Source organism: Grampus griseus, assembly GCF_964374135.1.
Source record: "Grampus griseus genome assembly, chromosome: 12".
NCBI lineage: Eukaryota > Metazoa > Chordata > Mammalia > Artiodactyla > Delphinidae > Grampus > Grampus griseus.
This window is the reverse complement of record NC_139006.1, coordinates 62,038,736-62,160,631: the sequence shown is the minus strand read 5'-3', so window position 1 is coordinate 62,160,631 and position 121,896 is coordinate 62,038,736. Positions and strand designations below refer to the sequence as shown.

At 50.9% G+C, this 121,896-nt stretch overlaps 1 protein-coding gene across 1 annotated transcript; it reads right to left on the bottom strand.

The window, feature by feature from the left end:
• Positions 1-1,250: 1,250 nt before the first annotated feature.
• On the bottom strand, positions 1,251-103,893 carry ARK2C (arkadia (RNF111) C-terminal like ring finger ubiquitin ligase 2C; the record flags this gene model as incomplete). Its single annotated transcript, XM_082667901.1, has 8 exons — positions 103,625-103,893; positions 15,775-16,090; positions 14,002-14,112; positions 9,096-9,225; positions 7,342-7,446; positions 6,937-7,032; positions 1,875-1,981; positions 1,251-1,368 (listed from the first exon to the last, which is right to left on the bottom strand). The coding sequence occupies exons 1-8, from the start codon at positions 103,683-103,685 to the stop codon at positions 1,251-1,253; spliced, it is 1,044 nt and encodes a 347-aa protein (XP_082524027.1). The 5' UTR covers positions 103,686-103,893.
• Positions 103,894-121,896: the final 18,003 nt, after the last annotated feature.

Genomic DNA, 121,896 nt, shown 5'->3' with positions numbered 1-121,896 from the left:
GATTTGAGACATTCCAAAGGAAGCTCAAGGTCCTCCTCGAGGTCCACGGTGTTTGACCTCAGCCCTTGCGCGCTAGCTGAGAGCACTTTGGCCAAGACCAGGTGTCCATCACCTATGCTACTTTACCTTTAGCATCTGGTTGATTTTTTGCATTAGAGAGGCAGTGGCCAAATGGCCTCTTTGCGACAGGGCATAAGCACAGCCAAAAGGAAGAAGCTGGCGTGAGCAGGGGTATCCTGGCTCCGAGGAACCTGGGGCAGCTCTGGCTGAAAGCTGACGCCTCCTGGTTCAATGTGGAACTGGGGGGAGGGGGGATGGTTGGAGCTAAGTAGATGGGCTCTGGAAGTGTGGAGCCCTCCTTCAAGACAGACCTCTCCCCTTCGCCTACTCAAATGCTGCCTTCCCAACCCCGGCTGAGCCCCTCCGAGGCCCATCTAAGTCCCCATCTGCTCCTTTTCCAGTCCTCCTCTTTCCTGGACGCCCCTCCACGCTCCGTGCACTGTAAACATGAGAAAAACAAAAGCCAAGAGAAAACAAAAACAAAACGAGAACCCCCTCCCGCCTCCCAACCTGGGTGAAAAAAAATCATCCTTTTTCACCGTAAACAGGATTTGGCTTTTTTCTTCACCTTTGATTCCTTTTTCCTTTTCTCTCGTAAAGACGGGAAGATTCGGGCTGTCGTTGGTTGGTTCAGTCAGGCACCAAAACAAGAAACTCAATGAGAACTATTTGGTGCGGATTCGGTAACAGCGACATGTCCACCACAGATGACTAGAGCACCACACACAACATTTTTCTTAAGCTAACATGCTCTGGCTGCCATCCACAGAATTAGCTAGAGACCCCTACATGGTTTCTACGTGGTCAAGAGGTATATATACAATCCTTCAAAGGACAGGATTGAGGGGCCGGGCTATCAGCTAGGACCTGCAGGATCACATCTAGATTCTCAGCAGCATGGGCCCCCCCTTCCCACCCCTGCTCCGGGCACTGCCAGCTCCCTCCCTCCCGCAAAGCAGGTGGATGGACATGGACGGACGGACGGGGCAGTCACCACTCTGGACAGGTGGGCCTCCCCCACCCCCTCCTTTCCTCAGACACGGATACCACCAACTCCTCTTTCCACAAAATGTGCTTGCAGGCTTTTCCTCTACATCAAATGGCTCAGAAGGCAAAGTTTGGCTGCAAGGGCTATGGCCGTGGGGGGACCTGGTGAAGGAAAATGGGGTGTCCACTGGCTAATTCCTCCCTCAGCTGTCAGCTCCCAGTTGTGTCTCAATGTCCACTCGGCAGATGGGGCATTTCTTGCTCATGGCGAGCCACTGGTCCACACACAGTTGGTGAAAGAGATGCATACAGGGTAGGCGCCTGGAAGAGAGGAGGGTAAGTCGGAGGAATGGTCAAGGAGAAGGGCCCCGGGCTGTGCCAGGCGCCAAGGGACACTGGCTCTACTCGGGGAATGAGGAGACTCACACCCAGGACCACTGGGGGCCTGGCCAAAGAAGGTTCTGGGGGCTCTGCCACGGAGTAAGGCTGTGGCTAGGATGGGAATTCATGACAGGAAGGAAAGCCCCAAGGCCCTCCTCCTCCTGGCCCTCCAGATCGACCTGAAATGAAGCCAGGACTTTGTGTGAGGTCCATTCAGGCCAAATGTCTCTCTGTTCTCCTAGCTTTGTGTCCGGGAGTCCACACCATGGGCACCACACATCTAGAATGTTCCACACCCCACCTTCCTAGGACAACCACAGAGCACACTGCACACTTGGCACGTTCACACATGTGCACAGGCAAACAAGCACCCCTGACACACGGTGCAGGACTGATCACCAATCCCCATGAAGGAAGAGGGGGGATTCAAAAGGCGGGGCTCCTACCTCACATCTTCTCCATCTTCCAGCAGAGACAGACAGATCGTGCATTTCTCATCTGTGTCTGACTCCTCCCCCTCTTCCTTCTTGCCCTTGCCATCCTGGGGTCTTCGCTGTGTGAAGCAGAGGAAGAGCACCGACTCACCTGGAGGCCCCTGTCTTTCATCCACAGCTGCCCCCTCCCTTTCAGCCTCCTTTCCCTGTGAGTCAGTCACTTTTTTTTTTTTTTTTTTTTGCAGTACACGGGCCTCTCACTGTTGTGGCCTCTCCTGTTGCGGAGCACAGGCTCCGGACGCTCAGGCTCAGCAGCCATGGCTCACGGGCCCAGCCGCTCCGCGGCATGTGGGATCTTCCCGGACCGGGGCACGAACCCGCATCCCCTGCATCGGCAGGCGGACTCTTAACCGCTGTGCCACCAGGGAAGCCCGAGTCAGTCACTTTTTAAGTTCTGAAGTAACACCCAGACTTCTGTGCGCTTCCCAGACCCTTCTCCCCGCCTCCTCCCCATGCCCCCTCCTTGCTTCAGGATACAGAGTGCAGGAGTGGAGCGGCGGAAGAGGCCAAGCAGTTTTTGTTGTTCCAGGCAACTCATGTTCCAGGTCTAAACTTTATACTGTCCTAGAGGCGTAGAGTTTAGAAAGGAATTGAGTACCTAATGAACCAATCTTTGGAAAACTATGGCTTGTGCATAAACAGCTTCCTCTTTTCTAGTCCCCTCATGCTGTCCACTCCTCCTTACATCCTTTCCAACCTATATCCTTGCCTCCAGACTTCTCCCTCCACTTTCAGGTTCAGCATGCTTCATCTATCCATCCATCCATCCTTCCATCCATTCACTCTTTTTTCCCTTCCTCCCTCCCTCCCTCCCTCCCTCCCTTCCTCCCTTCCTTCCTTCCTCGCTTTCTCTGAACTAATGTCTATTCACTTTTTCTTTCATTACTAGACGAAGGCAGATTTCCTCAACTGGGCATTACCTCCTATAATTTGTACCACACTTATTCTATGTTGTTTGATCTCTCTGCCTGTCCAGAAATTTCCGTTAAAATAGGCACTAGTTCCACTGTACACCGGAAACTAACACAACATTGTAAATCAACTATACTTCAATTTTTTTAAAAAGGTATTAAGTTTTTAAAAAGGTAAGCACTAGTTCTAATATCATGTTAGACATCATGCAAGCACTCAGTTTACACTTGTTGACTTTAATTGTCCTGTTTTAAATTCTTTGCTAATTATTTGAAGACAGTTAACTACTATGTAGAAAGTTCCAAGCTCTTAGATGGTGTGGACCATGGCTCACCCTTCTTTAGATACTGCCCCACACTTGGTTAAGTACAAGGCACATCACTGGTGCTTAAAAAAATATTCTGGGGAGGAAGGAATGTAATCAGTGAATGGAATCAGCCCACTTTCTTGTTCCATCTCCATGCTATGCAGTCAAACATTCTGATAATACCCATGGGAAGAAAACTAAACCTTTTCCCCCCTCTCCAGGGATAAGCAGACTTAAAGGTCATCTTGCCAAGAGAAATCTGAAGAGTCACAAGATAAAGATCACCCAGAGAGTGACTATGACCTTCGGGCCAGGCCTAAATGCCAGGTCTCCCCAGTCTGGCCCCTGGTCCTCAGCTCCGGAGTCTGAAGTAGTCTGGGGAATTGTGTAACCTTATTAGAACATACAAGAAAATCTATACCTTCTGCTCTCAGCCTCCCTGTGCCCTATACACCCTACTGCAATAAGTTTACCCTTAACCAGAAAATCAGAATTACATCCATAGTCCCATATAATTGTCATGGGTTTGGAGTATGAATGGAGTCATGATGATCTGCCTGCCCAAGAACCCAGCCGTGTTTGCTGGTGGAGTGACCTTCTTTTAGTTGGCCCTTTGAGAAAAGGGAATTCCATAAAAAATACCATTGAGACTATTTTCTATTGTTTTTTCCCATCATTATTCAGGATTTCCTTTTTATAGTTAACAATTTTAACTTAATAGTCCTACCTTGTTTTACTATATCTAATCTATATTTCTTTAAACTATATTGTCTCTTTTCAAATCTTATCCTATTTCTTCCTTTGTATTTTTAATCTTTTAGGTCTTCCAGTTTTTGTCTTCTCTTTTCATTATCTATGTAACTTTTATTTTAACTATAAGTTTCTTCAGCATTTTTAATTTAATATGTATTTTAAAGGTTCCCACACAGAACCTTATGTGGGAACTGTCTCTTTTGCCCATACCTTCTCATTTTCATTAACGTTCTGTTTTCACTTTGATGATATTGACATTAAATTTGTATGTAATTTTCATATCTTTTCCTAATTCTTGTTTTTTTATATTTTCTTTTTGACTATATTTTTATTTATTCTTATCATATCATTGCTATTTTAAAATATCCTTTTTTGTTTTGTATTATTTTACTCTCAGTTTAAATTTTTTTTTATATTTTGGGGGATCTTAAATGCTATCATTTTGCATTTTTAATTCTTCTTATTCCTGTTTTTATAATATTTTATTCCCCTAAGTCTCCTTTTATTCCCATAATTTTTTTAGCTCAACTCTTTATGTCATTGGTTCAGTCCATTTTCCCTTTTCATTCTTAGCATTAGTTCTTTTCCTTATCTCCTCTCAGCCTGTTGAAGTAATGACAGCTGAAGTGTGCATCTCTGGCAGGAGTGAGCCCACCCTGGTCAGGAAGGTAGAAGTTGTTCCCGGGCTCCTGAACGTACCTCACTCCCTTCCACATCCTTCTCCAGAAGCTTCAAGCTCTCCCTCCAGAGAATGATCATTTTCTCCATGCAGATGACACACTTATTTACTGAAAAACTGTTGTTTCCTCTATTAACGTACTATCCATGACTGACACATAATAGATGTGTCAGTAAATGTTGACTGGAATCACTGATGGGTAAATCCAGTGCCTCCATGAGGAGCATAGACCAAGGTTCATGGTCTTTGACATTGACACCATGGGCACCTGGGCAAGCCTAGAATCAAGGTGAGAGCAGTCACCAGGTACTGGGCACGGTGCTAAGCTGTGTATATGCGCTGTCCCACTGAATCCCCAGAGTCCCCCTATGGCAGCTACTAACATATCTTTCCCATTTTGCATGAAAAAGGGCAAGGGAAGGGCCAGAAAAGCCAAGTAAGCTGTCTGGAGTTACACAGCTCTAAGTGGTGGTTAGGGACTGTTTGTCCCCCTCCCCCCAAATTCATATGTTGAAGCCCTAACCACCTCTCCCAATGTGATGGAGATGGGGTCTCTGGGGGTAATTAGGTCTAGGTGAGGTCATGAAGGTAGGTCCCCCATGATGGGATTGGTGCCCTTATAAGAAGGGAAAAAGACACCAGAGCTTCCTCTCTGCCATGTGAGGACACAGCAAGAAGTCAGCCGTCTGCCAGCCTGGAAGAGAGCCCTCACCAAGAACCAAATCTGCCAGTGCCTTGGTCTTGGACTTCCCAGCCTCCAAAACTGTCAGAAATAAATGTTTGTTGTTTAAGCCACCAAGTAGAAGGCATTTTGTTATAGCAGCCCAAAGACAGTAGTAAAACTGAAATTCAAAACTGGCCCCGTCTGTTTCCAACACCTAGTGCTCACAGCCACTGCAGCCTGTGGCCTCCTGAGGGGGTGAAGATGGGCTCCAGCGTGACCACCATGAGCATTTTCCTGCTCCAAGTTTCTCAGTGCTTCTCAAGCTTTTAATTCCTAAATTTTAAAAAGTATTGGGCTTCCCTGGTGGCTCAGTGGTTGAGAGTGTGCCTGCCGATGCGGGGGACACGGGTTTGTGCCTCGATCTGAGAAGATCCCACATGCCGCGGAGCGGCTGGGCCCGTGAGCCATGGCCGCTGAGCCTGCGCATCCGGAGCCTGTGCTCCACAACGGGAGAGGCCACAACAGTGACAGGCCCGCGTACCGCAAAAAAAAAAAAAGTATGTATTTACCTGTTTTCATGGCAGACTTTATTTCATAGACCAGTGTTAGTTTATTCGAAAACTCAGCAGAAAATACAGTGTGTTCCCTCCCTTCCCCTCTCAAAACTCAGAGTTTGCCCTATTAATATCTTGCACTAGTGTGGTACATTTGTTAGAACTGATGCACCAGGAGTGATATATCATTATTAATAAAGTCCATTAATTTACATTAGGGTTCTAAGGGTTTAACAAATGCACAATGTCATGTCATGTCCACCATTATAGTAGCATAAAAAGTAGTTTCACTGCCCTAAAAGTTCCCTATCATCCACCTATTCATTTGCCTATCCCTCTCCTAAAGCCCCTGGCAACAGTGGATCTTTTTACCGTCTACTCTTACCTTTTCTAGAATGCTGTGTATTTGGAATCATACAGTATGCAGCCTTTTCAAGTCAGCTTCTTTCACTTACTAATATGCATTTAATACATATTTTCTGCATCACATCTATTCATGGCTTAATAGCTTATTTTTTTAAATCATGGAATAATATTCCATTGTATGGATCTACCAAAGTTTACGTACCCATTTACTTATTGAAAGACAGATTGGTTACTTCCAAATTTCTTATTTATTTGAATTTTTTTTTTTAATTTAACTCCAATACCTGGACTCCAGTCCTACTCCAGAGTCTTCCTGGAGAGTCTTCCTCCACAGGCTTAGGGTAGAGCCTGTGAATCTGTGGCTTTAAAAGCAGCCCACGCAAACCTGACGCTCACCGAGGACTGGAAACCTACGCTCTGAAGCCTTAGCCGCCTGTTTGTCCACATGTGAGATTGGACTTGGAATCTTTTCTAAGGTAAATCTTAGCCTGCAGTGCAGGTGCTCCCTTGGCCCTCCTCATTCAGATACAAACATTCATCTCTCTGTACACCCACTCACAAGTCCACATGCACACACACATACCCAGCTCCCTTCCTGGTCACACCTGGCAGAAGCAAGGGAGAAGACCCTGGGAAGGTAGCAGAGCTTCAGAGCATCTAGCCAGAGCAAAAGCTTCTAGAGTTCGGACCGTGCCCCTCGGTGGAAAGCTGGGCCAGGGTCAACTAGATCGTACCCACCCCAACCCCAACTATGCAGGCTGACCTGCTGGTTGGCTCACCTTCTTGTACTTGTGGGGGAAGGTGAACCTCTCAATGGTGTTCTGTACAGCTCCCCGAGTCACATTTCCCAACCTGTCCTCGAGCTGCAGCAGCTCCTACAAAGAGAGAACGTGTGGATGTGTGCATTCTGCACGTGCAAACACACGCATGCACTCATGATAAGGAGGAGGGGCACTGAGAGACCTGCAGAGCATTCACGTCGATGGGAAGAATTGTCAAATGCTCAAAGACTGCGAGATCTCTACTCACTCTCTTCTTCTCTCTCCTACTCTCAACCCTGAGGCTACGCCTACCACCCATGCCCTCCCCACCCGCAGGGGAGGGAGAGGGGACAGTGGCATCTCCACCAAGCCGGCGGGAGCCAGGCTGACGGGAGGGTCCCCAGACAGAGGGGCGGGGCGTACCTCATAGCTGTCCCGCACAGCGGAGGTGTGTCTGCTGGCATTCAGTCCCTGGAGAGCAAGGAAGTGAAGCTGAGGGTAAGGGTAGTTTCGGATTTCATGGACGACCTGTTGGGGAGAAAACGCCTCAGACAGGATTCCAGGCTCCAAGAGCCCAGCTTCTGACTCCCCCTCCCGTAGCCAATCAGCGCACCCCTGAGATGCTGCGGTGTTCGGAAGCGCTGTCTTTCCTCCTCCTGTGTCCCCCTGTCCTCATCAAGAACCAAGCCTGGGCCGAACCAGCCCCAGAAAGAATAACAAAATCAGTAAAGTAACAACTAACCTGACTGGGCATTTATTTCATGGCAGGCACTGTTAAGCCCTTCAAACGATTAATTGAATCATCTCACCTGACCTGTAACCTGGGTGCAATTACTATTCCCATTTTGCTGATAGGGTAAGTGAGACACAAGCGGATGAAGTAAGTGACAGAACCATGGTTTCAAACCCAGGCAGTCGGATGGCAAAGTTCACTCCCTTCCCCTCTGCTCTGTACTGCCCAGAACAGGGTGGGGCAAGTGAGGGCACAAAATTTAAGGAGGCACCGAATGACTCAGTAACCAAGATAAATAATACTTTAATGTAGTATTTTAAAATCAAAATTAATGCAAAGAACCCATGATGAACAAACTATCAAAATTTTAAATAAAAACAGGACCTGATCCTTTCCTTGCACGGCCCTGCCTCACTCACCTCACCCTGACCCTCACCCTGTCTCCAGCTGTGAGTCAGAGCTCCTCAGCTTACTCCTGCACGATCCTGGACTTAATCTTTCTATGCCTCAGTTTGCCAATCTGTAAAACAGGGATAAAACCTTTCGTGTGGTGTTTTTGCGAGGCTAGTGATTAGAACGGTGCCTGGTATGCAGCGAGCGCTCAATAACCACTAGCTGTTATTCTTAGGAGATGGTGCTTCTTAAGGCGAACCTTAGAACTTCCGAGCTGACAAGGATTCTGGGATTATTCATCCAAGCCTCTCATTTTACACAGGAGGAGACTGAGGTGCTGAGTGGTTAAAGGGCAAAGGCAAGGGCTGGAAGGGCCGAATTATGCTCTAGGGCAGCAGCATGAAGAAGCTGTCTGGAAATAAGGTTTTCAATCAGCCTTTCGCTGCTTTAGTGGACTATCTTCACCTTCATTCCACACAGCTCGGGATGCCAGGGACGCAAAGGCCCCAAACCCCACCACAGTCGCCACACCCTGCGGCGCTGAAGGCCGGCCCTCTGCACAAGGCAGCACCAGATCAGCAGGCAGCCTCAGGGGCCACTTCTGGGGTCTCCTGTGTTCCCCACACCAGGCATCTTCATCCCATTTCACGGATAAGTAAAACCAAAGCCCCGGGAAAGCTGACCCAATAAATTAACTAAATGAGGTCACGTGGGGTCCAGGGACTACGCTGCTTGCTCTTAGCCCTGAGCCTTCCCCCCACCCTCCCTCACTCCACCTCCCAGCCCCCAGACCGGGGCCTGCCACAGGGTCCCTTGCCCCACCCCCAGTGCCCCACCTCCTTTCAGCAGTGCTGGCTTCTGGTCCAGCAGCTTTGCTTTCTTTCCCCTTCAAGCCCAGTTGGGAATAGGAGCTGGGAGGGGAGGGGAGCGGCTGACCTGCCTGTGCTCAGGACACAGCCGGGCAGGACACAAGGGAGCCACAGGCCTCAGCCCACCATTGGCACCAACAGGCAGCAAGGGAGTCAGTTTCCTGGCAGAGCCTCTCACTCACCATCTGCGTGGAGGAGGAGTTTCGGGGAAAGTGGTGCATTCGAGGAGTCGCTAGGTAATGCTGATAGTGCTGGGGCATGGGCCGCACCTGGAACTGAGCGGGACTCAAGCCGGTGTCCACACTGAGATCCCTGCAGGGACACAGCCACGGTGAAGCACAGGTGATCCGGCCATCGGGTTGCAGAAGGGACCTCAGACATCAAGCCCGTCGAGTAGAATCAGAGTCACAAACTGCCGGAGCTGCAAGGGGTTCAGTCTCGCCCAGCCCCGCCCCTCTCTTTACGGCGAAGGGAGCCGAGACTCGGAGAAGCCCCGCCCCTCTCTTTACGGCGAAGGGAGCCGAGACTCGGAGAAGGAAGGGCTCTGCTAGATCTAAGGGACCGGTATAGTCTGGGCCTCACACTACTTGAGACTAGTGCACCAAAGCCCGTCCCTGAGAGAAATGCTGAAAGAGGAATCCAAATAAGCCGGTCACGGATACAGAGCAAAGGAAAGACAGCTCCAGATAGAGTGGAGGGGGGCAGAGGCCATACTTTGACCACTTTGAGAAAATAATAGGAGAGGGACCTGCAGCTGTGAGGCAGGAAAGCTCTCCTGGACCACCGCCCCTGCTCCTCACCATACAGGAAACTCATTTCACTTAAAAATCAATCAACTGAAAAGGATCCAGTGTTCCTTGGAAAATGGCTAAGTTCTGGTCTGAGACAGAAAAAACAAAAAGTGCAACGTGAGATTGAAACATCTTGTCATAACTAAAAGCAAGGAAGTTATCAAGGTCAAGTCAAAAGGATTCGGGAACCATCCTGGAGAGGCTCCCACTGGCAGACTTTGGGCATTTTGTATCAATGAGTGTAACTGCAATAGACTAAAATACATCAAATAGGTTCAAATCCGTGAGAATGAAATGATGCTAAAGAAAACTGGTCCCCTTTGAAGGATGCAAGGGAACCAATGCTTCATTTTGAAAACTAATAAATAAAGGGGAAGGGGCTTCCCTGGTGGCGCAGCGGTTGAGAGTCCGCCTGCCAATGCATGGGACACGGGTTCGTGCCCCGGTCCGGGAGGATGCCGTGGAGCGGCTGGGCCCGTGAGCCATGGCCGCTGAGCCTGCGCGTCCGGAGCCTGTGCTCCGCAACGGGAGAGGCCACAACAGTGAGAAGCCCGTGTACCGCAAAAAGTAAAATAAAATAGAAAATAAAGTGGAAGAACCAAACATTTATCCTGCCTTTCCTCTGTTAACTGTACTGCAGGGTAACCAAATCGTGGATGAAGGAAAATTGCTCTTTATGAAAGTTGTCTAGCTAATAAATGAATAAGGAATGATTGAATTATTTGTCACATTCCTTCATCCCCTAAAGAAATAAAGGATCTGGGCAAAGATTATCAATTGCTACTAACATCACACAGGAGAGACAACCAGCCATCTGCTGGAAGAACACAGCACCTCGTATGAAGTGTTTTTTGCCAGAAAATGCAAGTTGAAGCTGTATCTGCTCAAGTCGCAACCTGGGTGCCAGTGTATAGTGAGTTTAGCAAACCAAGGGGCGTCTGAGGTGACACCTCCAGAGCATAACCAGCAAAATCCAGATGAGGGGAAACTACAGGAAAAAAAGCCTGATTCAACAAATACTTTTTTTTTTTTTTTTTTCGGTACGCGGGCCTCTCACTGTTGCTGCCTCTCCCGTTGCGGAGCGCAGGCTCCGGACGCGCAGGCTCCGGACGCGCAGGCTCCGGACGCGCAGGCTCAGCAGCCATGGCTCACGGGCCCAGCCGCTTCGCGGCATGTGGGATCTTCCCAGACTGGGACACGAACCCGGGTCCCCTGCATCGGCAGGCGGACTCTCAACCACTGCACCACCAGGGAAGCCCTATCTTTTTTTTTAATATGAGGATCATTAAAGGAATTTCTGCTTCCAGCTGTGATGCCTATACAGTATGACATATATATATATTCCTACATTTCTTCTATATATTAGCCCACATCCCTGGAACAACTCCTGATGAGTCTGTCACTTGGGACATGAGGTAACTCTTGGAGCCAGTTGGAAGCAAACTTAGAAATTCTCTTAGTCCAGTCCCTCACTTTTGCAGGCCCAGCGGAGGCCTGAAGAAGGCCAGTGCCTTATCCATGGCCCCAGGCTAGCCAGTTAGAGGCTCCAGGGTTTCCGATCCTCGCCTGGGTTCACCCCATGACCTGCCTCGGAGAAAGGAGTTCCCCGGGGCACCTCACGTGGCAGAAACTCTGACTCTTAGCACCTGCCCAGCAGTCCCAGGGAATCCAACAGATTCAAAGTAGCAGAGAGATGTTCAGGGAATTCTACCAAAAGCAAAGTCCCAAGGAACTGGGAACAGAATCCCTCCAATTCTAGGAATGCTGAGTGGAGAGGCAAAAGACACCTCAGCCCTCAGATGAGAGAGGTGATCTGCCCAGGTTGGGCCTGAGGGCTCTGGGATCCCCTTTTATCATCTCATCAAAAATCCCTTCCCAAACCCAGGATCCTCGAACAGGGCTCCTTTGCTGAGGCCGAGCTGCTTGCAGGGGAAGGATGGTAGGAAGCTCTCACCCCTACCCCCCTCTCCCAGGTGCCCAGGCAGGGCTAGGGCTGTGTGGCCACGCAGGCTGCCATCTGCACTGGGGGCAGAGTCAGAACTGTGAACCCAGGACTGAGTCAAAGGAGCACGATGAGGACAGAGACACTGGAGCAGGGCTCAAGGTCAGGGTCAAGTTATCGGGCCCAGGCCAGAAAGGGGAGATTGGGGAGGATTTATCCCCCAAGGCCTGCTGCTCCCACACACTCCCAGGCCAGGATGCTCAGTGCGCACAGCTGCTTGGGTAGGGCTAGAATCTCCTAAAGTAATGGGGGGAGGGCCAGGCAGCCTCAGGCCTGGGGCTGGACGAGAGCTATTGGGGCATGCCAATTCCTGGAATGACTAGGGCAGAAGTCAGTGGTTTCTGATGATTCTCTAAAGGAAAGGGGGGGTGCACAGACACACTCCCCACCTCCTCCCTCCCAGGGATCCTTGCAGAGGGTGAGCGAAGCCCCTCCTACAATGCATTTCCTGTCATCTAATTTCCAGACCTCACATCTCCTGGCAGAAGAGGCCTCCCTGGAAAAGAGGGGTGGGATGAAAAGCCCCTCGTCACCACTTGGATGGCCCTTGCTGGAGCAGAGCTAATTACAGGGAGGAGAAAGGGCCTCCTACTTGGGAAGTGGGGACAGGACAGGCAGAAATGGCCCCGGGTGGACCCGGGGCGGGACTCAGCCCAGGGCCCTCCCAGCATCCCCTGCTGGGGCACAGACCAGCCTCTCAGGGCCCCCGCCGCTCTGTTTCTCTAGGCAAACAGGGGTCAGGAATGCAGAGCGACAGAAATGAGCGAGGAGCACAGGAGATTTGGCCAAATAGAGCAAGTCGGCGGCCTAACCCGCACCGCGCCTTCCGCATCTCAGCGGCACCCGCCTCACCGCATCTCCTATCCCCTCCCACTTGCCACGCTGGACCTTGTTCAGATCCCTCAGCCGTACACAAGGACCCCAGGTGCTCTGTGTGCCGAAGAGAATTAAACTGGATTGACTTGCCTGCTGAGGGACAGAATTTCATCCAAACAACAATTAAATCTTCCTAATTTGAATCTGCTAATTAGAAAAAGTCTGGGCTGAAGCTGGCCGTGGTGCAATCTATATTTTAGGAGAGCGTTAAATCTAACAGAGAAAACCTGAGAACTACTAAAAGCTGGAGACACAGAACCTGTTAAATCAACCATTTCCTGCACCTAGAAGCACCTTTAGCGTCCAGTCAACCAGAACTACCCTTTTGAACCATCCTGGGTGTCTGGTCCTAGGCTGCTTCCAAAGCAACCCTTGCCCACACCAGTTTGCCTGACTAAATGGCTGAGTAATGACACTAATGTACGTCTGTTTTTTAAATAGCCCATCCCTTTCCGTTGAGGTTTTTTGTTTGTTTTTACATTCTTTAAAACACACACACACTTTTTTACCTCAAAGTTGCAAAAACTTCCTGGATACTCTTCACTCAGATTCCCCAAGTGTTAAAATTTTACTGCCTTACTGCATTTCTATTTCCTTCTCTCTCTCCACGTATACATCCATACATACAAACACACACACAGAGTTCTCCGTGGATTTTTTTCCCTAAACTATTGAAAAATAAGTTGAAGGCATGATGCTCTTTACCTCTAAATACTTTAGTGAACTACACATCTTTTTCAAGTGTTCAGGTGTTTAGATCCAGCCCTAGTTTAGGTCAGCCCACCCCTGAGCTAGAACCTGTGAGTAGGGTGGGACCAAGTATCCAAAACAAAGCAATGATGCATCCCAGGGCAACAAAGCCCTCTGCCCTGAGAGCAGGAGACTGTGGGAAGACGTCACAGGGGCCCGCTGCCTACAAAGACACCACAACCAAGCCCTCAACCTCTCCCCAGCCAATCTCCCCAGTCCTTGCCTCCAACCCAGCTGGCTCTATCTCCATGAGCCTGTTTTGCCTCGCTGGCATGCCCTGGCACTTCTCTCTGGACTCCTCAAGGCCCACCCCCTCCAGGAAGCCTTCCCTGACCATGCTAGCTCCTGAGATTCTCCTTTCCGCCCCCCTCCCAGGGACCACTGGTTCACAACATTCCCTGAGCTTGGGAAATGCTTTTGCATTCCTGTCCCATCCTCCCCTGCAGTACCATGAACACTGAGCCCAAGGCTGGGCACATGATGGCCCCTAGCCACATCTGGGCTCATTGCTGGAACCAGGACCTTGGGGGGCCATCTGGCCCTGAGGGTGGACAGGGCAAAAGCTGGGGCTTGAAGATTAGGACTCCGGCATCATTGACGTGAAGGAAACAGGAGCTCCGTGGATCAGACAAGACCCTCCTCCCTCCCTCCCCCAGGGACCCCACTCACCAGTCAGTGCCCTCAGCCAGATACCTGGGCTGAGGTGTCTGTAGTTGGTGGCCGAAGTCGAAGCTGGGGTGGAGGCGGTGAGGGTGGACAGACACTCGCTCCTGACTCCGCCTGCCCGGAAGGGAAGGAGGAATCCAGGCGTCAGGGCTGCCCAGGGCCAGCCCAGCCCCCAGGAGTGCTCAGCAGCCCCAGCCCACAGCCTGCGTGTGGAGCAGCGGCCTTCAGCCCTCGTCCCAAACTCCAAGGAAGCTTCCTGGGCAGCAGCCAATAACTCAGAAATTCCCGCTGTCTCTGGGCTGCCCACTATACTGAGCCTCTCCCTGGGTGTGACTACTGCAGATCAGCTGTCTCACCCGGTCTCTCCAGCTTCTCTGCTCCTTCTCCTACTGCTCCCCTCTGTCCTTGGTGGGATGTATTCAGGACACACAGACCGGCCTCCTGTAGGCTCTCCCACCTCTGTACACCCCCTCTGCTCCCACCATGCTCTTCTCCTCTCCTCCACCCTCTCCACACTCTTCCCAGCTTTCATGGCCCAGGGCAAAGCTACCTCCTCCAGGAAGGCCTCCCTGAACACTCCAGATCATGGTGACCTCTCTTTCCTCTGACCTCCTACAGCACTCACCTTCTGTCCCAGGCACCCCAACCTCTACAGACATAGATGCTTGGGGCCTTAAGGATCATCAAGTCCAGAGGTGCTCAAAGTGTGCCCCAAGCAACCCTGGCAGTCCCTGAGACCCCTTCATGGGGTTTACGAGGTCAAAATGAATTTCATAATAATACTATCATGTTATTTGCTTTTTCACTCTCATTCTCTCACAAGTGAACAGTGGAATTTTCTAGAAACTACATGACATGTGATTCTGCCACATTTGAGAGCAGAAGAAGACTTGAGAACACAGCCATCTTCTATTAAGCCAGGCATGAAAAAGATTTGTAAATATGTATTTTTAAAAAGTCACTCTTTTCACTGATTTAGATGCAAAAAATACGGTTATTTTTTGAAAAACATATTATTGGTGTTAACATATACCTTTGCTATTGTTATTTTTAAATGAATTAATAAGTATTTTTAAATTTCTGTTTTAATTTCTAATAGGGTAAGTATCAATAGTCATAACCCACATAAACAGGAGCTTGCTGTAATCCTCAGTAACTTTTAAGAGTGTAGAAAGGGTCCTGAGACAAAAATGTTTGAGAACCACTTAACTTGTACAGCTCCTTCTCTTAACAATTGAGGCTCAGAGAGGTGAAGTGACTTGCCCAGGATCCCACAGCTACTTCAGCCCCATTTGATTAGCATTGTCTCATTTTACTCTGCACTTGTTTCATAGCTGGTCTCTCCAACCAGACGGTGGGCTCTCTGAGGGCAGGGCTGACCCAGCCCTGTCCTGAGGTATCCCTTAGGGACCTCCAATGTTAGAATCTGGTGACCATGAAGTTTGAGGGGACGTGAGGGGTCCCCTAGTCTAGTCTCCCACAGCATTGAAAAGTCCACTGTGAGCATCCTAGCCCACCACTTACCCAGCTCCTGGCCAGTTACCTGGGCAATATGACAGGGACACACACTAAGAACAGAGGGAACCCGTATCAGGTTAAGGCAGCGCTCACTGCCCGAAACAAATGCCTCTAAGTGGATCAAAAGCTGCCTCCTACGCAGAGACTCATTTGGTGACTGACTGCTGGCCAAGCCTGGCAGGGTAGAAGCCAGGGGTCCAGCGCTGGGCCCTGCCCCCGCCCCGCCCCGCCCAACCCCTGCCCAGGTAGCACACACACCTGGGGTGTGAGAGGAGCCTGCGGTGCTGAGCTTCCAGGAGCTGCTGCTGCAGGAGGTATTGCTGGTGCAGGGCCTGAGGTAGGAAGGAGGGACCTGTGACGTCCTGGAACTGCAGGGTGGGCAGCGGGGTCAGCGACTGATGCAGGGCGCCGCTGTGCTGGTGGGCCGGGGCCATGTGGGCGCTGAGGCCCGGCTGCGACTGCACCGGGTGGGCCAGGGGGAAGTCGGGAGCGAGCTGCTGCGGCTGGGGGGGGCCCAGATGGAAGTGGCGGCAGGAGGTAGCGTGAGGATGCTGAGACCTTTGAAATGGGGCACCTGGAGAAGCAATGACAAAGACTCCATGAGGACCAGCCCTGCTCCCCTCTCCCACAGACCCCATCTCCCCCTACCCCCAACCTGTAGCTGGTGAAACTCAAGACCTTCATTAGAACACAACAGTGTCATCACTTTTGTATACAAATGGTCATCGATGCTCCCTAGTAAAGGCTCTGTGCAGTATGTGTTGGAGAGTGGGGGGAGTATTTTGTTTAATAAATAGATAAGCATCCTCTTTTAAATGAACACACTTGTTAAAGGAATTTTAAGGTCCCTGGAGGCAGTTTGGCTTTCTTAAATTTCTCCCATGCAGCCTTATTGACCCTACTACCTTTTTAAATCGATGCCCAGAGAACATTGAGTCCAGCCTAGTCAAGCTCTGAACTCTACTGAAGACTTGGCTAGCCAGGACCCAGCCGACAGGGAGCCCAAATCTCCAAAGAGAAAACAACCAGCAGTTGATTTCCATGCAATTTTAAGAAAAATAAAAAATCTAATCCCACAAAGTTTTTAAGTAATAATGAGATAATTTGTTATAATATTATAATTTATTTAAAAGCAGAGGTTTCCAGCAATAAGCTGGGCTCAACGCTGCATTTAATCTAGTCTCCACTACCTTCTAAATAACATTGACCTTGATGATGACAAAGCCTTACAAATTTTCCATAAGCAAAGATCCAGCTCTCAGCGTTGGAGTCCTTTAATAAGGAAGGAAGTGAACTTGGCACCTCAGGAAGCTTTACAGAGGCTTCCTGCTAAACACGACAGGTTCAACATATATCTGCTCCTTCCCAAACCCCACTGAAATGAGAGCAAAGGCATAAAGAGAAAATAAACAGACAAGGACAGAGAGAACAGGAGAGGTGACATCAGCAGGCAACAAATGTCAACAGATTTTTGGAAGGTGGAAAGCAGATGGAGCAATTAGCAGAGCTGAGGAATTGGAAACCAAGCGCCTAATGAAGGCGCAGTCAACGAGAAGCGGACAGATCTTGCCACACTTGCTGGAAGGGTCAGGACAACTCCTGTGGTGGCAGGAGAGATGGCGGCGCTGAGAACAGGGAGGCTGGTGGCCAGTCTCTATGAGGAGCAGTTCTGCCCAGGGCATCTCCCCTCTCCCATGCAGGGCAGTGACTGCCGCTCCCTCGCCCTGGCATTTTGCAGGGAAACTGAGCCAGAAAGGCTCCAGTAGAGGAGGACAGGGGTGCAGCACCGTGCTCAAACGGGAGGGTTAAGCGAAAGTCTTATACATGGAACTCTGGAAACCCCTGCTCCCTTCTGCCTCTTGGTTCAGAGGGTGCTGCCACTCAGGTGCCCCTCTCCTGCAACCCCACAGCCCCAGGTTGGAAACTGACCCCAGAAATAGCTCTACAGTTCCTTCTGGTTGGGAGTACTCCGTAAAATGGTTGAGTCCCCCACTGGCGACTCCATAATAAAGCCCGTAAGTTGAAAGGTCCATACCCATACACACACACACAGATTCTGGAAGTTACTAGTGATCTACTCTTCAATATGAACAGACAGCCAAGGATGACCAGTCCCTTGAGGAAGATTACAAAGTGAAAAGAGAGAAAGAATATACTAAATAAAATAAAATAAACTCAGAGAAACAGAAGTAATGCAAGGATCCGAAAAAAATAAACTTCAAAACACTTGAATTAATATCCTCAGAAAAATGATGTCGGGTCCATGAGACAACAACAAGCTCCTTTAAAAGGAGCGATGAAGGGGCTTCCCTGGTGGCGCAGTGGTTGAGAGTCCGCCTGCCGATGCAGGGTACACGGGTTCGTGTCCCGGTCCGGGAGGATCCCACGTGCCGCGGAGCGGCTGGACCCGTGAGCCATGGCCGCTGAGCCTGCGCGTCTGGAGCCTGTGCTCCGCAACGGGAGAGGCCACAACAGTGAGAGGTCCGCGTACCGCAAAAAAAAAAAAAAAAAAAAAAAAAAAGAGCGATGAAAAAACAAGAGAGCTCTTGGAAATTAAAAATATAGGAGGTGAAATCTGAAATTCAGCAGAAGGGTTGGAAGATAACGCTGGGGAGATTTCCCAGGAAGCAGAACAAGAAAACAAGGAGTTGAGGAAAAAGATACCAGCGTTGAAGGATGCAGTCAGAAGATTCCACAGTTTTCTAGTAAGAGAGAAAGAATGGAGAAAATTGTGGAAAAAAATTATTTAAAGTATTTCCCAGAACTGACGGTCAGCTTCTGGATAGAAAAGGCCCTCTGAGTGCCCAGCAAAATGGGGGGAGGGGGGAGAAGAACCACACACCAAGGCATCTCCCTGGGAAATGTCCAAGCAGTGGGGCAGAGAGATGATTCTGACACCTTCCAGAGAGAAAGCAAACTGGTCCCATTCGAAGGGTCTGGGAGCAGGATAGCACCAGATTTTTCAAGGGTAACATTGGAAGCTTGAAAACAGTAGGGCAACTGCTTTCAAGGTGCTGAAGGGGTGTCGGGGGAAGATGTTCAATCTAGAATTCTGTGCCCAGCCAAACTATTAATCAAGCGTGAGAGTAGAATAACGCCATTTTCAACCATGGAGGGTCTCAAAATAATTAATCTTCTCACACCCTTTCTCAAAGAACTACTGATGCAAATCAAAAGAAAGGAGCAAAGAAATAGGGGGTGACACCTGGAAGGGGGGGCTTTCCCAAACACATGGCTGTACAGGGCCTCCAGCAATCATTTCAAGGCAGGGAGGAGGGAGGGCGCTCTGAGGGGTAGCTGGGGGTGGATCAAAAATATAACATTACCGTCAGATTTGGCCACATGAAAATAGTATTTGAAGGAATTTTCCAATTTTGTAGAGCATTTGGTAAGAATTTGTAAAAATGTCCCAGAAAGCAGACAATTATTACCTCTAGGAAGAGAAAAAATTGTTCAGAAAGTGTAATTATTACATACTACTTGGTTCAGCAGTGAACAGTATTTATATATTAATAACACAAGCATTAATAAACTATTTTAGAACAGAAAAGGACATTTCTTCCATAAGAAGAAGAAAATAGACAATGTCAAAATTGAAAAATCAACAAAGAGCAGTAAAAGAATTTATTTAGAAATTTACTTAGTAATTTATATATTTCAGGAAGTAAATACTCGAAGAAGAGTTGGAAATGTTGAGCTTCTAGTGGTGGGACTAGGGTGGGGAGGGCAAGGGGCAGACAATTGCTGATTTACTAAATGTGTCTTATATTGGAGCTATCTGACTTTGTAAATGACATGCAGGCCATTGATAGATTTTTTTTAATCTTTTAAAAATAAACATTTGCAAAACAAAATGGAAATAAAATGCATTTCTGGCTCACTGCAAGTGAGCCAGAAAAGAATGATCTAGAACCTTAATTCCCACCAGCATTCCAGATCAGTAGGGCCTCCTCTGCCTGGTGAATTCTGGCTTCCATGAGTCCAGGGGCTGTAGCCTGAGCAAGCAGGCTCTGGATTCCCCCTTCTCCCTCACCACCATCTATCATACCGTAAAAAAAGGAGGAGAAGGTCCACGTGACCAAACGAAGGAGGACAAGAAGGGAAAGGAGAGCTGTCGAAAGCTACCAAAGTGAAAGACAGGCATGACTGCAGAAGAAGGGAAGGGGGTTTATAAAAAAAGAATACTGTAAAGACTCCTATCCAACACTGTCTATTAAATTACAATGTGAGCCACATATGTAATTGTAAATTTTCTAGTAGCCACCTTTAAAGAAGTAAAAAGAGACAGGTGAATTTAATTTTAATAGTATATGTTATATAACTCAGTATATCCAAAATATTGTTTCAACATGTACTCAATATAAAAAAATTATTGAGATATTTTACACTGGGCTTTTTTTCATATTAAGTCTTCAAAATCCAGTGTACATCTGGCACTTACAACACACCTTAGTTCGGATGGCCACTTGTGGTTAGCGGCTTCCGTGTTGGACAATGCAGCCCAAAAGAAAAAGACCAACTCCGTACATAGAGCAAAGAATCTTAGGCAAGTTTGCTAACTGGTCTGCCTTCAGAGGGGGCGTCCCCACTGCTTACTGGTGAGATGCACACCCCTTAGCCTGATCCTCAAGCTCCATGCCCCTGATCCCCACCGCCCAAGCCCTCCCGACATCGGATCTCCAGACACTCCAGCACATTCCCACCCCGGGGCCATTGCTCATGCTGGTTGCTGCCTTCCCTGTCTTTAAAGGTCATCTCTCAGCAACTCAAAAAATGCCTCCCCTGCCTGCCAGCCCCCAGGGACGCCTTCCTCCTCTGCATTCCTGTAGAAGGCCCTGTCACTACCACTCATTTGGCACCTGGCAGTAGCTACCTTGAGCTGCGTCTTCACACTCACCGCCCCCAGCTGGCTGAGCTTCCTGTCTTGCTGTTTCTGGATCCCCACGCACCTCCCTGGAGCTGGCACTCAGTAAATACCTGGTTGGCTGACTGCTGGAGGGACTGAGGGAAAAGCAGTGGCTCCAGGCGACTGACGCACTGGGGCTGGTTGAAGGCCAGCTGATTTGAAATCGAGAGGGAAAGAGAGTGGCAAGTAGGCCCGGGTGAGCTCAAGGTTTTAAAGCTGCAGTGCACAGGGACTGAGCAGGCAGAGCAGGCCAGCGTCCTCCCCCTCGGGGGCTGGTGGAGCCTCTCCGACCACCAGGAGCAGCAGCTGCCTCCCTCCCACAAGCCCCTCCTGCCAGGAGGGCGCCCACCCTGTGAGGGAGGCCCTTCCGGTTTCTATGGAGGTCCATTAGGGAGAGGACCAACCACCACCCTGGAGAGGTTTCCACTCTCCTGGAACCTGTGCCCTCCAACTGATGCACTGGGCAGTGAGAGCAGCTGCCCTCTCTCCTGGATGGGCAGCAAGAGAAAAGTGAACAAAAGTGTCTATATGTCTCATAGTATTTCAGGCAATTTCTACCTGCAAAAGTCCTTTGACTTCTGTTCTGGGACTTTGTGCCCCCTCTCCCCTGTCATCTCCATCCCCAGAGGGTTCTCAGTCTCATCAGCTCTGCTCAGAAGGACATTAAAGGCAGGAGACATCCATTCTGGGGCCCCTGACTCACCCCAACCCTGTGTGCTGTAGGGTCTGTGAAAGTAGCAGCTGCTGTGTTCGGTCTCTAAGACCAGAGGAGTGAAGTTCTTAGGGTAGACTAGTCGGGCCCATGACAAGCCAGTGACCAGTGACAGCTGAGTAACACAGCCCAAAATGCCCTCATCGACAAACAACCTACAATTTTTCCCATTAGAGTTACTCCTTTGGGTTAAAAAAATAATCTCCAGGTGTCCTTGAATATATTATCCATTTGTCTTATTTCCCCAGGACTGAAATGCCATCAATTGGAGGATTCATCATGAACTAAGTAACATTGTTAGGGAGTGAGGAGAAAGAGGGGTTACATTTTTTTTAAAAAAAACACCACATTAAAGAAACACAGCAAGTGTAAGACACAAATTAGTTTCAGAAATGTGTAGAAAAACATGTGCACCTTAGAATTCTGGAGATTGATGCTATAGGACCCCCCTGAGAGCTAGCTGGGAGGACCCCCTGAGAGCTAGCTGGCAGCACCTTCAAGCAGGAGTGCTCCCCTGGGGCCTAAGCAAGGCAGGGCTGGGGCAGGGGGAGGCCACTGTGCTGGGGCTTGCCTGATGGCCACCTGGCGCACGCAGGTGCTCCACAAGAGCTGGTGGCTGATTCGTGCCTCATGGGCAGGGAGCCAAAGCGGCTGGCAGCTGGAGAGGGGGCGGAACAGCAGAAACCACACAGCCCCACGAGGAAGGGAAGGTAAAAGAGAAGTGGAGGACGTGGGGGCCAAAGGCTGTGGGCAAGGTGGGTGGAGAGGACAGTGACAGAGGTCTCGAGTCTCTGGAAGGTTCATGGACACTCATCTGGTAAATGACAGAGCAGAGATTTGAACTGAGGTCTTTCCTGAAAGCCAATTGTCAATGAGAGGGAGGGGCAGAGCCAGGGAACTAGAAGGCTTGATAAAGTGAGGGGCCCTGCTGAGGAGGAGAGCAGGGCAGAAACGGGGCCTGGACACCCAGAGGACACGCTGGTCTGGTCCAGGTTTCCTGGGGACAATGGGGATGGAGACAAGGGGGCCAGAGGAGCCTCAGAGCTGGGCCTGGGTGGGAGCTGAGAAGAGCCAGGCCAACAAGTCAGAAAGCCAGAAATGTCGGTGGAGACAGCAGATCCATGTGGCCTGATAGGCTTCTCAGGAGCAGGCAGCATCCTGAGCTGGAGGAATATTCTAGCTGTATTCTAATCTGCACCAACTTGGTCACCTCAGGGTAACGTGGCTTTCATCCTTCAGACTCCAGGGCTGAGAGGCAATGCCTTCAAACCCTCAGGTGAAGAGGGAAGGAGAAGAGTAGGCAGTGCTGGGGGCAAGGACCAGGGGAGGCCTGCCTCCCACCCCAGTGCCCCAGGATAACTGCCTCCTGCCAGCAGGGGCCTCAGGGACAAGGTTGCACACCCACGGGCCAACCAGGCCGAACGTCCCCCATTCCTCCCAGGGACGCAGGACCCTGGGAGAATAGGATGGGAACCAAACCTTCCCGCATTTCCAGGGAAGCTGGCAGGTCCCGTCCTCCCCAGGCCAGTTCCCAGGTGTCAGATTCCCACTGTCCTCAGGTCACTGACCCGCATCACTCTCCCTTAGAGGTGGGGGCAGAACAGGAGGGCGGGGCCCACAGCAGTGTCACAAAGGAGGGGAGGGCCAAAGACAGTCCCTCCCAAAGGCCCCCCGGGATGGAGGGCAGCCAGCCAGCAGGGACAGAAGGCTGATACCTGTCTCTGCTGAGCACTTCCTTGAAGCTGGTCTGGAGTCAGAGTCTACTCCTCTCTGAAAAGCCAGCTCTCAAGCAGCAAAGAAAACCAGCTTTTTGAAAGCAGATTTCTGCCCACAAGAGGCCAGGGAGGAAGGCCTCTGCTACCAAAGAGGCTTTCAGAGCCAGGCAGAGTCACCCGGCGTAAGGGCTCCGTCTTAGAGGCCTGCGTGCTTCCCCTCGCTGTCAGACCAGGCGGGACACTGGACTTCTCTGGGCCTCAGTTTCCGAGACCGTGACCCACAATGATGCACCTGGTGCTACACACCTGCTAACATCTCTCCGCTGACGCGGCCACAGGCATCTCCTGGCCTGGCCTCTCCTCTTGCTCGCGGGGAAGCCAAGTAAGAAGCACAGGAAGACCTTGCGCACTGAGTGTCGTGACTGCCCCCGGAGTCCCCCAGCAGGCCAGGCCAGACCCAGGTCTCCTGCCCCACCTCCTGTTGGGACAAGCCTGTGTGTTCTGTCCCATGTCCAGCACCGGAACTGAGCCCAAAGCAGGGAGAGGCAGAGTAGACCAGTGCTGAACTTCTAAATCCATCTTCCAATGGCTGCCACATCATCCTAAAGCCAGTTCTGAGTGTTCCATCCCTTGCAAACACCCCTTCTGGCCTCTCTCTCTCTCACTGCTCCCTGTGACCTTCCCTCTCACCTCTCCCGGACCCCCAGGGGTCTTACCTGCCCCCTGGCCCCATACCCTACCTCCCAGGGCTGTTGCATTCTGTCCATCCTCGACCACCCAGGGCAGGTGTTAACTCTGGGATGGAATCTCCCAGTGGATGAAACTCTTCTCTCCATCAGATTTGTGGCATTTGCCTATTATACTTGGCATTTTATTTCTGGACAAATTTTATCGCCAATAATCAGCTGTAAAGTGAGTGATTTCAGGACAAATACCACGCAGTAAATGTCCTTTGTTCTTAGAAGGATTAAGGAAACTTCCAAGAATGGAGGGAGAGAGAATGCAAGAAAGTGAGAGAATGGAAGAGAGAAGGAAAGAGAAAGAGGCGGGGAGGCGCGAAGAAGAGAGGGAGGAAAGGAAGAAGGAAGGAAAAAAGACCTTCGTTATCTTAGAAAAGTTAAGTATTAGATTATTAGCTAGCAAGGAAATGCAGTTCTTCATGGAATCATTGAATATTCAAGCTAAATGAGGCTAAGAGATCATACAGCCTTTGATCTACAGGATGAGAACCCCGAGGAGGCTGGAAAATGGGGGGTGGCTTGTCCGAGGTCTTCCAGGTCGTTACGGCCGAGTTGGGACTGGAGTCCAGGCCTCCTGAGTTCCAGTGCAGTGTGCTCCACCCTGTGCTGCATTTCAGAGTCCCCCGGCCCAGCGCCCAGCTCCTCATATGCCCACACCCATCCACACATGCTACCCCAGAGAGGAACCTGCCTGCCCAGGCCCTGGTGGCCCCACCTCCCCTCCCCATGCCCATCCCCATCCCAAGCTCCCCCAGGAGGAAGCCTTTCCTTCCTAGTAACCATGAGATAACGAGGGACCAGCTGCTGGTGCCCATGGGGAAGCAGTCTGAATCTCTGCTGCGAGAGATGCTGGGAAATGGCCGTGGTGGCTGACATCACGTAGGTTCAGCCCAGTCCACATTGACCAGCAGCCCCAGGCCTCTTCCCTGGCCTAAGAAAATGCCAAGTACAAGCCCCAACTTTAATGGAGTAGACCAAGGTCTTTCCAGCACAATTGGGTGCTCCTGTCACAGGCAACTCCTGCAGGGTCCCTGGAAGTCCTGTGAAAAGCTTTAGGTCCTACAATTCATAGGGTTTAACTGATAAAGAGGGATGGAGGAAAATTCTGGGGTCTTGGCACAAATTCTGGGCACCTTGTGTTAACATGGACAGGGATGAAGTGGAGTCTGGTGAGGAGACCAGGGTTGGGAGGGGACTTGAGTTGTCTAAGAGGAGGAACAGCTGAAGAATCTGGGTGTTGAGTAGCAAAGAGGAGACTCGGGGTCAGGTAATAGCTGCAGGCAAAGGGATTAGCTCTTTCTAGTAGATCTGGGTCAACATAAGGAAGACATTTCTTAGAATTCACTTTGGCCTCCAAAGTTCCTCATCACTGGTCGTGTCCATGTAGAGGTTGGCTAGCTGCCAGCAGAGAAGTGTGAACACTGGAGGGGAAATGGCCTGGAGCACCTCCAGGGTCCCTTCTGTGCCCACCATGAGATGATGCAAATTCACTGCAACATCTACTCCCTGCCTGAGCATAGTTAGGCCAAACTGGTCTTTGAAAGCACAGAAAAGCTCGTCTGGGTGATGGAGAAAGGAGGAAGGAACGTGGCGGCAAGCAGAGAGCACACCCGAGTACTCAGGGCCCAAGCCTGCAGATGCAAGGAGGAGAAGCAACCCACAGGCAGGTGTCCAAAGAGAGACTCCTTCTTCTACTCCACATGGCCCCAGGAGCCTCTGTCTGCACTGATACAGCTCAGAACTTTGTTTCCTGCATATTCTGAGCCTCCCAGTAGCCCCCACCAACTTCTCCAGCGTTCAAGTTTCATGTTGCGAGTTTCATGGGACACGTTCAAGTTTCATGTTGCTAGGTAATGCATCCTTTGTGAACCACTCAGATGCAGGACGGTTGGAGAGGTGATACAGGAGAGAAGGAGGAGGGGGCAAATTGTGGGATGTCTGAATGGCAGGACCAGGGCTGGGGTGTACCTCGTGAGGTAACTACTTGAGTGCGACCCAGAGGAATCAGAGATGAAGAATGTGGAAAGTGGGTCATCCGCCCAGAACCCCGCTTCCTAGACTGCTCTTTCTGGCTCTTTTCCTCACTCCAGGTAAATCGAATTAACCTCTTTTGCTCCAGTTGACCACCCCAAAGAAGCCTATTCCCTGGCTCAGTTTCTTGGCTGCCAGAGGTCTGCTTTCCTCCCTCTGCATAGTTTGGTTCCCTGACCAATGGGAACAAACGGCCTAGAAAGGAAGTGATATGACCAGAGGGATTCTTTACAGCCACTTTGTGAATGCTTCCCCAGGGCCAGCCTTTGATCTCTAATGAAAAGCTCAGCTTCTTCCGAGGAACTGAATTCCTGGCTCTCAAAGCACTGTTGGGAGGGAACTTGCCATCCTAAGGAAGCCTACTTGCTCATGGGCATGAGACAATTAAACAGCAAACTTCCAGCAAGCAGCAAAGGACCAGTTCTCCAGTTGTGGTTGCAAACCAGGGTTAAGAGAAGGGAGCCCAGGTGCGGGAGGTCAGCTAGAGACAGGATGCAATTACAGAAGAGGAAAGAGCCTGTAGGTAATGGGACCGTCTTCTGTGCATCTTCCATCCCAGAAAATCCTTTTTTCTATCTAATGCCAAGGAGCTCAATGAAAACATTTCCACTATGGTCATAAAAGGGCATTTTGTAGAAGGTATCTATGGTCAGAAGACCTCACCCCATGAGGGCAGGACCTGGCTCTATCTCATGCACCTGTATTCCTAGTGCTTGGCACAGATCTTAATACGTAGTAAGAACTCATGGAAGGAAGGAAGGAAGGAAGGATGGGGGGAGGGAGGGAGGGAGGGAGAGAAGGAGGGAAATGAACTGTTGAACATGTAGGAAGTAGCATCTTGCTAAAAGCCTTGGGAGTGTGCAAAACAGCTGGCTCCCAGCATTTCAGCACTGGGGGGTTTCATGGTAGCAGAGGAACAAATGTGACTCAAGGAAGTAAAGTGTAACGTAGAAAGACTGATATGGGAGACGCTGCAGACAGAAAGACTGGGAATTCCTTCAACGAGTCTAGGGATCCAGTTGCAAATCCAATGTGGACTGGGGTGGCCCAGCATACCAGGTGGTCAGTGTGAATTACAACCAACGAACCCAGAAGAAGAAGTGCTTTCAAACCCAGAACAGAAAGCCTCCTGCCATTCCTGGCCAAGGAAGGAGGGGTCTGCACTGTTGACGGCACTGGTTAGCTTTCTTGTAAACCATATGTACTTCATCCTAGGTCATGAGTTTAGATAATCTTCTAATATTCTTGATAACGACTCAAGTAAATTAAAAAAAAAAACAACTTTCAAGAAGTGTCAGGGAGGGTACCTGGGCCCATCTCACATTAGCATTGCCTGGTGTCCAAAACAGGCAGACCAAGTTCAGAAAGCCACTTCGACTAGGACTCTGTTTAGATTTGCAGCACACAGGTTACACCCACACGAAGGCCCAGCCCTAGGAATACTGTGGGCAGGACTGAGGGTAACATCATTCCTCGGCCTCCCGCTTCCCCAAGGAGGGTTCTGTTCCTCTGACTCCGTGTTCTCCCATGCGTCCTCCGCCCTGCTACTAGCCTGGCTCTCAGGGCCCGCTCACTGTGATGGGCAATGACAGCCGTGCAACGATGGCTTCCCCAGGAACAGTTGTGTTTTAGCAAGGTCACATCATGAAGTCCTGGTGGTGGGATTTCAGATGGCAGCCAGTGAGTCTAGGCACAGGGTGTGGGGAGCTCCTGGCCTCCCCATGCCCTGAAATTAAATTCCACCAGCGGGTGGGGTGTACCTGCTTTCAGAGGGAGCCAGAGGCAATTAAATTAGATTCCCAACTGTTACTGCCCATGGGCACCTCGGTCTGGCACCCTGGGATGCGGTGTGTGTGTGTGTGTGTGTGTGTGTGTGTGTGTGTGTGTGACAGGGGCGGGGGGGGAGGAGGAAGTGAGGGAGGATGTTGGTTGAAATATATGAGAGAGGAGAAAGGAAGGCAGGAGGGTGGCTGTAGGAGAGAACAGGAAGGGGGACGTCTAAAGGGAGAGAAGGCAGAGAGAGGAGTGCGGGAGGGAGACGATGCCTGGAAAAGACCACGCTGTCACCATCTCAGAACTAGCAGGCCCCAGATGCCTAAAACAGCAAAGGCCCTTCTTGGGTCACCTCAGGGCACTCTGTTGGCCCTGGCATGGCCTGTGATGGCATCTGCTTCCACCAGCATGACCGTCCCCCACCCCAGGCAGGCCATGTCTGGCTGTGCCCATGTCCACTCGGCTCATCGCCTGGTGTCCTGCGTAGGTATCATCCCAGGCCAATGTCCCTTTGGCCAGGTCCCCCCAGTTGGACCAAGAGTCCCCACAGGCCAAGACAGTGCCTCAGGAGAGCAGCTGAGGCGCTTCACTTCCTAGCTCTTCACTGAGCTTGCTGATATGCAGAATGAGTGCATAGTGGCTCACCTGGCCACCTGACAGGGCGACTATAAGATGCCAGCTGTGAAAGTGTCTTACAGAGGACAAGCGCTTCTCACCCTGCACTGGGCTGGCTGCAGAGAGCAGGCTCAGGGAAGACCTACTTCTTCCAAGTCCCCCCTCTCCCCCTCAAGCCCCAGACACAGTCTACCGTGAAATGGTAGGCAGAGGACAGTGGCCAGGGCACCCAGCAACCAACCACCACCCAAGACCTCCCTGTCAATGGAAGCACCCTGGCTGGCCTCCTGCTCCTGGGGTGAACTTAGGACACAAGAGATAGTCATGGGCCAGTAATAACATTCCCACTGGAGGCAAAAATTCTCCAGGAGGGAGTCATTGCTTTGGATTAAGCGTTACTCTCTCTCACTCCTGCTTTTAAGATACAAACGTCCCCAAGAGGGTAGCACATTAAGTCCTTAATGTTGGGTGTGGATGAACTTGCAAGGCTTTTTCTCTGTCCAGAAAGAATGGAAAAATCATGGAGATGCTGAGTAAGGTGGCATGGCTGGGAGAGAAAGACTGACTTTATCTCCTTCACAGCTCTGCCCCTGCAGCCCTAAGGATGAAGACAGCCAGATAACAGGCCTTTTCTGGGTCTAATGCTGTCTGGCCACATGCATTTGATGGGCCAATTGCATTTGACTTTAAACTTGACTTATCCACTCACCAAATATTTACTGCATGCCTATTACTTGCCAGGCACTGTTCTAATGCTGGGATTAGCCGTGAATAACAGTCAAAAATGTGTGCCCTCATGGGACTGTGATCTAGTCCTGCACTGCCCTGTGTGGTCACCATGTGAAATGTGGCTAGTCCAAATTCATAAAGGCTGTCAGTGTAAAATAAGCACCAGACTTCAAAGGTTTAGTACCAACAAAAACATGTAAAAAATACTAAAAGCTTTGCAAATTACTTATATGTTGAAATGATAAGTTTTGGATATATTGAATTAAATAATGTATATTATTAAAATAAATTCCATACTTTTAAAAATGTAACTGTTAGAAAATTTTAAATTTTATATTTCTTACATTGTATTTCCATTGGACAGTGCTGGTCTAGACAGTAAGTAGCTATATAAGAAAATATGTCATTTATTGATGATGATAAGAGCTAAGGAGAAAACCAACAGGGAAGGAGGATGAGTAGGCGGGGGGTTAATTTTTAGATAGGATGGCCAGATGAGACTTCACTGAGAAGGTGACTTTTCCATAAAGAGCTGAAGGAGCATGAAGATATCAGGAGAAGAGTTTTCCAGGCAGACAGAACTGCAAGTGCAAAGGTCCTGTGGTGACAGTGTGCCTGGCATTTTGAGGAACATCAGGAGGCCAGTGTGGTTGAAGCAGAGTGAGATAGGGGAGAGTGGTAGGAGTTTAGGTGAGATAAACATTGGGGGCTCAATAAATATTGAGATCATGCAGGACCTCACTGGCCATTATAGGATGTTGGCTTTTACTCTGAGTGAGATTAGAAGCCAAAGGAGGGTGTCTGAGCAGAGAAGTGAAAAAATTTGACTCCCTCTGGCCACCATATTGAGAACAGGCTACAGGGACAAAAGGGCAGAAGCAGAGACCAAGAAAGAAATGATTGTTCCTTGGACAAGGGTGGGAATGGGGCAGAGAGAAAAAGAGGCAGTCAGATGCAAAACATATGTCAAGGGTAGAGGTGACCAGATTTGGATGGATTGGACATGGAACATGAGAGACAGAGGACAAGGTCTCCAGATCTTTTGTCCTGAGCAACTAGAAGGATGGTGTGTTAACAGTTTGCAAAAGTGGCCCCAATCCTTCCCTCCTGGTATGCACATCCCTTGCAAGGTGACTTTGTAGCCCCTCCCACCAAGAGGCGGAATCTATTTCCCCACCTCTTGAATCTGGGCTTCACCGTATGACTGGACTGATTTTGACCAACGTAGTGGAAGTGGCATCATGCCAGTTCTGAGCCTGGTCCTCAAAAGACCTTGCCGTTTCCACTCTCATTCAGACTCCATATGACCAAGCCCAGGCTAACCCACTGGAGGATGAGCGACCATGTGAAGCTGAGATAAGTTCCCAGCTGAGGCCATCTCAGATCAGTCTGTCCCAGCTGATCGTAAAAATATAAGTGAACCCTGTAAGACCAAAAGAACTCCCAGCTGAGCCCAACCCAAATTATCAACCCACTAAACTGTGAGCTGAATAGATGGTTGTTGTCTTAAAGCCAAGCTTTGGAATGGTTATCATGCAGAAAAAATGCAAACTGATACAGATGCTGTTGCCATTTATTGAGGTGGAGACTCAATTTTTTATTATCCTGTGATTGTTTTGAATGTGAGTCTGGATACTTACAGGGCAAAAGCCTTGTCTTCTCTCCCTGCAACACTTAGAGCACCCTCAGGAAAGGGCTAGATGGAATCTGGGTGCTCAGTGCACACTTGGTGAATGAATGGATGAATGGATGGATGGATGGGTTCATTCGATAGATGACTTATTAATCGGCTCCCTCAGCACCAGCCAGGTCCCCGATTCACCCTTCTCCTGACAAAGCCAGAAGAGCTTTAAATGCCTCTCCTCCTCCCCACCACCCGCCTTCTACTCTGTCCAGAGTTTGCAGTTGAACCTCGATTTCCTAGAGTTTTCATCAGCGCTAGCAACAGAGAATTGAAACCCACAGAGCCGTGCGTTTCCTTGAGAACATGAAGCACTGATTTTTAGCCTGTTTTGACCTCCCACACCCAGCCTTTTCCCAGATGCGCTAGCAAATAACAAATCAATTGCTTTGAGTTCTTCTTTCTCTCCACCCCCATGACATGTTAATTAGCAGGGGAAATGCCAACAGCAAAGTCAAAAGGGCTGAGGACAATCCCCAGCCCTGAGTAGCCAGCTGGTACAGCACTGGGCGTCCTGACTTTCCACCCAGGGCTAGTGCCCTTTTCCAGGGCTTCAGGCACTGTTTTCTGCTTCCCCGCTTGTCTTTCCTCCACCCCAGGTGCTCCAGGTCCCTCAGGAACCCCACACGGGTGCCTCTGTGATGCTCCGTGTAATGTCAGTGCAGCATGTCACCTCTTACAAAGCATTTCCCAAATGCAGCCAGCCCCACATTTTAGAGATGAAGGAATTGAGGCTCAGAGGGTTAGGCAGACTCACCCCACATCATTTGGCCCAGCGCTGGGAGTTTGGAGCCTGGTTTTCTGATTCCAAACCTGTCTTTCTTTCACTGTCAGCACCATCAAAGTATGTTCTCAATAAAGGGCCAAATACACTGAGGAGCGGGGGAGGGGGGCTCCTTAGGCAAATTGCTGGTAATTTTAGGTTAGGTCTCCCATGGGCATTTAACCGATGTCAATCTCTGGCCGAGGTCATCCAGGCCTGGGGTGGGGGCACTTTGAAGAGACGCGGGGACTCTCCCAGGCCCTGAAACGGCACCAGCCTGCATCTCTGGGGCTCCAGTCCTCTGAAGCTGTCCTCCGAAGCTAGCGGGGTATCTAAGAGCCGAGAATAAAGGCCAGTCGCCAGGTTCTTCAGAGGCCTCGTGGGACTTGTAGCTCCGGTCAAGCCCTGATCCCATCCACAGTCCCCATTTGTAAGGCTGTGGTGGATGAAATGAAGATGTTTATTGGAGGCAAGCTGGCCCCCACCAAACCTAACTGGGAGGTCTCAAGAGACCCTCCCCAGCTACCAATGCACCTCTCCCTCTCCACCAGGGCAAGGGACTCCACGTGCTGGGTGCCCTTCCCGAGTCTGGCGGTGTGGGGTGGGGGCCGTGTGGGTGTTGAGTGTATGTGAGTGTACACATGTATCCACAACCTGCCCCATGGCCTGCTGGGATTACTCAGGCCTGCCTGTTGGCTGTGCCTACACACAGTCCAGGTTTACCAGGTCAATTATTTTTTGTTAAATACCTGCTCTATACCCAACACAATATGGAGGAGTGAAGTATTTTCCCTCAAGGGAAAGGCAAGTTGCATTTAAATGGGTCTTAATCACTCACTCGCTGTGTGGCCTTAGGCAAGTAGCCTAGCCTCTCTGAACCTCCACTTCCCAACCTGCAAAATGGGCATAAGGATATTGCCATCTCTACCTCCAGGACTGTCCTGGATTCATTTGAGATACGCTGGGGTAAAACACCTTGAAAATTGTATAAAGTGACTTACACACAATGAGACCTAGTATCAAAGATGTTACAACAAGCACGTAGATGAGAAGAACCTGAGGATGCTGTAACAGTTTGAATTACATTGTGTGGTTTAGATTTCAGCACATGTGCAGCAAAAGCAAATACTCAGATGGTTTCTGGAAGGATCCATGAGGCCTGGCAACGGTGGTTCCCCACGAGGAGAAACCTTGGGTGGCTGGGGGCAGAAGAGGTAGGGGAATGGGGTTTTATATGTTTGTATACATCATTTGGTGCCATTTGACCTTTGTACCACGTGCATATATTTTGTGGTTGTTAAAATACAGAGTAGTTTTAAAAATAAAATAATAAAAAATGTCCATATAGCAAAATAGGAAAGGTGGTCAATCTTCAAGGTTGTTCTGCCCCCCTTTCTCATCCTCCCCCCTCCTTCATCCCAGGTTCCCAGGACCTCCCACAACTGTCTCTCACTCCTCTCCCCAAATTTCAACTCTTTGTCTCTCCCCACTTAAAAGACAAGCAGGCTGAAGTGCAAAGCAAGTAAACACCTTGCTGTCACACCTCCCAGGTGGCAGGGCTAACTCAAGGTGGATTTGGGCTCAGTTCTGTAGAGCTTCTCTGCTCCACAGAGCGTCCACCACCCCCAATCTGAAACTATAACTCAGATCTGCTGAGAAAGCATGGGGAGGCCCTATAGCGGTGAGGCAGGCCTGTCTGACACCCACAGCAGGTGTACTCTGCGGTGGAAAGGGTCTTTCTAGGACCCCTCGGATGTCATCACATATCTACTTCAGGATAAGCTGGGTTCCTGTGAAGCTGCTTTACAAAAGGTGCTTGCGGTGTGAACTTGGGAATCAGGGCCGTTGGACAGGGTCAGGCAGCTGCCTTATTCTAATTCCACTCGGGAGAGAAGAGGCCTTGGCAGTCTTCCCAGTTTGCAACGTTTTAACCAAACAATTTTGAAAACTGAGTTCAAGACCTGTCACCCGAAGCCGCAAGCTTTAGCAGGGTGCCAAGGAGCCTAGCTCCCCCTGGCTAAGGTGGGAAGGCCAGGAACACCTTCAGCTTCTGAAAGAGAGGGAGGTGTTGAACGGGAGGCATCCCTCATTTGAAGCAGCCCAAGGCCTCAGGAATTCTGTGGGGAGTGGGGGAGTTGAGAATACTTGTCAGAGACACAGGGAGGACCTGCCAGTGACCTTGGCCAGGGGCTACACTTTGGGCTTCTGTGGCTTCATCTGTAACAGGGCACAGTGACACCTAGCCCGCAGGTGTGACGTCTGGAGCATGGAAGGCGTGCACTCCATGTTGGTTGCTGGCAGTGTCTCCACTTCCATGACAGCTCCTGCAGAGGTGGCCTGTCCTCCTCCGAGAGTGCGGGGTGGTCAGTCCCTCTGGCAATTGCCATTCCTGTCTGCCCTGCATGCCCTGGAGGGGGAACATTTCACAGCCAACATGTGTCTCAGAGACCCCGCAGCTGGGGGAGCTGGGGAGAGGAGTGCGGCGAACGAGAAGCTGCAGACAAACGAGGCAGCCTCCCGGGCAGCATGACTGAGCGCCGGCCTCCCGGGAGCCCTCTCCACACCCTGAGCTGCATGCAGGACAGGGCTCAGCTCCCAGAGGGAGGTTTGGCAGGAGGGTGCCTGCTCTCTGCTCTGACTCCCGCTGTCTTCAGAGCCTGACAGGCAGCTATGAGCTGCTCTGAGAGTCAAAGACAGTGGCAGACAGGCAGGGACATGTTTGCCAGCAAGCTTAGTGGTGAGTCTCTGAGGCTACCAGGCAACCAAGAGACCAGGGCTGCTGGCTTGTCTCCTGCCAGCTGAACAGTCAGCCCAGACCAGGATGTGTCTCCACAGCCCTGAGGCCCCTGGAGTCCACACTTTCCCCACCCAGGACACACGGGCGTGGCAGGGTTCATGGACAGCTGCCCAGTGTGAGATCTGATTTTGAAGAATGGGGGTGGGCAGACTCAAGCTTGGGGGCAGGGACTGCGCTTTGATTCCCAAGGCTCTGAGATGAGATGAGCCGTTCTCTCCTGCTGAGCTTGAGATCTGCACTTGGGGAAGAGAGGGCGTTTAAAAATAGCATAACTGACTTGAATACCTCTGCTTCCTGCCTGCTGCAAGTCAGATCCAATTACTCTGCTGACAAGAGGCTTTTAGCCCAGGGAGCCTGGCATCCTGGATGCCACTCCAGGGTGCTGGACACCGTGGTGCCCTAGACCCTCCCCTCCCAAAGGGCATCCAAGGGTCCAGGAGAAAGGGACCAAGGAGAGGCAAAGGTCACATACACACATGGCCCAGCCCAAGGTCATCATAAGGGCACATCCAGTTACTTGATTGAATCTGGTTTCCTTGAACACCCTCCAACTTTTCTTCATATTGGGTGAACAGTCCTAAATATCTGACCCATGCCTGAGATTCCACCAGTAGAGCTCCACCCCTTCGGAATCCCTCACGAAGATACAAGTGACCCTCCCCGGGATAGGTACTTGCTCAGAGTTGAAGACACACATAGAATGTCAACTCCATGAGGCAAGACTTCCGTGGTCTAGTTCATTTCTGGCACACAGTCGGTACTTAACAAAGGTGTGTTGAAATGAATGGATCAGTAGCAAAGGGGATTTGGTAGGCAAATGCAAATGACTCCATGCAACCCCACTTACTGCAAGGGTGAGAAATAATCAACTGACCCAGAAATACATGTCCTATTAATCATGGCCGCATGGCATCACCTCATCAGCAAAGGCCTAATACAGGGGCCTCTAGGAAATGTGTCTCTTTCCTTTCTCCAGCCAATGTCACTACATCTTTCAAACTCACCCAGCCCAAAGCAACTTGCCAGTGACCGTGTTAAACCAGCAAATGCTAGAGCGGCGGCTCTCTCCTGCCAGGCCTCACCCCACCTGCTCCATGGAGCGGTCCTCTCCTTTCTACTCTGGTTCTCTCCCTTCCTTAAACTCTCAAAATTATTGGATGCTTGGGGAAGGCAAAGTAAGAAAGCTGCCACTAAGTAGGAGAGGAGGGTGCCTGAAACCATCAGGCATGTGTTGCATGTCTTGTCTATGACACTTGTCGCTTTCCACCCCATGTTTGTCACAAGGAGCCTTGTCTTAGCAACTTCCCCAGGGTAGAGGCAGGGTCTTGGTCAGCTGCCACCTACACACAGCCAGCACCTGGCACACAGTGGTGCCCAGGAGATGTTTAATTAATGAGTGTGTACAGAGGGGACCCCGGGGGGGCGGTCCTGTAAACATTACAAAGGCACATGTAGAAAATCAAGGGATTACTTGCTGACCACTTTTATCAGCCTGGACAATTGAAGAAAGGATGCAGAAAGCGAGTTCACCATGTGCCACGTCAATGATGAAAACTGGGGGACAGTGGCACTTCCACTCTCTGGGTCTGTTTACACTTCCTCTGTGATGGATTTCCGCTTGTTTGTCTGTCAGGGAGGCCCTCCCTCGAGCTAAGCCCATGGACGGTTATTAGTGACAGCTTTGAGTGTTTCCAGGCAGGGCTCCAGGTCACAAGCAAGATCTAGGCCCCAGCACCTCCCTAGGGTAAAATTCCACCAAGAATCAGGAGTCTCGTGAAGCTAATGAACAATGATGTCGATCCTGAAGGCGGTATGCAGAACACTGGACTGTGAGTTTGCCCTTCAGTCTCACGGCCTAAGGGGCTCTGACCTTCACCATAACACACACAGCTGGCTGGCTGCCTCCTCGCCAACCTCCACCCTGGCTGTGGGGAGCCAGGTGTGTGGACACAGAAGTTAGCGTGATGACAGTTGCTGGCATGTCACAGGTGAGACATTGAGCACCTAGAACTCTCTCTCATTCAATCATTCTCATTCTCTCTCTTTCACTGGGACCAGCTGGAGAGCAGAAAAGCATGGTGCAAGGAGAGGAGCATGAAGCCAAGCCCAGCTAAGCATCTGGGGCCTTAAGAAGTGGAGCAGGAGCAGAGCAGGACCCTGACGTGTAATCTTAGAGGTGGAAGGTGTATTGGAGAGATCATCAAGACCTCCCACCCCCACCCTCACCGAATCAGTGGTGGCAGGGCCCACACTTGGCAGTAGGGTTCTAATTCGGTGCAACCTCTGTGGAGAGTTCTCTGGCACTGGCCATGAAAATCACAAATGTCAGCAGGCAACTCCACCTGGTATCCTACAGGTAAACACATACATATAAAGATATGTGCACCGTTTCTCATAAGAAGTGCAGAAGACTGAAACAACCAAATGTCCATCAATAGTGAACTGTGTGTTCAGGGAACATTGAACAGTCATGAGAAAGAATGACCATGATCTCCAGGATGCCTTGAAGTGAAGAAAGCAAAGACTCCGAAAGGCCCTCCAAATCCTTCATTTATAATTGGGAAGGCTAAGACGCAGGGTGAGGGATGAGTTGCAGAAAGCCACCCCTGGGCTACTAGAAGCAGTTCTGTGCTGGGACCCAGGCCACCTGATGCCCAGTACAGAAGTCCCACCACTGCACCACAATTTGCACCCTACTCAGATGTGGCCAGGAGTCCACAGCCTCTTAGCGCCCCCACCCTGATACTTAACGACCCAGAGTCAAACTAGTCTTTCTCTATGAAATCCAAACTTGTAGTGTCAGTGCTTGAGTACCTTCCCTCCTTTTCTGTCCTTGACTAAAGCAAGGAAGAGTGTGTCACCACTTTTCCCTGTAGATGTGCCCCAAACCTCAAAGCATCCTTTGATCCCCTGCCTTCCCGCCTTCTCAGAAGATGACACCAGTCAAAGAAGCTTGTTTATTCTAGATTGTGGTGGCTGCTTCCTAGAACACCATCCTGTTCGGTCAAAGTATCTCATATCAATGTGTCCTTTTTTCCCCCCTTAAGTGGAAGAAAACCTTGCAGGCTATCTTTTCTTTGGGGGCAGTGGAGCCGTCAACATTCTTTTTCTCAATCTCAAAGGCTTGTGGTTATAATGACGGCTCACATTTATATTGGACCCACTGTGTGCCAGGCACTATCAGATGCTTTACACATATTGACTCCTGTAATCCTCAGGACTCCATGGTGTAGCTACTGTTATTATCCCCTCTTACTCAGGGAGGAAACCTAGGTAGAGCAAGGGCACATAGCATGCCCACAGACAAACCTGAAGTAGGAAATGGCTCTGAGGGCATCTAGGCAGTAAGTAGAGAACTGAGACTTGAAACAGAAACCACAATTTGCAAAAAGGCCTGTGCAGTGACTCATAAAACAGTTAAATGGCACAGCACAGACTATCTAAGCTCAAATTCTTTTGACAGCAGCTCATTCACACCCATATGTTCCAAGATAAGACCACAGACAAACTGATCTGACAGCAGTTCCAAATAGGCTTGTGTGTTCTAAAGATATGACTTCTGACTGTTCCGGCAAGGCCCTAGTTTAGCAGCTCTGACCAAGACCGTGCTATAATTAGCCCCCAAACTCCATAAGCGCCCCTTCTTTAATGCCCCCTGTTGAGGTGCCCCGCAGTTTCCCACGGCGTGTGCCCGCCCTTGCTGCATCAGGCTGATACGCCTGACTTTGTGTGGCCACGGGTATATTCTTGGTGGTCTTGGTTGGTGGGCTTTAATGGGATAGACCTGGAATTTGAAGCTAGGAAGTCGGTCTGTGTGCTGAGTGTTCCACTTCTATATGCGTTCTACGCTCCAGGCTGTCATTATAGATGCCAGTCACATTGGCCCAAGATCAGCTCTGGCTCTGGGTGGAAGGGAGGTTGGGCCAGGGATGGCAAGGCAAGGCTGCTCCTTGGCAGATCCCCCCTCCATCTCCTGCGGCCTCTTCACTGCTTCTTAAAGCAGACCTGAGATTCCTCCTGCCCACCTTCCCCTGAATCAGCAGCCTCTGTGGTAGCATCTTTGTCAGGCACCTCCATGGTTCCCTACTCCTTCCGGGGCAGATGCTACCCTTCACATCTGCCTCCAGCCTACTACCTCTGCCTGTCCAGCTACTTCCAGGCCTCCAGACATGCTGGAGATTTCTCACCTCCAAACATCTCCCCAGGCTGTTTCCCCAATCTGAAATACAGCCCCTCCCCGAACAGCCATCTGCAAAGACTTCAAACCTCAGCCACAACCCCACCTCTTCCGGAAGGGATTCTCTGCCCACCCCACTGGGCCTTCACCACCCTGGATTCCTGAAGACACCATCAATCTCTGTGCTTCTCAGTAGGCAGGGCTCTCTCAAGCAGCCTGTGACATTTGTGATGACACAATACCTGTGATGTCACCCAACTTTCCCCCCGCCCGCCCCCACCGCGTGGATCTTATCACTTCAAGCGGAATGTATGCTCCTTCTAGACAGAAATTACCTGACATGCCTCAAGGCATCAAGCCCAGTGCCAGCTCCCAGCAAGTGCTTCCCTGCTCTTAATTTTAAAAATCCAACTATGAATAGCAGCTGTGATTCATTTTTTTTCCCCATGTAAGCCACAGCTAGAGCCGCAGGTCTGGAAATGGCATCTGCAATATAAGGGATTAACCTTCAACTTAAAAAACAAAACTAAACTAAACGAGACCTCATCTGCCCAGAGAGAATATCTAGAGGGAAGTGCCAACAGGTTAGGCATGTCCTGTTGAATAATGGGATTAGGAATGGTATTTCCCAAATTTATCGTTACATGATTTTATAACGAAGAAGGTCCTGTTGAATAATGGGATTAGGAATGGTATTTTCCAAATTTATCGTTACACGATTTTATAACGAAGAAATAAAGCCATATAATAATAATAAAGACAAATATGTACTAAAGAGGAAGCACAGGTGAGCAAGAAAGAAAGAGCTAATCCCCACGCCAGCTGTCGGCCGCAGAGCTTGAGGGGGATGTCCGGAGACTGGCTTGGGGGGGGGGGGGCTTGTACCTCCAAAGGGCTGGGTGGGTCTGCCACTGATGCCTGGGCCAGAGCTGGTCTCCCACTCTGTGGGGTGAAGGTCGCATGTGCCCTGGAAAGGGAGGCAGCAGCCCTTGTCACCGATCCCCGTACTTCAAACAGATCTCAAACACAGGGGAATTCGAGCAAATCAAAGGAAGCCCAACTGTATGCGGCAGGATGCGGTTTATAGTCCTCATGTCCCCCCAAGAGGTGGTAGAGGCAGGGGCAAAAGAAAAGTGCTAGAAGGTTTTAGATAACTCTTAAATAAGAGCTCCATAAATAGTCATTTTTAAAGGGAAACTAGGCTGTTCGGGGACAGAACGAGGATGATGTCAGGAAAGACAGCCCCGCTCTGCCTACCGTACCCCTGGGTGTCCCCATCAGCATCAGGATTCCGGGCTGGGCAAGCCAGCGCCTGGAGCTGTCCAGGCCCGGGTGCCAGCCACGCCCTGCGCCAGGGAGGCAACTCCCGTGGGACAGGACGGGAGCATAAGGGCCCTGACATGTGACCTCATTGCCGAGCGGGGCCCTGTGGCCAACCTCAGAACTTGGGCGCACCTCTGATCCTTCTCGGTCACCCTTGTCAGCCAGGGCGCACTGAGAGCCCCCTGCCCCAGATCTTGGTGCTCTAGTCCCTAACCTGCCACCAAGGGCAGGGTGACCCAGGCAAGTCAGGCATCTCATGCTCACGACGAACTCTCATTCCGACCCTTCATTCCACTCCAACGTCACCCTGTCTCGTGTTTCCTGGAAGCCTGGAATTAGGAAGGACAGAAGGGCTGCAAGTCCCCCAGGGGATCGGCCTCAGTCAGCCAGCCCCAGCCAGCACCCTAGCCAAGAGCCCGCAGGGTTGGTGGCAGTTAGGGGTTGGGAGCCACCCCACGTGGGGCCCCCTGACTGTGGAGCGCGGCGCTGGGGGTGGACGAGGAGGGGCCGGCTTAACGCAGCAGGAGCAGCTCGTGGGTGGGGGTGGGACAAGTAAGGGCAGCCGTGTGCGAGTGAGTGTACGAATGTGGGCAAGTGAATGAGTGAGGGTGAGTGTGTCAAGATGATGGGTGTGTAAATGGATTGCAGGAGTGCGTGAGTGGGCGAGGGTGTACACGATATGTGTGTGTGCTTGTGTGTGAGCGTGTGTACAATGGGAGCGTGTAAGTGTGTCTGAGAGGAAAGTGGGTGTGGATGTGCGCGAGGGTGTACACTGTGTGTGTGAATGCGTGAGGAAAGTGTGGGCTGAGTGTGTAAAGAGGCACAAATGTGTGGGTGTGTACGTGAGTGTGTGGGTGAGTGTGTAAGGGTGTATGGCTATGTACACATATGTGAGTGCATGTGTTCTGAGTGTGGATGCGTGTACAAGGGTGCACACATGTGCACAGCCCCAGGGAGCAGCTCACCTGGGACGGGGGAAGGGAACATCGGTTCTGCAGGGAAGCTTATTGCAGGGGAGGTCGTGCACACAAATAACTGTATGACACATCCACCCTCACAACAGTAAACCCAGAATCTCTCCTGCCAGCCCAGACCGTAAGAAGCTCTTTGTCTGGGTGTCCCATGTACACTTCAGACTCAATTCATCCAAATCGTTTTCCCTTCCTTCCCACCTGTTCCTCCACCCTGGGGGCGTACAGAACTCACCGGGACCCATGGCTGGGTCCTGGGAACCTTCCAATGGTTTCTCCCTGACTCTCTCTCCTCCACCCTTTCTGTCCACTCCCTCACCCACTTCTGTGGTTCCCGTCACCTCTACAACTACTGGCCCCCTCCCACCGCCTCAGCTGTGTCTGCTGCTCTCGTTGTCCCCATTGTCCCCGCCTGGACCACTATTCTGGCCCTCGCTGGCCCCTCTGCCTGTCGGGCCTCCACTGCCATGCACACTCCAGCCAGGCCGCCTTCCAGGAGTCAGCGCATCGGCTCGCAGAGCTCCGTGCCTCCCAGCAGCTGCTCCGACTACGTCCCTGGCCACAGGCACTCCTACTGCTGGGGAGCCTCAGAGCTGAAGGCTAGCTCACCTCTCAGCTAAAAATTCCGTCACGGGACACTCAATAAGTCTCTCAATTTCTGTGTCCCAGAGAGCAGCAACCCAGTCCGCCATACTATACACAGTAGATGGGTTCCAAAACAACAAACTCACTTGCTGAATCAGCTCTTACATCAGAAGGAATTCTATGATGAACCTCATCCCCCCACACAAAAAAATGGGTTTTGCCATATTAGACTTAAAGTAAAGCTTAGCTCTGCAGGACAGCAGAAAGAACACAGACTTCGAAGCTAAACAAAGCCAGATGTGAATTCTGCATGTATCACATAGCCATTCCGGCTGTGTGACCTTGAGCACCTCCCTTAACGTCTCTGAACTTCTCAGCCTCAGTTTCTCCAACTCAAAAATGGGGCTCTACTTCATCAAGTTTGGTGAGAGTGAAATGATACAATGAATACTGAATGCATTGCATGTCTGACACAAAATAAGTGTTTAATATCTGTTACTCTCCTTCCACCACCCTTTCTCCTGTCCTTGACCTATGTCCATCAAATTAGTGAGAATTCATTGGATTAAGTTCAAAAGAGTAAGGGAGCCACTCAGCCCATTCACTGAACTACATCTTCCAACTACATTAAATTACAGCGCAGCACAAACAAGGAACTACTGTGGGACCCCACAATTTACAGATGTTTCAGACTGTAAATTGTGTTTAAATTTTCCCACAAGGAAAAAAGATGAAATCCAGAAATTTTAGATTAGAATATAAAACATCTTGACAAATTTTTAATGGATTTTAAAATGGTTTGTGATGACTTAAAAAGGGAAGGGGGAACAAGAGGGGACTGATAATCACCAGGGACCAGCAAGTTCCCTAAAGAATGAGCTTTTGTGATGGGGTCACCTGGGCTGGGAGATGAAGAACCCCAGAGTGTAATGGATCTGATTTTCACCAGGCACCTGACAGGTTGCCCAAGGAAGCATGCAGTAAGTATCCACTGAAATGAATGAGTGAGAAAATTGAATTAGACTGTTATGAAATGTTTGTAGATAAAAATAGGAAATGTCATGTGGGTAATAGATACTACACTCAGATGAGCTGGTCCAATGAGCGTTATTGTCAACCTACAGGAAGGGAAGACGGGAGGAGGAGGGGGCGGGGGGGGCTCTCTCCAGGGCACTCTTTGGGCACCTGTGCTTAGGCATGGTCTGTCCACATTTCCACCAGTTACTTGACTGAAGATCTACTGTCAGATTTATCAGGTTTGAATATATTCTAACCTGGGAGGGATGGACCTTTTGCTAGGTGACAGACTCTGGCTTCCATGAGATTCCAATGGCCTAGAAGCATGAATAAACCAACAAGATGAAATCTCATCGGCATAGATGGAGAAGCCAAGGCTTTGTTCAAAACCTCTGCCTGAGGGCTGGAGGGGAGGCCTGCCTGATGGCACCAAAGTGAACGTGAGCCATGAGTTTTTGAGTGTGATGAGCTCAACAGGAGTCATGGGACTTGACTGGAAAAGGGTCACATAATCTTAATATCAATAATTAGACTCATGGCACTGAGACCAGGGCAAGCGCTCTCCAGCGCTCTGAATACCAGGAAGGTTCAAAGCACATGGGAGCACTGGGACCCATCTTCACACACCAGAAGGGCCGTCTCAGGACAGAGAACACACGTGAATTCTATACAGCTCAAGTGGGTAGAGCTTAGGGCTGCCAGTTAGCAAACAAAAATACAGGCTACTCAGTTAAATCAGAATTTCAGATAAACAATGAATGATTTTTAGTATAAGAATGCAATATTGGGGACATATTTATTTAAAAATCCATTCGTTGTTTGTCTGTGATTCTAATTTAACTGAACATCCTGTATTTTATCTGGCAACCCTAGTGAAGCTGGGGTTGGAGAGTAGAATTTAGAGGAAGGCAGGTTCTAACTGAATGTAAAATTGTTTAACAGCCCATAGCATATAGTACATGCTCAATAAGTACCTGATCTAATAAATGAATTAATAAGTGATCAAGAAGAGCTAACCAACAGGGAAGAGATGATTTCACAGGTATATACATATGTCCAAACCCATCAGATTGTACAGTTTAAATATGTTCAGTGTATTGTTTTTTTTTTTAATGGAAGAGGGAAGACTGGATTGCCTCACACATGATGTGGGAGACATTTCTGAGACAAAGTTCAGCCCAAAGCCTCTTGTTGGGTAGCAAGAAGAGGTTTTCTGAGTTTGCATCAGATTTATGGTTTCCGATTTCTTTTCTGTGTAAATAGATCTTACTGAGAGCCTCCCCCACCCCCGCCCAGCATAGAGTAAATAAAAGCAGATGGCTGTTCCCACAGTGTAAAGCCCCCCACTTTGGCAGGAGATGCTTGTCATCAGCTGGACTCCTGGACCCTGCATGGGTCTTCCTGCCCTATCTGAGGACTGCAGGAGGCAACACCTCCACGGCCTCCTCAACTCTAAGGTCCCAGGTGCCAGGAAGCTCCATTAGGGTGATGCCATGATTTGTCACTTAAAGGGCAGCCCTGCTGGTGGCTGACATTTGTTAAAGAGGGTTTAGTGGGAAAATCAGGGGACGGGGTGAGACCCAGCTCCCTTCACGTGCGCCTTCACTGTCGTCTTACCCAGGTGTGGGCCAGGCCCTGCTGCACTGAGTAACACGGTGACCCCAGGCCAGTCACTTTCCGGTTCAGAAGGGGATGAGGCACTTGCTTAGGTCCTTTTTGCTCTTGTGCTCCTGGATCCATTATAGAATTTAAATACAAAGAATCTTCATTCCTAATTAAGTGACACTGAGATCTGGAAAATTCCACAATAAGGAAAAAATGTCCTTGAGTGACCCCCCGTGGTTGGAGAAGTGGCGGCGGGGGAGGAACGCTGCTTCGTGGTGACCTTGGACCACCTCGGCTGGAATCTGCTGATCTGCTGAGTTTTGTGTGGCCTATAGAGCAACTGGGAGGCCCCAGGCCAGGCCTGGGCTGCTGTGGCAGCTGAAGTGGCTCCCTGGGAAATGGACCCACTTCCCGGGTCCTCGCTCTCAGACAGGGCCTGGTAGCAGGCTTTGCCATCGCCTCTGAGCAGGACCGAGCAGGCCCCTGGGGGCCTAGGCCCAGTCTTCCTGCGCCCTTGTCTTCCCCTGGGTTCTAGGCTCATGTCCCTGGGACATGGTACTGGGACTCTCAGCCTACACAATGCGCCCCTCCTGGCCTTGTGGGGATGTCTGACCTTCCAGCATTTCCAGTACAAGGCTTAGCTTTGATGGTGACAATCTTTGCCTCTAACGGCTTCAGCCTCCCTGTAGCCCATCCCCACACACACACACCTTCCACCTGCCCACCCAAAACCTGCTCTCCCCAATAATCCCGGGGTGGGGTGGGGATCGTAAATGCCTCCAAGCCTAATCCTGAGCCCCTAACCAGCATATTTTATTCAACAGAAGATCAAGGAGGGAAAAATGCAAATGGTGGAGGGGCAGGATTTAGCCTCGCAAGCATAGTGTCAGGGCTGCTGACAAGCTGGCACGATCTAGACTGTGTTCAGACCTAGGGAGATGACAGAGCAGCCCTGGCAGACGCAGGCCACCACACTAACAGACACAGGGATGTCCTGTACAGCTGGGGACCACACGTATAGGGGCGGTGTTCCAACTGCCTAGAAACAACACTATACAGGCCATGTTTTTCCCTATTTCTGTGGGTCACACAATCTAACAAATTGCCCATGAAGGACGGAAGGTCCCCATTTGATTTGAGTCAGAGAGGGATGGAGGCCGTATAAGCACTCCTCTAGCAGGCCAGGAAGAAGCTGGCAGAGTCCTTAATAAAGTCAGAGCCAGGAACCTGCTGGGTGGCCCATCCCTCTTCTGAGGGACCCAGAGAAGTGAGCATTCACATCTCTGCCCTCCATGCAGACATTGGCCAAGTCCAAGTACAAAGACATGGTCAGAGTAAAAGGCTCAGAGGAGAGAAGCTGATGAGAGGGGAGAAATACCCGGCCCATTCTCAAAAGTCAGGGCTGGAGCGAAAGAGCAAGGCCAGGACATGCAACCACAAGAAATGAAGCCCGCTGAGGGTAGGCAGTGGGATGAGGGTCCCACCTGAGCTTGGGGGCGCCCTGTCTAAGAGCCATAGTGCCCAGCATTCCAGGGGCCTGAAGACCAGAACACCGAGTCTGGGCCTATATCTGCTCCTCCCTAACCCAAAAGCCTCAGTTTCTTTATATGTAAAACAGAGTGAGGTCGCTTGTCCCAGTAACCTTCCAAGAAGGTGTACCCAACAGTGCTTTGGAAAAGCCAAACACAGTGTAGAATGTGAGGGGTCAGTATCAGGGAATTCGAGAGAAAATGAGAGTAACGGTCAGAGACCGGTAAGAAGAATAAGAGTGGGGCCTGGACAGGAAGGAGGAAAGCACCCCGACGCTGGATGAGCAGCTCTTGAGTCTGAAACACAGAATCTGAGCATGTGTCCTGAGATGTCGTTAACCAGGGCGTGGCCTCGGGTGAGTTAATTCCCTGCTCTGCATCTCCACATCCTCACCTATAAAATGAGATGCCTTCCTTTTGAACAGTCTACGACTCCAGGGACTCTGGTGGCCTTCCCGGAAGTAAGAGAGGAAGAAGCCAATACCTGCCTCCAGGACAGGCCGCAGGCCACACTGGACACTGTCATTGTCAACTGACCCTGCCTTTCATTGCTGCCCCCTTCTCTTCCTTCCTATCAACGCCTACCCATCCACACTAGTTAATCAGATAAAATAGGTCTCCCCAGGGAGTCACATGCCTTCCCTTCCCTGCCCACCGGCCCCCCAACCCCCGTTCAAGTATACACATTCCCAGGAGGCCTCACTGCCTGATCCAGTCTAGTGGGGGGTGTTTGATGGAAAAGTGCACCCGAGTTCCACTACCTACTTACTGCCTGTGTGACACTGGGCAGTGCTTCTCCTCTTGGGCTCCATTGTTCCCATCCAGAAAATGGGCACAGGTATCCCTACTCAACCAACCCCATAGGGCAGAAGAGAATTCTAGGAAAACCCTGTAGTTGAAGGTATTGCACAATCATAAAACACCGAAGCAGTTTCTCAGGTCCTCCTGGGGACTTTGTTAAATGCAGGTTCCCAGGCCCTGTGGTAGGTTTGCTGAGCCAGCATCTCTGGAGCCATTCCCAGGAGCCCACACCTCAGCAAGAACTCCCTGGAGCTGCTTAAGCACGTGCCATTTCAGGACCACTGCCCTACACGTGTGTCCTGTGCAGCTACTAGATGTTGGTGACATGGCTGTCTCGTGTGAGATGGGGATCCAAGGAGGAAGGACAGAAGCCAGAGAGAGAAAGGACAGCAAGCAGCCACACGCCCAGGAGCGCTGAGCGGGGGAGGGAGGAGTCACAGCATTCGGGATATTCGGCCTCCTGTCTCAGGCAGCAGACCCCTTGATGGTAGCAGCATTAAGGCCACTAGTCTCCAGAGACCCTGGGGGCTGGACTGTGGGCTCTCAGTTCAACAGCAAGTGGACCCCCTGCAATTCAAGGTCCACCAAGCGCACAGTGCCATTCCAGCCCAAACCATCCTCTTCCTCGAACTTTCCCTGACATCCCTCCTCTGTGTCCCTGCTACCCTGAAGTCCCGGCCACACCATCTGACACTTCATAGGACACTGCCCATCATGGCTGGCCAGTGGTCTCCCCTGTGCCAGATTCACGGCCTCAACAGTGATGGGCATCTTGGGGGCAGGCGGCTGGGTTTATTCTGCTGGACCATCCACAGCTTCTAGCAAAGGCTCAGGCCACCAGATAGGCACTTAAATGATACCGGCTCTCCTGCTATTTGTTCTTCCCTCTACCTGCCTCCTTCCTCCCCGCCCGACCTCCTCCCTATGACACACACACACACACACACACACACACACTCCACACACACTTCCTCCTCCCCATTACCACACACACAAACACACTCCTCCCCATGACCCACACAAACACACACACACACTGCCTCATCCCCGTGACAACACACACACACACACACACACACACACTCCACACATATCGCATCCTCCCCAGGACTAGGCACACACACACACACGTACCCTACTCCCCATGACCACACACACTGCCTCCACCGCATGACCACACAGACACGCACACTGCCTCCTCCCATGACCAGACACACAAACGTTCCACACACACTTCCTCCTCCCCATGACTACACAAACACACGCACACACTGCATCCTCCCCATGACCACACAGACACACACACTCACACATCGTACTCCCCATGACCACACACACATACACATGCTGCCCCCCCATGATGACACACACACACACTCCACACACACTGCCTCCTCCCCATAACCACACAAACAAACCCACACCACACCCAGGGCCTCCTCCCCATGACACACACACACATACAAACACTGCCACTGCCCTGTAACCATACATACACACAATGCTTCCACCCATGACCAAACACACACACACACACACACACACTCCAAACACACTGTCTCCAACCCATGTCCACACACACAGACACACACACACAAACACTGCCTCATCCCCATGGCGACACACACACACACACTCACACACTGACTCCTCCCCATGACCACAGACACACATGCATACACACACACACACCCTCCTCCCGTTGACACACACACACACACACACACACTCCACACACACTGCCTCCTCCCCATGACCACACAAACACACACACACTGCCTGCTCACCATGACCACACACAGACACACACTCCACACACACTGCCTCCTCCCCAGGACCAAACATACACACACACACACACACTGCCTCCATTCCATGACCATACACAGACACACACATACACTGCCACCTTCCCATGACCACACAAACACACACACACACACACACACACAAAACTGCCTCGTCACCATAACCCCACACACACACACACTCACACACACACACTCCCTCCTCCCCATGACCACACACACACACTGCACACACTGCCTCCTCCCCATGACACACACACACACACACACACACACCCCCCTCCTTAAGTCTGTCATGGTGATCTCTGCTCTTGGTCACCACTGAGAAACCACACACACTGGTCTGACTATTCTCTGATCTGGAAGAAGTCCCACTTGACCTCCCACCCACAGGCCCCACTCCTGACCTTGGGAAAGGCTGCAGGTAGAGATGAGGGAGAGGTGTGACCTCTAATTAATGTCCGTTCCTTCCTCTTCCAAGCTGGAGGGCAGGAAGGAAGGACACCTCTGAGGCGAACCTCCGTGACTCCTGGCAGAAGGCAGCTTCCTGTTTCTAATAACCTGGTGTTTTGAAAGGCTTCTCCTCTCCCAGCCAGCCTTACACAGACAGCATTGCAGGGAATCTCAATTACAGTCTCAGATTTCCCTCCCAGAGCTCTCAGGCTTTGAAAGGAAAAGGGAAGCCAGCAGGCTGCTGAGACACCTGTTGGATTTGACTAAACTGAGCCTTTTGGAAAAGCAGCAGAAAATCCACCCAATCCACATGGTGCCAAGGCTGGGAAGAGCTTCCAGAGCCCCTGGCAGCCACCACGCCCTTCCTTGGATGGCCCAGGCCGTCACAAGGGTGCGGTTTGCAAAGGCAGCACTTCTAAGGCTGTCTGGATCCTTTCTCTGGATCCCCCGTCAATCATGCCGACCTTTGGTCATGGTCCTAACGGCCAGGCTGAGAACTGGACAGCCTTCTGACTCTCTTGGATTAAGTAGGGTTGAGCTCAACAGGTAGTAGTTACTTAATAAAGACCAGTGAAATCAAGTTATGTTGAATTGAGTTGAGGAAAAGTCACTGAATTAATTTCATATGTAACAACTATTAGCTGAGAACCTACTGTGTGCCAGGTACATGCTAGATTCTTAGAACTCAGGGGTGAACAAAGTCCATATCCCCAAGGAGCTCATCATCCTGAGAAGTGCATGCAGGCAGCTAGAATCTCTGCAGAAGCCTGAACCTGCTAGCATTCCCCTCCCTCTCTCACTAATGGGCCTGGGGCTGCAGACACTGAGCCGGATGACAGCCGGAAGCCAGCCAGATACCAGCTGAGCACCAGGAGAGGAGGAAGACAAAGACAGCCTCAGCTGCCCCTCTCCATCTCCACTCCCTCACAGTGTGACATTGCGGCCACTCCCAATAAGAGGAAATTTTAGATTTCCTCATTCTAGAATCTGGGCTGGCTTCGTGACTTGTTTTGGCCAACAGAAGGCGGCAAAAGTGGCTGTTACAGTTCCAAGCTTGGGCCTCAGAGAACCTTGCACATTTCCTCTGTCTGTCTCTCTCTCTCAGACGCTTGCAAGCCTGAGCTGACCTGCTGGATGATGAGACAGCATAGAACAAAGCCGAGACAACCCAACCAAAGAGCAGGAAACCACACATGCATGAGACCTGCTGAGCTGCCATGAGGCCAGGCGAACTATTCAGGTGTCCCGGAGAATCGTAAGCTACAATAAATGATTATGTTCTCAGCCACTGGGTGTCGGGTGACAGTATGCAACAGACCGTGACTATAGATATCAGTACAAACCCCTCCAGCCAAACTGTTGCAGACGGAAAGCAGGTTTACCTCCCAGCTACTTCCCATCCCCACCTGGCCCCGGACAGCCTCTGACGTCAGAGAATTCAGGGCTGGGACCCTTGCGTTGAGTGCTGCCCACTAGCTCACTTCTGTGAAAACCCCAGCTTGGGCATGAACACCAGATGAGATCCAGGGCTCCTTGGAACTTCAGTGTGTGACCTAGATGTCATCCTCTGTGGCAGGAATCAGGGTAAAATCATGGACTTTGGTGTCAGACAGACTTGGGTTTGAGACCCGGCTCTGCCATTTACTAACTGCAGATAAGTTACTTAACTCACTCAGCCTCGGAGAGTTCATCTGTAGGGTGGGGATGATGATAAAGTTGGCTCCTCTAAGGATCACATGAGATGACCCGTGTAAAGCAGCAGTTCTCAAGTGGGGCGACTTAGCTAAGGTAGTAAGGCTAAGGTAGTTTTGATTGTCACAAAGTGGGGCGGGGCGGGGAGGGGGCGTGGGGTGGACAGGTGCTGCTACTGACATCTAGTGGAGAGAGGCCAGGATGGCCCCCACAGTAAAGAATTATCCAGACCCAAATGTCAAGAGTGCCAAAGTGGAGAAGCCCCGGGCACAGGGCAAGCCGGCAGCAGTGGAGATCGTCACACAGACCTCTGGAGAAGTGGGGCTCCAGGACCCCTGCACCCTTCCTGGGAGGTGCAGGTAAAAGCAATAGCAAGTTGGGTGTTGATAGTAGCCGGTCCACCTTCCATCTCTGAGCCCATCTGCCCTAAAGGTCTGTAAAATGCGAGTCTAGCTAGTCTTGACCAATATTAAGTGTCAGCTTGAGTTCCAACAGGGGAAATGACATTTCTGAGTTTCTGGCAGTTAAGATACTATGGCCCGAAGGTAGCCCTCTCCACAAGGTAAGGGAGGCTTTGCACGGGATTTGTAGCACATTTGGCACAAAGCCACACATGTATGAAAGTTCATGTTAATTGAATGTTGCAAGTTCAAAAGTTACCCTGCATCCTCTACTAGGGGCTTGTTTTCAAAGAACTAGCCTATAATAAAATACACTGCAATCTTCCATTGTTGATTCAGAGGCCTTTGGTCCTGCAGAAACAACCATGGGGCCATTTATTAGGACCCATGGTTGTCCGTGTGCAGTACCGGGGACGTGAAGGGACAGCTCTGCCTCCTTGGATTCCTGTTTGTTTGGATTTAGGGTAGGTTGTGGAGAGGCCTATTAAACCCAAATTAGAAGTGAGTAGGAAAAACCCACCAAGGTAGTTAGCTTGTTAAGAATACACTTCAAACCAGCTGACACTGCGTTCCATTTGATCAATGAGTCTCGCAGAAACCTCCTCCACTACCCACAGAATCAAAGGTCTTGGAGGATCACTTGGGTATCGGTCAGCAGACTATTTGGGAGGGAGGGGGAGAGGCATGGCCTTCCCAGGAGTGAACAATCCAATGTCAGGAACACCTGGCAGGCTGGGAGGAGAGCTGTCTCAGTCTTGGGTTGTGAGCTAACGCAGGGGCTGGGACACAACTTCGATAGTCAGGCCGGGGCTCTCGCAGGTGCCCCAGACAGATTGTGCTTCCACAGTGAAAGCAGGCACGAACTTGATCACTTTAGGTTCATGTTTTCACCCTGCTTAAATTCTGTTCTCTGTAGGAGGGCCCCCATCTGTCTCACCACCCCTAGTCATTTGCACCTTTCTGGAGGAAGGAAATCAGTGAGGGTCTGGTTTGTAGCAGCGAGTGTACCCCGCCTCCCCGGGGAGCAGGAAGCCAAAGAGGAAGGTTGGGGCTCCTGAGACAAGCTCTCTCTGCTTCCCAGCAGCCAGCCCCACTGGAGCCACCTGGATCCCTGCCAGGCAGTGGGCACCTGATCTCTTCCAAGCCTCATATCAACCAAGACTCAGAGGGGTTAAGTAACTACACAGCTAGTAAGAAGCAAAGACAAGGCTTTGAACCCTGGTCTGCAGACTCCAGAGCCCGTGTGGGCAAGATGAGTTCTCGTGACTTCCAGGCTCCCCACACCATGACTCCACAGTCCTTTCTACTTACTGGACCATCTCTCTCCCTACTGACCTCTGCACAGTAGCTAATGCCCCTGGGGAGAGGGACATGACTTCCCTGGGTAGAAGGTTCTAGAACCTGGAGGATACATCAAGGTTTAAGAAGCATTGGGAGTGAAGAGACAACAGGTCTGAGACCTCACGCTTTGATGAGTTAAACCCTAGGGTCCAGGTCTAGTCCTGCTTGGCGGGCAGAGGAGGGGGCCCCGGCCCAGGCAGAGCATGAGGCTGCGGAGGAAAGGGGAGAAAGCCTCCCAGCACTGAAGACTGGGTTTCTAAAGCCCTGGGAGGGAGGGAGAAAGGGAGGGATAACAGTACAGCCTGGGGTCCACCCTCCGGAAGACCCCGTTTAGGCGGCTGTTGACAAGGAGGAGGATGTCACCTGGTCAGACGCAGCCTGGTCAGCTTCCCAGGCCATGGCCCAGCCCTGCCCTCCGCCACCCAGAATAAGGGCTGAGAGGATTCATACAGAGAAGCTCTCTCAAACTTAACCAGATGTTGTCAGATGATACCGTGGGCATCCCCTCTAGACAAATACCAGCATTCATAACCCAGGGCCCTTTCTTGGTGCCATGTCCACCTTGAAGTGAGAGAGTGCAGGAGCCAGGCTCTGTGCTCCTCCTTGAGCCGCAACGTCCTTCCCACTGATGCACCGCAGACACGCTGCAAGTTCATGACGGCGCTGCCTCAAGACTAAACAAGACAATTTGTGTGAATGCAACCCCCGAGGAAGCGCCTGTGAAGAGTAAACTGGAAAAATGAACAGAGAAGTGGTGGTCCCCATCTAGGGAGCCTTGACTGGCACCGTCTTGTCCTCAGCCCTGTGAGCTAGGAGCCCCCATGGGCAGCCACCAGCTGGTGAAAGCTGAGCTCGATTCAAACCCAGTCCAGCACACTTTCAGACCATTATGAAACGTGAAGTATTTCCACTGTGCTCATTGCCTTCAAGAGTTTCAGTGACGCTTTCATAAATGGTGGCGGTTCAAGTCAATGAAGATCCCCTCCCTCCCGTTCACTGAAGCCTTCCTAAATGATTTACATTCATTGTCCCGTTGATTCCTGTGGCCCTGTGAGGCATCCATGCCCCCCTCCTACAGGTGAGGGAAATGAACTACCAAGCCCCAGGGCTCCCAGCTCAGAAGCGGAGCAACAGGCCAGTCTGCAATTCCGAGCTCCGCTCTCCCCGTGTTCCCTTTGTTCCTCCTTAGTCTTCAATTCCACACACCATCGGCACCCATGGCTGGTGCAGATGGACTTGTTGTCCTGTACGGGGGTGGGGTGGGGGGAAGCAGAGAAGAAACTGGCCTATTTCCATCACTCAGAGAAGGGTTAGTGTTCGTTTTACAGAAAGCTTGAGGTCCACATGCTTTACATTCAAGTTCCACTGAAAATAGAATATACGTGCCAGAGCTTCTATGGAACCAGCCATACCTCCTGAGGACGCAGAGGCAGTGACCCAGCTCCAACCGCTGTCATCTGCTGTCAGACGAGTGACGACTGATGCAGTCATTTCCCGGAGAGACCCCCGAAGCCCCACAAGGCCCCAGCCCTGTGCCAGCTCCACTCTGGGGCTGTGAGGGTGCGGCAGGAAAAGGAAAGTGAGTCACAGGGTCTGGAGAGCGAGGGAAGGCTGAGGGCCTCATTGGCTGAGGGAGACAGGGGAGCCTCAGACTATTCCTGCCTCCAGCACCTGAGCACCTCTGACTGGGGGGCTCCCTGCCCCCCGCTTCTGTGCCTACAGAACAAAGGGCTTGATCCCGATGACTCCGACATGCTTTGTTTCTTATAACACACGATGTGTCTGTCTCTTAATGTGGCCCATAGGAATTTATCTAGAGTGTTTAGAACTTGCAGTGATGTTTCATTTATCAGCCTTGTTGAGAAAGATTCATATAAGTGAATTTTCCCCGTAACAGAAACTTATCCATTTAATCCCCGTCGTTTAGTATGGAAACCTTTCCTAAATGCTCACACACTTAGCTTTCCCAGCTCCTTAAACAGTGACTAAATACATTGCACCCCTCCCTACTTCCCTGGGATGAGAATCACCTAACGGTGAGTAATGGGACGGGATGACTCTGTCCTCATTCCTTCCCCGAGCCTGTCTTCCCTCTTCCCATTGGTTGTTTCCAATCCATTGTGGACTATAAACTATATAAACTACGAAAGAAATCCAAGAAACTGGGCCCCAGAGTTAAGTACATGAGCTCCATGATAGCTGTTTCAGTGTTCTGTGTCTTTTTTTTCTTTTCTTTTTTTTCGCCCCTGTGTTCTTAGATCTGTTTTTGACCACCCTGCGTGGGGTGTTACATTTTCACTCATACCTACCTCTCCACACAAACATGTCTCTTGGAGTTCTCTAGGTTTACTCCTCACTCTGGGAAATGGAACTTTCTTTTTTTCCCTAAAACCGCCTTCCAAAAGAGCTGCTTTTTCTTGTTGGCTAGGATTTGATAGGCTCGTTCATGCCCCCACCACACCCCCCCCACACACACACACTCCCCACCTGAGAAGCCTAAAACACCAGAGTGAAAAGAAGCCATAAAGGCCAAGGACCACACAGACCCCGACCAAGGGCAGTTTTGCATAGCGCCCAACCCCTGCTTCCCATGCCTTCCATCACGCATGAGGCAGACCCTGAAAGCCGAGTGCGGGCGTCTTGCCACCTCATCTCTTTCTGCTCATCCTGCAGGTCCCAAAGTGTGTTTCAGAAACAAACTGTTCCGCAGGATTGAGTGGTTTCTATGGCACAAAAGGGTCCCAGGACTAAATGCATCCAGAAAGCAGTGGGTTTAAAAAGGTCCAAGCCTGTAACATAACAGTGAATGGTAAATTGTGATGGGATACACACAGGATATGTCAAACTTACCAAGCCAGGACCCAAGCACCCCTCAACAAGGCCACCTTGCTACGCAGCTACCTCCTTTCACCTCCCAGCAATAATTCTATTAACCACTGAGCAAGCCTCTCTCTCTCCCCCGGCCGCATGTTCTTCATGTGTCAAGTGGGGGACTTAATCTAGATGGAGAATGGCAAAGATGCTTGTATGGAACTCACATGCCAGCTAGGATCTTAGAACATCCTGGCCTGCAGTGCTGGGTTAAGAAGAATTGTGACCGTGCCTCCTGGCTTGGGGGGAAAGCTGCCATGGTCAATTAAGATATCTGTCCCCTGTCCCGGAGACAGGCTAGCATCCTGCGTGCCCCACATTGGCTGTCCCTGTAACTAGGCAACACCTAAGGTCACCTTTGGCTTCAAGAGTCTTCTTTTGGGGCCCTGAGCCTGGGGTTTCAGAAGTCCTCGATAGGAGGACTGGAGAGTGGAAGGCTCTCCCTCAGCCTTGGCTGCCTCAGTGGAAGTTGCTTGGATTTCTGTCTGCTCCCGCTGGTGGGCCCTTGCACGGTCCATCCACCCTCTTGCTTGGCTCCGGACCACCCCCGCTTCTGTGATGCTGTCCTCACTGCCCACCTTCTAGACCTACACTCAAGTGGAATTGGAAGCAAGGAGTTTCCACGTTTTGTACAGCCTCAAGGGGACTTTGGCACTGAAATTTGGACAAATTTCTCCCCTACAAGTCCTGGAATCCTGCAAGTTCTGTACAGATTCCCTGTCCCAGAGCTAACTGCTGTTTTCATACTGGATTCACTTCCAAAGATGTCGACGGTCCTGAGGAAAGCTGTCTTCCCATCCCCAAGTGGCCCGGGAACGCTGCACTGGAAGCATGGCATTGGGGTCAGGGGAGCGGCTTATTTTAACACAGGGCCTTGTGTTAACCTCTCACGCCCACCATGGGACTCTCTAGAGATGGTGCCTGGTTATCTGTCTTTTTTCACATGTGCCTCGGCTGGACACTGAAGGTGAGAACCACAGGACAACAGGAAATTTGTCTGCTGAGCTGGCCAGACCGGGGCCCTATGCTAACAAGGAAGGATATCACTGCAGGAGACCACCAGGTACCACTGTCTCCCTGACTGGTCCACTCTCAAGGAGGTGGTGAGAAATAAGCTGTGTTTGCAGAGTGCCTGGTCCGTGCCAGAGCCCAGTGGTGCCCATAAACATCTGTCTTTCTTCCTCTCTGTTAGCGTTTAGCTGCTCCTCTACCACCCAAAGCCTGCTCACCTGCCAAAGGTTCTAGAAATCAGAAGCTGGAGGGCTCCCAAAATGACCTAAATCCAATCTGCTGTGGACAGAAGGAAGGATGAAATGTAGGAAGGGAAACAAGATCTTCCTCTGAGAGCTTCATGTCCAGACTCCCACTCCACACCCTGGATCTTTCTATCTGCAGAGAAGAGAATCTGCACTTAACTGGCAGCAACTAAGGGCAGGGAGCAGGTCTGTTTTTGTCTACTACTCTACCACTACTACATGCTTGGCATGAAATGGGCTTTTTGTAATTATCTATTGAGTGGATGGATGGATGGATGGATGGATGGATGGTTAGGTGGTTGTATGGATGAATGGTTGGAAGATGGATGGATCTGAGATCAAGACAAAAGATACCATAGAAAGATACTAACACATATATATGGAATCTAAGAAAAAAAAAAAACATCATGAAGAACCTAGGGGTAAGACAGGAATAAAGACATAGACCTACTAGAGAATGGACTTGAGGATATGGGGAGGGGGAAGGGTAAGCTGTGACAAAGTAAGAGAGTGGCATGGACATATATACACTACCAAATGTAAGGTAGATAGCCAGTGGGAAGCAGACGCATAGCACAGGGAGATCAGCTCGGTGCTTTGTGACCGCCTGGAGGGGTGGGATAGGGAGGGTGGGAGGGAGGGAGACGCAAGAGGGAAGAGATATGGGAACATATGTATATGTATAACTGATTCACTTTGTTATAAAGCAGAAACTAACACACCATTGTAAAGCAATTATACTCCAATAAAGATGTTAAAAAAAAAAAAAAGATACCATAGAAAGAGACCTGAATTCTAGTGCAGGCCCCAGTACTTACTGGCCCTAGAAGAAAACTGATATTAACCTCTCTGAGCTACTGCTTCCTATTAAACAATGATGGTTACATCTGCCACAACCTCATCTTAGTGGGAGTTTGTGCCTCTAATAGGATGACTGCGTATGTGGTGCTACTTGGTAGACTATCAGATTACACAAATGCCAGAGGTGATGGTGATTATGACGATAAGGCTCATCAATGCTTTAAAGAGTATCTAGGGGGTCAGAGCCTCCAGATCCTCATACAAGGATGGGAAAGCCTTTTATTTCAGTTGTTTCGCCAGTGTGGGCACTGAGGCAGCCAGGAGAAGAAGGAAAAACCCTGCACCGTGGTTATCCGTTTCCTTCTCACCCGTGAGAACTTTCCCCCTGAACTGATGGGCCAAGACATTTGCTGCCAAGGCCCCACAGGGCTGTGGGTAGACCCCAACACCTCTTTTTGGCAAAACAACTGAGAGGCAGGCCCAGATGGCAGGGAAGCTCCCTCCTGTGAGGGAGGGGTGTCCAGTGAGCCAGAGTGTCGGAGCTGGCAGACACCACCATGAGGTCCATCTAGCCCCATCCGCTCATGTTATAAAGACAATATTACAGTCTTCTTGGCACGTGTTAATAACAGCAACTCCTCCAGCCCCAGACTCCTCGCTGGGATCAGCTGAAACACTTATTACTTACGGGGCGGGGGGGGGGGAATCACTTTTCCAAGAGGAAAGCAAACACTGATTTATTAATTAATTACTTCCAGGAGGTCCTGCCAAAACTGCAAGAGTGGAGCGAGAGACTGGGGGCTGGGTGGCAGCGGAGAAGCTCTAGGAGGAGGTGGTGGGTGCTCGGCTCACACGCCAGAGGGTGAGAGCTGACACGTTCCCCTGAGGGGCTGTGGGACTTGTATTTAGATTTTCTCTCTGTGCATTTTAAAACAAGTCTCGTCTTCCTTCCAGCCATCATCAGAGAGGAGCAGTTCTCTAAACCTGGGGATCTAGAGGCTCTAGGGGCAGTAGGGACCAGTAGGGTCAGCAGAGCCAACCTGGAAAAATCCCAGTCTCAGTCTCAATGTCCTTGTACAGCACTTCCTCTGCAGACCCCTCCCTGCACACACACACACACACACACACACACACACATGCACAGAATCTTCTTAGAGCGCTCCAGACCAGACAGTCTGTCAGCAGTCATTTACACCCAATTGTGAAGATACGTCACTTCTTTCATCTCCCAAGAAAACACACCATGTTACTCTCATTTCTCTGCAATTTAATTTAGAGTTCAGGAAGAAGCTGTAATTGGTGGGGTAGGATGAGTTCTCCTGGTCCCCGACATCACATCACCCGGGCAACCATAGTCTCCAGCCTAAGAGAACAGAGCTGGCGCCAGTGTGGTGAGTAGGATCTCAGGGAACATATGCCAGTGTGGGCTGGACTGTCTCCCCGTTGGGACTTCGAAAGGTGCACCAACCAAGAAGGTGCAGGGAGCCCTGGAGACTCCTCTGGAAGTCTCCGAGGAGGAGGGAGTGGGGTCACTATATGTAGACGTGCCATCTGTACCAGGCACAGAGATATCCTGCGAGGGGGTGAGTGGGGCTGAAGCAGCCACGTGTGCCCTGGCACCCGCTGCAACTGCCAGCAGTGGGGGAGCCATTTTCTCATTCATGCAAAGGTGCAGAAGAGGCTAGCCTTGGTCCCAAGTGGAAAGGAGTAGAAGGCAGAGGTGGGCCGCCTCTCTGCTGGGGGTTGTGCTGCCTCACGGGGCACCTAAGTGACCGTGTCTACTTATATAGGAGGTGTTGTGTGTGGGTCTCTGTGGTGGGGCGGAGGAAGGAAGGGTAATATGTCCGTGGGAAAAATTCAAAGAGAGAGCAATGGATTGGGGAGAGGATGGAAAATAGGGACCAAGAAAGAAGAGGTCCTCAAGCCCCAGTTCTGGGCACAGCCCTGAAGGAGAAAGTCTCCGTGATGAAAGGAAGTAGGATCCCACGCATACGCACATACACACCAGCCTGCAGGTCCCTGGGGAGACTGGGCACCTATGGGAGCCCCAGGTGAGCTCTTGGCATCCCCAGTCTCCCGAGACTCATGTCCATCATGAAATGCCTAGGTTGTTCTAATAACCAGAGTGGGGCTCTAGATGGTGGGAGAGTGGGGCTGGGTCCAAAGAAAGGGTAGAAGCCCTGGACGGTAAAAACCTGCCCTGCCACCCCTGTCTCGGGCCTTCTCCAGCTCCAGTCCCTCAGTTTCACCTTCTGTTTCTGTCTGCCGTAAAGGAAAAATACCTACAATTTTGAAATACAGCAAAAAGAAGACTGTGCGTCCTTTCCAAGTCATACTAGAACGCTGTCTAATAGGTCTGCCTAAGAGTCATGTGACTTTCTAGGGAACTATAACTTTATTTGACTTAACTATTTACTATCGGTAGTCTAATCACTGTAAAGTTAGACATTATCATTAGGGACCTGATACGGGTGCAAATGACTTTCGCCCCATGGAGAATACCAGTTTTATCTCTAATTTAGAGATGTTATTTCAGCCTTCTTTTTTCTCCCATTAACACGTGCCGTGTATATGTTATGTGTGTATGTATATCATCCTGCTGGTTGCCTCATTAATGACCTGAATAAATCTCACTATGTATTTGTAGGAGAATTATGTTTTTAACATTTTGGATGTTTGATTTCGACACTATCTCGGGCCGACCCTCTGTCCTAAGCCCCCAACACCAACTGCCTCCCAAAGCTGGACGGCGTCTGACCGTGTCTCCCTCTTGGGCAGCCATCGTCCGGCCCGAGTCTGTCTCACCCACCGCTCCTATCCCAGCCTGGCCTGATCCTGGCCCAGCACGGTGAGAGGAAGGAGGGCACGGGTTGTGTCCCCTGCCCCGGCCAAGCTGGCCCAGCAGGTAGGAGTGTGCGTGAGTTTCCAGACCTGGGGCGGGGAGAGTGAGATATGTCAGGCTCTCCCGGGTCTGCCGGCCAGCACTGAAGCTCCGTGAGCCTCTTCCTTTCCCTGCACACAGAGGAAATCATACCTCCCAGGGCTGTGGTGGCGTCAGAGGAGATGGACTATAGATGGAGGGTGGTTGGAAACGCTGCAAACTTAAGATATGCAACTGTCCGCAGAGCCTGCTGGGATTCACGGGTGGGTAGGATCTTACCTTCAGCAGTAGGCAAAATAAACAATGGGGAAACAAGAGACTGACGCTAGGTGAATGTATTAATTTTAAAACATTAAATGACATACAAGGGGTGGAATTCCTCTTTGAAAAAAAAAAAATTCTCATCTCATCTTGAAAAGCCACAGCTTTGCAGACACCCAGCCCCAGCAGGGGCCCAGCCCCGGGCTCTGAGCTGTGCAGTAAATCTGAAGCCAGACAGAGCCTGCGGGGTGAGGCCCTGACTGCAGCGTCTGTCTTCCTCTCCAGCTGCGGCCTGAGGGACCTCTGCCTCCCTGGGGCCTGCCCCTCCCAGGAGGGGAAGATAGCGGTCCAGGAAGGATCCGTGATGCCAGGGACCCCACTGCTCAGATGCCAAAACTTGCCTTTGAAATCCTTGCAGCCTCTTATTTCAAAACCAGCCCTCCCAGAGCCGGCCGGCTGTACAGACTGAGGCTGCGCTGAGGCCTGCACAGTCCCTGCAGCTGTTTTCCAGCGCCTCTGAAGCTGAGCTACAGGGCCCTTCAGGAGCACCTCAGCCACGAGGCCTGAGGGAAGGCGAGGCACTGCCGGAGCCTGAGCTGAACCCTGCGGCTGAGCCAGAGAAAAGTGCATTTCTCCAAAAACTCCTTCTCACCGGGGGCACCCGAAATTCCACCACAAGAGTTTTGCTCCTGAGAGTCTTAAAGGATATTTTTCCCCTCCAGGAGGCCTCTCTGGAACTGGGAGGACCCTGAGAGGGGCCAAACCTTGATGCAGTCAGAGCCCAGGGAGCTCTGGGCGAGGGGCAGCCTGGGGAAGGAGGGCGGGGCAGAGAAGCACAGCATTGCCTGACACAGGTCACTGGTTCCCGGGGCTGGCCCTGCCCTTGTAGCCTGAGATGGGAGAGCCAGGCTCCCCAGAGACAAAAGCCAGAGCGGCCAAGTGTGGATGGAAACCCGGCGGCGGCAGCGGACGGCAGAGCACATGCCTGGCCTGGCAGTGAGTTCTGACCAGCCTGGCCTCCCTTCCAGCATTCCATGGGGAGGGCAGAGTGATAGTACTGTCCCCTTTTTACAGACGGGGAGACTGAGACCCAGTGACGTGTCAAGCCCAAGGCTTCACCACACTCCCACACGTGGCCAGAGAAACCCAGGAGTCAAAGATGTTCTCTACGAGTTGTTTCAGAGAGAAAGAAATCCAAGCTGGCTGGGTTACGTCCTGTGTAAATCTCACTCTGTCCCTTTCCTTCCTTCTCCACCAAGGGCCTGTCTCTGGGCTTTCTCTGAACAGAGGCTGGAAGGCAGAGCTGCCTCCTGGGTCAGGTTCCCATCACACTCCCTCCAGCCCCCCTCCCCAGTTTCCCCTTAGCTAGTGGGCGCCACTCACAAGCACTAGCTCCAGGTACCAGGCGGGGTTCAGAGCTCCAGGACCCCAGGTACTTGGAGTGGGGGACCTCAGAAGTCACCAACTCCCAGCTCCCACCCACAGGAGATTCGCCAGCACCCAGCAATGGGCAGCACGTTCAGAAGCATCCGGCCTGAGGAATGACAGTCCCCTGGGGCCCGAGTTCACAATGGTAAAGCTCTGAGAACAGCGCCCGGCAGGCGTACACTCCACGCAGCGCCCATTATCAGCATGACACTGCTACTGGTCGTGATGTGTGGCTGTCACCGTCATCACTACCTTTACTTCCCTCTCAGTGAAACCTGAGGCAAGGTCTTTTGGGCCTCACCCAGTGGATGTCCCTGCTCACCCCTACCCTGGTCAGCAGGGGAAGAAGGAAGGCTGCGCAGGGGACAGGCTTCTCCGGGGCCCACCTTCGGTCCCATCCCTGGCAGCACCAGATTGGCCACAGGTTGGTCAGGAGGGGAACCCTGAGACAAGAGCCCTGCCCAAGGGCAGCCCTGAGACCGCAGCCCCGCCCAAGGGCAGCCCTGCCCAAGGGCAGGTGCGCGTGCACACAGGTCTCTTGAGCGTTCCCCATACTTCCGATGATGGCCGCTTCATCTCCTTGGGAGTCACTGAGTGAGGGACTGGTAGGGCTGAAGGCAGTGGAGACACCCTCCAGCCCCACTCTTCTATTTTACAGGGGAGGAAACTGAGGCCCAGAGGTGTGGGCTAGAGAGAGAGGCGAGGTTCAAGGCTCTTCCACTCTGCTCCCTGCAGGGAAGGGGTGGCTGGGAGCGAGCTATTTTTAAAAAGCTGTAGCAAGCACAGATTCTGGATGAAGAGAATTTGAGATCAGTGGTCAGGAGGAATTTCAGGGTGGGGGTGGCCTTTGCCTTTGGACCCTTATCTCTTCTTCCCTCACATTCCAGTTCCATTTGAGATGAGGTCAGCAAGCAGACTTAGAGGTGAAACCAAGCAGGACCCTGTGGGGTTCCTGGGAATGGAAGCCTTTCTGTCCCCCGTTTCTTGTTTGTAGGGAACAGACTCCAGCCTCCATGATCTTCCCTGAGTTCCAAAGGGCAGATTCAAACAGTTGCTGATCAAGGAAGGGAGGAGATGCAGAGACAAGGCAGGAACAGCCAAGAAACAATAGTGCAGCCTTGGAGCAGGGTCCTCGTTCCCCCTGAAGAGATACACATAACAATACCTTTAAGCTCTTTACAGAACTAAAACCCCCAACAAATGGAAGATGTCAGCATTCTTCATTCCAGAGAAGACCACCTGAGGCCAGATTAAAGGAACCAGAGAAGCTCATCAAAAGATTACCAGATTAAAGGAGTGCAGGCCCTGCACACACCCTGATTTTATCAGCAGCCCCACCCTTGAACTCTTGTTATAAAACTCCTCACCAAATCTTCCTGGGCTGGGACACAGTTTTCGCGGGCAGGAGTCCACTGTGTCCCCCTTTGCCTGGCAAAAAGCAATAAAGCTACCTTTTTCTACTTCACCCAAAACTCTGTCTCCAACATTCGATGTGGCATTAGTGCACAGAAACTGAGGTTTTGGCATCAGTGGCAGGAACTTCCCCGTGGGCCAAGGACCCCTGGGGCGGAACAGCCCCTTCTGCAGTTTGCTCAGTAGCTACTCACAGGGCACCATCTTGAAGCAACCCTGAAACAGACGCTTTGCATCAAGCTCCTCCTCCCCTTCTGTGTCCTGAGTTATATCCTGTAGGTTGAGAAAGCTCATTAGCTCCCCAGGGTGGCTGATCAAACTGTGGCCACCCCTAGAAAGGCCAGACCTTTGCAGTTAACAGGGAGGACACTGGGCAAGGAGAAGAATCTGGAAGGTGGCCTAAGGGAGGAACCTTGCCCTGGGGGCCTGGTGAAAAGAGACAGCTCAGGAGAAGATGAAGACCAGTGCTGTTGTCCAGGCCCAGAGGCCAAATTACTGTGTGACCTCAGGCAGGTCACTCAACCTCTCTAGTTTCATTCCCTCACATGTAAAATGGATTATTGTTGCGGGGGGGGGGGGGGTGTTATGGGAGATAAATAGGAAGAGGCATCTCAGAATCTGGAGGGATGAGGCGTGAAAGGAAACCAGCACTTTGTCCTATGAGACTGATTTGTTCTCTCAAATTTCAAGTTAAGTTTAAAGGAGAGGGTATCGTGTTTGTCAAAGTGGGGACAAGCGGGGTCAACAAGCTTAAAATCGTCTGGACTAGATGCCCCCCAAAAGGAAGATAAGAGGGTTTTCCTTGGCTGAGTGACTTGCCAGGGACTTTGCATTTCCAGGTCCCCCTTATCACAGTGTAGGGCAGGGGGACGTAGGGCAGGGGGACTAGGCTTCCAGCAGGGATATGAGGCCCCAAAGCCTCCTCTTTCCTTCACTGCCTCCGCCACGCCCATGGGTCCTGGGGACCAGATGCTGCTGCTGCCCTTTGGTGCCCCATTCCCCTCCCCACTCCAGTCCTAATGAGGAGCAAATGAGCCTCGTACAGGCACCAGGGTCCCTCTGAAACAAGACAGAAGGAGGCAGGGCACAACCTTTGAAAGAATGATGTAGCCCGAGGACATGACATAAATTGATTAGAACCAAATGGGTCCAAGATGGCGGAAAGTTGACTTCCACTAGACCTTGAGCCTCAGTATATCACATCAGCAAGGTAAATGACACACCCACAGGCACCACAACAGTTTCAAGGCCAACCATAATGATCAAAAAGTGGGCGGTGGCCCAGTTCCTAGAAATCCCCGCCCCTTCCCCAAATAGCTGGAATACTCCTCCCACTCATTAGCCTATGAAATTACCCGCCCCTATAAAAACTGACAACCCCACACCCTGGTGCCTTTCTCACCTTCCGAGATGGCCCACACTGTCTGTGGAGAGTGTTTCTCTCTAAATAAATCCACTTCTTACCCATCACTTTGTCTCTCACTGAATTCTTTCTGCAGTGAGACATCAAGAACCTGAGCTTCATTAAGTCCTGAAACCAGGTGTGTGATCTCAGTTGGAAGACCGTGGGTTTAGGCTGGGTTCGAGTCCCCGCACATGGGTTCAAGTCCCAATCTGAGGTGCATGGTGTCACCTCCACTTGACATATGGTCAGTTTCAGCTGTTTATCCACCTGAGCAGTGCTAGGGGAAGGGGATGGGGAGGGAAGTTAGACACCTGGCAGCAAAGTCACCTCAGAGCTTGCCCCCAGGTTCCCTGAAGCCTTTCCAGTCTGGGTGGTGATTTAGAGAAAGAGGTGCAAAAGGCCACAATTTTCACCCTACCCCTCCCACAGAACGTGTTCAGAGGGACAAATGTTCTACAGGCTGTGCCCCAGGAGTCTGACTGCTAGGCCTGGTGCCGACCCTAACTGCTCTGTGGCCTTCTGCAGACACCCAGCCTCAGTTTTCTCATCTGTAGTATGGGCAAAGGGAGAAGCTATTGTGTGGTACTGTGTAAACTAGAGCTAGGTGGCCCAAGGGAATGTGTGGAGTCCTTATCTCACTTTCAAACACCGCACCTTCAAACTTGCTCCCTCAATACTAATTGATAAATGGCTGGGGGCCCCGTGGAGCATTAATGAAGTCTGCACTGGGATCTGGGAAAGCAGTTAGCTAAAATGAAACCCCAAGGCCATCTTCCACTGGCCTCATCTCTCAGCTACTGAGATTCTTCAGCTGCCAAGACCCACCACCCTCTTCCCAAAAGCCTCTTGAACACACGCTGCCTCTCCATTCCCGTGCCACCTCCCTAATGCAGCTCACCATCACCTACTAGCTGTCCTCCTGCCCCAGATCTTCCTCACAGAGGCCAAGTCGCACCTTCTTGTACCTTTTGCCCTAGACATGGTGTCCTGAACGTCACAACCTAAATATACCATTCATTGTGTGTCTAGCATATAGCAAGTTCCAATAAATACCTGTGGAAGGGAGGGAGGGAGGGAAAGAGAGAGGGAAGGAAAGAGGGAAGGAGGGAGGGAGGGATGACATTAACTATAAGTCAAATTTCCAGTCTCAGTTTTATGAAACATTCTTCTTTTCATTAAAAGTTATCTACTAAAGATGTAATAAAATGTGATACAGTCTATATCTTCTTAAGATCGTCCCTATAAATATATTCACAGTTTAAAATAATCCATTGTCAGATCACATGCTGACTTGAACTTCGGATGCGATGGCCACACTTGAACTTCTCTTAGTGCATATCCAGTGTCCTGCCACCTCCTCCCAGTAGCCTAGATGCTCGTAAGGGCAGGAGTAGGTTGCGCATCTTTGAGTCTCTCCCAACCCCTGCACTTAAAAGATTCTTAACTGGTGCTTGCTGAATTACTTCAGAGGAACTGGATTGAAGCCTCAAAAGAAATTCCTTTTCAAGTCACAGGGCCATGATTTTGCAACATTCCACAAATTCTGGTCTAATATTCCAGTGCACAGGTGAGGTTCCCCAAATGGGAAGCTTCAGAAGACACTCCCCCACCAAGGGGCTGCATCTACTGTTTCCTTCATGCCTGTGCTCCTCCTCTTCACCTGCCAGGAACAAAGTTCAATACTGGGCAGACTGGGCCTGACTGTGGCCTCTACCACGTCCTGACCACGCTGTCCTGGGTATGCTCTGAGCCACCTCGAACCTCAGTATCCTTGTCGCTACAGTCGGCATGCTAATGCTTGCCTCACAGAGATTCTGACACAGAGAAGGTACCCAGCTAATATCAGTTCCACCCCTATTGTATGTTCATTTTAGAAAGGACAAAGTGGATAGGAAGCACAAGTGACAGCTTTGCTGTTTGAAGCCGGGGGCCTAACAGCAGTACATACAGGAGCCTGTAGTCCCCTCAGCCACAGGTGAGGGCGATACTCAGAGTGACCATGGCTGTGGCACACTGTGCCCGTCCCTCCAAAGCACTCCACGTGCTGCGTCTCACTTAATCCCCGTACAGCCCTAGGAGAGATTACCACCCCATTTTACAGATAAGGAAACAGAAGCAAAAGGAAATGAAATTACTTGCCCCAAACCACACTCTCATTGAGGGCAGAGTCTAGGCCTGTTTGGTTGTTAGCCCTGCACCCCAGGACCCAGAGTGTAGTAGGTGATCTATACACAGCCGTACGACGTAGCAGAGTCACTGGTTGCCGTGATGGATTTCGGGATGTCCAAGATGTATTCATTCTACTCCACGTGCTGCTCCCATCCCAAAATATTGCCCCCACCTTGCCTCTCGTGGGGTCTGAAATTCTGTGTGCTCTGGACCTCACATAAAACTGCAGGGAACCAAGAGTCATCTGACAAACGTAGAACTCCCCAGAGCGCTTAAACTCACGTAGCAACTAATATTGCAGTTAATACTGCAGCTAATTAATACTCACAAGATGCTAAGGAAATGGAACTCAGGACACGTAATATTTGGGGAAAAGGAAAGGAACTGTCTAGAGCCAATATATAGATGAGGCCAGTGGGAGCAGAACAGAATGGGGCCGCGGCAGCCTGGAAGGAGCTCGAAGACTCTGAGGGCAGGGAGAAATGGGAAGATATGAGAGGTGAGTGGGGGTCGGAGGGGAGGGGAGGCAGGGGGCTTCCACCAGGTCCCGGAAGAGACTCAGACAGACAGATGCAGATAAACCCAGCCTGGGGAGGTTTGCAAGAAGAAACTCCAAATCCCCCAGGCAAACGAGGTCTTTAACTTTCTCTGGTTCTTCACTTGTGTTGGAAGAGTCCTGGGGTCCTGGCTGGGGCCCAGAGACATGAAGAGGCAGTTAGGAGGAAAGCAGAGGAGGCAGGAGGGAGCCCAGGTCCCCAGTGCCAGCATGCGGGCCCACCGTCCATCAAATTGTCACCCCCTGTCTGGGACATGCAGGTCCATCAGGGGCAGAAGCCCTGTGGTGTGCCCGGGAGCTCCTGGAAAGGATCTCCAGGGATGCCAAGGTCAGGCTGTAGGGTCCCCTGTTCTCTCCCTTGTTCAGCCAGAGCACCTCTGCTTTCTGTACCTTACTTACTAGGTCTCCAGGTAAGATTTTATTTGGGAAAGAAAATAGCTGGAGGAAGATTCCATTGCTTTGTTTCTTTGTTTGTTTAAAAACCAAAGAATTAGAGCAAAAGAAAAGGCATAAAACTTCCTTTTCCTGTCTGGGGAAGGAAATTCTGACACATGGTAAAACCTGGAAGAAACTTGAAGACATTAAGTGAAAGAAGCCAGTCACAAAAAGACGAATACTGTATGCTTCCACTTATGCGGGGTTCCTCGGTAGACAGACTCGTAGAGACAGAAAGTAGAATAGAGGTAGCGAGGGCCAGGGGAGAAGGGGCTGGGAGTTACTGTTTATTGGGAACAGTTTCGGTTTGGGAAGATGAAAAACTCTGGAGACGGATGTGGTGATGGTTGCGCAACAACGTGAATACTTAATGCCACTGACCTGTGCACTTAAAATGGTTAAGATGGTAAATTTTATATTATGTGTATTTTACCACAATAAAAATAATTAATTAGCTAATTAATTAATTAAAATACAACATTTTTTTTTCTTTTTTTGCGGTACGTGGGCCTCTCACCGCTGGGGCCTCTCCCGTTGCGGAGCACAGGCTCCGGACACGCAGGCTCAGCGGCCATGGCTCACGGGCCCAGCCGCTCCGTGGCATGTGGGATCCTCCCAGACCGGGGCACGAACCCGTGTCCCCTGCATCGGCAGGTGGACTCTCAACCACTGTGCCACCAGGGAAGCCCGATAATACAACAATTTTAAAAAAGCCGCCTGGCTGGTGCACAAGCTGCCTGGGCCCCAGTTTTCTTGTTTGTGAGAAGGGCTCCATCCGGGGACACTTGGTGGGGAGGGGAGGAGGGGCACCAGGATGGCAAGAGTGCCCCAGCCTGGCCACGCTCACGCGGAGGGGAGAAAAGCACACCAGGAGTAATTAGAAACATGAGGGGCCTGAGTTTGCCATGGGAAACGCAGCATGGGCACCACACATCCCTTTTATGGGAGCAACTGTCCGTCTGCTTCAGGAAAGCAGGCAGCTGCCAGGGGCGCTCAAGGCCACGAGGCTGGGGGCTGAGGCCGCTCTGGGCCCAGCTTCCCACATGCGCGATGCAGATAACAGCTCTTCCTACGGCCCGGATCCCGAGGAGGGTCCAGTCCGGGGAAGAACCCAGAGGGCTGGGTACACAGGTGGCTGCTTGGGCAATCACTGCAGGCGGTCCTGGAGTCCAGGAGCCACTGCAGCAGTGCTCAGCCCCATCTTCGACATCAGCAGTGGTTTATTAAGCCCTCCGTGTCCCCGGCACTGTGCTCTCTTTTGTCACGTCACTGTCAACTGAGTCATCAACAGAAAGAAACAACACTGCTGTGACAAGCTCTGTGGCATGCAACCAGTTCGGCCAGTCCTCCCAGCCACGACACGATGGGCCGCTGGGGAGTCAGGAGGCCTGGACAGAGCCCTCCACTGGCCACTCCCCACGGTCCCTCAGCCCCCCTGGGCCTCACTTTCCTCACCTGCCTAGTGGGCCAGCCGTCTTCACAGGTGCTTGTCAGGATGAAAGTAATAATGGAAGCTTAGAAAGCTCTGTTGAAGCTCTGAGGAAATGTGAGCTGTTATTATCCCCAGGCTCTGGCTGGCTTCCCCCTCCCCCAAGACTGAGCACGAGCCACACCAGACCCAGAGCCTTGGCATCAAGCAAAAGGCCTTGGAGGCCCCTAGAGGAGACCACAGCCTCGCAGGGCCCAAGGGAGCGGCAGAGGGCTCTTCTGCTCAGTCTAGTGTTTGTGATGAGAAGGCATATCCTCCTACACACACACACACACACACACACACACACACACACACACACACACAAGAGAGCCGGTGGTGCAGTTGGGAGGCTATGGGAAAAGAAGGGAGAGGTGGAGGGTGCAGAGGTGAGAAATCTCCTTTTCTCTGTGCCCCAAGGCTTCCTGGACACCACGCAGTCCTTACATAACAGCACTGCAGTGTGGTTAGAATAAAGGAAACACACAGATTTTGTCCCTTTCAGGTTTTAACAAGTATGGATAAAACAGCTCAGCCAGAGGCAGCAGAACCCTTGGTTCCTATAGCCAGAGCAAGAGATGGCTTGCTCCCCAGCCCTGTCTCCCCTCCACCAAGTCCTAACAGGAGACCCCTAACCCCTCAAGCCGGCCCCTCCCAAGGCTCTGTCTTCCTGTTGCCATGGTGACATGGGCTAGTTCAATAGCTGGTGGCCCTCTCCTCCAGGACAAGACAAGCTAGAATGTGGAGTGAGTGAGAGTGAGCTCACACAAGTGGCCCACACGGGGATGGTGGAGATGACAACGATACTCTCGATGTCAAAGAGCATGCTTTCTAGTATAGTGTCCTGTGCACTATTTTTCTGAGTCCCCACATGGGCTTCTGGGAGGGACAGTGGCAGGCTTATGGCTCCCAGCACTGAGGCATGAAGAAATGAAGTGACTTGCCTAGGGATACACAGCAAGTGAGTAGTGGGGTCAGCATTAAACTTAGCTCCCCATTCTCCAGCCAGGCTCCCTCCAGAAAACTATGCTGTCACCCTGATCAGCGTGCTCTGAAGGACCCCATGCAAGACCTGGTGGGTTCTAGAGCACCCCTGGACATGGCAGACAGTCCAGCCCACCAGCACTGCCCCCATGGCGCACTCCTGCGTAGACACTCCCTTGTTCTGCCCTAAAAAAGCTCTATCTATTCCCCAGGACACCTCCTGACATGGCCTGTCCAGGGCTCTGTATCCAGTTCTCAGAAATGACATGTGGCCAAGTCCAGCTCACTGTGAGTAGGTATTTAATAAACAGCTATTGGCTGAATGGATATGAGTAAACAAACGTGAGGACATGGAGATTCAAAGAGGTTCAGTGACTTGCCCAAGGTCGTTCGGCTGGTGAACGGCAGAGCGGGGGTTTGAACCCAAGCATTCTCTCTCCAGACTGTACTAGACTCTCAGCAGAGGCTGACGGCTTCTTTATTCATAGCCAGGCCTTGGTCCATGGTTAGCGCTTCATGACCCCTGTGTGCCTGAAAAGACTCAGCTCCGTGGAGTTGCCCTGAAGGGAACAGGACTGCACACCCAAGTCACCTCAGGAGAAGGTCAGCTGTCTTCTCCTGGACAGCCGAGGGCACCAGGGACAAAGCTCGCGCCAAACTGTGACCAAGGTGACCCGGGTCCCCCTGGCCCCCAAGGAAGCTGGGGACACTCATGGGCTTCTCCCTGCTCCTCTATCCCATGACTAGGTCCTGTCCCAAAAGTCTCGCTTTCCCACCCAGTGGCCCTGGGGTTTAGGTGGTGATTTGGGCAGGATATGGGGGAGAAAGGAGGCAGACTGGGGAGAGTGAATGATCTAACCAACATTATCTGTTCTCTGTTCAGGACCTCATGCCCCGAATCAGTTTCAGCCAACACCAGACAGGCATAACCTACGTCTCCAGGGATGACCCCTCAGTGAACTTCCAGTAAACTTCAACTGGGAAGGATTTCTTTGCACGAGCACAAGGGTGTGTAGAGGTCCAGGGGAGAAGACAGGGCCCAGCGCAGTGCTTCTCCACCATTTGTGTGCATCCGAATTACCATGTAGATTCTCGTTCAGTAGCTCTGGGGAGGGGGCCCAGGAACCTGCATGTTCAACGTGCTCCCCTGGTGAGATCACTGCTGAGGGGACCACAATTGGAGACTTGCTGGCCGCAAGTTCTCAACCCAGGCATTAACATCAAGCAGGGAGTTGGCTAAAATATACAGATGCCTGCCCTGCCCAGACCAGCTGCAATAGATACCAAGAGAGCCCAGCAGTCTGCTTTGTTTAAAGCACTGAAGACAAGCTGATCCTCAAGAAGGCTTGAGAAGCCTACCTCTAATCTGCTGTTCAGTGGAGCTGGGGTCTGGTAATGACTGAAGCACAAGGTCACAGGCTGCTGGTGGGGAAAAAACCAAGCCCAGTTGGGTAGAGTGTGCTGCCAAAGGTTGTACAAACACATCTTGCTCCATGCTGGAAGGTTTATGCAATGTAAGTCTTAAGGCCCACATTTTCATTGAAATTGCCGAATTATGGGTCCAGTAGACCCATCTGTCGTTCAAGAACCAAGTCTACCCTGCCTCAGAAAGGATCCGCATAGGGCTTTGGCTCAGATGCATGGCACAGAGAGCCACTTTTCTTCCACACAGGAGCCCGCTTCCTTTCCAGGTCCTACTCTGGACAAGTTGTTCCCCACCACCCAAGCTGAACATTAATACAATCCTCCAATTGGAGCTCAGATCCTGAAAATCCCCGAACTGCTGAATTTTAAAGCAGTTGGAGACGTCAGGGGTCATCTGGCCTACGGTACATCTGGAGAGGGTTGAATCAGTTGAATAGGAAGCTAAATCCCAAAAGGTCCTTGGAAAATCCCCAAAACTCGGCATCTGTAAGGAGAGATTCTGCATCCCCCAGCAGGGCAGCCTGGAAGGAGTCTTTCATCCACCCAACCCCAGTGTCTTCCTGTTGTGTTTGCTTTGTAAGGCCCACAGTGTTGTTTTGCTTGGTGATTTATTTCCTTTTTCTTGGAAATTAAGTATATGATGAATTTCCTCTTGGTGTGAATCCCAGAAGCCCAACAGGAGGACTGGGCCCTAAGCCAGTTCCAGCAAATCCATTCTCTCCAGCAGGACACAGAAAGCCTTCTGCTAGACTTGCATTTTCACTCTCCAAGACGCCTTTGTTTGCTCTTGTTTCCCTAGCCCTTAGCACAGCACCTGACAGATAGTGGACAATCCATGTGTGTGTAAGTAAATGAATACATGAGTGAATGAATGAATCTGACCTAATCTCAGGACAAGGAAAGGTAGAGAACGGTCTCAAGGCAGAGCTGCACTTTAGCCCTTGCGGAAAGAAATACCGTCCTCCCAGTCTAGAAGCTTTTCAGAAATCTGACGCTTCTTCTCAGTCAGGACTCCAGGGTTTAATAACCATTGTGCTGTCAACATATCATTGATATCAATGATATCACTGTGCTATCAAGTTCTCCCCCAGAAGGCATTGCTGGGTAGTCCATTTACTCAGAGCGTAAGGAAACCAGGGAGCAACTCTCCATCACCCTCACCAAGCTCTCAGGGGCTTCTCATAAAATGAACTACAGCGTCTGAGGGGCACTTGGGAAGAACCAGATGTCCTCCGGGCTGGGCTGGGCCTGGAGAGCAAGGAGGTGGTAACACTGTCAGCTGTTCCCAGCTCATCCCCCCTAATCTTCCAGAGGGCTTAAGTCTTTGTCACAAGAGTTATCTCTTAGTTAGACCCCAGTGTGTACTGATCCCCCTTTGTTTGGTCACAAGGTATGACATTTCCTTTGCAAATAATTTTGACTTCCTTCAGGGCGACCCCCTTGCTTTATACCTCTTTTGCCATTGTTTCTATCCCTTGCCCACACCCTGCACTCTCAGGACAATCTAGCCACGGAGTTAGACCTTCCCATTACTGAATGAGGTTGTGGAAGCCCAGGGTGAAGTGAGATGCCCGAGGTCACAAAAGAGAAGTTATCCAGCCAGATTTTAAGCTTGGAGCCCTGCATATCAAGGGCCCACATCCTTGTGAAGAGACAACTACATGTGTTCACTTAGCATAGAAAAGTCTCCTCCAGAGACTTCTGGAGACAGACATCGGTCATCCCAAAACAGAACTCCTGGACTCTTGACCCTACGTGACCCTGAGTCAGGGGTACGGGGTGGGTAACACAGACAGGAGACGGGTTCTGGAAGAGTCCACATTGGAGCCTCAAGGCCTAGGCTCAGCCCACCTGTTATCCAAGCCCCTTCCGCTCTCACCCAGGTCTGGCTGCAAAGAGAAATTCCCCTCCCTCTCCTCTGATGAGAAGGCAGGAAACTGCCTGGAGAGAACATGGCAGGAGAAGCAGGGGAAGGTGATAAAGCAGGAGTACCTGGAAGAACTAGAGACTTGCAGGGCATTAGAAGCAAGGGGAGTCCCAGAGACCCTCAACCCAGCCACTCTTCTCTTGTCAGAGACAGAAACAGACCCCCAAGGGTCTGGGAGGGACGTAGCAGGGACCAGAGAGCCCAGCTCTCCTGAATCCTGGACCAGGGCTCTTTCTCACCTCCTGAAGCACCCCGAACGCCCAGGACACCAATGAGCCTCCTGAGTCTCCAGCCTGCAGCCCAGCGAGGTACAAAGAGGGATCCACTGGCCTTTGTTCTTCTGGCGTTTCTATGCTCTGGGGGCACCCCAGCCAGCTCAGGTTGTTAGAGGCAGCCAAGTGCAACCTTTTGAAACCACCAAAGGAGACTCCATGGTACCTCCAGCCTCTCCTTTGGCCTGTTCTGAAGAAAACAAAATCCAATTGTAAACCAATCCTAAAATCTAGGCACTGAGCAGTAGATGGAGGAGGACATCTTACAATGAGGGGTGGAGATGACCTGAACTCACAGGCCTGGGTGGTCACCTCACCTATGTGTGAGGGGGCATCCCCAAGGGCCCTCTAGGGACCCCAAAAAGTGAGCTTCCCTGAGGTCACGTTAGAGTGTGTATTCTATGTCCTCACAGCTTTTTCTCTGAAGCTTTGCTAGACCACGCCAAAACACACTTTCAGTAATTCTTGAGGATTTTTGACCAAACAAACTTCTGGTTGGGGAAGAAGTTCATGGGTACAGGGTGGAGAGCACAAGAAGGTCCTGGAAGATCTCTTGTCTTAGGGAAGCAGTTCATGGAGAAGAGCCTGGGCTTCAGGCCCTCTGAGAGGTGAGTCTAGAGGTCACCCTCTCACTGGTGGCCTCAGCTACTTCATGTGACCTCTTCAACTCCTCCCAGAAAGTCCAAGGAGACCCAAGACACAGAGGCATGTTCCCTGCCCTCAAGGTCAGCTCATTGTGGCAATGAAAAGCATAACTCCTTGACCCCCCCCCAAAGAGGGCTGGGCTTCAACTTGACCACCTGGTCTCCCCCCATGAATCAGGGACCCAGAGAGCAAAGGTGAACCCTCATTCATGGGTGCCGCAAGTCGGGGAGCAGCTAAGGTGCTGAGAGAAGCCAGGCAAAGGTACCACTTCAGGGCTGGCACGGTTCCCGTGAAAACTTTGCAAAGAGACAATCTGGCTGGGGGACTGCAGCGTGTTCCTTTCAATCTTTTTAACACCTAGAAAAGAGCCACCTTTTCTGCTAGGATAGAAGACTTGGCTTTTGCTTCCTCTGTGGCCAAAGGAGATAGAAGAATTAAGTGTTCATCTTCGGGGCCACATTCAAAGCCCAGAGGATAAGGGATTTTCTTGGCTGACAGCACAGCAAAGCCACAACTATTTAAACCCTTCTGATGTAGAATGTGTTGTAATTCCTATTTATTTGGTCAACGAATACTTATTGAGCACTAGCTCTATGTCAGCCCTGGGCCAGGCACTGGGGATACAATGAACAATTGGGCAAAAAGCCCAGGTCCTCGTGACCCCCATCCTGGGTGCAGGAGAGGCCGACCTCGGTTTAACTCTGCGCTTTTTCTGCAGGTGTGGAAAGATCTCTGTGGGCTCTGCATAACAGCCCTGGGGTCTGGCTTGCCCTTTGCTACGTATCTCATCCTGTGATTTTCCCCTTCGAGACTCAACCTCCACCTCTGTGAAATGCAGGAGCTGGGCAAAACCCTCTCTGAAGTCCTTTGGGCTCTGATGTGCTGAGCTTCGGTAATTTAAGGAAAAGGACCAGAGGGGGACTATCGGAAAGAAGAACTTGTCAAGCACTTCGAACACACCGACTTACGTACCATTGAACTTGGTGTGGTTATCACAGATCCCTCTTATTTGTTCACCGAAGCAAGTTCCCAAAGTTTCATTGGCCAAGGCCACGTGACCCCGTGTCTGTAAGTCGCAAAGCTTTGAGGCTCTCCCTGGTTCACGTGAGTGAGACGTGGCTGTACCGCCACTACTTGGGCTGCTTCTGGGCTGCGTTCAGTGTTTTCAAGAACAGGACACGAGTCACAAGGAAGAGACAGAGGACGGAGCCTCAGGCAGTCCTAGTGAGTGGGCCAAGCCCCTGGAGCCAGAGCAACCCTCCACTCGCACCAGCCCCCACCCACTCCTGGAAGGCAAGCTTCGTGGGAAAATTCTCTTATTCCTTTTAGGAGCGCCCTAAGGGACTCGCCCAACTGGCTCTAAGTTAAGAAAACCCAGGCCTAAAAAATTGTGGGTAGAAACCCACAAATTTTGTGAAATTTTTTCACAAAAACTTGATGGGAAAACGTGGCCTCGTCAAGAATCCATCCCAAGGGCTTACAGGGTGCACTGCACGGCCTGGTGGAGAAAAGAATGGCCTTGGAGGCAAAGCCACTGCCCCCTGACCCCCCTGTCACCTTGGACCGAGAGCCTGAGGCCTCCCCTCCACACCCCCATTTCCAAGCGGGGAGAGGGTGGGAGCAGGGCCGAGGGCAGGCCAACCACAGCTGAACTTGAGCAGCATTTTGTTCGCACACTGTAAACCCCTTTGAAATCCTTCAGGGCCATAAATGAGCTATTATCTTCAATGCTGCCCTATTTCTTAATTTCTTTAAGTGGGGAAACGGGGCATGAAGTAGATAATAGGATTGTGGAAATTTGAGCTAAAAAGGATCTTCAAGAGCATCTCACCCAACCCCCTCATTCACCAGTGCACAAGACTGAGGTCCGGGGAAGGTCAGAAATTGGTTCCCCCACGAGCCAGCTGGGGCGGAGGACAGCGGCCTCCAGAGCCTCCCAGCTCGCACCTGCAGAGGCTCAGGCCTGGCACCCAGGCCGCTGCTCTACCGTGGGGCAACAGCGAGTGATGTGGATCTCAGGCGAGTCTCTGTCCTCTTCCTGCCCTTCTCCCATCAGCTGCTCACTGCGCGGCCGGCCAGAGTCCAACGTTCTCTAGTTACAGAGACCTTCCTTCAAACGAAATGTCTGTGGGAGCCCACTTTGAAAGATGATGGGAAGTCGCCTGCTGCGGGGCCGAAGCCCAGCCCCTGAGCTCTCCACAGCCCTCCTCTACAGCTCCACAGACCCCAGGGGTCCCCAAGCGCAGCTTGAACACCCCAAGGCTGGACAGCATTCAGCTCCCTCCCAGCCTGAGCGCTCCCATGCCTGACGCTGCCTGGCCCCACCCCATGCGGAATTCCACACCCCGCCTCGTGTGTCTGGGAGAGGCAGCCCAGCGGGCAAGGCAGTCTTCTCCCACCACACCCCCGCCTCCTGTCCCCCAGGGGAGCCCTCACAACTGTCCTAACGCAGGGACCTTTCGCCTGCTGCTGCCTGGCGCTTTGCTCCCAAGAGAGAGAAGAGGAAGGCCAGGCTGGAAAGCAGGGATTGCCATGGAAATGTCTTCGAGAAAAGGACACAAGCCACCTGGTCTCAAGAGTTTGTAAACAAGTTGTTTGGAACTCCACCTGTATTTTCCCAAGGAACCCCGGGCTCCCACCGAAGGAGGAAGACCATTTTTCCAGTTGGGACTGACCACCAACCTAGTCCACTGTCTGTAGAACAGCTTCAGTTCCTCCAGGGCTAGTCATAAACACACGACCCCTCCTCCTCCCATTCTTGCAGCAGTGAAGACTGCCCACAGCCTCAGCACCCGCGGTGGAGAGTACGGCCCATGGAGGAGAGAAGGATCGCTCTGATGAACCATGTTGGAGGGAGGGAGGAAGGCTCTATATGGACGAGTGAGGGTGGAAGCCCCTCAGTGGAGCCAGCACATGGATTCATGATGCATCTTGTGATATTCTGGACCTAGAGTGCCCTCATCAACTGAAATACTAAACATCGTGACTATGGTGGAGGCCATGAGTTATCCCCAATATCCAACTTCCTCTCTTTCCGTAACAACAGAGCCCCTCATTCTTAGCTGGCCCACGGCTGTCTGGAATAAAGACACTTCCCCAGTTTCCCTTGAGGTTAAGTGTGACTACGTGACTAAAATCTGTCCAATAGGATTTAAATGGAAATGGTGTGTGCAACTTCTAGGAAGTGTCTTAATTTGAGGAAGCATCCCCATCCCTCCCTCCTTAGTATTTGCTGGAATGCAGACACAAAGGCTGGAGCTTTAGCAGCTGTCTTGGGCTATGAGTGACTTTGGGAATGGAAGTCAAGAATGGCAGAGCAATTAGTAAGAACCTGGGTCCCTGACACTATGGGGCACCACACCAGCCCTGGATTATTCCTGCCAGACTTCCTCTAGACAAGTGAGAGAAATAAACTGTATATACTAAACCAAATAGAATGCTAACTAATACAATGGCCCTTCCACTGGAGTCCATCTGGTCTCTCTGGCCTCAGTTCTCACATACCCTTTGCTCTCTTTGTTCCAACCACACCAGATTGCTCTCTATTTCTAGGACAGGCCGTGAGCTCTGGCTTCCAAGACACTATTCCCTCTGCTGAGAATTCTTCTCCCACTCTCTGCCTGGCTAACTCCTCTTCATAGGCCACCTCCTCAGGAGGACTCCACTGACCCTGGAGCCAACTGAAATCCTAGCCATGCCTTCTCAGAGCTCCCTGCACCACACCCCCTTGTAGTGTTTCTCATTTTGTGAACTCCTTACACATGATCCATCCCCTCCTCAGGCAGGGTGCAGCCTGCCTGGCCCACCCTGCATTACCCAGCCTGGCGTAGGGCTCAGATTACAAAGCAGGAGTGCAGATGGTCGGGCTGAAATAATTTGCTCAATTCTAGCTTCGTGACAGCTATTCACATGTAAGCCCTGCGAAGTGGGTACTACCACATCCATACTACAAGGAGGGTTACTGAGACCCAGGAAGGGGAGGTGCCTCTCCCAAGCATCAGCTCAGCTCAGTGGCAGTGGTAGGACCTGGGTGCAGTCCTCCTGACACAGCAGTGTGTGTGAAGGGCTGGGGGAGCTGGGTCTCTGCAGGGACAAGATCTAAGCGTGTGACTATCAGGATGCTCTCATCTCATTGTGGCTTTTCTTTAAGTCAAAGAATATCTCTTTGCATATGTGCTCCGAGCAGACCCTCTCTAGACACTGGGGATACAATGACAACAGGGTGGGGGTCATCTCACACACAGGTTTCTCCCTCAGTGTGAGAATAAAAGGGATGGAGGACTTCCCTCATGGCGCAGTGGCTAAGAATCCACCTGCCAAAGCAGGGGACACGGGTTCGATCCCTGGTCTGGGAAGATCCCACATGCCATGAAGCAACTAAGCCCGTGAGCCACAACTACTGAGCCTGTGTGCCACAGCTACTGAAGCCTGCGCGCCTAGAGCCCGTGCTCCACAGCAAGAGAAGCCACCGCAATGAGAAGCCCACACACTGCAACAAAGAGTAACCCCCGCTCGCCGCAACTAGAGAAAGCCCGCACAGAGCAACGAAGACCCAATGCAGCCAAAAATAAATAAATAAATAAATAAAATTAATTTAAAAGAAAAGGGATGGGAAAAGAAGCTGGTTGGTGTGGGCATAAGAATAGGAGGAATGGACAGTCTTGGGTGTTTGGAGCATGTCATCAAGAGCCAGAGGCTATGAGCTTTGCGGACATGTGTTAGCTCATCCCAGGAGACCAGGTGGCAGTCACTCCTCTTTCTGCAGCCACCACACCTGAAAGCCAGAGCCAGGGGGAAGGAAGGTCACAGGCGAAGGCTGAGAACACCCAGGGCCCCCATCACTTCCTGTAGGGGAGAAACAAATGGGTTCCCTTTAGGATGCGCTGAAGCCTCATTTTACTGAACTCACAGTTCTAGAAGGCAGCTCTGAGCAGATCCTGGGAGCCTCTTCCCTATGGCTGTGTGTGCTTTGTGCATTCCTGCCTCTGTGGTCTTTTACCCATTCACTTGCTCATTCTCAGTCCTCCTCCCCATGTACCTGGACCCTCAAACCCTGGAGACCTTCCCTGAATCCTTGCAGCCATCATAGGCTGTCCCGCTCCCTGGGCCTACGTGTCTCATCCTTGTTGTGGATTGAGTTGTGTCCCGCAGAAAAATATGTTGAAGGCCCAACCCCCTGCACCTTATTTGGAAATATGGTCTTTGCAGATGTGACCCAGTTAAGATGAGGTCATCTGGATTAGTGTGGGTCCTAATCCAATGACTGATGTCCTTATAAAAAGGCCACGTGGAGACAGAGAGACACACAGGAAGAGCACTACGTGATGACACAGGCAGAGATTGGAGTGATGGGTCTGCAAGGCAAGGATTGCAAGCAACCACCGGAAGCTGGAAAGGAAAGATCCTTCCCCAGAGCCTTCAGAGGAACCACGGCCCTGCCAACACTTGATTTCAGTCTCTCAGCCTCCAGAACTGTGAGGCAATAAATCTCTATTGTTTCAAGACCCCCGCTTATGTGTCACGACCGCCTTAGGAAACCAGTACAATCCTTATCATGGGTGATGTCCTGTCTCCCTAACTGGATGGTGACTCCCAAATGTCGGGAGGGGTCTTGCTCCTCTCTGTACCCCAGACATCGAGTGAGAAGTGAGTGGAGAGGGTCCTGAGAGCCTCCCCGCCTCCCCCGGCCCCGCCCTGGCCAGCCCCACCGAGGGATCCTTCAGAATCAGCTGAGATTCTGGACAGGAGATCGGGAAGCCTCATTCCATCCCACCACCTCCTCCAGCACAACCCACCAAAATGAGGTTGTTCCTGCTATTCTGCCCCCAACACCCCATTCTGATCATGCCTGGTCCTTGTCACACTTCATGATTATGCATGTATTTGTGGGTCATTTGTTTATTTGTTTATTCCCAGTCGCCTCCACTAGACCATAAAGCTGCATGAAGGCAGAGACATACGGGTTCTGTTCAACACAATACACATGTGCGTGTGTGACGTCTAGTGCAGCGCTTGCTACTATATCAAAGGTGAGCATTACAGTCATTGCCTCTGGGGAGGGGCCTGGGGGCAAAGGCGAGGTCGCAGAGAAGGTGTTCAGCGATGAGTCTTCCATGCTGCTTACACTTTCCGCACATGCGCATCTTTCCTCTTTTTTTTTTTTTTTTTTTTTTTTGCGGTACACGGGCCTCTCACGGCTGTGGCCTCTCCCGTTGCGGAGCACAGGCTCCGGACGCGCAGGCTCAGCAGCCATGGCTCACGGGCCCAGCCGCTCCGCGGCATGTGGGATCTTCCCAGACTGGGGCACGAACCCGCGTCCCCTGCATCGGCAGGCGGACTCTCAACCACTGTGCCACCAGGGAAGCCCCGCGTCTTTCCTCTTTAATGGCAAAACCACCAGCTTGTATTTAGCTTGTATTTAAAATTCACAAATCCGTATTTTTATAGATGTAGATTCCTATTTCAGAAAGTTAGCTCTGCCTCGAGGTCTGGGAATACGGATCTTTGCAAGCTCCCCAGGTAACCCTGATGACAGATAAGAGAGCTACTCAGAGTCAACGCTGCAGCTCAAAGGCAAAGAATGTTGCCTTTCCAACGGGCTCCATCTGACTCTGAAGGAACCCTCTAATCTCTGGGGGTCTCAGTTTTCCCTGAGTGTAAAACCTCGGACACCTGCACCATGACTGGATGTGACTAAGGTGTAGAACAGAGGCAGGGAGTCAGGGGGCGGAGAGCTGACACAGTGAGGAGAGCAGATGGCAATGCCATTGAGTGTGGCAACGCCTGGGGTGTGGCAGAGCCCTGGAAGGGGTTGCTGAGGCCCCGGGTGCCCTCTCAACCCTCAACTTCCCGTGTCTCGGATTTGATTCATGGGAGTCCTTGGTGGAATCTGAATATACACACATGTGCACGCATGTGCACACACCTTCATACACAGAATGTGCACGCACCGATACACACATGTGCCCACACATGCACACAAAGACACGTGCATGCACATCCACGCACACACCTGTCCTCAGAGATGGTCCCCAGAATATGGACAGACCCACCATGCTTCCACCTCCTTCCACCCCCAACCATGGCGCTGCCACGAGCCCTGAAGCTTCCGGGCAAAGATATCAGACAAAGGGAGGAGAACGCGGGAGAGGAGAGTCCTTGAACCTCTTTGGTCATTAATTAGTATATGGTTTGATCAAGTCAGTTCCCCTCTCTGGGCCTCAGTTTCCTCTTGTGTAGAGCCACAGCAAGACGTGCACTGAGAAGGGTTTGGAACACCATGCCGGGTGCCACACCCACCAGTCAGCACCCCTGCCGAGGGATGAGGGTGGGGGAGGCAGCCATCTGGCCCCAGAGCTCAGAGAACCACTGGGCCCAGGGGTGGAACACAGACATACAGAGGTCAGTGTAGCAGAGTAGTCATAGCTCAGACTCTGGGGTCCCCTGCCTGGGTCCGAATCCTGGCTCCACCCCTACCAGCTGTGTTACCGTGGGTGACCTCTCTTTGCCTCAGCTTCCCCATCTGTAAAATGGGGGTAATGACAGTCTCTACCTCCCAGGTGTGAGGACTGTGCTGCTAGGGTGCCTGGTACAGAGCAGGTACCAGCAGTGTGGGCACCCTGTCCTGATCAGGAGGCAGGAAGCAGCCAGCCCCACCCACAACAAGGGAGGCAAGACTCACCCCATTACATCCTCTGGGTTCCCTCTCTCACTGCCCTCAAGTTTCGGGCTCTGGTAAGCATGGCACTGACAACAGGGTTCTTCCTGAGTGTGGACATAAAGTGAGCACCTCCTGCCTCTCCCCCACCCCCGCCCCAGCATTACTGGCCCCCTTACCCTGTGCTATTTTGCACCCTAGCCCCTGTCACCTCCTACATGCTGTCTGTTTACCTGCTTACGTATTTGCTGTCTGCCGTCGTCCCCCACAAGAATGTAAGCTCCCTAAATCCAGAGGAGGGGTCCTGACTGTCTTGTTCACTGTTGTGTCCTCAGTGCCTGGAACATACCTGGAACAGGGTGGGCCATTCAATCAACATTTGTGGGATGAGAGAATGAATAAACAAACAAATGAAAGGAAGGAAGATAATGCAATTTTTTTCAACTTCGGCACAGATTCTGGGGTCCCCTGCCTGGGTCTGAATCCTGGCTCAACAGTTCCTGGCACAGAGTAGGGGCTTAATAAATATTTAGGTAATAGATAAAGGAGAGAATGAGAGAGGAATGGTAAAGATTTGGACCTGCACTGAGCCAACCTCATCCTGGCCTAGAGCCAAGGGCCATGAAAATGCTGCCAAGGACCAGCCCGTGGCCTTGACTCAGCAGCCGCCATCACCTGGCCACGCCTCCACCAACACAGAGGTCCTTCTGTGGCATCCTCGTCACGTCCTTATCCATGGCAGGCAGAGACCCCCATGCAGTGGGGCTGTACTGGGCATTTAGGTACAGGAGTCCTGCAGGAAGAGTGGGGCCACGCAAGGCTTTGGATCATGTGTACAAAGCTGGGCTTAGGGAAGGTCTTGAGGGGGCAGCTGAGTACATGGGGTGGGGGCGGGGAGGAGAGAGGGAGGGGGGAGCCCAGGCAGGCACCAAATGCAAGGGCGGCAGAGGCCCTAGGAAGGGACATCTCGGGGTACTGGGAGACTGCAGCTGCTGGAGTGGGAGGAGGAGGGGTCAGCATTCCAGAAGGGTCACCTGTGTGTCTAGAAGATTGGTGGTAGGGCTTCCCTGGTGGCGCAGTGCTTGAGAGTCCGCCTGCCGATGCAGGGGACACGGGTTCGTGCCCCGGTCCGGGAAGATTCCACATGCCGTGGAGCGGCTGGGCCCATGAGCCATGGCCGCTGAGCCTGCGCGTCCGGAGCCTGTGCTCCGCAACGGGAGAGGCCACAACAGTGAGAGGCCCGCGTACCGCAAAAAAAAAAAAAGATTGGTGGTCCTCGGATAGGCACAGGAAGAGGGCTTGTACAGCTGGTTTGGGGAGAGAGGGAAGGTTAAGGAAGTTAGCATTTTTTCTAGAATATTAACTCTAGGGCACGTGTGTCCTTTGCAAAGCTTTTTAGACAGCAAGTTTCCCTGAGGTCCTCACCAGCCCCCGAAGAGGGAAGCAGAAAGGATGCTCTTCCCCTTGGACCAGCAAGGAGCCCAAGGCCCCCAGAGAGCTTAACAAAGCTCAGAGAGGTCCCAGGATTCCTATCTCCAGATTCGCTGCTTTCTGGTCTTCCGGGATGTGTTTATCCTCCTGAGTCCTTGGATGTGACGGGTCGTGAAATGTTAAAAACAAGATAAAGGGGGATGTTTGTGGTGAGAAAGAAACCGAGATCTCATGAATCACAAACTTGGCACTGAAGTTTGCCTTTGAGGTTTTACAGACTGAGCTGTGGCCCCCAAAGCTTTGTGAATGGGAAGCATTAAAAAGAATGCTAAATTTCAATTCTAAGAGGCCAATTGCACAGTGCACCATCACTTTATGAACCCCCAAAAGATTTTTAAAAGGCAATTAAACTGGGTCGCATGGGTATCTAGAAAAATCACATCCCAATTTCAGAGACGGGAAATGTACAAATGCACATTAGAGCTTACTGACTGATTGTAGTGGTGTGTTCTGTGAAACCCTGAAGCAAACGCCCTGGAAATATCGTAACCAATTATTGAGATGCTTGTAAAGGTTTCTCCTGTTTGGCCTCTAAGATATAAGTAGACCCTGTATTGTCAATAGCACTGTTGGATTTGGACACCTACACTCCCTCATCAGCCTTTCCTGTCCTGTGCTTTGTGTATGAGAACCTCATCTTTTCAGCCTGAGTGAACAGAACCTCACATCTGAATGGCCCCGCATGGTCTACAAACTTATGTGGGTTAATCTCCACCCTAACCTTGGGAGCGGGTCCCATTTGCCCACTCTCACCTTCAGCACGCACCAGTGAGCCTCGGGACTGACATCAGAGCCCAAGCCCCATCCCTGACCCTGCGAAGCTCCCTCCACATCGCAGCTGCTCCCTTAAGAGGTCGTCCCTGGTCCCTGAAGGTGCCTCTGCTAACACGCCTGAGCCTCCCTGGCCTCCCACAGACTGGACAGGAGGACTGCACTGGGAAGAAATGACATGATTCATAACTGGGAACAGAAGGAAGAGAAGAGAAAGAAAGTGGGAAACATGGAGCTTTGCGGCCCCTGCCCTCCTGGTCCAGGAGTGGGGGGTGGGGGGTGGGGCATGGGTCTCCACCCTGGCTGAGTGCCCTTGGCCACGTACCCTCCTCTCTCTGGGTATCTGTTTTTGCAAAATGGGGCTGGTTGAAAGGGGTGGATATCTCTGGGGTCCCTTCCAGCCCTGCCTTTCCAGGCTTCCAGTAAACACCCTGAGAGCTGGGTCTTGGTGGACAGGGTCCAGCCAAGCCCCCAGGTCTGTGGGCCCTCGACATGGGATATCCATGTCTGGTTGCTGTCTCTGGAGAGCAAACCTCCTTTCCCTCACCCTCCCTCATGGAGGACCTGAGGTAGGAGCCTGGGGCGGTAGGCACCACCCTGGCCTGAGGGGCCAGAGTCCTGGGTCTCTGCCTGCCAGCAGCTCGTATCTCCTTGGCCGGTCACTTCTGCTCTGATTCTCAGAGTCCTCCCCCTGCCTCCACCCACCATCTGGGGAGGGATGGGGTGACACCCCTTGCCCATGGCAGCAGGGAAGAGGGCAGGGAGAAAACTAGCATTCACGGAGTGCCCACCCCTTGCCAGATGCTGTGCTAACGCTGTCCGTACCCCACATAATCCTCACAAAAACAACCTCTCCGGAGAGTACTAAGCCTCACTCGCTCCTGGCAACCTGACCTGGAGCCTATGCTCTTGACCCCCAGGCCACCCCGCTGCTGTGGCAGCTTCCATTCCTGCTCCAGACATTGCACCGGTGCTGCCTGTGGACTCTTGCTGAGTCTCGCCCACAACAAGGGGCGGGTCATGATTACATCCCCATTTCTCAGATGAGAAAACAAAGTTCCAAGAGGTTACATACCTTGCCTGAGGACACACAGCTTCTGTTGAGGGTCTGTACACCAAACCCTGGCTGGGCACTCACAGTTATGATCTCCTTCTTAGCTCACACATTCTACTGTATTCTTGTGGACAAGATGGAAAATGCAACCTAGTCACCAGGACAATGAGGAGAATTTGTAAATAAATGAATGAGCACATCCTATCAACACAGGTCAGTGGTTTGACACCAACCTGGACAGTGGCTTCTCACGTCCTGCCTTGGTGTCTGGTCCTTGCCTGTTAGGTGAAGCCATGGCGGGCATGTTAGCTCCATCCACCACAACACTAAATTGAGAGGAGTGGACACAGACAGTCTCTTTTTAATTTCCATAGGCAAGGAGTTTGCTCGTGAGACCATAAGTTTCTCTCATAGGACAGTCTTTAAATAGGATCAATGTAAGGCTTCACCTGTGGGTACTAAGAACCAACTGAGGCAGAGGTGATGAGCTGTCTCCCAGTATCTGTTTTCTCCTTCTATGGTAATAGAACCCTCAAATTTGGCTGGGCACATGGCCTTCCAGAATAAAAACTACATTTCCCAGCCTCCTTTGCAGCCATGTGTGGTCATGAGACCAAGTTCTGGCCAATGGGATACAAGTGGAGGTGCCAGGCAGCAATATATCATGCTCTTCCTGCCCTTTCTCTTCTTCCTCCATCCTGCTGCTTAGAAAGTGGACATGGGGTGAACTGTCCTGGACACGCAGAAAAGGGCCATACCCCAGGGAGGGTGGAGCAAGAAGAAAAGAGATGCCTGCGTCCCTGACATCAGCACCTGCCCAGGACCACTAACTCCAGGCTGATTGAGATAGTTAGTATCCCCTTTAAGCCACCTTTATTTTGAGTCTCTGGCACCAGAGCCAAACTAAACCCTACCCAATAAACTGACTCCACTAGGTGAAGACATAAGTGTCTCCAAACAGGTGTTATCAGATGCAAGAGTTCAGGTCTGCATGAATTAAGCTCAATAATAGGGTGACATGTACTCAAAACATCTGATGCAAACTTAGGCTACGTTAATGGAAGCAGATTTTTCAACGAAGGGAGGGCATCTGATGGAGTCCATACTGGCTTCCTTCTCATTTTATGGACTTTGACCAGCTGGAGTTCATCAAAGTCAGCATCTGGATGGAACCAAAGGCACTGGAGGAACCAGGGATGCTTGGCCTGAAGGATTCTCAAAGGTGCCTAGCAGAGCCCTGCAAAGGCTGCCAAAAGGAAAGTCAGTGGTGGGAAGGAAAGGCCAGGGCCTGGGAGGCAGAGGACATAGGCTGGCCTCCTGGCACAGGCCGAGGAAATGCAAGGAAAGGCAAGGGGCAAGGTCGCTGCCCATGGGCCACTCACTTCCATCAAGGCCAGTCAGGGGCCATGTGTGTGAGTCAGGCCCTCCTGCCCCACAACCATGTCCCCCACCGACCTGCAGTGACAGGGTCTGCCAGGCCACAAGTGGAGAAAGATCTGTTGCATTGGGCCCAGGGGCCCCAAGGAATGTAGCCCCCATCAGGGAGGAAGACTGCTCAGGAGCGGGGGCACCTCTTCAACCCCTCGAGTTCTCATGGACCCTGTCCCCACACACCCCGTAGATTCACTGTCTGCCGAGGGATGCAAAGTCTGGTGTGTGCAGCCCTGCCCCCGGGGTAGGAATACCGCCTTGGGTCATAGAAGGGACCAGGTATCCCAGCTGCACTGAAACCCCAGCCTCAGTTTCTAGGCCATGAAATTTAAAACCACCTCTTACCTTGCCTCGGTTTTCTCATCTCTCAATGGGGTTTAATAAAAGGTAACCCAAAGATCAACATAAGGAGACAGAGAGATGGTGCCTGTAAGCCCCAGCATGACGTTCATGAGCTGATGCTTCTCTCCTGCCCGGCAGGAGGGGCTCACAGCTGAGGCATGACAGTGCTGGGGGCTCCATGGGAGGAAGGAGACAGCCTTTGCCGATTTTACCATTCTGCTCAAGACCCAACGTCTTAGCTTTCCACTCAGGGCCTACTTTTTGCCAGCCCTTCTCCTGTGTCTTTCTCTTCAGACACGCAGGGAAGGGAAGCCACGCCTGGAGCAGGGGGAAACTGGAGGGGCCACTTAGCCTGTCCACAGACCGAGGCCTCCCAAGGCAGGACTGTACCAGGCAGGTCTCCTCCGAGAAAACGCCAGACTTGGGGAAGTCAAAAGCCCCACCCCCCAGAGGTGGCGACTCTGTAGGGCTGGAAAAATCCGTGTTTTAACAAAGTTCCAGGTGATTCTTACTTGGTGTAGACTCTAGGGTTTGAAGGCTCCTTGGCCAGGTGATGCCCTAGATCTCTCTCGCAGCACGGATGGCGTGCATCCCGCCAGGCTCCATTAGTCTACAGACCCGCCCACCTGCCGGGACATCCGTCTCCAGCACGTGGCCGGATCGGGCAGCTCCCGGGCCTCTGGGCTCAGTGCTGCTGGTGCCTTCCGTGATTTATGGCTGAGACTCCCGCACACACTCCAGGAACAGGAGAACCCAGCACACTATTCACAAATTGAATTCAGCCCTCCTCTCCTCCCAGGTAGTGGGCCCATCTGATGATAGAAGAGCTTATAATCAGCTGTCGTCAAATTAATCTCAATGTCAGAGAAATAGCTGCAGCCGTAAATAAGACTGAGTGTGCCCGGCTCGCCAGCTTGTTAGGGCACTTTATAAAAGAGGGCAGCGCCGTTCACACCGCACCATCTGTTTAATTCCCCCAGCCACACGCGCAGAGGCTGAGCACCAGCTGAGGAGTCTCCCGGGTGTCAGGACCAGCACCCAGGGTGGCGCGTGGAAACCCCGGCCAAGCAGGGCTGCTGGCTGTTTCCTGGCCCCACTGCTTCTTCTTCCACCTCTGCCCAAACTGTCCTCATAACCGCTGCCAGGGTTCTCAGGGTTGAGGGGCCACCAGCCGTGCTCAGCCCTCCCCGCTCCCCTCTCGTGGCCTCCGACCTGGGTGCCCCCCGCTTTCTCACCTCTTACTGACAGGGACCTCAGCCTTCAACACCAGCTCTAGGCCCACCCCCTCCACAAAGCCCCCCAGGCCACATAGCCTCCCAAAGGAGCTGGGCGATGTTTGTCTCATCCATCACCAGGCAGCTATAGCAGAGACCACGGCAAATAAAGGGTGCCCCCCTCAGTGGCCCACACAGGCCACTGCGCCTCCCAGGCTGCAACAAGGGCTCATGGAGACAGTGGAGCCCTGAAGACGGTGACAACCGGGGGCCACAGGCTCTGCTGGGGCACGTGGCCATGCACAAGCCCGGTGGCGTCATCCTGGCTCAAGGCTTGTTGGAATATTAATTGTGTGAATCCAGTGATGGTGTCCACCTCATGGGGTTCAGGAGACATGTCGGTGGAAAGAAGGGGAAGCGGACATTTAAGTTGTATCTCCAGAGATAACGTGCGTGGGTATCACGGTGTCGCTGTGTATACTCACATGTGTGAGTAGCAAGAGGCTGTGTGCATCTGTTGTCACCTGTGCATGTGACTGTGTAATGTTCTGTGCGTACAGATATTTATGAGTGTCGATGAGTGGGCTGCTGACGTCACGCAGGTGTGTGGCCCGTGTGTGAGTGTGTAAATGTGTATGACTCGGGGACTGTGTACAGATGGGCATGTGTCAGGCTGAGCATCCAGGTGCACTATTATGTGCACGTCACGTGCTAGACGGGTCGTGTGCAGTGTGTCAGACGCAGCTGTGGGTTCAGGGGAACAGGGGCTCACGGGTGGGTGGGGAGAAAGCCCAACCCGAGGAACCTGGGCAAGATTATAAATATGAGAAGGTGGGAGGAAGTCCTGAGCAGAGTGGGGTACAAGTCCCTCCAGTGGCCAGGAGCTCCCTCCAGGGCCACCTCGGCTCCCCGGCTGCTGGCAGAGCTTCCCCGGCTAGCCTGCAAGGGTGGCACTGGGAGTGAGTGACCGGCTCCCCACCGACCTTCTGATCTTAGAGAATCCTCTCGAGTAGGCAAGGATGGCACTCCTGGGAGGAAGACTGCGCTGGAGGGGTGGGTACTTTGAGACGAGCAGTCACCTACTGATGAGCCATCTTTTGCAGCCTTTTTCTCAGTCTCCATCTCCCCTCAGTATAAGGAGTTGCTTTTTAGCCAGTCTTGAGCTAGATGACCTGGCTCCCAGGCCGGCATTTGCCAAACTGTGCTCCATGTTCAAGACATATTTCTAGGAGTCACACACACACACACACACACACACACACACACACACACACACACAGAGTTCTGTGTTCAGGTAGTTTGGGTAAATCCTACTGAAGCAGAACCAAAAGGGGTTTCTTTATTACAGGACTTATCAGAACCTTTAATAAGCTAATAGACATAAGACAGGGGTATAGTGTGTAGCATTTTTTCAAATTGTTGGAACACATAACCCTTTTGCACAAACAGCTTTTAACAGCTCAAGGGGTCCCAGCATTTGGTTGGACAGTGTGTTGGGAAATGCTGCCCCAGACCCCTGCTTCAAGGGTCAGCTCAATCCCCACATTTTCCAGGTCTCCCAGATACCACATTACCCTCCCCTTCCCCTCCTCTGAACTGCTCCATCTCAGCAGTAGAACATGATAACATTATTATTATTATTATTAATGCCCCATTATTATTATTCTGGGGGTCTGTCAGGATTCCAGCTTGTTTTCTAGACCTTCAAAGGCATCGCCCAGGTCTCACCCTCAGCCCTTATTTCATACCGGACATACCAGAGCTCCGCGTAGACTGTGTGCACTTCATTCTTGACAAAGGCCAATCAGCCACCAGCAACGCTGATTAGCAGGCAACACTGATATGCTGACAATTAGGAGTGACAAGGGCCCAGCTGCCCCACAGGACATTAGCCTCCTCCCACGGCCCCTCTGCAGTACTCTGCTCCTCAACCCGCCCTACGCCTGGCAGTCCCTGTGCCCTGCAGCCCCTCTGCCTGCAACACCCTGCCCCCGCCTTTCCTCCTGGTCAGCCCCACGCATCTTTTAAGACTCAGCTCAGCCTGAGCTTCTCCTGAGAGATCACACAGCATGTACCTTGAACCATACTTTCTTGATTGTTCAAGTGTCTGTTTCCCATGGGACGATACCCCTAGGGCAGTTAAAGTGCTCAGGACAGCACCTGGCACAGAGCAAGTGCTATGTGAGCATTTGCTGGTGCTCATGTTGTTGTTATTATCCTCATGCCTCCAGTACCTGGCAGGGCACCTGGTCGAATGCCGACACAAGGTACACATCTGTGTGGTCAGCTGAACAAATCCGAGATCAAATCTGAGCCTCATTATAACCCTGTTGCAGGGGTTACTAGGATTGTCCCAATTTTACAGATGGGAACACTGAGGCTCAGAGAAGTTTTTCCCCTACGCTTTTTTCCCCTTACCAAATTCAAAGTGCCTCCTAGGAGCAGTCAGGGGATCACGTATGTGGCAACTACCTAGCAGGTAGCCATGTATAACAATAAGCGTAGCCCCGTGCTCTGTGCCAGGTGTCATGGTGGGTGCTTTCTATCCACCATCTCATTTGACTCTCACTCAGCCTGGCAGGTAAGAATAGTACCCAATTCTGCAGGGTGAAGAACCAGTGCCTGAGAGGGTTGCCCGATTCAGAGGAGTTCACAAACCCTCAGCTCCTCCCAGGCAGCATCCCACTCTGTGTGGCCATCCCAGGGGGTGGCACGTTGACCCATGGGAGCACTCAGGCAGTCCAGCAAGGCAGAGGTGTGGGAGGAGGCAGGGGATTACAGGGGAAATGGCTGGGGCTGAGGGATGATAGGAGGGAAGAAGGGGACGAGCGGGGGTGGGATGACAATGAAATGAGAGGGCCCGATGCTCCAGAAAAGAAAAAGAAAAATCAGACAAGGTAACAGCCATAGGACTCTGAACATTCACCTCTTGGATCGGATCTGGGCCTGTGTGGGAGAGGGGCCAGGGGGCAGGCAGACCTGATAGCTCCCCCAGTCAGCAAGCTGCAGATCACTCCCTCCGTGGGGGGCAGCTCCAGTTCTGTCTTCTCCAGGAGGCCCTCCTGACTTACCAGCCCTCAGTGACTTCCCATCCCGGGCACCAATCCTGGCCAGCCGCTCCAGGCTGGGCCACGCTTTCCAGCCAGCATGACCCTCGGCCTGGCCCTCAGTGTACCCCAGTCTGCATTCTCCACCCCACTCCAGGGGTGCTCGGGGGTCTCCCCAGCTAGGCTGTGGGCCAGACGCTATCTGTGCCTCGGTTGCTCACAGCCCAAAGTAGATTCTCAGTAACTGCTTACCCAGTGAAGCTGAAACATGCCAGTTCTTGTCTGTTCCCTTTGCACTCCCCTTGGACCCCTTAGACTGTTCCAGGCCCAAACAAACAGGGATGTGTGTTCAGAGGGGATGGGGTGAGTGAGGAGCTGAGAATGACCATCTTTGCTAAGCACTTCCCAGAGGTTCGTGTGCTTGTACTTTAAATGCATCATAACTCTCTTTCACCCTCACCTCCCCATGACACTAGTATTGATAGCAATTATCTCCATTTTTGTCTGATGAAGAGACTGAGGCTCAGAGAGGTCCAAAGTCACCCAAAGTAGGTGGCAAGACCAGGCCTGAACCCTCCCTGGGGCCAAAACCTGCGCTTTCCTTGCTACCACTTAATCTCCCCCACCGTCCTGGAGGGGTCCCAGCAAGCACAGCTTGGCCCTGCCTGGGAACAGGCCTCAAGGTCAAGGGGGCCCTGAGTTTCTGTTGGGGGTAATGAAAAAGTTTTGGAAGTAGAGAGTGGTAATGGTGGCACAACATGACGGATGTACTCAATGTCACTGAAGTGTACACGATAAAATGGGTAAAATGGCAAATTTTATGCTATGTATATTTTATCACTGTAAAAAAAAAAAAAAAAAGAGTCCTTACAGTACCATGGACAGCCCTCTGCTGAGTGCCCCCCACAGGAAGGCCCTCCTCCCACGCCAGTTCATGGGGTTGTCTCGTCTGCTGCCCTCTCCTCTCAGACCGTGGCTTCCAGTCCTGGCCTTGGCTCTGCAGACTAGGAATATATGTGAATCGGCCACCATGTTGAAATGCCACCCTTCTCCCTCTGCCCAGTTAAACCCCATGCTGTCTTCAGCCTTGCCCAGTCCTGTCCCCCACAAAATGCCCCTTGACCATCCTGCTGGAGTTACTGGAGCTTGGGCCGCCTCCAGCTGGCCTAGAGTCAAGACCTGAGGAGAGCGCTGGCCCTCGGGGCCAAGCGGCCCCGGTCGCAGTCCTGACCAGGTCCCTTGGGAGCTGGCTTAGCTACTCCAGCCTCTGGACAGGCTTGGGTTCCCACTTCTGCAAAGAGAAAGCCTTGGATTACCCAGGAGCGCCCCTCACACTCTTCCCCAGGAGGGCCCAAATGTCAGAGGGGTGTGAAACGACCCCAGCCCCCCAGTCGTAGGGGTACAGACTGGCCTGGAGTGCGTGAATGAAATATGTCATTAAAGCCCTATGTTTTCACTCAAAAGTCCATGCAAAATTTGTAACTGGTGGCATAAGAGTTCCTTGCTTAGTTTAATATAAAAATCTCCTTTCTTCCAAATTTAGTAAGAAAACTGAAAACCACGCTGTGTTTATTCTGTGGTGTGGCAAGGCCCTTTTTTTGACCCAAGTCAAGGGTTCTGCCCTTTGTCTGTTGCACACCTGTCCAGTCTCCCGTCTAGTCTGGTGGGCAAGCCAGGCCAGGCCCACCCACCCAGGCGAACACAAGGCAGGCACCGGCACAGACTTAGTAAGTACCCAAGAGATGGGTGCTTCCTGCTGAGAAGTGAGGCTCAGTGATGAGACAGTGCGTCTCTAACTTCCTCCTCCTACACTCTAACCTTCTCACTCCTTTCCTCCACCTCTCTCCTACGGGAAGCTTGGGCTGGTGGGGACCCTTCAGGATGGGATGGGGATGGGCTGTGCAAACACCGTTCCACGTTCATGTCTGGGTTCCTCCTCGGCCTACGTCATCACACTCCCAGCTCACCTGCTCAGGTGGGGGCTGATGGCTGTTGCACTCTTTACGCCCACGTGGCCTCTCTTCCCCTCACGCCTCCTGCAGCCCTATTCCTCCCGGTGGGGAGAAGGCTGAATTCCTCAGGTGCCAAAGGGCCCAAGCTCCCTCTCAGGGCCTCCTACTAACTCCAACTCCGGCTGTGGCTCTGTGGCCATCCTGCTTCTTGGCACCGCTGCCTGGGAGCCTCAGTTTCTCCTCGCCCAAAAGCAGTCAGGCAGGAGCTGCCTCCAAGGCCCAGCTTCCCTGTGGACCAGCTGACTGAACTCCTCTTCATGCCTGACTCCCTCCTATGCCCCGAGGGACGTGAGTCCACCAACGGTGAAGCCAAGGTTGGGCCTACCCACCCTGGTGTCCGCGATGGGCTCTGGCCACCACCAACTGAACTAGGGCCAAAGCCCTGTGCAGCTACCTCTTCTGGCTCCCTCCCTCAGTACCAAGTGAGGCACACATGCCGCTGGGCCAGGGGTGACCAGCAGTTCAGGGAGCCTCGAAGGAGGGAACCGGCCCATGGACCCAGGTCTTTCCATCACCGCCTCACCATCCCCAGAATTGGACCCCTCAGCGCTGGTCGGCAGGGCCGTGTTGGCGGAGCAGTAGGCCTGCCCAGGCCAGCTGCCCTTCCAGGGAGTGCCAGGGAGACTGAGGGCCCCGCTGGCTTAGGGAAGCCCAGTGCCCCCAGCCCTGGGCGGCTGGACGCATTCACCCATGAGCACCCTCAGAGTAAGTGTTCTAGGAGGCAGCACGATGGTGCTGGGGGCGGGCAGCATGGTGGGGCCCCTGAGCAATGGGGAGGGGGTGGCCTGGAAGCCCTGGCAGATGCGGGGAGGAGCGCTGGGGCCGAGCAAACAGGCTGTGGGGGGAGGGGGAGCCTTGAGCGGGCCTCCACCCCCTTCTCTCCCACTCGCAGCCCCACAGAAGGGGCAGCAGCTGTTCCAAAGCTTCCTGCCCTTCCTTGAGACAGGTGTTGGCTGAATCCTCACTTCCTCCCAGCCTCAGAGAGCTCCTCCACCCCCCCTCCACCCGCAGGCTGCTGCTGAGTCAGCAGCCGCCACTTCCTCTCCTCCACCCCACTGCATCCCCACCTCCCAGGAGGAGCAGCTGAGCCCTTCCACGTGGGTGACTTCCTGGAGGGCCGACTCCCCTGCTGCCCTGAAGTGGCACACCTCAGGGGGAGGTTTAAAGGAAAGGACGGCAAGAGGAAGCAATGATGCCCCAGGGAATCTTGCTCAGAGGCCAAACCAGAGCGGCAGCAGCAGGAAGCAGGAGGGACCCCAGGCTCAGGACTCCCAGGGGGAGCGCTCACCGCGTGGCAGAGCCGCCAGGAGTCACTGCTGCCCCCCGCCCCCGTCCCTCCGAGGGCAGCCGGTGGAAGGGCAGGTGCCTATGTACTGAGCACCAAAGTGCATGGCTGCTGCCCAGTGAAAAGGCCAAAAGACAATGGAAATGTAAGTTATTCTCATCAAGAGGAAATCACAGTTTTCTAGAGCAGGAAAGGGCAATGAGGGACAATTATCTCCTTTGGCAGATAGGAGGTACAGACCCAGAGCAGGGGGGTTACTGGCACAGCGGCCTCAAAGCAGGGCTGCGCCCACCGTCCTGCACAGCCTGTCTGAGCACTACCTCCTGAATAATGGGCCATTATTGTTACTGTTGTCTCTGGCTGGCTTCTTACTTCTTTTCATGTGTATTACTTCACGTGACAAGTCCTGTAAGGCAGAAACAATGGACCCATCGTCCCCATTTGACCGATGGGGGAACTGAGACCCCATGAAGGAAGCTGACTTGCTTAAGATCACAGTGGAGGTTTGTAGCAGAACAAAGACCAGAACCCAGGTCTCAGAAGGATTTATCCCAATCTTCCTTCCCCACACCCACTTTCCTGCCCTTCCCTCCCCCTCTTTGGGCCCATTGATGGAAGGGGCTGATGGTGAGCAGAGAGGCCTGGAAGCTGTCAGATTCCACTAACCCCCTACCCTCTAGTGGCCAAACAGCAGCCCGCGGGAGGTCCCAGGTAGACCAGCAGGAGTGGCCCGTGACCCACGGCCGTTGGGTGCCTCATAGACCACCAAGCCTGAATGCGGAGCCACCATTCAAGTGGAATTTGGTGAAGCCATTCAAAGTGACGCTGGTGAAAACAGCTTAGCAAAACACGAAAAGGCTTTCAATATGTTAAATTTGAAAAACTGGAGAACGCAGAAGTGTCTATCACTGTTTACAGCTCTACAAAAAAGACATATATGAGCATGAACAAAAATGTGGAAGGCCTTTCACTAAAGTGATCACAGAGGTGGACTCCTAAGAGATTTTTATCCTTTTGGTCTATTTTCTAAACTTTCCAAAATGTGATTCTACTACTTGATGATATAGAATCTGCGAAGGCATCACAATGACCTAAGGAAGCTTGGGAAACGTGCTCATGACTTGGGAGCCAAAGTCCTCAAAGGGTGACCCCTGGTTATTTAGGTGGCGATCAGAGCAGAGTGTCCCCCAGTTAAGCCGGCCAGGCCTCCTCCGAGCCAGTCTGCAGGCTGAAGGACTCACCATGGGGCTCCAGCCTCTGCTCATTTCCTACCCAGGGGTCTCTCTGGTCCACTATGCACCTTCCCTGGCTCTCAGCCTCCCCTTCCAGGAGGATAGCTCGAGGCTGGGGACTTGACCTGCCTCACAGCATGGCTGTCCGCGAGCTGGACAGAGGCCTCTCCCAATGTGGACAAATTGATGCCCCCAGACATGGAGGAAAAGCAGGGATTCCTTTCCAATGCTTGTCTTGGTTTCAAGAGGGTTCCTAACAGTGTACAGGCCATGGAGGCAGTGCAGGGAACCACAGCCGGCCAGCTAGTCACCTGGCATCCACTTCTGGCTCAGCCATTTCCTAGCTGGGGGCGGGCAGGGATGGACTTTCCCCACCATCGGCCTCAGTTGCCTCCTCTGGCCCCCAGTTACCTCCTCCCAGGCTGTGTTGGGGAGGAAATAAGATAACAGAAGAGAAAGAGCTTTGAGTTAGGGAAAATCCACTCTCTGCAGACAGGACGAATGCTGAAGTCGGAGCCCGGGCCCCCCCTCTCACGCCCTGCCCTCGTCCCCAGCTGCCAAACCCCTGCCCCATCCTTCTCCCCGACTCTGCTATCCTCCTCACGTGGGGAGGGCCGACCTTTTCTGCAAACCTGTGGAGGCAGTGATCCTGCCGCCAGCCGGCCTTGGGGTTCTCTCTTCTCAAGAAGGGTGAAGTTTGATAAAAGTTGTTCAAACTGAGATATGGGGGCACAGCTCCCTGAGGGGGTCAGTGTCGGCAGAGAGGTTGCTGAAAGTGTGACCTGCATAACTAAAGATGCATCTGTATAGCCAAGTAAGGCACGGAGGGAGAGTTTTCTGAGGGTGTGTCATGTAAATATGATACATTTTTATCGTCAAAATTAATTTTCTACTCCATCCGGGTACTAGAAGTCTCAAATCCCAGGACATTTTCGTGGTCCCCTTCCCTCTGCCACTTTCTACACCTCAAATTCTATTTATCCACATGCTGAACTAACCTATCCCCCAAATTGACTGTTCCTCCCATCTTCCCTGTTTGTCTTCAGGGTCTTACATTTTCCCAGGCACCCCCAGACCTCCCGCCCCTGAGCCCCTCCCCACTGACACAGTTCTGCTCACCTCCTCCTATGGGAAGGCCCCTCTTGCAAGCCCTCCTCCCCCGGAGCCCTGGTTTGGGCTTCCAACAGCCCTGGATGGCCACCACGGCCTCCTCCCCGGCTCAGCCCCCTGGGCTCACACCCTGTCATCAGTTGCCAGAATAAGAAGTTGTTGAAGCACCACTCCCCCCAGACAGGCCCCGGGGCCAAAGGAGCAAGTCCAAACTCTGCCGGAGCTTCCAAAGGTCTTCAGAAACTGACTTCAAAGTATCTTCCAGCCTTTTCTCCCTTTTTCTCCCAATCTCATGTTGCTTATCCCCTGGAGTTGTGCTCTCAGGAGAACCATTCAAAGACAGGACAATGGTCCCAGTGCCTCCCGAAGATGTGCAAGGCAACAGGTCTGCACACATACCCCGAGACACACCCAGACACACACACACACACAGACCTCCTCATAAGCACTCTCTGTTCTTGGCAAATCAGCAGAGCCACTTGACTTGGCCAAAGTCTCACTCCATTCGGTCCCCACCTGGAGCTCTCACTTCTCTTCCTCCTGTATACATACCAACCTTTGAGGCACATCTCAACCCCACTTCCTCAGCAAGTCATCCCTGACTTTATTTGATCCCTTGGCCAGTAAATTCCTACAGGGGTGGGGGATGGGGGCAGCCACCTAGCATGCCCGAGGCACCTGCTCTGTGCCACGTGCCTCTGAAAAGTCTGCACACCACACACCCTATCAGGTAGGTATAATGACAGTCATTGTTTAGATGATGCTCAGAGCAGTGGCCTAAGTTCACCCTTCCCAGTCAAGACTGGAGTAGGACTCAACCACTGGACTGCTCCAAGCTCTTCCCACCTCAAGCCAGGATGTTCTTGCCATCCGTTCGGGTGCTGTGGCACAGAACATCTCAGCGTCTGGTTTCCTAAGCATTCATCTTCCAGCCTCAGCAGAAGCCTCAGGAGGGCAGGCACCCAGGTCCTACACTGCTTCACTTGGCCCCAGGTAGAAATTCAATGAACACTCATTAACTAAATGAACAAAGAAGTGAGTCAGTGAATGAATGAATGACTGAATACATGAAAATACAGGCATTGCAAGTGGTTCGGCTGTGGGGTTCTGAATGTTTGCTTTTAGTTTTTAAATCATCCAGAAAATCTGAGCCTCTCTAAGGTAAGTTTCCCCTCTGATTCTCTTAGAAATATATTGGTTCATCTGTGGCCAAACCATACCATACTAATAAAAACTAATTCACTTTCATATTATGTTAAGCCAGGAATTTTTAAAGAGCTATTTAGATTCAAAGAGAAACCATGGCACAAGTGTCTTGCACATTTGAGCAACCGTGGTCAGCTAGGACTGAGACATCCAAAGTCACTCCCTGAGTCGGAGTCAAGGGCCTGTGTCTCCTGGCCAGGAAAGGGGTTTCCCATTGCACTTGGATCCAGCACAGAGCTGGTGCTTCCCTAGCCCAGAAAAGCATTAAGGTTTCCAATGGACACAGCAGGCTGCTCATTTAAAGATGGGAAGGACATACTGGGTTGGGAAGGACATAGTGGGTAGGACAGGAAGTGAGCAAACTACGAAAGGAAGAGAGGTGAGAGGTGGGCCAGTCCCTGTTATCAGTATATTAGGGCATGGAGACTCATGGTGGTCTTTTCCCCTAACCCTGAGTGATTAACAGTATTTGCTGATTTATGAGAACTATTATTCAAGTAAGCTCCTCAATTAGGTGGACCTTATCTGATGCTAGTTTCAGGAAAGAAGCTCTCTTATTCAAAAGGAAAAGCCATAAACAAGAACTATGTCCCATCTTGTTACAAAGTTCAGTGTAGGATCTGTGGAGCAGAAGGCTTTTCCAAAATCTTTTAGAGTTAAACTTTATTAAAACAGGTACACATCTGTTGGCTGAGAGAGTAGATATAAAGTACAATGGCTTTGTAATGACTGGATCATCCAGTCAGAGGAAAAGGCTCCTTCAGATAAATATGTTTATTCTGACAATCTGGATGAAAACATATGCATTTGATAAATTGCTAAAACATGACTTCCCATTAACCCACTAACTTTCTTTGTTATTACTAGGTTACTAAACCATCCTCAAAACGTATTGACCAAATAATTCCAACATACATAACATTCACTTAAAGAAATAAAATCTTAGAGTTGCTTAATAGCAATCTAGTGAACTACTGCTCTCTAGGACAGAAATGACGGCAATCACCTGAGTTGGGGTAGTTTTCCTTATTGTCGAGGTTGGTTGGAAGATGGTTTATTTTGCTTTCTCAAACTAGGAACAAAATTAAACATTTCATGAAAACCAAAATAAAATGAGAAGGAGAGGAGAAGAAGGAGAGGGAGAAACAAAATCCTTGAAGACCTGCATATACCTTCTTATAAAAACTACAGCATGAGCCTCTGCTGGGAACTTGCATGTGTGTCCATGTGTCACAGTAAATCAGCTCAGCTTTCCCTTCTGGGCTGGAGAGAGCATGAGAACAAAAGGCCAGAGCAGAAAGGGCAGCCATGGGGGGAGAGGAGAGCCGCACCAAGCCACAAAGAAGGCTAGGAAGCGCTGTGGTCAGGCAGGGGTGCGCCTGCCCGGGAAAGGGACGCTGGCAGGGGGCAGAGGCGGGCCGGGAGACAGCCCACAGGAGCGAGGAGGAAGCACGTTGGTCCAAGGAAGAGCGGCTCCAGAACGATGACCCTTTGAAGGAACCATGAATTTCTTTAATCAACTAATTTCCGCAGTGACTAAAACGCCTCATTTGTCAAGGCTTGTTCTGGGCTGAAATTGAAGAGGTGTAATTGACAAATGCTTGAATTTGGGTTCCACTCTGGGGAAAAAATACCTCTTCACTGGCTCCTCCAATATAATTATGGGAAAAAGACATATTTTAAGGGCTCTTCTTCCAATTCAATTTGGGGTAAGGTCATGACTTCCTTCCTGATCCCCCCCAACACACTCTGACAATGGCAGAGATCTGGCTTTCTTTCTCAAGAGGGGCACTACCGCCACAGATGAGGCAGCTGTCAGGAAACTAGGCTGTAATCAGCTTTAAATGGCTCACAGCCTGCAGAGGGCACAGACCCTCTTATTCCTACAGTAACAGGTCAGGCTGCTGGCCCTGGGATGAATGTGGGAGTGGTCTGAGTTGGTTTCTGTTTCAAACATCTTCCTTATGCAGGATCTCAATGCAAAACTTACATCACAGGTCCCAACAATTTAAATATGCACACAGAAGAGGGTACTTTAAAATTCCAGATCATGGCTTCAACTGCATGTAACATGTCACCCCCAGCATGACTTATAAGGACAGTAAATCAATAAAACAGTCAAAAGAAAAGTTAAAACACAACTGAAAATGGGTTTTTCAGGCGAGTCTGAAATGCTACAAGATTGCTAGTTAAGAACAGTATCCCTTTTCTCAACCTAAGTGTTACAGCCCCATCTCTTCACCAGCATCATAAACTGAGTGCCCATGTAACTTGGAAACTGAGATGAAATGTGGAGGCTATTGGGTGGGTACACAGGTAGCCAAAGATAGGAGTTCCTTCTATGCAGTAGAGCTATTTTGGTGTGACAGGACAACTGACCCACCCCCGCATTGCCCCAGACATCTACCGTAGAAAGATATGGACTAGATGAGATTAAAGTCACCATATCTGTACCACAAAACAAAACAAAACAAAACAAAAGTTAAAAAAAAAAAAAACCAGAAGGCATTCACTCAAATCTTACAATGGGAGGTGGGAGTGGTGGGTGGGTGGGTGAGGGTGGGGATAGAAAAGCAAGGGGGAAAATCTACAGCAGGATACAACAATAAATGGGAAAACAGCAAGAGAAAAAGCACACTAGGTTAATATAGGAAACTAGTTCTTTATTGAGAGATTGTATATTAGTATTAGTGGATTCTGTGTGTAACAATGTCGTCATGCACACGATACAAAAAAAAAAAAGGCTGGGCCCACCATGCTTCGGAAGGGCAACAGAACAAAAGCAGCGTACAACGAGCAGATGGCCCGGCTACACGAGCACAGTGCGTTTCAGCAGGGTAACATCTCTACCCGAGCGCTGTACATTGTCAACTGGGGGATGGAAAAAAATACAGATCATGCTTTAGTTTTAGTACAAGAAAAGGTGAAAAAGATACACAACCGAAAGGATATTTGATACAGAAAAAATTACCCACAAAATAAGAACAGGAAGTAATTCAGCACAGCAGAACACGCTATCCCTGTTTAATGGAAAACCATTTTGCTGGGGATCCTTTTCCTTTTCTTTTCTTTTTTCTCTTCTCTTTCTTTTCAGATTGCCAAATGGCAATCCGGGGAGGCCACTTGGGACTTTATTTTGGAAGGGCCCTTGAAGTAGGGGCCTTATTCTTTATTGCTGCTGTTTTGTTTCAGTTTTCAAGCAGGTCTGGCCAACGAGGCAGCAGAAGGGAGCCGGCTGTTAAAGGGGTAGCTCTGAGGGCCAGGGCGCATGTCCAAAGATGCTCTTGACATTGTACAATTAAACAATTAAGACACCATGGCTATGGCTCCCCCTTAAGTCAAGGACCTTGCTACACCAAATTTTCAGAGTAGCAGCAACTGTCATGTCATCAAAATTTTTCATATCTATATTTATTATTTTTTGCCTCTGACTAAATGTAATCTCTTCACTTATGCCTGGGCGCTACCAGGAAGCTAGCTGATGGCCACCCAGGTAAGTGGGATATGGGGTGCTACAGCCTCCAAGCCAAGGCAAAAGGAATCCACTTAACAGGGATTTACAGTGCAATGTACTCGGCTAAACAAGATGAGATACAAAAATGGTTATTTCTCTACATCTATTCTGAAATGGCCTACATCCTATACTACTACAATGGAAACTAAAAGGAACAGATCTAAGCTGGCAAGCTATCTAATAGTTTTACAAGAAGATTGTGGTTTAGGACCTTGTTGAGTTAAGCATTAGTATCCTCTATCGGAAGGTCATGAATTCTTATCACATTGTGCTAAATTTTACTCACAGCCCAATTAACCCTCAGCCCTTGAATTTCCTATGGGCGTGTTTGCCATGAAAGTAAACTTTGACTGACTGGCAGAATTTGTTTTCTTGGGTGTTTTTTTTTTTTGAGGGGGGGGCATGTATTAAAAATAAAATTTAAAGGCAGCTGAGCAATTTGAATTTCAAAACATGGAATCAGCATCCTGCAATGGTATTTAGAGATTGGTGGTATTAATGAGGATGATAATGATTTAATCAGGATAATTATACTTTCAGGCTCAACATCCTTCTTAATCATTTTTGAATTTCTGCCTAGTGTAATGTTCCACACCCGTTTTAAGAGGAAATGCCAAGTAATAAGATATAATTGTGTATTGGGGGAGGGGTTGGCATTTCAAGGGAGATCTCACCCAGCCCCCCCCCATTCCTATTCTTCACACACCCACTCCACCACCGCCCCCCACTGCTAGGCTGGCCTGAGATAGGGGATACTGCCGCTTAAATAGCAATGCCTTCCTCAGATGGAGACAGGAGATGGTTAAGAGGGGTGTCACAATACAGCTAAATGCGGAGGCAGAAGGGTCACAGCGCACACAGCAGCGAGTTGACCATTCACTGAGCTACACAATGAAGAAAAAAAAGATTTGATAAATGCAGAATGTCATCATTCTATCATCACACGAAAAAACTGTGGTTCAAACAGGCCTAAGGGGGCCAACCTTGCCTTTTAGGTTCTGGGGACAGCCTGGGTCTGGGGACAGCTGGGCTGAAAGAAGGAGGGCTGGGCTTTCATTCTCCTGCCCAGTCGGGCCCCTGGGGCGCACTAAAGCGCCGGCTTGCGACGCCACCCCCCACTCTGACTTGGTGGAGCAGCCGGGGCCGCAAAGGGAAGACATCATTCTGAGCTTGAGGGAGGGGGAGTGGGGGAGGGCCTCAGCCAGCAGGGATTTAAGCAGACGTGGAGTGGGAGAGGATAGCAGAAACATTTCCAAGAAGAGAAATGTGAGTCCAGAGGCAGAGTACAAAAAGAAAAAAAAATAATAATGAATCTAAATGCATCTCGGATTTGCTTTGGGAGGTGGGAGTTTCTGATTAAAAGAAAATGGAAGAAATGTGAAGGGAGGAGAAGACGGGAAAATCAAGCTATTGTTGTAGCAGAATGTAAGGGAAAGGGGATGTGGGGCAGGGGACCGTGCAAACACACCCCATATATCACAGTTAAAAACAAAGCCGGCGCCGGCCTGCTGCTTTGTCAACGCCTGCCCGGGGCAAAGGCCTGGCTTGGGGGCAGCGTCCCACCTCATCCTCACACACAGCGCAACAGCCAAGGGCCGGCACCCCGCTTCGGCCCGGCCCAGGGGTGCACAGCAGTGCACGTCTGACTCTCCGAGGCGCGCACACACTTGCACACACTCGCATACACACACACACACACACACAAGCATCTTGAACCCATAAATGCAACTGTCATACAAAGACCATGGGGTGGGAGGGGTAGCACAAGGGCGATACACAAAAAGGGTTAAAGGGGAGGAAGAGATGGGACGGGAAATCGTGCAAGTGCCCACGAGAATGCGGGGGCTGGGGCATGGCATAGGGCAGATGGGAGATGCAGATGCCAGGTCCCAGCTAACCAGCCATCGGTATCAACGACCAAATGATGGAGAAACACAAACAAAAATGACACGAAACACACACACACCTCAAAAAAAAAATCACAGGAAGCCAAGTACGCTTACACACACAAACACACGCGCGCGCGCACACACGCAGTCCTGTATCTCTCTCCGTCCTTCGATCACACAGGGCTAGGTATTGGGGGAAGGGGCTATGATTTGGGGGAACCGCGTCCGCCGCAAAGAATAAATAGTGGGGCTGGGGAGGGAGGGAGGGATGGACTCAAATCGCCAAATCCTAACTTCACTGCAAAAGCTCCCACGAGGGCAGCCACCTCCACACTGGGGGTCCCCCCAAAAGGGAGAGGGGAGAAGCCACCACTCGCCCCGCGTCCTCGCGGGTGTGCCCTGAGCCCTCCGCCGCCCTCGGCGCCCGCCCCCACCCCGGTGCCCGCGGCGATCCACGCTCCGAAGCGGACCCCGAAAGGAAAAAGCGATACCTCTGTTTCGCACAGAGCCAAACACTGGAAGCACGAAATAGCCGACGTGGACCAGGACCATCCTGGCTCCTCGCGCGGCGGCGGCGGCGGCGGCGGCTGCGCGCGGGCCCTTTGTGGCGCGGCTCCGGGGCGCGGGCGCGGGCGGCGGCGGGGCTGCGGGAGCCGCCGGGGCGGGAGGCGGAGCGCGGGGCGCGGGCGGCGGTGGGGCGGCGGCTGGCGGGGAGACAGATGGCCCATGGAAAGGCTCCCTTCCCGGCCCCTCTCGACATTCAAAGGCGCTGGGGCCGCAGCTGCCGCCACACAAAGGCGCGCGCAGCCAATGGGAGCGGAGCGCAGCGCGGCGCGGCCTCGCCGGAACCGCGGGGGACAGCGGGGACCGCGGGAGCGCGGGTGGCGGGGGGGGGGGGCCGGGGGGGGCGGGAGGGGTGACGGCTGAGAGGGAGCGGGCGGCCAATCGCGGTGGCCCGTGGCCGGGCGCGGGAAGGGGGTCAGCCCTGCGGGGCGCGTGGAGCCCCGCGCGGGTCCCTGGTCGCCCGCAGGCCGGAACGCGCGCGCGTGGAGCGCCCAGCACACAGACACGGGCGGCGTGCACACGGAACGTGCACACACCGAGAGCGACGTGCACCCAGACATGTGAAGGTGCCTTCGTGCGTCAGGAGAGACAGGCTCGAGCGCTCCAAGTGCACACGACCCGGAGGTCCTTGCACAGCGCTCCCGGGTCACTCGGGGACGTGCGCATGGAGGCTGGCCCACGTGCAGAGCCCGACTGCGGGCACAAGTGGAGCTGGAAAGAGAGCAAGCGCGGCACACGGGACCCAGGCACTGCCACACAGACCTGCACACACCGAAAGCCTTGTTAACCAAACACGTGCCAAGAACGCATTCCCAGAGACACACAGAGAGGACACACAATGCAGATATGTACACTCCCAGGCTCCTTGCCTTCGCACCGCTTTGTTGCTTCTGCAGAGCACAAAGCTCACAACATTTATTTGCCAAATTGAAAACCGCTTGTACACTGAGGTGTGTGCACACGCTCTATAGAGGGACGCTCACCCAGAAAACCATTCGACCACCATTCTCCCCACTCGGACACAGGCACAACCAGCCATGTGCACAGACACGCCCACTTCCACAGCCCAGAGGCACATATATGACATCAGGGCTAGGAGGCTCCTCAGATTCACACGTGGAGGCACAGCCACAGTGTCTCGCGTGGCCTGTGACTGGCCTGCCAAGCACAAGCAAGACAGAAGCAAAGAGCCTTCAGCCCGCAGCCCAGTTGTCAGGTGGACTGCTAAGACCCAGTTCCTACACACTCAGCCCACCTGCTCTGGAAATCCCAGCACAACCCTCAGACCAGGCTCACAGTCCTCAGCAAGACCAGAGTCTGCTTGGCATCCACATGCAGAAAGACAGAGGACATTTCCTACACTGAGACTTGTCTTCAGTGGCTCCTTTATTTAATGAGTCTGAGAAAACTAGATGGTAAAATTGCAGTATGTGGAGCTGGAAAAAACCTAATCAACCAAACCTGCCTCCATTTTTGAGATAAGGAAAAGGAGGCCCATTCAGTGAATACACCTTGCGTTGTGTTTGAGGCCCCAACGCTTGCAGCCCAGAGGGGCCTCAGAAATGGAAGACATGGGTATCAGCATAGGGTGCTGGGAAAGGGGACAGCTAGGAGAAGCACCTAGCTGAGCAGGCGGGAGGTAGGGAGGGCAGTAGGAGTTGACTCCAGAAAAGTGACTTTTAAGTGCAACTTGACGAATGGGAGAAGTGAGGTCAGGGGAAGAAGAAGACAGCAAAGGGAACACAGCAGATTGGCTTTGCCAAGACACCTACCACACTCCCAGTGAGCACAACAGGGCAGGATCCCAGTGCACGCATATCCCTCAGACCTCTTCTCCACCCCGAACACCTCTGCTGCCCTCAGAGAACTCAAGAATGAAGGCAACTGGAGGAACACACCAACAGTTCCAGGCCCCTATTTTGACAGTCCTGTCAACCCACTCCTGCCCAGCTCTTTCCTTTCTTCATTATCTATCAAATAAACATAATGCCACCACTAATGGAAAAATTTTTAAATGAAAAGAACTTAAGAAACACCTAACTACTAGAGTTGTTTCCTGTTCTGTTTCAGGCTTTGCCAGTATGCTTATATATGGGTTTTGTCATCATAATCTGCATATTTTTTACCCTGCTTTTTAAACTTAACGTTTTATCAGAAACATTTTCCCATCCTTCTACATAATTATCTTCCTAATTTTCATTTTAAATGTTTTCATAGTATTTCAACAAGTGAATGTACTGTGAAATTACTTAATCATACTCTGTTCTTGGGCACTTAATTTGCTCCCAGTTTTCCATGACTGCAAATCATACAATGAACTTTCTCATGCCTCTAGCTTGTTGCTTTTGTTGAACTATAACTTCGAGTAAACCTCTAGGATTGGCTGGCATTCTTAAATAGACAAGAATGGAAAACTTTATGTCACCTGCCACACATTTTAAAAGCTTTATAAAACTCATGGCCACCAGCAATATATAGTGTGCCAATTCCTCTGCAACCTGGCTAGCTTTGGGTGGGCATTCTTTTTTTATCAACATTTATTTAATTAATTATTTTTTAAATTTTATTTATTTTTGTCTGCGTCGGGTCTTAGTTGTGACATGCGGGATCTTCACTGTAACACGCAGGATCTTTCCCTGCGGAGCGCAGCTTCTCTGTCTCTCTAGTTGTGGAGTGCGAGTTTTCTCTCTCTAGTTGACGCGTGTGGGCTTAGTTGCCCCGTGGCATGTGGGATCTTACTTCCCTGACCAGGGATCGAACCTGTGTCCCCTGCATTGGAAGGCGGATTCTCTACCACTGGACCTCCAGGGAAGTCCCTGGGTAGACATTCTTTTTTTTTTTAATTTTTGAATTTTATTTATTTTTTATACAGCAGGTCCTTATTAGTTATCTATTTTATACATATTAGTGTATTTCTGTTAGTCCCCATCACCCTGGGTGGGCATTCTTTAGCTTACTTTATACCAGAGTAGCTCACAAAGGCCATGACCAATCTGACCTTGACAGCAGAGTAGTTTGGGTACACGCTCCAAAATCAGATTGCCTGGCTTCACATTCTGGCTCTGCCACTTACTAGCTTGGATAAGTTATTTAACTTCTCCAGGCCTTAGTTTCAATAGCTGTAAAATGAGCATGATTGTAGCAACCTTCCTCATAGGATTGATGTGAGGACCAAGTAACTTCATGCTTGTAGAGAACATAGAATGGTGCCTAGCTCTCCAGCCCTAGTTCTTTCCCCTTTACTTGTCCATCTCTCCTTGCCCACTACCTTTGCCCTCCTGTTGTTATTTATGAGTGCCTAGTTAATGTGTTCAGTGGACATTGTACCACAACATGGAACATCCATCAGACGAAAGCAATCATCAAGGAACAGACCATCACTATAACTAGGGAAATCCACCTACTAACCATACCCTTCATACCTGCATATTCACACATCAGAGAAACATAACAGGCAGATGCCAACATTCACCAAAGTACCAACATTCCCTCACAGGCCTACGCCTCCTGCTAAGAAGGAATCACTGTGCATCAGGAAGACAAGCTTCATTTGCATGAAACCTACCATCTCTCAGCCTCAATGCACCCATCTGTCTAATATGGGTAATAATAACCTGCATTAAAGGTTTATTGTGAGGCTCAAATGAGAAGATAGGTATGGATTCTGTAAATAATACAGAGAATTCTAGAAGCATAGATAAAGTAGTGTCTCCAAGAATGCAACTTGATTATTGTCTTGCCCATCTCCTCGTTACACAGATGAGGAAACTGAGGCTCAGAAGTGGGCTTTGAACAAGGTCAGAACAATTCAAGGCTGAGTTACAACCAGAATCCATTTTTCCCAGCATACAGCCTAGTACTGTCCTACTTCCCATTTTCTTCCCATTATGCTGGGATGACTGTTTTCACTCCCCCTTCCATTACATAAAGTCCACAGAAGTACAATAAAGCAGGTTCCTAAGAATAGAAAGATTTATAGAAATATTTCATTCATCGTGGTTTTTTCTTTCTATGTTCTTCCCACCCACTGCCAAAATCAATACCTAGAGCATGTTTGCAGACTTAGCATGTAGGACTCAAGAAGAAACATTAAAAATGAAAGGTGAAGGTCAGTCTATAATTCCTGATCCAAAATGGAGACACTTGACTCTATAAAGTAGAAATAGCACTGTCATTTTGAACCTTGACCCACACTTTGATTCCTCACTCTCTTGTTTCCACTCTGGCCACCTGCAGAAAGGGTTCTATAGAGCATCATGTTTCTGGAGCCCAGAAGCATCTGTTTCAAGAACTGCTCCTTTGAAGTCCAATATCAGATCTGGGTTATGACCACCACTGCCGTTTAGTCAACAGATGAAAACAAATCCACCTCTTCAGTCACGTAGACATCAGAAATGTTCCAAGACTGATGACCAGATTCCTGCTCTTCTCCAGGTTGTGTTGGCAACAGGTAGACACAGCTTTCAAAATCTGTGCACAACAGCAGTGACTCAATCAATGCACCCCCATGATTGGTGTCACAACAGCTCCTGTGCTGAACAAGGCAGGAGGTCTAGCTAGATGTAGCCTGCTGGGGACAGAGGCATGGCCCCAGGCACTGACAATCACTTGGGGGGATCTGGGCATAAACACAAGAAAAGAAAGGGATCTAAGAGGGGCTTAACCAGGCATGACGGTGAGTCAGATGGAAGTCAGGGTGGGCTTGAGTACTCAAGGAATCCTTCAGGATAGAGCAGGGAAGGAGAGGACCCTAGAGGCTGGGTCCATTTCCAACAGGCTGAGAAAACTGGGGAGGCATTGAGTCAAGGAGGCAAAAAAGGAACAAAAGTCAGAAGTGAATGCAGAAGAAGGAGCTGGAGATGGGGGAAGGGGAGGGAAAGAGAAGGGGAGAAAAAGGAGGAGGAGGAGAGGGGGAGGGAAGGAAGAAGAAGAAGAGAGGGAGAGGAAGGAAAGGGAAAGGAACAGCAGCAGCAGAAGCTTGGGATGAGTGAGGCCATAGGAGACGGCTCAGAGCCTGGCTGAATGGAAATAGGGCGGTGGGACAGATAGGACTAGCGGGGACTGAACCTGTCACTCCTGTGCTCCTTGCGTACTCACTAAGTGCCAAGAGCATGTCTCAGCCCTCACACAGGTGGAGCCAACAGGAAACACAGCCAGGTACCCAGGGTCCACAACCCCCGCTCTCCATTGTAACAGGGAAATTGTCTGAGCGCCTGGCTGTCCAAGTTAAATGCTGAAGATCCCAGACCACCTGGCAGGGAGGTGGGGTCCTGTGACTCTACCCTGGGGAAAGGCACGGAAGCAGGGATGGCTTTCTTAGAAAACAGAGCTGATTCTGAGGATGCTAGGAAACCATTAAAAAAATAATAATAAATAACTGATAAATAGACAGAATCAAGCATCTATCCTACCTTTTCTTCTATGAGCTCCATTTCAGGATAATGAAAAATTGGATGAGGCAAGCTTCTCTTTATAGAAGTATTGACTAATAAATGAAGAAGTGCTATAATGAAAGTACCATCTTAATGAAACAATAGTTCTAAACAATGACCATCAACAGCTGTTAAAATCACCAAAAGAGAGACATGGGACATGATTTGCCTCCTGATAAAAGAACAGACCACCACTCATAAAGTAGTCCTTCCAGAAGATGGAACCTGAGCCTAACCAAACCTCTAGGTCTAATTTCCAACTGATATGAAGCACCGGAAACAGAGAAACATGTTAAAAGATACTATAAGTGTGCACTTAGCAAAATCCAGACCATGGAAACTTTATGGGACAAACATTGTGTTCAAAAAAAATTATAAAGGGAAAAAAGGAGATGGAGGGGGTCCTATAGAGGCATAAGGGATATATCAACCAAATGCAACATTTAGACTTTCATGAGATGTGATGAACAAATAAGCTATAAAAATAATTGGGGAAATGCAAACACTAGATACTAATGATATTAGGGAATTATTGGGTTTTTAGATGGAATAATGGTATTGTGGTTGTGTTTACACAACGAATCCTTATTTTCAGATGCTCTACAGATATATTAAATGATATATCCCAGGGAGAGGGGTATAGATGAAACTAGATTGGCATTGAGTTGATAATTGTTGGAATTAGAGGAAGGATACGTGAGGGTTCATTATATTATTCTCTCTACTTTTGTTTATGTGATGGTTAATTTTATGTGACAACTTGACTGGGCTAAGGGATGTCCAGATAGCTGGACATTATTTCTGGATGTATCTGTGAGGGTGTCTCTGGAAGAGATTAGCATTTGAATGGGTAGACTGAGTAAAGGAGATCACCCTCACCAATGTAGGTGGGCATCACCCAATCCCCAGAGGGCCTCCATAGAACAAGAAGACAGATGAAGGGCGAATTTGCTCTCTGCTTAGCTGGGACACTCATCTTCTCCTGTCCTGGGACATCAGACATCGTGCTCCTGTTTCTCTGGCCTGTGGACTCAGGCTGGGAGCCACACCACTGGCTCCCCTGGTCCTCAGGCCTTGGGGTTTGGACTGGAACTACATCCACTGGCTTTCCTGGGCCTCCAGCTCGCGGACAGCAGACTGTGGGACTTTTCAGTCTCCGTGATGTGTGAGCCAATCCCTTATTGAAAAATCTCCTTCTATATATCTACATCCTATTTGTTCCATTTCTCTGGAGAACCCTGACTAATACAGTTTATACTTGAATTTTTTTTAAGTAAGAAATACACAAAAAGACAGCAGGCACACATCCTTCACTCTGCAGGCACACAAACAGATGTTTCTTCGGGTTGGGCAAAGTAGAAAACGGTGCTTCTTCCTCATATGCTTCACAGCCCTAGGCCAGGAGCTCGGGCTGAATTGCAGTTCACACACCTATGGCAGCTGTGGACAGTTTACCTACTTCACAACCGTCATATGAGAGAGAAATAAACTCCTGTCTTGTTTAAACCACTGTTTCTCTGGGTTGTGTTCACATCCAAACCTAATTCTTGCTGAAGGTAGAAGTGATTCATACAAGAGGCACTGAAAATACTGCAGGGGTTCTGATGAGGAGAGAGGTATCTAGTCAGGTGAATGGGCTAGCTATTGCTACGATAATATTACATGATAAATACTTATAAAATTGCAGTGGCGGACAACAATAAGCATTTATTCTCACATACGTGCGGGCTGGCTGGGGATGGGCCTCGCTGGCCAGCTCTGCCTGTGCGACGAGGCAGCTGCGGCGATGCTGCTAGTCTGTGGGTTGCTGGGAGCTTCTGCTCCACGTGTGTCTCATCCTGCCTCAGCCAGCCAGGACCTGGTCTTCTGCTGCAGTGGCAGAGGCAAACACAAAGCCTCTTAAGGTATACCAGCTATGAGAGCAGCTTACATGGAGGCCAGAGAAGCCAAGACACTGGGTTAGTTAAGGAAACAGCCAGAGGGTTTATTTGATGGGAATAGAATTGCGGAGTGGGGGGGCGTGGTGTGTGCACACCTGGTGAAGAAATTAGGAGTTTATTTGGTAGGCAATGGGGAACACTGGAGGTTTCTGAGCAGAGGTGTGAGCTAATCAGGAAGAGTAATCTGTGCACAAAATGAAGAGGTGTGGGTAGATTGGGACTGGGAAATCAGTTAGGGAGATAAATCATGGGGTGGGGTCGAAAGTCAGACTTCAGAATGGCACACTGATCCAGAAGTGTAAAGGAGGAACAGGGGACACGCCTGAAATTTTTAACCAGGAAAAAGAATGTTCTATAGGCACTCCCTCCTTTATGAGGATGTAAGATTCCAAAGGTGGTTCCCAAGCCCAATTGTTCCTAAATCCAAAGTGATGCCATTCAAGGAATCTCATATACTCATCTCTGAAAAGTTCCGCTTTACTCTCATTCCCTTTGTAATTATCTGATTCTACCTGTTACTAACTGTTCCACATTTTCTCCAGGTTTGCTCTTATTTGCATGAGGCCGTCATATATATTCATAAATCAACTCAAATGTAAGGACGACCACAGCAAACATGCCTCAGATCGAGGACTACAATGGTGCTGCAGAGTGCTAGGTGCCCCCATTGTCTGTGTGACTATGTTCTGACCAGTGAGATATAAGCAGAAGTTCATGTACGATTCCAGAAAGTGTTAAGGCGAGGAGGTGTGCCTTTCTCCTCTCCTTTATTATTTGCACTAACTGGAAGATGATGTAAGGGCAGGAGCTGGAGCAGCCATGTAAGACCATAAAGTGGAAAGTACATAGTGAATCTCATGCAGATGGTGTAGAAGTAAGTTTGAAAGAGCCTGGACACTAGATGCTTTCATAAAACCAGCCCCAGATGGCCTCTCTGTGACTTCTTTAAAATAGGAAAGAATTAAATTTCTATATCATTGAAGCCATTGTTATTTTGCAACTTTCCCTCACTTTCTCCCACATGCAGCCAGGTGTAAAAATCACCACGTGACCAGTGATTCCTGTCTACATGGGTACAGACAGAGGTGAGATGTTTCTCCTGGGGTGCAAGAATCTGTTCAGGCTTCTGGACACGTGTAAGCTCTAAGTTCCTAAGTAGAGGCACTACTTCCATGCATGTCAAGATGCAGAGAAGAAGGGAAGGAAATATCCAACGTAGTCAACGAACGTTAGGGCAGATGGAACAAATTGAGTGTGAGGGGATGAAAGAGTTAGCCTGCCCTTGAGGCAACGGGGGTGTTAGGACTTTTCTTAGTTCCTTGGTTTCCTCATTCGCCCTCCGCAGGGTCCATCTTGGTTGGTGGGGTGGGCGAAGGGTGGAAATCCATGTAGGGGGTGGAGGCCAGTCCCTAGAGTCGCCATCCGTAGGGGCTGCTTCTTACACTTCAGTGTGAGTAAGAATCATATGGAGATGTCTTAAAAGGTAGATACCCAGGTCCCAGTCCCTGAGAGTCTCAGGAGGCCCCAGGGCCAGGCCCAGGAAACTGCATTTTAGCCAGCCCTACCCGCCTTCCCTGGTGAATCTCCTGCAGATGGTGAGGGGGCATTTGGGAAAAATCCATATGCGAGACCTAGACCACCCGCCCCCGAGGGCTGGCCTGCGCTGTGTCTGCTTTGCTCTCCTCCGTGTGCCCAGCAACAAGCGCTCTGCCGGCACCAGGGGCTGCTCCATGCTGTTGACAATGGGGAACCACGAAGTGATCTTGGGCAAGAGAGTGACTTTAAAATCACTTCCACTTCTCCTGACTCTGCCTCTCTGAGCCTGCTTCGGGGGAACAAAAGAAATGTTTAATCCAACTGGAATTGAGGATTTTCTTTTTTAAAAGAATCAGAGACTCTCAGGCCAGCATTTTGATCTTCAACCTACTTTCTGACTTTGCAGCCGTTGTGTGATCGGCCCACGAGGAACTCTGGTTGGAATGAGGTGATCCAGCCTTTGAGAGACTGGAAGCAGGGCTGCGGAGGCGAGGCGGAGCTTGGGGCCTGAGGCCTCCCACTTGCACAGCCTGCCTTCTCTGTCCTCACAACTTCTCACACTCGCTCCTCTTTCCTCCCTGCAAAGGACGGGGTGGCTCAGCCTGTCCTCATTTCACGGCTGAGGACACAGGCTCCCAGAGGCCAGGTCGCTTTATCCAGGTCGAGGGTGCAGTATTCACACCCAGGTGTGCCGCCTACCCCTGGCGCTCCCCTCCATGGGATTCTGCTCTAGTTGTCATCATGTCACTCTTGGTCCCAACCTCAAGAAGCCAGGCTGGCCCTACACCTCATTAGAGGTATTGGCCTCACTTTTCAGAGGAACTTGAGAAGCCCAGAATTCCCACCCATCCCCTCAACACTTTTCCCCACATCTGGCACAGAGCCTTGAAATGCCACCATCCCTCATTGCTTTGGCTTAAGGCATCGTCCCTGCTGAAAACCTTTCCTGCCTTGGAAAAAAGCAGTAAATGTTCAAGTAAATATATGCACCAGCCCCCTCTGACCTTCAGCCTTCTAGAAGTTGAGTCTTCCCACAGCTCAGGAAGCACTGCTCAACCCTCCTCAGCATATCTACCACGGGAGCTGAATTTCTCTCCAGAGCCTTTGCCTCCCTGTCTCCTCTCCTAGGGCTCCTGTCCCCGCTTCTCTAGGTAGTCATACCCTCAGATTCCAGAGAAGGACTTTCCTTTTGGCCTGGCAGAGAGGTGGATTTCGAGGCCTTGGATGCTGATCCTGGGGATGTGGAAGGCGGAGGGAAAGGTTTAAGGCAGGGGCCCAGCCTCTACCCCCTAACTGGGCCTGGAGGGAGGTGGGAAGAGGTCAGAGGCCAGCCAGACCTCCCGGGGCTGTCCTCCTGCAAGGCAGTTGTGGTCCAGGCTTCGCCCCACATGTGTTCAAGTTGCATCATTAGGGCTAAATTGATGGTTGATTACCAATAATAACTGCTCCAAAGCAAAGCCAGATGGGGAGTGTTCAAATTGAATGAACAAGGAAATGAGCTGCCATCCGCAGGGAGAAGGGCTTCGTGGGGGGCCTGGGATCAGGAACTCTCAGAACGAGAAGGGATAGTTTACAAAGTCCAACCCATCCACCAACTCAGAAGGAGACTCCTCATTGTAGCATCACCCACGAGCGGTCACTCAGCCTTTGCAAGAATGCTTCTAGTGACAAGGGACTCCCACCTCACCTTTCTGTCCTTCTGGGTCCCATCTTCACATCTGTACATCGAGGGGTTCATTCAGATGCTCCGCAGAGTCCCTGCCTCCTCCAGCGCTCTCTGGCCCTCAGATTCTTAACCCCTTTTGGGTTTCTGACCCAAAGGACTTGCCCTTATGCCAGCTTATAGCAGTCGTGGCTGAAGGGAGAATCTGCAGTGTGGAGCCAGGGTCTGCAGCATATTCATCCTAGATGCTTCCAACTGACTATGAGACACCTGGACACTACCCGAGGTGACAGCACAAGGGACCCTCAGCCATTTCCTGGCAGGTCACAATCTGGCAGCCACACAATGTTCAGGGCAGCAGGTGTGGGGGCTTTGGTGGGTGATTGTTTAGCCAGCAGAGCCTTGGCTGTGTTTGGTTTTTATTGCAAATCTCCTCACTCCACCACATAACCTCACTCCCTATGGTCTTACTCCCTACCCAGCCTCACACGTCTCATTTCATTACCTGCCCCCACCGAAGGTGCTTGAATTTTCCATTCCTGGTCCATCTCTGCCAGGATAACCTCCTAGATAAACACCTCCCACAGCTGGCCCTCCCCTGCCCCCAGCATGAGGCTAAGCCCACGTTGGGTTATTATTTTGCATGTGTTCTTGAATCCCTTCCCTGCCCTTCTTCCTCCAGGCCTAGGCCTCTCTGTATCATTTTTATTTCTCTACCTAAATCAGTGCCTGGCACATAGTAGGCACTCAATAAATATTGAATGAATAAATTGCTAGTTTATCTTCAGTCACCATGAGGCATAGCTTTTGTTACAAACTCACAGTTTGTGTCCCCCTAAAATTCATATGTGGAAACCCAACTCCCCCGCTTAGTATGATGGTACTAGGAAGTGGAGCCTTTAAAATGTAATTATGATTAGATGAGGTCATGAAGATGGGGCCCTTGTGACTGGGATTTGTGCCCTTTAGAAGAGTTGCTAGAGAGCTTGCTTTTGCTCTCTACCACATGAGGATACAAGGAGAAGATGACAGTGTGTAACCTGGAGGAAGGCCTCACCAGAACTTGACTATGCTGGCATCCTGACCTCAGACTTCTAGCTTCCAGGACTCTGAGGAATAAATTTCTGTTGTTTACAAGCCACCTGGTCTATGGTACTATGTTATAGCGACCAAACTGACTAAGTTTTTTTCCAGGCACCAGAAGAATCTAAGACCAGAAACATGGTCTGTGAGTGTTAATAGTCAGGCTTCTTTTAACAGTAATGAGCAGAAAACCTTGTTTATGGAGGCTCAAACCACGAGTTCATTTATTGGTTTTGTTTGTTTTTTAAATAAACTTATGTATTTATTTGTGGCTGAGTTTGGTCTTCATTGCTGCCTGCAGGCTTTCTCTAGTTGCGGTGAACGGGGGCTACTCTTAGTTGCAGTGCACGGGCTTCTCATTGCAGTGGCTTCTCTTGTTGCAGAGCATGGGCTCTAGGCTTGTGGGCTCAGTAGCTGTGGCTAGGAGGCTCTAGAGCGCAGGTTCAGTAGTTGTGGCGCACAGGCTTAGTTGCTCCGTGGCATGTGGGATCTTCCCGGACCAGGGCTCAAACCCATGTCCCTTGCATTGGCAGGCAGGTTCTTAACCACTGTGCCACCAGGGAAGTCCCCATTTATTGTTGACTTGGCAAGTCCCCTGGTGGGAGTAAATGTGGTATCAGGATGGGTTCAGAGGCTCAACAATGTAATCAAGTTCCCATACTCTTTCTACCTGTGAGTCCACTAACCACGGTGTACAAGATTTACTTTTCTGGGTTCATTGCCTCATGGTTGTAAAATGGCTGCCTAGCTCAGGCATCATATCCTCACATGATAGAGTTCAAAACAAGAAGGAAAGGAAGGGGAGAGAGGCTTCATCTCTGGGTAACTCTTTTTTATCAAAAAAGAAAAATGTTCTCAGAAATTACACCACACACTACACCATCCCCTAGCCTAGCCCAGACACATAGCTCATTGGCCAGAACAGGGTGGCATACCCACCCCTGGAAGTCAAGACACAGGGGAATGGGATTGTTGTGACTGGCATTGACCCCTCATGATCCACCCTTGGCATGACCCCAGCCGTACCAATGAATATTCTCTTAGGCAGGAAGAGAGGTTGCAGCTGTTGGGTGGGCAACAACAGTGTCGCATGAATTACACTGCAGACTCCAGAGCAAGAGCTGCCAATATATGGGAGGCTATCATCACCAGGAAGGCGTTATCCTAACAAGCAAGAGTCAGCCCCAGTTCTGAACAGAAGGAGCCTGGACCCCCAAAATGATCAGGCTTCAGAAGGCAAGCATTTGAATGAAGACCGGAAAGAGCAATGTCAGTGTCTTTCCAGTGTGCGGTCCATCCTGTCTGCCATCCACAGCATCCAGCCATGTGGACCTGAAGGCAGCTGTGCTGCCCACCCAGGCTATTGGGTTGGGTTGTCTTTGGCCACGCCTGGCTGGACTCTACCCCACTCACAAAAGTAGTCACCAATGGCCAGGGCCTCCCTCCCTCCCAGCTCTCTGTGAAGGAGCTGCTGGTCTGTGGGGCTCTGAGAGGCCTGGACAGGTTGGGGCTCTGTCTCTAGGGAACTTGTCTCCACCTCCCAGCTGCAGCAATTTGAGAAGCAGCCCATGGGGACCTGACCTAACTGCCAGGTGACAGACAGATGAAGTCAGCAGGACTGAGGCTTCTAAAAGGATCTGATCACTTGGTAGGATAATTAGAACATAGTGAGAGAGAAGGCAAAAAAAGCAGATTGAACACATACCCTGAAATTCACTCCCTTCCAAAATTCACTAAAACTAATAAAAAGATTTGTTTAAAGACATAAACCTACAAGGGCAGGGAAGACAGAAAAAGAGATTTCAGCAGAAAATTTGAGAGGCTGGAAAGCAAATGGACAAATGGTAACTGGAATGGGCAGGCCTAAGGGAGCTGAATACGAAACAAATGGGGAAAAACTGAGAAAGGATCCAATTCCACTGAAGAATTCTCAAAGGGCTCAAGAGCTGACCTCAGTGGTACCCTTGGAATTGGGAATAAGGGACTGACAAAAATTAGGAGATTTGAGAAGTGGCCAAATTCCCCAGGTCCCCTTCCCCACTCTACAGGGCTGGGGATCCACCCCCTTCTCCATCGTGACAGGGGGTCTGGATGTTTATTCTCTGAAGAAGATAAAGCAGAGTCTTTATCTCTGCTTTAGGGGAGTTAATTAATGTTCCCACACCTCCTCCCCCTCAAGTTCTCCTCGCCAAATCAGCATCCACAACACTGGCAGCAGACCATTACCCTTAAGACAGGAGATCAGAAGAGAAGTCTCCGGGCATCCAAGAGGAAAGATCTTCTCCCAACAAAGGGCTAACCAAGATCACCCTACAGTGAAGCTCAAAGTCAAAGAGCCCTATCCACCGCTCAGAGTTTCCAATCAGTATTTTCGTTCCTCCCTGCCCACCACTGCACTTAATCATAAGCAGACAACCAAAGGTTACTGAACTTCCCATTAAAACCTCCAGTAAGGAATATAGAGACCAAACAAACTGGAGGCAGCAGAAAGTATGCAGGAAGAAGAAAAAAAGATTTTTAAAGATCATTAATATCCCCAGAGAAATAAGAGAAGATGCTGCATACCAAGAACAGAACGCTAGTTTTTAAAGAATATTTAGAGAACAAAAAATGAGTTCTTGGGGGCTTCCCTAGTGGCGCAGTGGTTGAGAGTCCGCCTGCCGATGCAGGGGACACGGGTTCCTGCCCCGGTCCGGGAGGATCCCACATGCCGCGGAGCGGCTGGGCCCGTGAGCCACGGCCGCTGAGCCTGCGCGTCCGGAGCCTGTGCTCCGCAGCGGGAGAGGCCACAACAGTGAGAGGCCCGCGTACCGCAAAAAACAAACAAACAAACAAACAAACAAAAAAAAAATGAGTTCTTGGAAATCAAAAACATGAGAGCAGACACGTGAAACTCAATAGAAAGTTTGGAAGATCAACTTGAGGAAATCTCCCAGAAAGGAGAACAGAGACACAAAAATACCCTGGAACTCCAGCATCAGTATAATAGTGGAGGGAGAGAGAGAAAGAGATGGAGACAAAGAGACAGAGAACACAGAGAAAATAAAGATAATGAAATCATTCTCAAAATAATTCAAGAGTATTTTCCTGTCCAGAAGAACATGAGTTACAGAGATATTGTAAAAATGGGTCCTTCAGGGTCTTCACCTCTGACCTGTGCCAGGCTTCAAGGAGAATTTCACAGCATTTCTCAGTAAGTGGTAAGGAATAGTCTTTACTGGGGAAAGAGAAAGCCACAAGCCCAGGGTCTGTAAGGAGAGACAGGAAGATAAGGGGTGGCAATCCCTGAATCTCCCATTATTTCACAGGGAGGTTTGTTGGGGCCATGGTGCTGCTTGGATGCAGTGTGGGTCTGGTTCCAGTGGAGGGACCCCACCATCCTCACTGTGGGTCTCCCTTGACAAGACTGCTTTCCTAAAGTTGCCTACAAAAGGGAGACCCAAAGTGAAAAAGCTTTTAGGGAAAGGTTTTTTAAAAAAGGGTGATGGGGGCTTCCCTGGAGGCTCAGTGGTTGAGAGTCCGCCTGCCGATGCAGGGGACACGGGTTCGTGCCCCGGTCTGGGAGGATCCCACATGCCACGGAGCGGCTGGGCCCGTGAGCCATGGCCGCTGAGCCTGCGCTTCCAGAGCCTGTGCTCTGCAACGGGAGAGGCCGCAACCGTGAGAGGCCCGCGTACCTCAAAAAAAAAAAAAAGGGTGATGGAAAGGGTAGTGAGGTGTGTGATCAGCTTGTGGATATTCTTCTGAGTGGTTGGTGGTGAGGTAACCAGGAGTCAACATCATCAACCTTCTGGTTCCATCTTGTCTGGGGTTTATGTGCTTGTGGTCAACACATAGTTAACTTCTCCTACCTGGTGGGGGTTTCAGTATCTACAAAACAGATCAAAGGATGTGGCTCAGCATATTATCTATAGCCTTTGAGGAGGAACTAAGAGTCCTTGACTTTGTCTAATGGCTAAACTATTATTATTTTGTCTTGCCTGACTTTTCCTTTGTTTCTGCATTTTCTCACTTCTCTGATTAAATTTATTCTTTGGAACTTGGGGAAGGCTTAGGATGCTAAAGTTTTTCTACAGACAAGAAGCAGGTGGAAGGCATGGGAGTGGAGTGTGGGTTTCTGTCCCAGGAAGGTCCCTAGGGTCCTGTGTAGTTGCAGCTATGCTTAGACATAGCTCCTCCTATGAGGAGATAGGGATCCTGGAGCCAAGGTGGCTTATGTCTAGGCAACCCAGAGTAGGTTCCAGGGTCTTTTAAATCATTCTGCACCACGAAGACTGAATAGCCCACTGAGCTGCCAGCATAAGCTGAAAACAGTCCCACTCTAATGCATGACAATAGGAATTTTCAGAACACTGAGGATAAGGAGAAAGTCCTGCAAACTTCCAAGAAGAAAAGCACTGGTCACATAGGAGGGGTCAGTGATCTCAAAGGATTTGAACCTCTCAGCATCCAAACTGGCAGAGAAGACAATGAAGCAAGCCCCTCAACATTCTAAAGGAACATGATTTCCACCCCAGAATGCTATAACTAGACAAATTATTAAGCAGGTGGGAGAGTGACATTTTTCAGCCATGCAGTCTCCAGAAAGCACCACTCCAAACTCTTTCTCAAGAAGCTACTAGAACTTGTTCACCACTAAAACCAAGAAAGAGGGACACAGGAAACAGAAGATCCAACCAAAAGCCAAAGGAATTTCCTGGAGGATAGTGGAGGGAGGCCCTGGAGAGCAGTCAGTCCAGACCGGAGCAGTAGTTATCAAGCCCTTTGCTGCTATACCACATAGTTCCCCTGACGATGTGCTTTATGAAAGCAAGGGAGTAAACCAAAGAAGAGAAAGCTGTGAGATGCAGGACATATAAGCACACACACCCCCCAACTCAAGAGGAAAGCAAAGGAAATTTTAAGGATGACAGCAAAAGTGAGTCCCAGATGACAACTGGATGACAGGCCTAGAGGACAGCAGGTCTAGCCTGCAGATAAATGAAAGTCTCCAGGAGGGATAACTCCAGGAAAAAAAAAAAAAAAGGAAATGATAGATTACCTCCTACGATTGACCTTATGGAAAAGTGTACATTGGAGGAATATGCAATGGGTATAAAAAAAGTTAAGCAAATAAAAGCAACAAAGCAATTATTAATTTTGGGGGAAAACAAAAGCAAAAAAATAAAGAAACAATAACATGCATTATAACGCTCAGCTGTGAATAATTTTTACATAGGCATAATAACAGTCTCTGAATGCTGTTTCAAGAAAAAATGTAAAATAACCATATTGGGAGGATGGAGAAGGGAAGGAGAGAGGATACTGGTGTAAGAGCACTAACCCTCATCTGTCATGATAAGAAATCAGTTGCATATAGTCAGAAGCAGCCACATAGCACAGGGAGATCAGTTCAGTGCTTTGTGACCACCTAGAGGAGTGGGATAGGGAGGGTGGGAGGGAGGGAGACGCAAGAGGGAGGAGATGTGGGGATATATGTATATGTATAGCTGATTCACTTTGTTATAAAACAGAAACTAACACACCATTGTAAAGCAATTATACTCCAATAAAGATGTTAAAAAAAAACAGAAATCAGTTGCATAAATATTTACAAATGTTATATCTTTTTGTTGAATTGAACCTTGTATCATTATATAATGCCCTTCTTTGTCTCTTATTACAATCTTTGTTTTAAAGTTGATTTTGTCTGACATAAGTATAGCTACCTCAGCTTTCTTTCATTTTCCATTTGTATGGAATATTTTTTCCATTCTTTTATGTTCAGTCTGTGTGTGTCTTTATAGCTAAAGTGAGTCTCTTGAGGCATCATATAGGTAGGACTTGTTTTTCATCTACTCTACGTCTTTTGATCAGAGAATTTAATCCATTCACATTTAAAGTAGTTATTGAGGGACTTCCCTGGTGGCGCAGTGGTTAAGAATCCACCTGCCAAAGTAGGGGACACGGGTTCAAGCCCTGGTCCGGGAAGATCCCACATGCCGCGAAGCAACTAAGCCTGTGCGCCACAACTACTGAGCCTGTGCTCTAGAGCCCACGAGCCACAACTACTGAGCCCGCATGCCACAACTACTGAAGCCCATGCTCTGCAACAAGAGAAGCCACCGCAATGAGAAGCCCGCACACCACAAAGAAGAGTTATCTCCCGCTTGCCGCAACTAGGGAAAGCCCACACACAGCAATGAAGACCCAATACAGCCAAATAAATAATTTTTTTAAAAAATAAAGTAGTTATTGATAGGTATGTGCTTATTGCCATTTTGTTCATTCTTTTCTGGTTGTTTTTACAAACAAATTGGACTTACAAATGCACTCTCAGAACAGAACTCATTCCTATGTAGGGGACTTACTGTACATGGGCAGAAGATATAAATAGACATTTTTACAAAGAAGACATACAGATGACCAACAGGTACACAAAAATATGCTCAACTTCACTAATCACTGGGAAATGCAAATCAAAGCCACAACGAGATATCACCTCACACCTGTTCGAATGGCTATTCTCAAAAAAGACAAAAAAATAACATGTGTTGACGAAGTTG